This window comes from Plectropomus leopardus, chromosome 16, assembly GCF_026936395.1.
Source record: "Plectropomus leopardus strain MGB_pleo_1.0 chromosome 16, ASM2693639v1, whole genome shotgun sequence".
Lineage (NCBI taxonomy): Eukaryota > Metazoa > Chordata > Actinopteri > Perciformes > Serranidae > Plectropomus > Plectropomus leopardus.
In genome coordinates, this window is record NC_142191.1 from 26,508,599 (window position 1) to 26,652,777 (window position 144,179).

General features: G+C 38.4%; 2 protein-coding genes across 3 annotated transcripts; both read right to left on the reverse strand.

The window, feature by feature from the left end:
• Positions 1 to 430: 430 nt before the first annotated feature.
• LOC148186917 (uncharacterized) lies at positions 431 to 68,081 on the reverse strand. Of its 2 annotated transcripts, XM_088089542.1 has the most exons (19): positions 67,942 to 68,081; positions 65,331 to 65,408; positions 57,849 to 58,177; positions 54,302 to 54,511; positions 49,775 to 49,941; positions 46,001 to 46,038; positions 44,307 to 44,353; positions 43,755 to 43,891; positions 40,061 to 40,210; positions 37,879 to 37,937; positions 35,212 to 35,232; positions 32,416 to 32,603; positions 32,131 to 32,186; positions 28,127 to 31,157; positions 26,986 to 27,677; positions 15,991 to 16,210; positions 10,495 to 10,702; positions 3,582 to 3,664; positions 431 to 885 (listed from the first exon to the last, which is right to left on the reverse strand). In XM_088089542.1, exons 3-18 carry the CDS (start codon positions 57,910 to 57,912, stop codon positions 3,625 to 3,627), a joined length of 5,328 nt encoding a protein of 1,775 aa, XP_087945668.1. In that variant the 5' UTR covers positions 57,913 to 58,177; positions 65,331 to 65,408; positions 67,942 to 68,081; the 3' UTR covers positions 431 to 885; positions 3,582 to 3,624. The 2 variants fall into 2 exon arrangements, with proteins under 2 accessions (XP_087945668.1, XP_087945669.1); XM_088089543.1 differs by lacking the exon at positions 35,212 to 35,232.
• A 69,050-nt stretch (positions 68,082 to 137,131) lies between these two features.
• LOC121955678 (5-hydroxytryptamine receptor 1B-like) lies at positions 137,132 to 143,524 on the reverse strand. Its single transcript, XM_088089639.1, has one exon. It carries the CDS (start codon positions 143,061 to 143,063, stop codon positions 141,912 to 141,914), a length of 1,152 nt encoding a protein of 383 aa, XP_087945765.1. The 5' UTR covers positions 143,064 to 143,524; the 3' UTR covers positions 137,132 to 141,911.
• Between the last annotated feature and the right edge of the window lie 655 nt (positions 143,525 to 144,179).

The window sequence follows — 144,179 nt, forward strand, 5'->3', positions numbered from 1 at the left end:
GGTAATGCTTCTCATCATATGCATAAGATCACTGGTTCCCATCCCGAGGCGTCCCAAAAATGATACCAAAATAAGTTACAAGATGATTAAACTGACAATAATACAGGTAGAAAACTCCCCATTTTCTAGTTTTTGCTTTCGCTCTCTATACACACGGGCTTCTGTTCCTTCACCTTGTTAGGACTCTTGCAATCCTTCAAATCAAGCAAATGTCAGAAGGATAATAAACCTTTTGATTGACATGCTAATAATTAACTTGAGATTTAAAGGGTCACAAGCTAAAACAAAAAGATTGGGAACTACTGATCTACACTGCCATTAAATCTTCCTATTTGACACTACTGAAACGTGCGCACAGTGTTTCTTAGCTTCAGTCAAGTTCAGGTGTGCAGCTGGTTAAAGAATGTTTGTATTGAGCTGTAAAATGATGTGGGCGACCAGTGCTGAGGGTTTTAATGTGTTAATAGACCGAAACAAAAACAAAAACAAAGATCTTTGGTTCCTTTTTCATTTCCATATTTGAGAGCTTTTCATAGCAACAACTACTTACTACACAAATACAGAGTCAGCAGATGTGTGCAAAAACAGTCCAGGGTGATCAATATCTACCCGATCACTGCTGCACAGCTGTGAGCTGAGCTCCTTTTTGTCATCACTCTGCTCACGGCCACAGACCATGGCCATCCAGCAGTTTTCCAAAGAGAGTTAAATGTCTGTTTACCCCAAAGGAAGATCGTTCTCTCATATGAAGCTCAGAGCTCTGAGGAGTTTGGAGGCGAACAGTTTTTTCCCGAAAGCTCTTCAGCTTGGCATTGTTTTTGATTTTTAATTATGAGGCCGCAATGAGTGTGGAGTTCTTACAGCCGAGTCCTTTTTTCATCGAGTCTGCAGGGGGGAAAAAAAACAATGTTTAAGGTAACTCTACCAATTTAGAATTAATTATTATAAAGTCTTTGTATGGTATGTCATGAAAAGAGTCAGAGCTAAATAGCTACAAAAATATATATATATATTATTATAGTATGTCCAAAACAGCATAAAATGTCATACTACAGTTAGTCCTCAAAAAAAGCCTAAAAAAGTCATAGTGTAACTTTTGTAAGGATAGCGTGGAAAAGTCATACCTTTACCATGTTATCCAAAATAGCAAATAAAAACCCCACAGTATACCTCATAACTGGCATTAAAAAAAAAAAAAAAAAAAAAAAGCGTATGATAGCTTGTCATCCAAAATTGCATAAAAAAAGTTATAATATAATCTGTCGACATACTGTACTATGGCTTTTTTTGTTATTTTGGGCAACATACTATACCATGATGCTTTTATGCTTTTTTTGATGACAAACATCACTGAAATGTCACAGTAAAGAATGTCATCCAAGTAAGCAGAAAAAAAGGTATAGTATGTTATCCAAAATAGCCATTGTATACTATATATACTATACTACTCATCAAATAGCATAAAAAAGTCACATGTAGAATGTTGTTCAAAATAGCACAAAAAAGTCCTACTTTTGTAAGTGGGTCAGCAATGAAATATCAGACAATCGTATGTCATCCAAACTTGTGTGAAATAGTCATATTATAGGATGTCATCAAAAAAGCACTAAAAAAATCATAGTAAACAATGTTGTCCAAGATAATATAAGAAAGTCATAGTAAAACAAAAAAAAGTCAAATATACCACGAAAAAGTCTGTCATATTAGTAATATAGTATGTCTTCCAAAATAGCATGAAATATCATAGAATAGTGTGTCCTCCAAAATGTCACAAATAATCACAGTATACTATGTTGTCCAAAATAACAGGTTTAAACCATAATGTCATAGAATAGTATCTCTGCAATATACCATAAAAAGTTATAGTATAATTTGTCATCCAAAAAAAGCATGATAAAGTAATTGCATAGTATGTGATCCTGAATAGCATAGAAGAGTCATTGTATACCACGCCATCCAAACCCGCATGAAAAGTCATTGTATAGCATGTAGTCCAAAATAGCATTAAAAAGTATTAGTATAGTAGTCTTCCAAATCGCAAAAGAAAAGTCATAGTACAGTATGTCACAGAATAGCATAAAAAAGTTATAATACAGGATGTCATCCAAAATAGCAAAAAAAGGACCCTAGTCTACTATATCTTTGAAACTAGCATAAGACACACAGTATAGTGTGTCTGAAATAAGTCATGAAAAGATTATACTGTAGTGTTCTTCAAAGTCACAGTATAGTATGCTACAATAAAATCAAAGTATAGCATGCCTTAAAAAGGTGATTGAAGTCAAAGCGTGCCATAAAAAATGATCATAGCACATCATAAAAATGTCAGAATAGTATGACATCAAAATATAAAAATGTCATCGTATAGTATGTCATCAGTCAGAAAAAAGTCAATGTGTAACCAAACATATTTTTAATAAAAATCATAGTTCAGTATGTCAAAAAAATGTCATGCCAAACCCTGCAGGTACATGTGACAGGTAAGAAGCATGGATGCGATGAATAGCCGCAGCCATGCATAGCAGTTGTGTCTATTGTCAGCTGTTGTGGTGCAGTTGGAGAACCTCACCGAGGACTCACAGTCAGTGAAATTGCAATTTTTTTGCTGTTCTTCTCACAATCTAACGAGGAGTGGATCAAGCACAGCTATTGAGATGCGAGCAGATGTTTAAGGGGATCACTACATCCATTCAATCTAACTGTGGGAGGGGAAAGTGTTTTTCTGTCTTATGGCATTTTATCGAACTTTCTAGACTATGTTTGCATAACATAAATGTGTATGATCAACTGACCTGCAGTGCACAGACTAAATGATTAGAGGTTACACCAGCTTTTAACACTGACAGTTAATTGGAATTAATTAGGTAGAAGTGCGCCAATTTGCTATAATTAGTGCCAAATTACATGGTGCTTCCCAGGAAATCACAGACCTGTAAAATGAAGTGTTACTGATGTTCTTTCTCTTGTACATGTGGATCTAAACTGCTGCTTTCTCCCCTCAAACTCTTCCAGTGATTCCTTTTACAGTGTTCACTTATTTAGCTGTAATGTGTCCATGGGTTCAACTTCTTAAATCAACAGAGCAGAGAGGACACACATTAGATGTTTCAAGGTGTTTTAGGTGGATGACCTGTGTGGCTACTACAACAAAAATAAAAGAGGATCACGGGGGGCAGACTAATCAACCCGAGGCGAGGCGTGGACTTGGGACAAATCCTGCTGTTTCTGCTACAAAACAGTCTTGACATTGAATCCTCCTCCATCCTTTGGGAGGTTTAATTAGTCACCGTTCAGCTCTGCGCCTGCTTAAACACACAGCAGCTCTAAACCACTTTGGGTTCAGACTGGCGGGAAGGATTACAGCCCTGTGAGATAATGGCGTGCGGAGGTATTTGTTTTTAGGTTTGGATTTATTCTCACACAGCGGGGTTTGCTCTGCATCATTAGCTACCCTATCATCGTATTCAGCTCTAATTTATGCGCCAACGTTTTGCTGATAGTGCATGATCTTTGTGATAACATGATTGCACATGTGGGATTTAACCAGAACAACCTTGCTCCCGGCAACAAGCCACCCTTACCTTTTGCTGTATTCTCAGGTGACGTTCAATCCGATGTATGTTCTTAGCTGGCCAGGCCTGGGAGAGAGTAGCCGTTTTTGTGTCTATAAAAAGAGAAAAATGAAGCAGGTGTGAAAACAAAACTGCCACTGCAGCAACTCTGCACATGTATGCTGAGGCGATACTCCGCCCTGAAACTCTTTGTGTCGAGAAAAGAGATTCAGAGAGAAGATATCACAGAAGACCTGCGCATTCTGCAAATGTTTTTCTTTTTTTTCTAATAGCAAGGAAATCACATGGACTGAGCCAGGAGCAGAAGATGCATTCAGCTGATTGTCTTCAGGTGAAAATATATAAACTACATATGATGCTATCTTGAGATAAGTTATGTTTGTCTCCATTGTTTTTATGTCTGAGACAGTTGTGAGGATGAAAATATCATCATTATTCACATCTAATCTGAAGTTTTCTATTTGGATCTATCTGTGCAAAGTGAAGCAGTCAGTTCTGCATCACTGGGTTCAAAACGAGCAGACGTTCAGCGCTTCAGACACATTCAACATCTTTATTTTACAATTCAGGGGACATTTATTGTATGCTACTTAAGATTTGCAACAACAGAAAAAAACTGGTAAAGTCTTATTCACACTTAGTGTCTTTCTGAGGGACATTTTATCTTCACACTGAAGCCCTTACATATCCGATCACAGATCAGGGTTCCTCCAGCTAATGCCATGTTAGATTGAAGACTTTTTTATGCCACTCGGCAAAAAATTTAAGACCAATAAAAAATCCGCAAATCTTAAGTGTAACATAAAAGGAGGACAGAATTGGGGAAAAAAAAAAACAATTTTTTTTTAATGTTTGTCACTGTGCCTCGATTTCATCGTGCCAAACCCTTTATACATAGCATTTACTGGTTTCCTTTACAACAAAATTTTGGTAAAAACCCAATTTTTGATGAACCTGTGCTTCCCTACTCTGTCCAGGGTGCCCTCAGCAGTTAGCTAGCAGACATTGGACCCTCTGCTCTTAACATCCTGACTAGACACAAAAGATGAGTGTTGTTGGTTCCATTATCCTGATGTGGTCTAATTAATGCAAGAGACACTTTGGAAATTGTTATAAAAAAGTGTTAACCAAGTATTTGAGAGTTTACAGTATAAGGTCAGGAAAAAAAACATCCTAAAATCCTACTTTCATGTCTTGGCATTTTTAAGACTTTTGAAAGATTGATTTAAAGCATATTAATACCAATAAAGGCCTTGTTTTGAGATCAATGAATTCAATGCCTTTTAAGGCTTTTTAAGAACTGCGGGAACCCTGGGGATGTAATCAACTGCTAGCACTGCATGGATGTGTTTAATTTCAGTGAATACTTAAACTAGGGGCTATATTGGCAAAGTAATTAAAAGCTAAAAGTAGCTACGAATTGGTAGACTTAAAGGAAAGTCCTAAAAAAAAGACGCTTACTTGTGTTTTTGGTCTGAGAGTACATCACGGAGCATTTTCGTGCTAGAACTAACTTCGAAGTCTGAGAGACATTTCCTCTGTTCCACTACTTTCTGTAAGTAAGCACAATGTCTCCTTCAGCGTTTTTTTCACCTGTCTTTCTGTAAAAATGAAGACTGGTCCTGTGGTTTTATATTTGAAGATAAATCAGCTCCACCTCAGCACTCTCTGCTTCAGTTGGATTACTTCGTGAACACAGAAATAACTACAGCGCCCATGTTAACCTTCATCCGTTTACATAATATCCATCACAGTCATTTTTTCAAGTTTCTTAAGCTGCAATTTGTGCTGTGTAAAACGTCTCTCTAAGTCCCCAACTTGCTCATGGAGCCGTGAGTTTAAAGGTGTGTTCGTAAATACCTTATCTTGTATGTAGCGAGCAAGTGAGACTTCATCCTTGCATACGTACATGTGAGTTCAAACAGGACAGGACCGGATATAAAGTGAAGATGTAATATCAACTGAAGCCGAAATAAATTATCATTAAACGTTTAAATGAGAAGGCCAAAACTGAAACTCAACTAACTCCACATTTATCTGACATATAACCATATAAAGGTATATCAATATTAGATGTTAAAAATAGGGGAGTCACATGTTCATACAATACATATGAAAAGTCTTGACTTTTTAAAGGATACAGTAACTTACAAGCAGCATCACAAACACATCACTCACGCAGTTTGCAGCAAATATACAACCAGGATTACCACCTTCTAACACCTACTGGTCATACAGAAACATTTAGCCTGCCAGTAAACTGTATTTACTCCGCAGACACCCTGTGAATCCAGTGCTGCACCCACACACAGCCAACAACTTAGAAATCGGTTTGTTACACAAACACTAACCTGGGCAAGAATCCAACCAAAACAAATGTTGGTAGGTAGGAAGGTCAGGAAAGTGCGTGGCCGCAGGACAAAAACGTGACCTGGAGTACCAGGGGCATGTGGAGAGCAAGGTGTGGGACAAAACCTAAATAATTGTATTTTGGACATAAAGAGTCTCAAAGGTTTCCCCTTGGTGTTTTTGCAGGAAATCTTTAGATTAACAAACCTTTATCTCACACTAAGATGATTTGTTGCTTCTTCCAGCAGTTCTATGTGTTGTCAAGCAGCCAAATAAGATTAAAAGGAATGTGCAGGTCTGTAGTATTAACCTTATGGGCTCTGTTCAGTGTTTACTGTTGTTTTCCTCTTCTCTGTCCTGTTGTTGTCCGGTCTGGACACAGGATTAGACCAAAAAGGGTTCAGTGTTAATGACAGGTGGCAAATCCAAGTCGACTGCAACCCCCGGAAACTCCTTCAATCCCCCAGACCAGACAGAAAAGCTGCTACTATCTTAGATATAGAGAATAAACCAAATTCAGCTTTTCTGCTGTTTGTACATGTGGGACTCAATCAAAAATCCACATGGAACAAAACCACGGAGGGTCCAGTGTGAAAGAAAAATACTTCTGTATTCAGCTCCTCCACCAATACACACACACGAATGTGAAGACATTCAGTGTATCGACTAAATGTCAGAAAATTAAATGTCTTACATTGCTTCAGGTGATTTCAAATCATCACCGTGCAAGGACTTCACCCTAGTCATTTGCTGCCACTAGTATAAAAACCTGCTCTGTAAAGTTTAAATGTACATACTGCTTAAAACATCTATTAATTCATTTTATATTATAATGCAGATTTATGTTGCTATTATAAAACAAATCTAGAATGTATTTTCTTTATATGCTTTATCGTTCTGTATAAATCCTCTAATATAAATTTACAAAAAATATAAAATGTAAAGATAAAAATAATTTTCTTACTGAAATATCTCAACAAACTTAAGACTGTATTGAAATAATAATGTTTTTTGAGCAATGACAGCCACAGAACCTCAGCTTACTGCAATAAAAAGTCATCTTGGAAACAGATTCCCTTTTTTTTAAAAAAAGATTTTTTTGGTTTTGCCTTTACTATGTAGGACAGCTTAAGTGTGGAAGGGAAAGAGAGAGGGGGTGATATGCAGCAAAAGGCAGCAAGTTGGACTCGAACCTACAGCCGCTGCGGCAAGGACTGAAGCCTCTGTACATGGGGTACCCGCTCTACCAGGCGAGCTAATGGGCGCCCCACAGATCTCAGATCTGCTGTGATTATTCATGGTCCTCAGAGTATGAAAAATCAAAACCGTTCTGATTACCTCCTGACCTTCAGAATACAATTCATGCACACAAAATATCAAAATGACCCCATGACCTTGCCTCCAGCACTCCTCTTAGTACAAACTTGCGGCCTCCTAATTCATTTCAATCAGACCACTGCCGAGGTGTCAGTGCAGAGACTACAACCTCATGTGACAAAGAAAAAAATTATTGAACTTCGTGGATTAGCTTGTTCTTACAAAAAGCAGCCATTTTTGGTCTAAACGTCTGCCGGTTGGAATAGCTATGTTTTCTGTTGTTCTGTCTGACAATTTCTTCTCAGTGGGTTATGATAAGAATCTCAGCTTCTGGAGGCCTCTCAGACAGCTTCAGGTCAGGACACTCACAGGAGCTCACAAGGAGATAAACAAGATCAGAAAGAACAAGAATAAAAAGCATTCCTTTTTTCTTGTGAAATATTGATTCATTATACATCTATAGACTTCAAATAAACAGGCACACAGGTAAATAAAACAATCTGAAAAGAAATGTCTCACAGCTCTTAGAAGTATGTCTGGCAATTTGTTAGAATCCAAGGCGCTGGTGGTTTTATGCAACTTTATACTCCGACTCTATTAAAGGAACTTCCTATTCCACTGCATTTATTTTTACAACTTTTAATTACTTTTTACAACTTTTTTTAATTACATGTTTCTTTGCAGATAATTAACAAATAAATAGTGATGGTATATTATAGATACAGATAAGATCCCTTGAAGGGAACATGCTTCCATTAGTATATCAAGCATCACAGTGGCGTGGACACATCAATAATTATAATTTTTGTTATAATTTTATATTCTGAAATTAGCCATTCTGCATAATAAGTGCTGTTACTTTTGATACTTTCACTATAATTTGATTCTAATACTGTTGTGTGTTTGCTGAAATAAAATTTGTGAATGCAAGACTACTGATAACAGAGGTGTTACTACTTGTTTCTAAGTAAAAGATCTGAGCATGTTCTCACAGAGATGCTCGGGTGGTTTCAGTAACATCTCATTACTGACCAGAGGCTAAATGGAAATTCAGAAAATGAAATTCCATCTGTCTGAGAGTGCAACAGGCTAGCTGAAGATAATAGGAGTGTAACCTAAAAATATCTTTACAAAGGTTCAGATGATGGGAGATGACTGTTTCAACAGAAAACTCTCCGAGGTGCTCTGCGTCAGGATCAGAGGTGCTGAAGTCTAACAGGGTTGAAATTAGATTTTTCTGGCAGTAGAAAGGCAGCGACTGTGAGCCGCTAGTTAATAAAAGGGACGCTTTCTATCCATTAAAAGTAAACTTGGCATCAATTTACAGTGGTGAAGGCTGGATGTGAGAGACCGATTAGTCTGTTTGTGAGGGTTTAGTAAACACAAAAGAGAGAAAAGAACAAAGGGAGTACATAAAAATGCACCGTAAACCCCACGTTACATAAAAATAGTTTATTTCTGTGCAGAACTGTGTTCAACTAAACTCAAAACAAAATTTAAAGTGAACAAAATGGTAAACATGACCATGAAGTGTGACGCCATTTGACGTCCTCAAGGTTAATGTTTCAATGTGAGTGAAAACTTTGTGGTTATTTTAAATCCACGAGTCCACTAATGGGCTGCAACCTACTATTATGATTGTTCGATTAATATACTAATTATCTTGTCAATTAAAAGTTTCAGAGACAGACAAACACACTGTAAGTTTTGGTCTATTCATGGAATTTCTTCTCACATGAAGAAAATATATAATAAAATTTGCCTTATCCCAGACACATTCAATCAGTATTACAAACTGCCAGGTGTTTGCTTTCAGCGAAAACTATAACAGTGTCAGTCACAGTTTTAGAAACGCTGCGAGTCCCTACAAGGCACTTTATTAACAGTCCAGGCAATAACTCCTAATTCAGTTAAGTGTCATAATTTAATAAAATCTCAGGAGGACGAAAAGATCTGCGTGTGAACTGACACACAGTTAATGAACCACAGTACTAATTAAGCTTTTGAGCAATATGAGCTTTTGATGAATGGACCGATATTTTTAAACTGAGATTGTGGGTAGCTTTTTAACTTTGCTGCTGACGCCTGGCAATCGACAAAAACCTTTGCATTGCCCATCTGTTCATGCTAATCACACTTTCAGGACAACGCTCACCAACCTGAGCCAATGTGCGCTGGCTGCAGGTTACTGTAAATTAAGTGTGGCAGAATTTTTTGTTTTGTTTTGGTGGATTACAGAATATTTCACAACTTTTTGCTGGTTACATTTGGTGAAATGTATAGAACTGTTTTAAATCTCTGTATGATGGCCTTTTACGGAAAGACAGACTAAACAACATTAAATGTTACGAGACAAAAAAATCACATTTCATGCAGACAGGTTAAGCTTAATTAGCACGTGAAATCCCTCCGAAAAAAACTGTACGACCCTATTTGCATCTAGTCAAAAGAAGGGCATTAGCCTAAATATAGTTACGGCTGTGAAAGACATAAAGAACAGCTTTCTCCTGTTAGCAGGCTATATATTATTTATTCCATTATTGTACTTTGAGACATTATTGATCTATTTTGTAGCAGGCAGTTTCAGTGACAAGATTATTTAAGTAGCATAAACTGATTTTTGCTGTACATGTGAACTGACATATAAACATCTAAGGAAGTTAAACATGTTATTATACAACTTTGTATTTACACATATAGCGGCTGAGAGCAACATGATCCTGATTTAGGTGTCATATTTGTGTGTACCAGATGAATGTAAGTCCAAAAACCACTCTCTTTAAGCTCTGTTTTGGTCTCCACCAACATCTCTTTGGCTGCTAAATGCTCCACTATGTTCGCCAGCTGGTCGCTAACTGTGTCTATCGGCTGTTTGCTGCTGGGCAGGTAATGTACAGCTTGTTCACTGAAAACAGCTATGAGGTTAATGAGAGCTGTGAGACTGAACCAAAACAGTCAATTTGTGCCCTGTAAAACCAAAACAAGAGCTTAAAGACGCTGAAATGCTCAGTAGGGCTAAGGGTGCCATTTCTCTGTAGATAGTCTATGCAGATTTTAAATTAGAGCAAAGCAAATCTTTTGTTACCCACTGAAGTTAATACTCATTTTAAGTTGCTGGTTTTACAGTAGCTCAAAAACGTATCTTCTCTAATCAACCCTGGTTGCAGGTGACTATTTTCCTGTGGCTGTTGTTGGAGTTCTGTTGTTACAAATCAAAACCCAACACCCTTACAAACCCTTTGTGTACTTTATTTACCTGCACACAGCTCCGTGTCCGGGGACTATGTGACAGTCCCCTCCTTGGCAGTAGTCAGGCTGCAGGACACACACACTCTGACAGGGCAGGCCGTTCACCGACAGGAAGCCCGGCTCACACAGACACTCAGCCTCCCTCGTCCGCCTGTTCACCACGCAGCGAGAAAACTCATTGCAGGCCAAGAACTTGCAGGGATTGGCCTGATCAGCTGCAAAGAGAAGAGGGAGAAAACATCAGTATTCATAAAGTGTGCGTCCGCTCCTCCCTCTAACCACCCTTCTCTCTCCAGGAGGTGCTGAGGAATGTTTGATTTAATGAGATCCTCAGCTTCTGGTCTGCATTGAAATGTAATATTTAGCCCCAGGCGCAGCCGGCTTCCGAGACTAAACGTCAGATGCACTCAAGGGTTTTTTGCATGTTGGGAGGGTTTCATGGATGCAGTGTGATGCCAGGACATGTGGTCATTATGTATCTGTGCACATACAGTACATCAACATGTATCTATACATACCTATTGTATGACACTACCTTCGTCATAAGCACAAGCAGGCAGTCATGAAACAACAACAAAACTCATTGGAACCCAAACTAGAGGTCTTGGGTCTACTCAGACTCAGGACTTGTACAGGTTATAGTTTATTGTTTTGTTATGGTCCATCAGGTCTGGGTTAGGTCTGATTCTATTACTGTAATACACGAAGACTCGTGATCAGCAGTTATCACAGGAGAAATGCTTTAGTGTCGCATGCGTGACTTGGGTGATAATCAAACGGACTAATTATCAGACTGACTAATCATCAGAAAGAAAGACAGAAGAACAAGTTGGAGGTGAAGCAGGGAAAAGATGGTTGGTGAGCCTGACAATATTCACAACTTAGATCACTTTTATGATGAACCTTTTTGATCTGTTGATCGGTGGACCCTAACATATTTAAGGAATATTAATAATCAGGAAATGAGCACGTATTTTCACTTTTTGACAACTTCAGAGGTCGAGAGTTACCACTTTTTTTGTCTATCTCATTTACAATGACTGTGAATCTGAATAAATTATACTTCAGTGCTCCTCAATTTTGTAAAATGAACTAAATTGTTGAATTATGGAGAATCTAACCAATCTGACCATGTGTAAAATGTCTATATTGACAAAAGTTTAAACATGTATTTGCTTGCAAGATCTAAGCCAGCATCTCCAACCACCACAACAACATAAGGAGTGGCAGTAGAATAAAATAAAAACTGACCTCTGAAACATTACTATACATCATATACCAAGATTCCAACAGCTTAAGGCAAGGTAGATAAGACCTTTGTGACTTTTTTTAATGCCACTCAGAATTACGTGTAAGACCAATTTGCTAGTAACCAAAATTTTATTTTGCCCAAATGTTTATTGTAACATCAAACATGACTTTTTTTGTCCAGTGAGTAAGTTAGATTATCAACATCAAGTTTGGAAAAAACAACACCTTTTAAAAGTGGAACACACTGAAGACAATGAACATATTATATTATCATAAAAGTACCTATTCGGTTTTTCTGGATAGTTTTCTGGGTGTTTAAATAAATCATTTTACAAAAAAATAGACGTTACTAATTCTTTTGAGATTTTATGATGCAACATCAGAAATTTTTTTTTTAAAATACTACTTTCCACATCTAAGCATTCTAATTTTAATACCAATTAAGGCCTTATTTTTACATCAATAAATTTAATGCCTTTTAAGACTTTTTAAGGATCTGCAGAAACCTTGATACAGTAAAATGGGTAATAACGGTATGCTGTGTTGAAGTACTAGAGATCAGTCTTGGTCTTGAGACCGGTTTCAAGACCACTTCTTGAAGGTCACAGTCTTGGACGCTACCACATTTTCACACTTTCTTTTCTGGGTCTCAGACAAAGAGGATTTGGGATTTTATTTCAAGACCACAACTGTGGGAATATCTCTAAATTGCCTCTGCTAAAAAAGATAAAGATAAAGATAAAGATGGCAAGTCTAATTTCATCTCCTTACTGTTTGACTCCTCAAAGTCTTGGTCTTGTCTTGGTCTTGATACACTCTGGTCTTAGTCATGACTTGGTCTCAGTTTAAGTGGACTTGCCTACAACACTGCTATGTTGTATCTGACATTATCATCATTTTGAGCAGTAGAACTAAATTTTTGAACAATATTTGTCGGGTCCGTAAATCAACCTCCCTCTGTTCTTGGACATGCACTGGGTCCGTAATATCGCAGGCAAAAATGAGTTGAGCAATCATAGTATTTTTTTAAAATAACCAGGTCCAATCTGATCTCACAATAAATTTCCCAGGTTCTTCAGGGTTTGGGTACATCATTATGGCCATTGAAAGAAGACGCCATGTGCCAAAGAGCAAATGAAAAAGCTTGAAACTATTATTTATTCCAGCCTCCATCAAGCTGCTGAACTCTCTTGCTAAATTTTAGTGTATTACAGCAATGTGCAATAAATAAACAAGCACTTTAGCAATTTAAATATAACAGATTCTTTTTTAAACCACCAGGTTGTGGTCAATGTCAAATGTCTCTTATGTTTTAAAATGTTTTCAAGCTGTTTCTTTGATGTTTTTTTTATGTGAAGTAGCGGACTACAGCATTGTGCCCGAGGCAAATTTCCCCTCGGGGGTCAATGGGGTTTATTTTGCTCTATGACGTTATGCCCCTTACACCATTAAAACGTTAAATAAACATATCTTTGGCATTTCTGTGCTGCAGTCTCTTTATATTTCTTACTTATCAGCAAACTCATCAGTGCACTGATGTACGCTCTGGACTTTTATAATAATATAACACTCTGATGGAGACACTGTGCATACTTAAGTAATTTTCCTGTCTGTACTTTAACGATGGGACTTTTACTTTTAATGGAGTATTCCACTATATTTATACTGGTACAAACATGAGGCATGTATGGGATGTATGGCTGGGTATTGAGGTTATTTTATCACCACCAGATGATTATACCACACAATTGTCTCAGCAAAAACATAATACACTGCCTCCCAAAGCAAAAGATGTTGGAGCAGCACTTCTCCTCTGTGCCGCTCACTTCTCATCTTCATGACTATTATTCCTGCCCTATAAAGTTCTGTACAATCCCACTGTGTATCGCTGGATTTGACATATAGACATAATTACTGAGTCTATTTGAATGTGTTTGTGATCTCTGCTCTCCGCCTGCATCTCATCTGTGGAGAATATTACATTAGAAAGCTCATAAAGTATGGGATGCATATAAAAAAGCACCATTGATACAACAATGGGACTTATTATAAGATGCTGCTTTGTATTTTATCACATACATAAAAAAGATATCATAAGGCACATCACTGTGTTCCAGCTGTAAAATGAATGAGGGACTTACAAGCATTCAGTGTTTTTTTTTATATACAGTCATAGGCATAAATTTCAGGGGGGACGCAGGAGACACGTCCCCTATTTATTTGTACATTTGTCCCCAACAAAAACATGGAAGTAGCAAATGATTTCTATTTTGCCAAATCAATGATATTTACATCATAATTTAATGGAGAAAAGGTACAAACTGAGGCATAAATGTTCACCAGAATGTAGGAAATTAAGTCTTTGACATTTCTGGCATGTGTCCCACACAAATTTTGGAATGAAACCTACACCCTTGCATACAATGAAATTATGAAAATACAACATGCAATAAACAGTCAAAGACAGAATGAGTAGAGTTTGTCAATTGGGGTTTGCTGTTTGCCACTCCTTCCTGGCTCAATGCTCCTCGTGTATGCTGCTTAATATCTGGCACCTGGTTGCGAGGATTTTAGAGTCCCAACCTCACACTCTGCCCACTATTACTGGCTAGGGGCTACACACCACAAACATCCCGAACACAGTAAAATAAGAATATACTGGCAGAGGGCCGGGTCTCTGCAGATACAAACACACTCTGAGTGGGTTTTAACTGATGGTAGTATGAGTATCTGTACAGCATTTTCTACGCAAATCCCTCTTCATTCAGCCTTTAAAGAGAAAACATGCCACTTTTCATGTGGATGTCCTATCATTGTTGACAGAAAATGTTAATTGAAGCACTAAATGCAGTGTGTGCAATACTGACATAGAAAGTTGAGTTTGTAGCTACAAAACCTGTTGTTCTTCACACATCCAGTGGCCATTTGATGGGGCAGTGACGTAGTTTGAGGCATGAAAGAACTTCAGATTGGATTTTGCATTCCAGGAGCCAAGTAAAGTGCTCTGGATGCTGCTCAAAAACAGAGCTGTCTTGTTCTCTTCAACTGTGACAATAGAATCCAAAAATATGAGTGCAACGATGGCTTCGACTATGACACATTTTGCACTGTTTCAGTTCTGAATCAGTTGCATTTATTCAAGCTTGCATATGAGTCTGAAAAAATAGAGCACAGAGAAGCCAAGCAAAAAGTGCAAGAAGATATGGCCAGCGGGATGCTCCAGAACCTGAGCTGCCAAGGGGAAAAACCAAACAGTGATGCCTTTGCTCAAACTGCCCACCAATGCCAGCAGACACATAATCATTTTGCTGCAATGACTTTCAGCATGGGTAGTCATTGTTGGATGCCGCCACTGCCGCCAACAGAGAGAGTGTGTGCGTTACTATGCATGAAAGTTTTACTCTTCACTTGAAAATAGGTGTGCAGGAGTCTGAACATAAAATGGAAAAGCCAACTAAAGCCTAAAAGGTCAAGAGGGCAGGTGACCACTGAGTGAGTATTTTTGTCACCTAGGGCTACTGTATTTTGTTGAGTCGCCAATAAGCAAAATGCTGCCAGTATTTTAAGCAAAACTTTTATTGAGGAAGGTAAAAAACTGAAGGAGTGAAGCTGTAATGCGCTGCTATGGATAATGTGTAAAATAATAGAGATGTTGTATTCTAGTACACACTGGCTCAAACTATGGAGTATCCCTGTTTTTATTCAGTTACCTGCAGCAGTATAGTCTCAATTTATAAACCTAAGCTTAACTATATCTTAGCCAACAAAGTAACAGCTAGCAGGTAGAGAACAATGCATCCTGGTACATGTAGGCACTGCCAGCAGAACTCCACAACCAGGAGAACTAAGTGTTTTCTGTCAATATTGCACGCCATGATGACTTTATTGCTTCAGTGGACTTCATTTATAATCAACATCACTGATTGGATATCAAAGCAAAACAAAAGGTGGGAAATTTTTCCTTTTAATTTAAGGCTTTTGTCACCGAAACAAAATTTAACAAACTTATTCACTAAGGCGTATCCATGATTTAGCAAAGTTCTGATTGCTTGTTTTTGTTGCTATTAGAGATGGAGTAAATACTGTAAAGGTTTTAATCTGTAAGTAATTATTTTTTCAAAATTTGCTGAGTTTTTTTATGATTATTGTAGTAAAATTGAAAATTTTTTGCAATGTAGTGCCAACATTTTGTTTTGCTGCTGTAAAAATTGGGGCTGTTTGAAGAAATAATTATAATGGTTTGTATTCGTACCTGGTTCAATATCCAGAGAGTGGGTGTCAATCTGGATGTGCAGGTCCTTGTATGCAGCAGAGCAGAACTCCTCCAGGACGCAATGGACGGCCCTGGTGATGTTGTACGGCACTGTCTTGGCAAACTTCATCTTGCTGTTAACGACCACACTGCCCTTCCTGAAGTTCAGAATCTCCAGTTTCTTAAAGCCTGTCAGGTTGGCCTGCAAGTACGGCATCAGCTGGAGGCAGAAACAGAGAGGAACATCACTTTGTAAACCATTTCTATCATTCTGAAACACACCCTGACTGTCTCTGAGACTGTGTGGCAGACCGAGTATCCCTCAGAGGAAAAAAGCTGTTGAACATTTGACAGTTAATTTGATATTAATGGCCAAGTGTTTGGTTACATTTATCAAATCGCCTCATCTGTTATGCATGAGAAGCTGCAGAACTCATCCGCACAAGGAAGACATTAGGAGAAAATTACACCATTTTCTAAAAATTATAGATTTCTCCATCCTGACTGACTCTTGCAGAAATTACAAAACCTTTATGAATAACAGCATAAAACAAAACTGCTGCATGGAAGGAAACAGGAAAAAGGTAAGAAAAGAACATGATGATGCAGTTTTGAGGCAAATATATTGTCTCATCTTAAATTCCAGCTGAAGTCATAAATAACTTGCTGCTTTTCCTGTTAGGTTGCTATGAAGCGATCGATACAATCAGATCCTGTCCTGCATTTCATGTGAATGCCTGGAATTTATTTCTATATATTAAGAGGTTTATTAGATGTCCAAAAATCACACTTTATCTGCAGATTTGGTAAGAGTAGGGTTGTTACAATGGCAGAATTTCTAACATGATACAGATACGCATTAAAAATTCTTGATACTCAAAGCCATTTTTGACACCACAGGGGGAATATTGACAAAAAAATTAAAAGGCATTAAAAAAAATAAAGGTAAGGACAACACAAACAATAACATTAATAACATTTTTTTTAAGTTGCCTGAGGTACTGCAGAAAAAAACAAAAAAACAGCAACAATGACTGTTAATTTTCTGTTTTTGCGTGACTTGGCATAATATTTTCATTGCTGATCACATAAAGTTGGTAGGGTAGAGTGTGAATGCCTGCTAGCTGCAGGTTGACTTCCAGATTTGTTTTTTTTTACAATGTAGGAACACAAAAAAACAAACATACCGAACATGGGGTGCTTTGTATTTGAGATAAATACAAATATAATTAAAGAGCTAAACAGATATACTTAAACAAAGGAAGGGCATCTGGGGGAAATATACATTTTCCACTTTTTTCAAATGTCTTCAAATTTAGCTTCCTGAAGCTTCAATGGATAGGTAATTCTTTTCATTATAAAGATTTAATAAATGATATCATACAAGTTCTCTGTGGATGGGGCATCTGGCTGAAGCCATTTCCTTGTGCTTGCTTTTCTAGCAGCTAAACTCCAAATAAGCATTTTGTTTTAAAATTTGTAGGTGCTGAAAGTAAAAGACCAAAAAGGAGAGCTCATCCCACATTAATGTAATTGTTGTCACAAATACAGTCACTAATTCTGTATAAATCTTAAGCCAAAAAGCTTTTACTTTTGGACAGGCCCAAAATAAATGAGGATCCATTAATAAGTGATTGATCACACCATTTCTGGGCCCAAAGCAGGCCTATTTCTGCACCTTAGGCCTACTCGCACAATGACATATTTACTGCTCATGTAAAATGTAGAAGTGAATAGGAACCCATCTGACAGGAACATAAAGATCTATTTGCAGAGAGTAATGAAAGACAACCTGTCCCCCTCCAGTGGTCATCGTACTTTTATAGACCTCAGATCTGAAACTTTTTTTTTCACTTCATCAGCTGTGCACCCTCCAGATACAATGTTCACTGTAGGAATAACAGCATCCCGTGCATCATGTTATTAATATCCAACAATGACACTTCTAGCTATAACGGCCTGTTTGGAATTCACTTTCTGCAGAAGTATCTCCACTACAAAAATAGGGTTGCAGTGATATACCAGTTTTAAGGTATACCATGATATGAAACTTGACGATTAGCATACCATGTACATTTGCTTATCTATAATACTGAAAAAAAGCAACTGGATGGACAGTCTCGCCTTTATTTTAGTTATTTTCAAAAGGGAGCCTTTTACACTTTCTTAAAAGACAATTGTTTCAAATTTCAGTCACAGTGATAAAACTTTGTCAAGATTTGGAGTCCAGTGCTCCTTCCTATTTAGACTTTTATTTTAAGCATTCTCTCAACTTTTTTAAAGAAAAAAATTGTCCTGCAGACTTTGCCCTTTTATGGGAAGTGGAAGGGCATTCACCTATGCTAATTAGGATTAACTGCCACGCACTTTCAAATTACAAGGACAAGGCAACTTATGAAGATGTAAACAATTCTGCTTTTAAGAGCATATCATGATAGACTTTTCTTAAGACCTTTCTCAAGAACAAATTTAGGAAAAAACTTAAGATATTGGTAAGTGAGGCCCAATATTTAGTCTCATATTTTCAAGTTTTATGCAATGTGGGTAAAACACAAGCAACTGCTGTCACACTGACATTAAGATCCTAAAATGCTATGCAGATATCATCATGAGATTTTATACTTTCAACATGATGCAGTTTGTCAGGATTGAGTGAGGATTCGACATCAGGCAGCCGCATATTAAGGGGTTAATCAAGGACGGTTACTTTTTCCCTACATTTCATATTTATAGCAAGTTTTACACGACAGCAGCAATAGGAAATTTATTTTGTAGCTACTCTGTATGTGTGTGTGTCTTGAAATGATAAATACATTCATAAGCAGTACTGGTGGCGACTGCCACTGATGTGATTATGTTGTTTACTGAAGAGATGCAGTTAAGCAGCACAGTGCTCACTGAGACGACTAACGCTGGCTTCACTTTGTTTCAGTCATCAGTTTTCTTCACTTATTTCTTCTGTCATCAAGGTTGTTGGTTTTTTTTTTGAAGGAGTCTTCACCTCAAACTAGACGCCGCATCAACAAATTAGTATCTTTCAAAATCCAGTTAAACTCTCCAAAAAGCCCGCTGCATTTCTGCATAGCATGCAATTAAGCAGAAACACTTAACAGTTTTGTTTGTCTAATTCCCATATGGCCGTTCATAATTACCTCTATTGATGCAGTTAACAAAACGAAATGAAAAGTAAAATCTATTCAGAAAATGTAGGTCTCTTAAGGATTTAGAGCACTTTTTTTAACAAGGCAATATATAGTCCTGAGCCAATATATTCTATTCATGTGATAATTACTGCGTGTTTCAGCGTTTGAATTAATTTTTCACTGCTGTCAGCGATAAACAGCAGCAGACCCAAGGACACAGAGAAAGTGCAGGTGCTAGTTTAATTCTCCAGGTCAAATAAATAAAAAGCTTCTTAGAGCTTCTGTTGTGGTTTACTGCCCTTGGGCAAGGTATCCACCTGTCACCTGCATTGGAAAGTGACATTTATCTAGCTCATTAGCTCGGTTGCAAACTATAAGTTTTTAAAAAGATGCATTTCTACCCCGCACTTCTGTCTCCTAACTGTAAAATCATTGCTGAACCAGAAAGAGGAAGTTTAATGGAACTGAATGTTGACACACTGCTAATATGCTACGACGGCTTCCTTCAAATTAAACTCTTCAGCTCTCCAACAAGAAATTTTTCTTTTGGTTTACAGCATAATATCGTGTCTCAAACTTCATGAAAGCTGAACTTGACATGAAAAATTTTCATAGATTTTTGTTAGTTTCCATGAGTAAATATACTAATTCACTGACACTTATACGGAATTCACTAAAATAAATTGATGTTGCTAGAAAATTTTACTGTTTTACATGCTGGGGCTACCAGTGCTGTAAAACATGTATGTACAGCCACATTCTTAATATCAAAATGTATAGACTTTCTATCAACAGTAAACTGTATTTGGTATTGTTATGGTAAGATGGCATGTTCTTTGATGTGTTCACCTTGACGTTAGATTTTTCATCTTTTAACAGATATATAATATTGACGATCATACCATAAAATAAAAAAAACAGAATTGATAAAAGTAACAAAAGGAAACTGTATGTCTGTTACAAAGGGAAACTCAGAAGAGCAGATTGCTGAGCATAACATGACTCTGGTGTTATACTGGCGAAATCAGTTCTGTGAAAATGTACATTATCCTAATTTACCATATCAACCTTTATATTAAAGCAATATTGTCTTGGTTTTTATTTGTTCGAGCTGGTGGCTATTTGGCTTTATTTGGGAAGAAATAGTGAGAAAATAACAGATCTTCCATAAAACACTATTAAATTGGCAATCATACTAATATCAGCTCTTTTGGCACACACATTTACAAACATAATTGTATTATCGTTCTTGAAAATCTAATTTATTTTTCCCTTTACATTTCTTTAATTAGTGCTACTTTTATATACTTTATTTTATTTTAATTCAACTTATTTGATTATTTGTTGCTGCATTCTGTGTGTGTAACATAAAGGGCCCTACAACTGCACTGCAGTGTACAATCCTACATTGTATAATAATAATAATAATAAGGCTGAACCTTGAGATGAGTTAAAGGAGTAATGCCAGGGCATCACTCTCTTACATTCGGGTCTGGGACACTAAATAATGGTGGGGGAGTAAATTATCATGCAATAAACACTTAGTCACTTAGTCAGTTAAACCCACGGTTAGTTTGCAAGTAACCATAGAAACAGTTCTGATGCTCTTATGTTACCTTATCAAATGACTCACTGCTGAAGCTCACCTAACATACTGCTGGGTAGCGCAAAGAAGAAAAGGGGAAAAAAAACAGCAGGGCACAAGTGAACACTGAAGGGTTTGATGATGAGGATGTGAATCATATGATATGGTCTGTGTCGGAGGAAGTATTCAGATCCTTTACTTAAAGTAAAAGTACTAATACTACACTGTAAAAACACAGAGGAGTAAAAGTCTGGCATTGAAAATGCCACTTAACTACTCAAGTATGATCATGACAATGTACTATAAAACTTAACAATTGTCCCCAGTTACTGTTATTCGTTTTTGTATTATATATTTAAAATATTGGTTATCATACAATAATGAGAAAGCAGGATTTTACTGTTGTAGTTGTTTGAGGTCTTGCTCATTCGAACTGCTCTGTATCAGACTGCAACTAATGATCATTTTTCATTCTAATTATGATACAAGTAATTAGGGGCTGTCATGATAGCAACTGGAAAGAAAGGCACAAGACAGGAGGGGATGGAGGGCTCAGATGGCCTTGGTTCTTTTGGGAATATTGAGGCCCAAGTAAGTGAGTAATGCAACTGATCTTTCCAGCTGTACTTTACAGATGCAATTGTAAATGAAATTATAAAGTAAAAGCAAGAAATACAATATTTGTCTCTGAGCTGTAGTGGAGTAGAATATTTTCCTATATTTTAGTAGGTGCAAGGTAGATTTGTCATTTTTCTTAAATGTGGTTTAAGAAGAAATTAAATTAATTACATAGTTGTGCTTCACTACTGGTTACAGTATTTACAGTCATCAGATCTAAACTGAATACCTATGGACAAACAAAGTGACATCACTCATCATCACCACCCCCATCATCATCATCATCATCATCATAAGACCAAATGACAAAATGTTTTTCAAATGAATGGTATTCATCCCTCTGGAAGATTTCAGAGATTTAGAGCATCTATTATCTTTTTCCCTTTATTGGTCACCTAACTGCACTCATGCGAAAAAACATATTTCAGAGGGACATTTACTCCTCGTATATTAATAGTCTAAACTGTTTTGTGGCAGTTCTTTCTTCTGTTCATCGCTTACAGTGATTGGTAGGGTGATAAAGATTTTATTCTGTAATGACCCCTCTGAGGAGTTTGTGGATACATAATGAATGCAACTTTATAGCAGAAGGACATAAATCAAACACATATGCCCTCCCTCTGACCATCACTACACTGCACCAGAGCTGGACTCTTCAACTTAAAGTCCCTGAGAAGTTTCCACCTTCCTGAAATTCAGCATCTGTCTCTCCTCAGCTTCCAGGGCTCATTAAAAAGTAAGATGTTATTTTGGCTAGAGCCACAACTGATGTAAGTTACCATGAGACAGTGTTGAAACTACTCTTGAGTTGTGTTTTTCATTCTTATCATCAAAGATATTTTGAATTTTCTGTATTGGTCTTTTCAGCAATCACTTGTTAAAGATTTAAGTTAATACACTGCAATTTGTGAAGGTCGAGATACTACAAGTAGTTGCAAACATGCGGACGTTTCCTTGCTTCAAATACAAGTTAATGTGACAAATGTTCCAGCTCCTGGACACAGTCCTGCTCACAGGTTTCCAGCAAAAAGTTTCATCTTTGCACGTGCCTCTACATTTGCTCTCCACTCGCAGCCGAATGCAGGATAAATGTGTAATTGATCAAGAAATATAAGACTATGCATGTTCTGATCGATTATTAATTTGATCTATTAGTTTGGGCTGAGGCTTAGAACAACACAGGCCTCGTAAGGATTTCTTATGTATTTACAGTTTGCTGACCCTGCATGGTCTTTGTCGGTCTGTTTAGCATTCACATGTCACACCAGGGAGCTTCTTTGTAGAACCACAGCCTTCTAATAGTGACCACTGGGAACTTCCCAGTACGAATAGCTTACTGATAAATTATAGCTTTTGGATAAGTTAGATTGTAAAATAAATCCACTTCAGAGATAACAAATTATCACAATTTGTAAGGGATAAGATCTTGGATAAGTCCTTTAAAGAATTTTTAATAAATATGGATGAAACATGAAGCTTCCTATTTGATCCTCAAAAACATTAAATAACAAAAATCAATCTAATTAAAATTTAAACCAATACTTAGCACATAGTCAAAGACAAATTAAATGCAGACGAAATGGATATATGGAACACACAGATAAATGGCATTATAATCCAACGCTAATATGCTATTATTTCCAGAGGTTCACAGCTAGGCACTGTAACTCACCATGTTGAATAAAAAATACTTAAAAACTGACAACCCCCCATATATGTTTTTATAAATAAGAACTAAAAATGAGTGATACAATTGAATTTTCATGGCGTCTGTGCAGCCCTTGTTTATCTACTGTGCTGGTGTAAACGACCATGAACTCAGCCATAACAGTTTAGGAAAAGAACACAGAAAAGATAGGTGGTGTACTTTTCTGTGAACTACGTCACTGCATACTTCAGAGATGTTCAGACGTGATCAATATTTGGATATTTGCAATGCTGTGTATAAATGCATTTAAAATATACTACTATTTATACTTTCGAATTACTTTGGTTCCAGATGTCTACATTTAGTACGGTTAAAAGGTAGAGCTGTTTTGCAGACTGTAATGTACAGGGATAGAGGCAGCTCTGCGTAGGAGTGTGCCTTCAGTCGCAGCTATATGTTTTATGCTTTACTTTTACTTTTACTGAGTTTGATAACATCAAACTCACTCTGGCCCGCACTCTCTCACACAAAGGGTAAACATTTAGACTGTGCTTAGTGGCTGCTCCAAACACCATTGAAAACACTCTGCTCGTATGGTCAGCTTAATTTTAGAGATGCAGAATTTTATATTTGAGAAAACAAAATCAGCTGCAATAATCTGGAGAACACAAATATTTTTTCATACTCTTGTTTTTTTCTATACTTATCCAAATCTACAATGCTAAGCTCAAATTCTATACTTTTCCATACTATCATGAAATACTTTTTTACATTTTAATATGCTAATAAAATATGTATTTAAAATATAGAGTACTTTTGGGAGGGCAGCACAGTGGCGTCGTGGTTAGCACTGTTGCCTCACAGCAAGAGACTCCGGGGTTCAAAATCCGGTTGAAACGGAGCTCAGTCCGTGGGCAGGGGGCCCTTCTGTTTCTGTTTGCATGTTCTCCCCGTGTCTGCGTAGGTTCACTCCGGGGTCTTCAGCTTCCTCCCACGGTCCAAAGACATGCAGCTCAGGTTGATTGGTCACTCTAAATAGCCCTTAGGTGTGACTGTGAGTGTGTATGGTTGTCTGTCTATATGTGTCGGCCCTGCAATAGTCTGGCAACCTGTCCAGGGTGTACCCCGCCTTCCACCCAATGACGGCTGGGATTGGCTCCAGCCCCCCCGCGACCCTTACGAGGACAAGTGGTTACAGAAAATGACTGACTGAGTACTTTTGGGGTTATTTTTCAATCTATAATTAGTTAGTTGCAGCCTGTTTTATTTTCTCCCGTCAGATAAATGTTCTCATCTTTTTTTTCAATAGTGAATATCTGATTTATAACAAAGGTAAATTATTCAAATGCAGCTGAGTTCACAGGGAGGTTTTTATTCAAAGAAGAGCTTGTCATTGCGCTGTGAGACCACAGCGCTGCCACTCTGATCCAAATGATTCAAACCAGCCAAGTGCAGGCAGCCAAAAGAGCACCTAAATTAAACTGCTGCCTCGCTACTAATTGAAGGGATTTACACACTTGTTTAGGGAGTAGCGCTAATCAGAGCTGCATTCAAACGACAGGAACAGGCAATAATAAAAACTCAGTAAAAAAAGACAGTTTGTGTGAGCATCTCTAGGAGTATTTAGACTGATCAAAGTTCTTTTTGGTGATGTTATTTGATCTAATATTTTACCATAGGATTTTGACAGTTGCTGAATATCAAACTAATAAAATATGGCTGTTACTGTCTTTAAACTTCAAGACACCCAATTCATTAAAGGTTAAAGTGATTTTTGGTGGACCATCTACAGCATGTTAGCATTTCTCTTGCAAAGAAATGTACAAAAACTCAAAGCAGTGTCATCTCCTGTTTATGACTATATTCCCACAGCATATTCTCCCTGCCTCATTAATTTAGTCAAGTCATTGTTTGTAGTAAAATGAAGGCTGTATTGTACCTGCCTAAGCTTGAAATTATTCTTTCACTTCCTCTATTCATCCAAAACATATCCATTCACAACACGACAGGCTGCAGGGCTGACTCTGAGGGCTTCTGGAGAACTCCTCCAGAATGAAAACAAAGTTGCAAATGAACAGACCAGCTGCTCATGTTCATTAGTTATCTGTGTTTCTGTTTTACTTGTCAAGTCATAATAAAATTCAAAGGGGAAGGTGACACACCTAACAAGGTATATAGTTGCCTTAATTGTCAGGAGCTTTCCTACAGGAACTCATTTTCTCAAATGTCTCAAGACTCGACACTGAGGTTAGAAATCAAATTATTTACATTTAAAAGGGATCTTTGTTAAAAGTATATTCTCTAACTGGGAGCATGTTAGAGAAAGGGGAAACAGTGAGTGGAGCTTTGTTTTTTATTTACCACATGAGAGGGATCTGTAACTTCTAACACTTCATAGAGAGTGTAATAAAACACTGAGTACCTGAAAGTTAAAAGGTAAAATCTGTGAACCAAATCAAATTGTAAAATACAGCTGGGTTCAGGAAAAGGTTTCTGTGGGTCATATAATATGGCTACACGATTAATTGTTAAAAGATTGCAATCTTGATTCAGCCGAGCATGCGGTCTAATTTCTGAAGGACAAAGACTCTGCTACATTTGCTGGGGAGAGTTACACATTTAAGACGAGTGCTTAGAATTTGCCCCTGCTGCAGCTCACACAAAAGCACTTCAAGGATGGTAAACTTTTCCTGAACTTTCCACCTCGCTAATACTCAACAACACAATCTGACGCAGAGCTATATGAGAGGTCATCTCCTGTGCCTTTTTTACAGTGCACTATTTCGTACTATTATTTAATATATATTAGTGCTACCGGAAATATCCAGGGTTTTCCCTCCTATTATGCGGCTAAGGCAGAGCCTGTAAGAGTTTTCGCACCAAAGTTCTATGAATGTAAAAACTACGTGGAGAGCCAAGGACAGGACTGTTAGCTAACAAGGTAGCTAAGCAAAATTCACCATAGTGATTTAAAAAAGATAATAATTTGGTAATCAATGTTACCTTTTCTATCTTAACACTACATTCTTATTGTAACTTGTATCCTTTTTTAGGTTTTATATTAAATTGTCCTTTAAAGCACTTGAAATTGCCCTGTTGTATGAAATGTGCTCTGTAAATAAAGCTACCATGCCTTGCTTTGCCTTACCAGAGTGAAGCAGCTGAGCCCTCATGGTAAGTGAACCTTTACCAACTAGCCAGCCAAAAGTTGTCTGAAACTGATACCTGTGAGCACCGGTAAAATGGTATTAACAGAACTGTCTGGTAGGATATCACTTGACAAGAAAGTACACTAGCCATAGCCATACACACAGAAAGAAGTAACTTTACATAGAAATGTTGATAGGAGCAAATCATCCACCAGACATCCATTGCAACATCAGATTGAAACTGGTCATGTACTATTACAGGATGATAAGCACTAAAAAAAGGATGATATTATTTTACGTAGAATCACTTGACTTTTCTCATCTCACAGAGTCTGGCTGTATCTGTGGGGACAACCTCAGTAAACTCAAGAGCTTCGGCTACTCTCGCCATTGTTACTTTAACCGGTAATGATGTCTTAACTTCACCAACATTTTGGCAAAAATATTATTCTGGGTGGGGGTGTCGGGTGGCTCCAGTAGATAAAGCAGGCACACCATTAATGAAGGCAATGTCCTTGCTGCAGGAGTCGCGGGTTCGATTCTAGCTCGCAGGCCTTTGCTGCATGTCTTCACCTCTCTCTCCCCCTTTCACGCTATCAATCTTCTGTCCTGTCTAATAAAGGCAAAAATGCCAAAAAAAATATCTTTTAAAATTCTGGGTGGGTATGGTATCGACATGCAAGGCACTTGTCAATGTCTGTAGCCCTTGATGTAGGCTCCAAGAACAACATCAGATTGCTTATTGTGTTGTCAATGAATTAACAATTATATTAGCCGTATGAGCTTAATAAGTGCCACACTGGTTTTGCCCTATCAATGAAATGTGCTCAAGCTGTGTGATTCCCTACTCACCAAGTCTAAGAAGGTGTTCTCCAGGGCTTTGTACTCCATAGACGTCTTGTTGAATAGGCCCTCGGAGAAGTCCATGTTGGTGACGCGCAGGCTGAAGAACACCACCAGCTCCCTGCCTTGGCTGGCCGTCGTCATGGTGGGTGTGGTTAGGTATCTCAATGGAGGCGGGGCTGTAACGCTGACAGTGGTGTGTTCCTCACCCAAAGGTGGGAAGCCACTTCCATCGTCCAGCAGCTCATTTGTCTCTGTGGCTGCTACATCTGTTTGATCCAGCTCCACCGCCAGGTCCCTTACAGCCTCGTCAATGACGTCCTCTGTCACTGATGTCGGGCTGGTTTGGCTTTCGCCCCCTTTTGCCACTGCCTCTTCCATGTCTTCATCGATAATGACCACAGCTGACTCCGACTCTGCCTCAGGCTCTGAGCTATCATCCTCTGAAGACTCAGGGGCCAAGGGGATTACAGATTGCTCTGCTACCTCAAAAAGTCCAGAGTCTATAGTCGGGATGGGTGCGGACACTTCAGACACATCAATAGAAGTTGCTGGAGGTGTAAGGAACAAGTCTGGAATTGGAGGTGCAGTTACACTGATGTCTCTTTCTGAGGATGAATCACTTTGTTGTGTCTCCTGCGGCAAGTCTTCTGTGACTTCACTGCCCTCTGATGTGTCGCGGTTGTCTGGAGCTGTCACCTCTTTGAAATATCAGGCAAAAAAGGCTGAATTAAGTCAGTGCTCACAAAGGTTTCCACAAATTACAAAAATGTGCCAGCTGATGTATGCATAATACATTCAAACTGATTCATGCAGAATTTTCAGTTTGAATCCCCACTTTTGCATTGAGATTATAAGCTAGATATCATTACTTAGTATCTGAAATGATCCACAAATCCAGCCTGATAATCAGGAAATACTTGCAAACCCTGCTACAGCATGTTGCCTAACATCTTCCTTTCTGAACAAGAAAGTCAAATGGTTTGTGTTTGCTGCATATCAAATAAACAAGGAAGATCTGCAGGCGTTCAGTCCTAAAAATAGACTATTAATATGTCACAGGATCTTTAATTATCCTCTTAAATGTCAGTGCACAACTCTATTAACGTAACTCCCTGCCTTTAATCACATAATATTTCATGGTCCTCACCTGCAGTATCAGAGGTTGTTTCAAACTGTAGGTCACTACTTGATGCTTCTGTTGGTGTGGCAGCATCTGTCTCACCCTCCACTTGTGTGTCTATGCTGTCAACATCCTCCTCCATGTACAAGTCATCGATAATGGGATATTCGTGTTCAGGTTTAACTACATCTTCTTCAGAAGGTTGGATGTCTACTGGCATGATGGCTAAGTTATCTTCCTCATGTGGCTGGTGATGGTCCAGTATGACTGGTGGAAGGAACTCGTTGTCTTCAACAACCTGAACAGTATCTTCTCCAAAGTAAAGACTGTCCCTGCCATCCAAGGGGTAAGGGATTTTAATTGATTCAGCTGGTGGTTCAGTAACATCTTCCTCTGGTTCTGGTTCTAAAATCTCAACCATCCCCTCTTCTGGATTTGGTTCTGGGACATCAACTCCTTCCCCTTCCGGCTCTGGGACATCGACCACTACTTCCCCTTCTGATTCTGGCTCTGAAACCTCCGGTAACTCTACTGCTGGTGGTTTAACATGATCTGTGCCTTCCCCTGGTTCTGATGCTGGATCATCAACTACCTCCTCTTGTTCCTCCTCAAAGACATCAGCAGCCTCTTCTTCAGTTTCTGGTGGAAGTTGGGGTTCAGAAATGTCCACTGGCTCTTTCTCCAGTATCTGGACCACTTCTTCCTGTGGTTTTACATCCACAACTACATCCTCCTCTGATTGTGTTACATCTGCTACTACCTCTGACTCTTTCTCTGGTTCTGAAGCTATCTCTTCAATCTCTTCCACCTCTTCAGCTGGTTCTGAAACCTTTTCTGGCTCCTGTGATTCTACAGCTTCTACAACTACCTCATCTCCTATTTCTGATACTTCAGTTATATGGCCCTGCTGTTCTGGAGCTGATTCTGGCACAGATGCTGGTTCCAATACATCAACCATGCCTTCACCTGGCGCTGAAGCTACAACAACTTCTTCTTCTTCCACTTCTGAAATCTCCACCACTTCGTCCTCGGATGCTACAACCTCACCCTCAGGCTCTGGAACCTCAGCAACCTCTGGAACCTCAGCGACTTCTTCATCTTCAACAGGTTTCACACCATCAAGTGACTCCTCCTCAACTACTTCTACTTCAGATACTGTTTCTTCAGAAACTTCACGTACTATTTCTTCTGATTCAGCAACTTCAAGCACCTCTTCTTCTTGTTCAGAAACCTCATCTACATCCCCACCAAGTTCTGCATCTTCCTCTACTTGTGTAGCTTGTTCTGAAAGGTCTTCATCTTTTTTAGGTTCTGGACCTGGATATAACTCCTCAAATATACCTATTTCTGTCTCCTCACTTACCTCTGCTGTAACTTCAGCTATTTCCTTTTCTGGTTGAAAAATTTCCACTGCCCCTTCGTTCAAAATCTCAGTTGCACCACTGTCTGTTTCTGCCTCTGATTCAGATTCTTCTGGTTCTGAAACCTTAACTGGTTCTGAATTTTCATCAAGCTCCGTCCCCTCAGTTTCTTCTGGTTCTGAAGCTGCTACTTCGTCTTGAATTTCTACCACAGACTCTTCAGCTGGCCCTGACACTTCAACTATGTCCTCCTCTTTAGCTACTTCTTCTGGCTCTGAAACTTCAGCTACTCCTTCCTTTTCAGCTACTGCTTCCTCTGGCTCTGAAGCTTCAATGACTGCATCATCTGGCTCTGAAGCTTCAATGACTGCATCATCTGGCTCTGAAGCTTCAATGACTACATCCTCTGGCTCTGAAGCTTCAATGACTGCATCATCTGGCTCTGAAGCTTCAATGACTACATCCTCTGGCTCTGAAGCTTTAATGACTGCATCATCTGGCTCTGAGGCTTCAATGACTACATCCTCTGGCTCTGAAGCTTCAATGACTGCATCCTCTGGCTCTGAAGCTGCCCCTACTGCTTCCTCTGGCTCTGAAGCTTCAATGACTGCATCCTCTGGCTCTGAAGCTGCCCCTACTGCTTCCTCTGGCTCTGAAGCTTCAATTACTCCTTCCTCTGGCTCCGAAGCTTCAATTACTCCTTCCTCTGGCTCTGCAACTTCTAGCATTGCGTCCTCTGGCACTGCAACTTCAGCTACTCCTTCCTCTGGCTCTGAAGCTTCAACTACGGCTTCCTCTGGCTCTGAAATGTCAGCTACTTCTTCCTCTGAAATGCTAGCTACTTCTTTCTCTTCAGCTACTACTTCCTCTGGCTCTAAAACCTCTGTTGTTGGTTGCAAAGCCTCAAACTCTTCACCATCAGGTTCCAACACAAACTCTCCCTCTGGTTCCAGCAATCTAACTTCAGTTTCAAACTCTGAAACATCCTGAACCTCTGTTACCAAAACCTCATCAGGCTCATAAGGTTCAAGGACACCCAGTTCAGCCTCATCCTCATCTGGGAGAGCGTTAACTTCTTCCTCTTCTGGAAGGTTCACTATTGGCTCAGTGGGCGGCTGGCCAGTGATACCTGAAAGTGTCGTGATTGGGAGTCCCACATCAGACATTTCCTCTTCAACAGGAGCTGCAGTAAATATTAACTGTGTGGTGGAAGTAACAACATCTAATCTAGGATTCTCACTTTCCTCATCAACAGGAGTCAGGTCTTCCTCTGATATCAGGTTTGGAGACAGACTGATATATGGGGCATCTGTCTCCAGCTCGAGAATCGCAGGAGGGGTTGGGATATAGTCTCTCACAAGTTCACCAGTTTCGTCGTGATGAATGGTTTCAATCTCATGTGTAATGATCGGCAATTCTTCTTCCTCCTCTTCTTCATTTGATGGCTCAGGCTCACTCACATAAATTGTCTCTGACTCATCAGTAATATCCTCAGAGACTGGAGACTGATTGCTGCTCTCTTCCATCCCGCCAGTCACTGCCGTCAACTCATCATCTGGGACAGCTGTGGGATCTAGCAGGGTCACCAGGGCATTTTCCTTCTCCATGGGTGTGAGGGGAACCACCAGCCGAGGTTTATCAACCTCTGGCTCATCAGTGGAAACTTCAAATTCGTTGTGTGAATCGGGCTCACTGGACTGTGGAAGGATGGATATATGACATGATTAGAGCAATAGAGAAAGGTTGCAATTGTTGACATTTGTCAGTGAAATCTGATTTCATGTTAGACAAGGTACTTTACAATCTTAACTTATAAATATATTTAATTCCAAAGACACATGTTATTCAGGGTTGGTATCAGAAACGCTTTATTTTATGGGTCCCTTAGTTTCCCTCTAAATTCTTGAAAGGAACCAGTTTTTAACTATAAATTCCTAGCAATTTGGTATTAATTAAAGTTTAAATGGATACAGTGTATTTTAATCAGGTCTTATTAATGCTAGCAAAGCCAAAATTCTTTTAGCCAGTGCACAGCATCTCAAACGAATATTCAAAAGTGGAAAATCTGTCTACAGGCAAGCATACAATTAATCAAACACAGGGAATAAAGTTTCAAATGATAAATTAATATTTACTTGGGTTTAAATAGATATCTTTTAGAAAATTGCTGAAAAGAACTTCTTAACTATTCATGACTGCAAAAACGATGACAATCAGCATCTGCTTAAAACCCAATGCAATTCCCAGAACACTGCCTCTATTTTCCCTATAATTAGAACTTAATTAATTTGTTATTTATTAGAAACTTCCTGGGACATTACTAGTAAATTAGAGGACTTGTAAAACAACACTTAACCACTGAACACTTGGATATTTTGTAATCCAACACTAAATTATACCATTTAATGTAATGTGAGTGTCGTTTCGTAGTGTAAATCCCACTGAGAATTGCTTTCTTTAGCCTGACTCAAGCTCATCAATACAACTTTATTGCGCTAGTAATTTATATTATGCATAGGATATCACAGAATCTCTTTACATATACTTTTCTTAATGATGTTATTCTCCATAATCACAACCACTACAAAATAAACAAATGACTGTGTATCTAAATATTCTTATTTCTAGTTCCAGTCTAGTAGTTCCAGTAGTTTGTATTAAACCTCTCACCTCATCCACTACTTCCACTGTAGAGGTTGCTGTCAATGCTGGTAGGTGGATTGCTCCTGTATAAAAAGAAAGTAGCACAATACATTTCAACTTGAGATACATGAGTTGGGTTTAATACTGTAAATTATTCACATTTTTCCAGCACCTTGCTGTAGTGGACAGTTAGGGTTTATAAAAAATCAAGGCATCTCAGATGGATCTTACATGCTGCAAACCAATTTAATTTACTGCATTTTGCATTTAGTAAAAGCATAACAAATCTGTTCAGGGATGTTAACACTGTACCTGGTTCAAATTTAAGAGAGTCCAGATCGATTGGCAGCGAGGCCTCTTCACGCAAAGCCTTGGTCACTAGTTCCCTGAAGCCATAGTTGACTGAAGGTGTGATGGTCGCCGTCTCTGGATTCTCAGAGTTGATTTTAGGTGAATTAATCTCAAAGACGAGAGAGTAGTGTACCGAGATTCCTCCGGGCCTGAAGAGGAGATATTATCTCTGTGATTCAGAGCTCTGATTCTTCAAACTTACTTTATTGATCAACTAATCTATATCAGCCCTCAGCAGATACAAGTTAACTGTTATGGGGATTTTGCCTGTGTCAAAAGTCCTGAAATTGTTAATAATAACTTTGGATTAAAGGGATTCTGACTCTCAGCAGGAGCTGCAGAGAGAAGACTTTGGTTTAATACACAGCAGGTGACCAACAAAGGTGATAAAGTTGTGTGAAGCTGCAGTAAAGTGAGGCGCACTAAGGCATTTTTTTTCCTTAAAAAGAGAGACTGCATCAAGCTTCATCAATATTCTGCACAGCTATTGTCATCAAGAGAGAATAAGCTGATTTGCTGAGATGTAATTCTGATTAGAATGGCAATGATGTGAATTTTCTTGCTTTTGTGAAAACTGATGACTGCCAAACAAAAGCACTTCTTCATTAGGTTGCAGTGGTGGTTCTGCATCTAAAAAACATCCACAGCATCACTTTATGCCAGACTCAAATGGCTCTTTGTCTAAACCTGACAGGGTCCTATGTCTTTAAACACACACGTCGTCTCTGTTCTGTAGCCAGCTGGTATCCTGAATTTTACTGACTTCTGATCCATTTTAGACTTTCTTTACAGTTTATTCCCTGATGTTTTGGATGTTTGCAACTGTGTGCTGTTGCCTTCTGTACAGTAACAGGTCTTATGTGTATAGACCAACTTTCTGCTGTTGAATGATGATCATGATGTCACCTGGCATCTAAGTCAAGCATTGTTCTTATTTATGTTCTGATGAAGGCAGGCGGTGGAGGCACGTGGGTGCAGCCCACACGTTAAAGGCTTTTCAACTTTCCAAGCAGGGAGATGTGCCTTGAACTCTTCCGCTAGGGAGATCAACCTCCCTGAATACAAGCAAAACCAGCTTTATTCTTTCCCCTTTATCTTTTCATGTGTACACGTTGGTTTCAAACATCTCTTTTCACTTATCTGACATACACAGGGCTGCAGTCTTTGGCTTGTCACTCTTTGTCTGGTTTCAAAACCTCCTTTTCCCAGGTGACGTCAACAACTTGGAGCTCCACTTATCAGCATTTTTCATATTAACGATGACTACTTGCAGGATGGACAAACTGCATTTCTAAGGATCTTTTAGCCTCTTTTAGCTTATAGGTTTGTGGTACATAAGGTTCATAGTTAAGGCAGATTTCTTGTCTGGTTCAGTCTCAGTGTTTTCACAAGCAGCTGCTTTCATCAAACAAGCTCTGATAAAGCTGCTGTGCACAGCAGCAAACAGCAGAAAGACACAGTTAGAGAATGGCAGAAGAAAGAGGAGAATTTAGCACAGCAGTTCCCAACTAGTGGTTTGTGGTCCAAAGGTGGGTCGCAAGTCCATTCTGAATGGACTGCTTTATTTTTAAATATTAGTTTTTGCCACAGAGCTTTTATTTTGAAGTGACGTTTCTTGCAATATGTTTTATTTCTTTGTCTTCTAGGCCAACATGTTATTTACATTTTACAATTTATTTACAATTTGTCTTATGTGTGGACCTTGAACTAACTACTATGGGAAAATCTGGACTGCATGGCTGGACCATTTGGGAACCACAGGTTTAGCAGCTAACGAGACAGCTATTTGCCTCATGAGCTGGTGGAGACCAAACGAGGGCAAAAAGTTGGGGGGGGGTATGGACTTGAGTCTAACTGAGCGAGTAAACTTATGGCCCTAAACCCAAAACAATGAGCTAAAAGATGCTAAAACACCATGGGGCACACAACCAAGCTTCCCCTTTTACATTACACATAGTTATGCAATCCAGAATATAAAAATAGTGATTCATAAATAACTAGGAACATGCAGATTTGAATTAATCACTTTCACACTGTGGTTAAAAAAAAATTAAAAATTTGGAAGAAAATCAGAGTAAGTGCCTGTTTCACAACAAAAACAATTGTTTTGGCTAAACGTACTAATATTTTCTGGATCACAATGTGTTGTCACCAGAAACATATTCTTTATTTCTTTCTTGTTTTAAATTGAACTGAATAAAGTGAATGGTCACAGAAGTTGACACAAAATGTGTTTCTTTGTTTTGTGAGAGCTAGAGTCTGGCAGACTAAAGCAGGAGGAGTTGTGAATCCTTCATAAGATTAGAGGACGAGCTCCCGCTGAGGCCTCGCCTCCGTGTTATTGGCCGTGACAGCGCCAGACACCACAGGGGAAGGCAAATTAACGGGGGGAGCAGCTTGACAATTACTGTATCCACAAGTCTCCCTGTTTCACTGCTCACCTGCCTTCTCTGATAATGAGAGGAAAGGCTGAGTGCTTAAGAAAAAAACTTCTGGGGAAAGAAATAATCTGCACCACACAGCTCGTGTTAACCTTTAACGAGGAGGAGATTCACAGGACAAATATCCTCTTGTCTCAGCAGTTATTTGGTCCTCACAAGTCACTATGACATTTCTACTCTGTGTTGAACAGTTCTGGGTAAAATAATCTCCCTTTCTGCATCTGACTTGGATCCCAAAAAGTGCTGAGCTACATACTGGCATGAACCTGCACAAACACACAAGGGGAGGTGGATACTACAGGGAAGCTTCATTTACCCGTCAGTGTCCTGTGTCTCGCTTGCATTGGGGAAAAGAAAAGGAGGTTTAAGAGCTGGAAATAAAAAACGTAAAAGGAAGAAAAATACCAACAGCTGAAATTGTGCCAGTCAATCAATGTGTCAGATTCTACACATGGCTATAGCATCTAGAAACACTATAAATCTCAAGTATATTATAGAATGAAACATCTGTGACAAAACAAGCAATAAAGTTACAATGTTGTTAGCTTTAACTAGACATACTAGGCATTTGTCGATCAAAAGCTCAGTGAATATGCATCATCACGGCTGTGCGGATGTGATGTTTGATTAAAACTAGGATATTGGTTTGATTTCTTTCAAAAACAAATTATACCTGTGTAAAATAATGCATATATAGTCATGATAATTATAAAAGTAGTTTCCCTAGTTTTTTTTTTTTAGTTTTTTTTTTTTTTGGATCCACTGATTTTTGCAATTTGCAGTACATTTATACCAAGTTGCTTATTGCCTTTTATCCAAGTTTTGAATGAAATCACAGCAATGTTTTTGTGTCCTTCCTCTCAGATTTTAATACATTTCATACTTATATTTCTAATTAGTTAGCGTATTCAATTTGGCTCTTTAAGTGCATTTGTTTTTTACCTGCCTCATCTGTTCCCTTAGAGATTAATGAAGTACTTTATAAATGCATATAATGGAAGGCTGTTCAACACACTGTATACTATTAGCATAATAATCAGATTGAATTGCCATTTTATTTCATTTGTATTGTTTTGCCTGAATTATTCAGTATTGATTGACGTGTCCGTCCCGCCTATGTCATTTTGAGTGGACCTGTACGCTGTGGTAGCAGCTGTTAGGAACTGTCAACGTCATTTTTCTGTGGTTATTTTTCTAATTTTGGCACGCTGTTTGTTTTTTTCAACTCTGGAACCAGATGTCAATAAGCACCAAGCCTGATTGATGCAGGGAGCAATTTAGAGGTCTGTGACCAGGCCAGTTCAACGAGTAGGTCTGTAAAATAAAACAGAAAACTGGACTGCGAATACATCAGATTGCATTCACTGACATCAAAAGCAAATCCTACAAACACTATAAGATTCTGACTATCAGGTTGTTAAACGCTGATTGATAAAAACATAAAAATGACTGATAAAGAAATGAGTGACCCTCTTCAACTCACTGAGAAATCACAGACAAAAATATTAAAACAGAAATATCTCATGTTAACTACTACTGTCTAGACTCTGACAAATAAGGCTTATCATTAAAGTGATTAAAATAAACAAGCCTTTAAAATTTCACTACTTGATATTAAAGCACTCTTTTAGAAACAAGATTAATTTATTTTGAAATATGAATTTGTTTTGGGCCTGTCCAAAAGTTAAAAAAAAAATGGCAGAGGATTTATAAAGAATTAGTGACTATATTTGGGACCACAATTTCATTCAAGTGGGATAAGGTCCTATTTGGTCTTTTACTTTCAACACCAACAAATATTAAAACAAAACACTTATTTGGAATAAAGAGTATAGCTGCTAGAAAAGCAATTACAAGGAAGTGGCTTCAGCTAGACGCCCCATCCACAGAGAACATGTATGATATCATTTATGAAATCTCTGTAATGGAAAGAATTGCTTTTTGAATAAGGCTTCAGGAAAGTCAATTTGAGGACATTTTTTTTTAAAAAGTGGAAAATAGGGACAATTAGCTTTGGAGAGCAAAACAGTTTTTTGTACCAGGCTGTAAACATGTTGCTGTAAAGTTTGGCATTTTGACATGGGGATCTTTGGGCATTTACATGCTTTTGGAGCCAAGTGGCCATTCAAATGACAGCAGTTTTTGGCATTTCTGTGTTGACTTAATTTTTCAGTTTTCGGTCTTTTTTGCCTTTATAAGATAGAACAGCTTCAGCGTGAAAGGGGGAGTGAGAGGGGAAGACATGCAGCAAAAAGTCGATGGAGGAGTCCAACCCGTGGCCACTGTGACAAGGACACAGCCTCTGTGCATGAGCTACCCGCTCTACCAGGTGAGCGAGTGAGTGCCCCAGTGATGCAAGTTTCTCCATAACATAAGTCAAAAACTTGTTTGAGTCTTTTATTAGAAAAACAATGCACTGACTTCGTTTACTTGATAATTCAATATTTCTCAATATTTTCATTTTAAATCATCTGATGTTATTCTGTTTGCGGCCTAGAATATAGACAGGAAATGCAGCCATCCATTTTGAGAATTTTTCAAGGACACTATTCTTGATAAGGAAAAAAACGCAGTAATTTGCATTTCAAAATTTGTTTTTCATAAAAGACATCCTGAAATTCCTACGTTCTCTTGTTCATCATTGGTGGTTATATTTTGTGAATATAAACAAAACATACTGCCACACATTTCTCCCGAACAGCAGAGCAAGATAAAACGGTTAGTCGTGGCTCAAAATATTCGCCTGCAGCAGCATCTGAGATAATCCCAATGACAACCAACCTATCATCTATTCAAAGGGCTGTCCGCGCCAAACGATGTCCTCATTTAAAACCTAATGAAATTATCGAGGCTCAGTGGAATGTCTCGCCGCCGCGGTGGCTACGGTGAAGATTTGATTACGCTTCTAACCATGCGTCCCTGTTCTCATCAGCTCACTCAGACCCTCTAATACCCAGATGTACATTTCATGCTCAGGACTCACCTGATTCCCAGCACATGGATGGCTTTAAATCCTGGAAGTTTGTCAAAAGTGTGCTGCATCTGAAATAAGAAAAGGTACTTTTTAATTCCTAAACTATCAGTCAAGATGCCTCTCATCACCATCTCCCTCCCTCTGCAGAGGCCAATGTAATTAACTCTGAGCGTCAAACAGGAGCTTGGTAATAACCTGGCGGGATGCCAAGGTGCTGGTAGGGAAGAAAAAGGGACTGTATGAATGGGAAACCCTCATTGATATCTATCTTTGGGCAAGTTAAGCACCTGGACGCTCTTATGACATAACCGTCTTTAAGAGCTGCGTCAGGTAACATCCTGCTGCGAATCGCGTGCAACTCTAACTGATCCCAATGATTTCTTTAAGAGTTTTTTAATGAGGAAATAACATTAAACAGCTCATTGCTCAACATGAGCTTTTGTCTTTTAGGAGCTCGATAAAAAGAAAACAACGACAGAAAGAGTGAATTGTGGGTAATCTTGTCCCTTTCTCCAGCCCTGACCTTATGGCCTGTTAGTCTAAGCTTCTTTACAATCAGGACAGAAAGCACACTCAAGTGGACCCAGGCACGTGGTGATCGACATGGTGGATCAGGAGACGCTGACAGAGTTACAGTACTCCTGATATTACACAGAAGACGGAGGAAACTACTGCTAATTCTGCTGTTGTGACCTGCACAGGCTACTGTGTGAGAGCCTAGCAATTCTTTCTCATATCATCCATGCTATACCAACCTCTTTAAAGTATGTGTTATTTATCAACTTTGAAGATGTATTGTTTTTGCAGATAATTTACAAGAAAACCTACATACTTTTTACTGTCTTGCACAAACAGGAAATGATATACTACCTGACAAATATAAATTAATCTGTCAGTATAAAATGCGACTGCTAATTAAAGTGTTGTTTGAAATGTTTTTCAGAGGTTTTTGTTTTCTAAGAGCTTTCTGCAGCTGTCGCACCACCGCCTGTGATCTATTTAAATGTTTTCCTCTGAGCCGTGCCTCCATTTCCACATTAACATAGAACTCATAACAATCAGCTGTTTTTTAGTTGGTTTAGTGTTTGAGCGTACTTCACTTTCTCACCTTTCCAGCACAACTTACCTACCTGTCTAAAATCAAATACTTCTGTACTTATACTTGCTATTCTGAGTGCATAAGTGCATTTAGATTGAGAAGTATGGAAAAATGCATGCTCTATGAGTACCCAGATGGTGCACTCGTAACGGTCAAAAAGTTGACTGTACTGATGTTACATGAGTTGTGGCGTAAGCTTTATTATCTAGGGGCGTAGGTTACTTTCAGTGTTTATGCATGTTAAATTGTCTTCTCGTTGTAGAAGATTTTGTGGTTAGATGCTTGACAAGTTGCAAATATTAGCAAAATTCGGCAGCTATCAATAATTTAGTAGATCGACAATCGGATATGAAAATTTGTAATATGTTGTGAAAGCATGTTCTTTACTGTGCCTGCCTGGTCGCAATTTGCTTTGCAGAGAAAGAAAAGCTATCAAATCATGTGAATGATATTTATGGTGCGTGCACGACAGCCGTGTTTGATTTGAGACAATGCGCCAGTGTTAAAATTTGTGCTCTATGGAAATGCATAATGTAAACGGTGTACTACAAGTGAATGTACTAACAAAAGTGTCTGATATCAGACACAGCGCTGGTTTTAGGCGGCTACATATAGCTCTCCTTGCACCTTACGTCTTGGTTGTAAAATTATAAAACAGGCTGAGGTCAGCATTGCAGCAGAGGCTACATCTTCAAACATGAAGAGTCTAATTGAGCTCTTATACATTTTTTCTGCAATACTGACACAAGCTACACTACTGATAGGCTGTGATCTATTTTTATTGCTTTACCATTTTGATTTAAAGAGGTTGGTGATTTTGTACCAGTCACTTTATGCAGACCTTTACATTTTTTAACGTTAGTATCTCTCAGTAGTAGCATCAAAATAGACAACAAACAGCCACATTTTCACCATTATTGTCCAATCTTTCTACAAACAAAAATGTTTCTCCACAGACTAATTAGAAAGTTGATAAAATCACAGCTAGGGGCTTTAAAATTTGTACATAAAACCTTGATAAAGGACATATGAAGAAAGAGAAACTCTAAACATGTCCAGACCACTAAATAAGTAAAAGTAGAAAAGTCCCACCTGGTCCTGCAGATGGTGAGCCAGGTCGATGTACTGAGGGGAGTCTGGATCATCCAGCAGCTCTCTGTAACCCGGGTCCACCAGGTCGATACTGAACTCCACAATCTGCTCCACTGGACTCTCAGGGACCAAGTTAGGAAGCTCCAAGTCCTTCAGGAAAACAAACACCAGTCAGTATCGAGGAAACACTGGAAAGTAAAAAGTGGTAGTTTTGGTCTGTGAAATCTTTTTTAACTTATGAAAATAAACTCTGACAACTTTAGAAGAGAGCAAATGAAATTTAGCCTTGTCTCTTTAGTAAATGGCAATCAAAGGCAGGCCAGGTTGGTAACTGTGTATTTACTGTGTGTATGATTGCCCATGGTACTTTTCATGTCCCCCTTTTTATATTGTCACATCAGGGTTCCCAAACATTTTTATGGAAAAAGTTTCAAAACTTTTTCATGACTTTTCAAGGACTCATAATTACATTGCCATGACCATGTGTAACACTTACATTGCTCCTTATCAAATTGTAGTACATTTTTTGTAGAAGTGGGCTAGGTATGGAAACTTTGGGATTCATGACCCCACATGCTAAAACACATTGTCACATCATTAATTGTCTCTCATTCAAATATATCAGATTCAAACTAGCCGGCATAGATGGAGGAACTTGTGACTTTTCTGAGTTTTCCATGACCTGTTACACTGTGTTGTCACATTGTCATTTGATAAACTGGTAATATAAATATATGTATCATAGGAATTTTAAATGAAACTACACCAACACTATAATCTTTCAAATTTAAAAGTAGACAAAAGAAATATTTAGTTTTGCCATCGGGTAAAGAAAGAAATTTATTTCATGATTTGTCATCAAGCAAAAAGAAAACAAACACCAACATGCAGACATTTGTGGATTAAATGCACCTTAAACCACAAATCCTACCAAGAACTCTATTTACTTGCCAATGATGTCTCTTGCTGAAACAAAAACAGCCTATTTTTTTAAATTCCACTGAAAGTCATGGCATTGACAATTGATAATTGAGATTAGTATGGAAAGACAGAATAAAGTTAGGAAGTCAGGAAAGAGGAATGGACAGTAAAAAAAGAACTAAGAAAAGCAAAAAGGTCTAATAGGAACTAAATAAAAAAGAGAAAGTAAAGAAAGGCAGGAAAAACAAATAAAATGTCAGTGATAATGTAATATCTCGTGTTGAGCGTAAAAAATGTATATGCAAAATAAGAATAACTACAGTCATCGGATAAAAGTAGTGGAGAATAAAACAGGAGACCAACATTTCCCTCTGATATATAATGCATTCACAAGTCTCCTGCAATGAGAACACAATAAAACTGTGAAAAAGTGTAGAAGTTGAGAGCAGTCGTAGCAAGTGTGTCTGCATGTGCTCTGTGGTTGCAACCAATAGCACATGCAGACAGAAATGTCAGTCAAGTTGTGAATTACGACACCTCAGCTTCATATAAAACATTCAGTATTCAGTTTGAAGGAAATGTATGGGGTGAAAAGAGTAATAACGGCTCTTATAAAGTGAGTGACAGAAATTATTCCGGTAATTTCAGAGGACAGTCAGAGATTTCAGTCCTGTCTGACAAAATGACAGCATTTTCACAAAACCTACATCTGGAACATCTTTAGAGGAATTCAATGTCAAAGCTCAGGTGAGGCTTTTCACCTGCTCTGTACCAACGAAAATCAACTCCTTCTGTACAAACCCAATCATTCTGAGACAGGCGAAAACAGTAATTATCTGTGGAAGGATGTGATGCACTGCGGCAAGCATCTGCAGCTGAGACAAACAAACACACGAGGAGCCTGGACCAAACTTTAGAGCAGAAACAGCAACGGCTGGGTGTCCTTGTTACCTGAAGAAGGTAAACTGTCCTCACTGTTAGAGAGCTGTTAGTTAGGCTAGAGGACAAACTGCAGAGACCTCGTGCTGTGTGAGGAAGTTCACACGATCAATCTCTTAGGTGGAGGTATGGAAACCCTGTTACATTTAATGCTTTACTTGGGCAATTTTTCTGTTTATTTGCACTTTTTAAAGTTTTTTTTCAAAGTTTGCTTTCCAAGTTGACTTAAGCTTTCATTTTAGTAATATCTTGACTTCCAGGCAGCTAATGGTTTCTAATCATTTGAAAAAAACAAAACATTTTTTTCTACTGCTTTAGGACAGTAATAAACCAGATTAAAAAGGCACGCTCTGTTGGGTAAAATGTAGCGGGTGATTATCAAAACAACTCCAGCTTGGTGTCTCACCTGTAGAGCAGCTACAAGTTTTTTCTACTTTTCCTAACTTGAATATGACTCTTAATGTCAATAATGGCAAAAACAAACAAAATATAAACTCTCTTTTTTAATAAGTTTTTAAGAGTTCTCACAGAACTAAATCCAATGCCTGAAAGTTGGGAACTTAAAGAAAAAACTTAAAGATGGGGCGTCGGGTGGCTCAGTGGATAAAGCGGGCGCCCCATATATAAAGGCAGTGTCCTTGCCGCAGCGGCCACGGGTTTGATTCCAACTTGCGTCCCTTTGCTGCCTGTCATCCCCTCTCTCCCCCTTTAACACTAGCAATCTCCTGTCCTATCTAAAAAAGGCAAAATTGCCAAAAAAAAAAAATCTTAAAAAAAAAAACAACTTAAAGGTCCCATATTATGCTCATTTTTTTAGGTTCATGCTTGTATTCCGGGTTTTTATTAGAACATGTTTATATGCTTTACCGTTCAAAAACACATACATTTTCTCATACTGTCTGCCTGAATATGTCCGAATTCTCCCTCTGTTTAAAAAGCTCTGTTTTAGCGCCTGCCTCTTTATACCTCTCCTCCTGAAAATGCCCAGTGGGCTGTGACTGGTCAGTGTTTCTGGGTCTTCTACCTTAATATAGTGTGGTTGTGACTAAAGTGTAGTTGTGACATCACAACTACACAGTTGTCCTGAGGGTTTGTTTAGTTTCTGAACAGACTTTGTTTCTCTGTGGACTGAGCGTTTTTACTGTATTTATATAGCACCTATAGCAGCTTTGTATTAAAGAGACAAAGAAATGTTTTTCAATATGGAACCTTTAATCTTTAGAAAGTGGTTGGTATGAATGTAAAGAAACTTTTTGTGATTCTGGTTACAGGCCTAAAATATACAAATCCATTATTGTAGTGGAGAAACACAATTACAGGTTGTATTGCTCTGTCTAAATGCTGAGGGTCCAGCCTAAAGACAGCAGGTTTCTCACCAGAAAATCACTTCTTAGGATGTCGATAAGCTGAGAAAATCCCCCCAAAAAAGGTAAATGGATGAAAATCTCTGTCTGCTCTACACAAACCATCACCGTGTCTTTGAGCAAGGCACATAATCCACTTAAATGCTCCTGTGGAGCTGCCCATGCGTGGACAATAGATAAGTGCATCTGGGAACCAGTCAGCTGCGGCCATGTCAAGTATAAATGATGTGTAGTTAATGGGCTAAATTATTTTTTAATTTCATGTATCTTAGCCTGAGAGGCCATGGATTACCATTTACTGTAACTCAAATCATTTTTAGAGCAAGTACTTGTACTTGAGTGTGACATTTCTAGCCCTCACAGGAGCCACAGTGTCCTGTCAAAAACCTCCTTGAGCTCCTTTGACTTTTTGCTGTAGATAAGAGCGTCGACTAAATACCTAAAATGTAAATGTAAGTGCATGCCGGTACCTCCTCGACCTCCTCGGCTGGCTGGTTCTGCTCGAGGCTGGGGCTTGGAGAGGCACTCACGGGGCTGAGGAGGATGGTGGTGGTACTGATGGTAATCGCCGGGGCCTCTGACGGGGTGACGGTCTGAACCCCTGCACCTGAGGTAACGTTAGAGTGACTTTTAATCACAGAGTACATGAACAGGGATGCTGTAAGTCCAGCTGTCTGCAGGGAACAATCTCATATCGGTCAGGAAGTAGAGTAACCATTAAAAGTTAATAAGAATCACCTCAACGACTTACAGTCCTACAGTTCGGAATGAGAAACATAATACAAGGACAAGACTTAACTTACATGCAATAACAACTATACACCTGTCTACGTTCTGTATATATTACAGTCATTTAGTAGCAAATTCAAAAATCAATATACATTACACAGCTCATGGTCCAAGGACAGAAAAACCATTGCAACACACACTACTGTATGTTCACCAGCAGCAGATAATGACGGTTCAATAATAACATTACAATGACATAATAACACTACATCATTTAATAACAAAGATTCTACCTGCTTTCTCAGGAATCCTCTGTGTTGGTGCAGGAGTCACCGCTCCTCTGAAGGAGAAGGAAACAAAATTATGTCAATAATTTCAGTATGTATGAAACACATTCATGTTATTCTGATTGTAAACCCGAGTTATATATATATATATATATATATATATATATATACTATAAAAATAAAAAAGCTATGAATATAAGTAAAACTTATGATAATCTAGGTGTATTTAATTTTGACAAAATGTTCATAATATGGTGTCACTCTGTTTTAAATTATCGTAAATTATACAAAGATATTCAGGTAAGTCCGTTCTTGTGATTTCTACGATATATGTGTTTTTTTCTTTTCTTTTAATTTTAATCAGTTGACCGTGGGGCGACAGGGTGGCATCGTGGTTAGCACTGTTGCCTCACAACAAGAGGGTCCCTGCTTCGAAACCCGGTTGGAACGGGGTTAGGACCGTGGGCAGGGGCCCTTCTGTGCGGAGTTTGCATGTTCTCCCCGTGTCTGCGTGGGTTCTCTCCGGGGTCTCTGGCTTCCTCCCACAGTCCAACTCTAAATTGGCCTTAGGTGTGACTGTGACTGTGTATGGTTGTCTGTCTATATGTGTCGGCCCTGCGATGGTCTGGCGACCTGTCCAGGGTGTACCCCGCCTTCCACCCGATGGCAGCTGGGATTGGCTCCAGTCCCCCCGCGACCCTTACAAGGTCAAGCGGTTACAGAAAATGACTGACTGACTGACAGTTGACCGTGATCTAAAATGATATTGTGTAATAATAGTTCCTTTGTCATGTTAACCATGTTTCCCATCTGTATAAAGACCCAGCAGAGGGTCAAACCACTGCTGAAAACATATATCCTCTCAGCAAATGCCCCAAAACAATTCAGTATGTTTGTATTGGCCGTACAAATTATGAATCTAATGGAGCAAATGAGAAAAGAGTGCAACATTATTATTGAGCAAGTCCTCAGAGGGAGGTGTGCGCGTCATCCTGTTGTTATTATTATTATATTGCTATCATGATGCTGTTGGTTAGGCCTTTTCAATCAGGTTTCATTCAGGTTTGAAGACCTCTGGCTATGTGCATGTGTGTTTCTTTTTTTCAGTCAGTTTCTTGTAAAGTACTCTGTATAAATGGTGCTTAAAAGTTAAAGGGACAGTTCACCCCAAATCCTAAAGTAGTGTTTATAAATTGTTTTGATGTCAGTTGTCCAGTCATTCTGCGCAGAGGTACGGTTGGCAGGTGTACTTCGGTAGAAACAAAATAGTACCCGCATGAACTGCTCACAACAAGGTCTGTGGATTATGTTGAGTAACCTGGTCATGATTTCTATAAAGAGACATTGCTGCTTAGTTTTTCAAATGTTTCTTTTTTTGGCTCTTTGAGCACCAAAAGCCAAGTGCCATCATGTTCCATTACATTGGAGAGAAGGCAGACATCTATATGGCCAATAACACCAATCTAGATTGACAAATAGCACTACAATCAGGAGGAAAAATACATATTTCAGAATTGGTGGTGAACTGTGCCTTTAAGCTTCGTGTTGCACGTCCTCCGTTTTCTCACCATCAACTCACACTCACACCATCACTACACATTCAGAAATGCCACTACAGGAATGGTTCGTGTTCACATTAACGATATGCATAAAGTGAAGGAGAGAGACAGCCTGAGGACATGATTATATGTCGCCCCTACCTTGATGGAGGCCTCCTGTCCCTCATCCTGTTCATCCTCTGTAAACAAAACACAGAACAGGCATTAATATACATGTCAGACACAAACAATCTCTGTCACTCTACACATTCTAACACTCAGGCAGTAATTGTCCACATGATTATCTTGTTTATGATAATGATGTCAGTGACTGCTGCTGCCCTCACTGGTAGCTCTTTGTTTTTAGATTGACAACTGATTAGACAACTGATTAACTGATTTGTTCACTTGTTTTCTTTTTTTTCTTCCCCATTACACCCTGGACTTGAGTTGGCGTACATGCAATTATGAGCAAAGTGCTTGTTGTGGTTTAAAAATACATTTCGCTGCAGCCGTCTCTGAATTCTTGAGGGAGTTTTACAACCCTTCAGGCTATAAAACCCATTAAATCTCCACAGTATACATTTCAAAATGAGTGTGAATATTAATGAGAAAAGAAAACGTTTCTTTATACTTTTTAAAGGGTCAGTTCACCTAAACTACAAAGATTTATATTTCTCCTAGCATGCATAGTTTTGTTGTTATTGACAACATTCAGTAAAAAAAATAAAATTCAACATTTCTTTGGGTATTTAACACAAATATGTAGAAATATATATTATATACACAAAGTGGCCATTTTACTAAGCACCCCTTTCCAATACTGCCCCTAGAACAGAGTTTACTTTCCTTTTCCAAGGCAATCCGTTCCCTTATTTTAAGTAAAATCAACATGATTGATTTTACATGACAGCATATTGTTCACTGAATTTTCCTTCATGTTGGAGCTACCTCCTGCTTTAAGTGACCCTTAGTGGACACACAGACTGTGGCCATGGAGAGAGGCACATAGTCAGCAACAACTTACAGGTTTACTGTAGCATTTAAATCATGTTCAGGTGGTATTTAGGGGCATAATGTGTGCCAAGACGATATCCCCCAAACCATTACATACAGATTAAACACAAACATCTACATGTTGCAGCAGAAACAAATATTCCAAACACAAGAAATTTTTTTTTGATCTTTTGTCTTCTGCTGTGTGGTCTTATAGTCCGTCCACAGACACTCTTCTGAACAGCACTGGTGTAATGTCTGATTATTTGAGTTCCTGTGGCCTTCCTGCCAGCTTGAACCAGTCTGGCCATTCTGCTCTGATCTCTCTCATTAAATAGGTGCTTTCACTCACCGGGAGTTTTTGTTTATCCACACTATTCTTTGTAAACTCTAGAGACAGTGGTGGTAAAAATAGCAGAAGATCAGCAGTTTCTGAAACATTCAAACCACCAACAAAAATTCCACATGCAAAATGACTTTGATCACATTTTTCCCCATTCTGATATTTAGTCCAAACAGCAACTGAACATCTTCATCGTGCCTGCATTCTTTAAAGCACTGATTTCCATCCACATGATAGGCTGATTAAATAGTTGCATTAATAAGCAGGTGTTCAGGTGTACCAAATAAAGGAGCCACTGAGTGTAACATTTCCCATCTTCTTGGTGTTAATGGCAGCCATGTAGCAGCTTGACATGATAAAGCGCAGCGTTGCTGAATGATTTTGAGTAAATAAAAAAGTGCTGATCAACAAGCTGAAATGAAACATCTCAATGGTTTAGAGATTCTAAAGAGAGTTTTGTGTGCAGGAGGTCACAAGTTTAATTCCTTCAGCTCACACAATCTCCACCCTCATGTAAATGTCTTTGACTAGGCGCCTACTGTAAATTTGTATGAAGGTTAAATATAGTCCGAAAAATATTATGAATCAGAGCTACTTGAAATTGTCATGACACATTTGTCAAAAATCAAGCTGTATGTCAAACGGCGCTAAAATGTGACAATTGCAGTGTGCATTATACACATTATACATTATCCTACAAAACATGCAACTCACAACAACTCACTAAATAAACACCATGAAGTAACATTTATTTAATGTGTATTTGATCAATCAAATCATCTCCATTCAAAAACACACCCTAATGTGCTAACCCTCTCATGCATGCAAATTGGCATATGCGCATACTGTCAAGCTTCTCAGGTGTGTTTGTGCGTGTTTGTCTGTGTGTGTAAAGGAGAGAGAGGGAAATAAATTGACAACAACTGGTTAGTGTCATGGTGATCCAAACTCCTCCCATTTTCCTCTGGGTATCTTGATAATAACTTTAGCCAATTCATATGTCTGGTACTGACTAGCGATGGTAGCAACATTTAATCAAGGGATACAAATGAAAGTTTTTCACTTGGTAATCTGTTTTGTGAGACAGCCACAGCTCAGGTTATCATAATTGTTATTCCCATTGACCTATTTTTTTTCCACAGACTTAATGGATAAAGGATGGTGTTAACTTTGATTTTATTTCTATTTTAATAAATCCCATGAAAAGACCAAAAGCTATCTAAATAAGTCAAAGGCTGGCCCACAACTTTAAAGTGAAGTTGTCAATTTAACCTTAGAGTTGAACTCAACCAGTGGGATTAGTGGCCTCTTTAAAATCATTACAATAATTCATATGCTAATTTTCTATTTTCTGCAAGATGCCATGTCCTTATTTCCCCCCGTCTTCTTCCAATTACTTTTACTTTACTTGTTTTGACATGCAGTAAAAGGGGGTTTAATTTACATCTTAATTTAATCAACAAATTCTGTGTTTTAGCTACCTCAGCATACTATGACCCAGAGTCCTGCACCAGGTGTGGTACCCGCGGCTCTGTGATGGGTATAAAATATATACTGTATATAGTATATAAATACATGGGCACGGGTAAAAATAAACTATATGCAGGCGGGCAGCATGTGATAACAAAAATACATTTTTCAGTATTAAACAAATGGAAAAAGATGTGCAGCATATGGGTGATATTTTGACATCTAAATCATAAGTTAATAACCTTAGTTGCACCTCTGACCCTGTTGTCAAATTCATCACCAATCTGACAGTAGTGAAAACCCCCTGCGACCTGCCCCGAACTCAGCTGGCCCACCAGAGGAGAGACCCCGTCCGGGATCAACAGCTGATGATTTGGCCAATGTGGCGGACTCCAGTGATGAAACTTTGCAGCCCGAGGATGAAGTGGCAGCCTACATTGAGTTCAAGACACCCAAGGAGGATCCCTTTGAGGTCTTGTGGTGGTAGAGGGAGCATGCTAAAACTTTTCAAAACCTTTTTGTAATAGAAGAACAAAGAACCCAACTTAAACCAGAGACTGTGGACGATATTCTCTTTCTGCAAGGCAACCTCCAGCCTAAAGGACATTAGCCTAACTGTCACCACAGTGAGTAAGAACTAGGGGTGAATAAATGCGATATTTCTCCTAATGTGAGCGACAGTCACTTTGATGTAAGTGACTGTCACTCACATTAGGTGTGTGTGTGTTTAATCAAGGATATGGGTCAGGTCGCGGGACTTTTTTTTAGCGGGTCTGGAGGGCTTTGACTTTGACATAATGACAGGGAATGGGTCAGTTCTTGTACCTGACTTTATGGGTATGGGGCCAGTGCGAGTTTTTAAAAATGGGCCCATGCAGGACTTTGCTAGCACCCCAATGTCTCCCTTATCTCCACCAGGTGTCATGAGTTGTTGAAACATAACCATAAAACCATGAGTCCTGCTTTAGTTTACAGGACTGTGCAGCTGCTGTCTGTAGGACACTTGGTAATCTCACATCTCTGGTGAAATGTCTAAATGAAGGCATGTTTGCAGACAAAGTGTTGACAGCTGATAGTTTGTGATGTGGCAGGCAGACTGCTCTGTAAGCCCACTGTGGTTTTCTTACCCTGTGAATCATGCTCATGTGCTCCTCGGAGCTGCTGAAGTTTTTGGCGAGGTCGGAGATGCACAGCGACTCGTGTTGACACGTGTGAACCCATTTCTGGTACTCCGCCGTCCCGGGGATCCTGTCGAAGAAGATCCTGAACGCCTCCCACACAGCCTCCTGACAAACTGACCAAACAAACACATACACAAAACACAGCCTCTTAGCCTTTCAGTGCTAAACCGACTGCTGCGAGGAGCTCCTCTACACAGTAACAATCTGTTCGGCACTGCAAAGTAAAGCGACAAAATTGAGATAGATTCCCAATTTTGTGTTACAGCTGGGCATTGTGTCTGCTCTTTATGTATTTCCAAATGAGATGCAATTGTGAATCTTCTTTGTTTGTTTGTTAGTAGGATATCTTGAACTGCTTACAGATTTTTGTTGGGTGGAAAGTTTGCTCATGTTTGTCTATCTGCAAGTAAAGGTTTTTGATTTCGACCTTTGACCACCAAATTCCAATCAGTTCACCCTAGACCTGAAAGTGGATGTTAATGCCAAACTTGATGAAATTCCCTCAAGGTAATCCAGATATCACCTTCGCCAAAATTAAACAGATGCAAGGTCACAGTCACCTTGACCTATGATCACCAAACTCTAATCACTTTATCCTTGAGTCCAAGTGGACGCTGATGCCAAATTCGGAAAAAATTCCCTTAAGGCGTTCTTGAGATTTTGTGCTCATGAGAATAAGACAGATGAGGTCCCAATGACTCTGACCTCTGACCTCAAAAATCACATCAGTTCACTGTTAAGTCCAAGTGGACATTTGTGCCAAATTTGAAGAAATTCCCTCATGGCGTTCTTGAGATATTGCGTTCACGAAAATGAGACTGACTGACTCCAGCCACCGCGGAGGCATCAAAACACACTTTGAACTCGTACTTTAAAATGAGCATAAGACGTCCTGTTTAAATAACAACCTTCAGTATGTCCAATGCAGTTTATCTAAAAGAATCTCTACAGAATGAACACTTACAATATAGTAGGTGACGTGAGCTGCATTAGGAGACATAATGCTGCAACAAACACGTAAGTCGTTTTATTATTCGAATAACTGTCTAGTTTGGGGCCAATCTACTCTCAATCAATCGATCAGTATCACTTTATTCTTACTTTAAAGTCCATATCAAACAAGCATAAAAGATTTTTTTAAAAAACAGGATGATTAAAGAAAGATAAAGACGACAAGACAATAGATGAGAAGGAGAGGAAAAAAGCTATTTGCATTTACATATATCAGTGTAGATAAAAAGCTAATGTGCGGAACAGAATTAAGCTGTCAAAGTTTGTTTTATCATCCTGCAGACAAGAACTCTCTCTGACATTTACAACAGAGAGCAAACTTCAGTCCAATAAGGAACATTAAAACAATGTGAAGCAGCACTGTGATTCAAAAACACTGTTTATATACACCGTGGAAAGCAGCGCTGATGTTTTACTTCTGTTGTTAAAAAATAAACTCTACAAACAGCACAGCTTGTCACTTATCTGTGGCAGAGGATTTTGACAAAAACGGTCTTGTAACTGACGACCTGAGTGGAGGAGGTGAATGTGTCCACGACTCACTTCATCACTTCTGAGTGGTCACACGGATGGGTCAGCTGGCCCGAATGTGGATCATGAACCTGTGACATCCTGAGGTCAGACCTGGTCCAGCACCTTTGTCACACATCATTTCCCTCCACTTTCTTCCTCACCGTCATCTGTCTCTACTCATGCCATTTTATTCATGTGGTAAAAAGAGATATAGCAACTGTCCCTGACTAGGAAAGGGTACCAAAACCTTGTGTTAAACAGGCACCGGTGCCCAATTACTAAAGACCAGAGTATTGATAAGCTCTGATGTAAAAGATTCTGCTATTGTTATTGGAGAAATAAAATTTTTTCTTGTTTATTTAGGTTGCATAAACGTTACCTTCTACAGTTTTTATATCACAAACTCAGTTTCTAATTTGAAATAAGATTAAGACCTTAACATGTGATGCATTCTCACCCTTCAATCCAGAGCAGGGCTCTGTGTGTCTGAGCCTGCAGCCTTCTGTAAGTGCGAGGGGAGCAGCGGGATCATCCATGCCATACATAGGAGCCGTGCCATCAGTGACATGCTCCACGCTCTGGTTTAACTTCACAAGAATCTATGCCGACACTACTCGTCGCCACAAGTGCAATAGCTGTTTTGCAGGTAAGGACAAAAACATGAGCAGTCTTTCCAAACCTCAAGCAAAAGTGCATCACATACAAGTGGAGAAATGCATTATTTTCAACGACTAGCTTGTAGTTCATATGCACTTAACCCACCCGCCCACAGCAGTTATGTTGTAGTCTAAAAAAAATGCATTTGTTAAAAACAATGCTATTGTTGAATGTTAATTTATATACTCTTCTTACATAGAAAATAAAGCAATGTGAATTCGGTTCTGATTTTTTTTCTCTCTTTTCCTTAAAAAAACCCTCCAAAAGAGCTGATGAGAGGACCTTTAAAGTAGAAGATCAATAAGTACTGGTAAGAGTAGTAGTTCCATTCAAATCTTAACAATTCCCATCACTAACCCTGACTGGATTCAATCGGGTATTTAACCCCTGAGCCCCACCAAGACAATCTTTTGACTCGCTCTCAGTCTCATAATGTCACAAAATAGACTTGGACATTAGTCAAACGCTCATTTCCGAAAGTGAACTTTTGGAAGAAAAAACAGATCCAAAGGTTTTTTCCCGTTGCATGAAATTATATATTTGGTTCCTCAGACACAACAGAATCAAAAGTTTTTAACTACCTGGTTTCCAACAAATATCTTGCATGTTATATCTGACATGGTGTGGATAAACTTTAAAAGTTGTACTATATATTCTATTACTGACGTTAAAGTAACTAACTAACTCTTTATCCACCCTAAGGCTAAAATGTCCAAAAATGTAGTAAAAGCTTTCATAAATGGAGCTGATAAATATGCTTTTGACAGTTAATCAATTCTTCAATTTGTGCTCATATTTAAAGGCTTATAAGTTTGTACATTAATTTTCAAGCTTTTGGTTCCCAGGCATTGCTGTTAGGGTAAACAGACTTCCAATCATCAGCTGGTGATAGAGTTGTGAGCCATAAATGTTTTTAAATGTTCTGAAAACTGTCACTGCTTTTGCATTCAACAATGTGCTGACATTTAAGTCAGCTTTCAAACCTTGTAATGTAAGAAATGACAAAACTTGACATTCGTTTTTGTTTAGATTTTTTTCTCTGGGGTTTGGATTTCTAAATGTTGACTGTCTGATATCAGGATGTACCTGATAGTGCACCTGAGTGCAATTTTACAAGCTGGTCCTTGCTTGCAGCTGTGTTACCAACTATACAATAACTTTAAATCCATGTGAAGATTGTGTTAATGCCACCGTACTGAGAGCAATGGAAATCTTCCCTGCTGAAGGTAGAACTCAATCAATCAATCAAAACCCAATGTTTGCTTGAGTAAATTAGTTAAAGTAGTTAAATAAATGTTGTGTTTAACTCTTTGAAACCTGAGCAAATTGGTTTGAGTTCTTTCAAAACCACACGGAGAAGGCAGTAAGCAACTTAATTGTTCTAGTTTTTGCTTTTTTTCAGGTAATTTTACACAGAAAAGAAAAGAAAAAATATCTACAGTACTGTGCAAAAGTCTAAAAGGCCACTTTGAACTTTATTTTAGCAAGGTAATAATGACCATACATATTTATTTCTCAGTAGTCTCTTTATTAAAATACAACCAGTATACAGTATTAAAAATACAAATATTTCAGAATAAAACAACCCCATCGGGCTTCAGTTGCAAATATTTTCTGACCTCAATTTCCGCTTAGCATGTCTTGCACTCTCTTAAGCAGACACTATGATATTCACAATACTAATCGTCTGGTGTGTTTACATCAGGTAGCATTCAGGACATGTCCAAAGCTCAATATTGACTGTTTGAGCTACCTTTCGTTATGGTTGTATGATTCCATGTTTCACACTAAATACTGACTTCAGTCAGAAGAAGCTATTTTGTTTTGACTTTTTTGCTGTTTTAAAACGTTGTACATGTTCTCTATATTCTTTGTATCTTCATAAAGAGACTACGCAATAAATGTATATATTGTGTCCTTATTACAACTTTTCTAAAACAAAAAATCTATGGTGGCCTGATATATATATATATATATATATATATTTCCTGTAACATAATATTAATCATATAATTGTCATGATTATAAATTCAGTTTTCCATACATTTTTCCATAGTTTTTTGATAATTTTCTAATAAAAATTAGAACATTGAGAAAAAATAAATAAAATAAATATAAAATAATAATAATAATGTCTGCATTACCAATAAATACTGCTGATGTGCTCTTAAACAAGGCGAGCGTTTGATGCTCAGTGGCTGTAAAAGACAGCCGGACAGTTAACAGGCACGAATGTCGCTGTAACTGTATGAGTGTAAGTCCAGGTGACGCTTGTTGAGTAAAGAAGCCTACCTCTGAGCTGGTAATACGCCTGGTGGCTGGCGAGCACTTCATTGATGGTCTCTCGTGGGCAAATTCTCACTCCACTGTGTAAAAACACAGACCTCCTGGGTCGTCGTCTGTCCACTTCGAACCCTGAACCTTCTGTTTGTGTAGACGCCTTCAGCAGCTCCACCAAACGTACGGAGCCAACGGCCCCTGAGTCCAGCCTGACGCCGCCCTCTGGACAGGGAAAAGACAAAAAATGATTCTGGGTCAGACTCACTGAGGACTAGATTTCGGTCTGATCCAAATCCTTGGCATTTGCTCAGTGCAACAGATGGGTTGTGTTTACTACAAAAGCAAAAATAATGTCACAAGATTTAGGCAACACTTGAAAACGATTAAAATTAGATTCAGTGTCCTTTCCTGGAATTGGGCTATGCCATCTACTGTAAATCCGACCCTCCTGGTATGACCACGGCAGAAAACAAGCAGGAGAAGAGAGAAGAGTAAAAATGACATTTTAAAAACATTAAACAGGAATGTGTAATGTGTCTTTCTTGCTGCACATGGTTAATGTTGCACTTCAAAAACAGATACTTATTTCTATTTCTATCATGTTTAATCAGACCTAGAATGACAGCGTGCCACCACGTCTGTCACCCAGTCTTAAAATGACAAAAAATATTCCGGCAAAAACAGGCTTTGTGTAGAGCTGGGAACTGAGTCGATAATCGATTGAGTCATTTTTTCAAGTAAAATGCCAAAACATTTGCTTCAGTTTCCCCAGTGTGAGGATTTTCTGTTTTTCTGCTCTACAACGCTGTAAACTGAATATTCTGAGGTTTCAGACTGCTGTTAAAACAAAGCAAGATGTTTAAAGACATCACAATGGCCTCTGAGACGACCATTTGCTATTAATTTCTGACATTTTTTGTACATAATATAACAAATCAGTTGATCAAGAAAATAATCAGCAGGTTGAAAACTAAACAAAACCAAAAATAACCTATATACAACTATTTTCTTTATCAAACAAACAACAAAAGTGGTAAAAATGTGTCTCTTCTAATATTTGCAGCACTTTTCTGTCAAGTTTGTTTTATCCCACTTCACAGTCTTTTTCAAGCTGAAATTCCAAACACTGCTGGTTAAAGCTCCTCAAATGTGATAATTTTTTGCTTTTCTTTGTCATACAGAAACACACTGCTGGATATCAGAATGGAAAACTTTCTTGGTATTTTAAAAAGGAAATTAAAGACTCACTCTTTTATTTGGTTTTTAATTTGGCATAATGTTATATCCTTAGTTTTAAAAAATGAAATATTATTTTTTTACATCATTTTTCTCTGAGGTGCGTATTGACTTTTATTTATTGATTTTTAATATTTGTTATATAGTTGTAATTTTAACATTGCAAAATGTTACCTATTCTTGTTTATTTGTTTTATTTTATTTTATATATTTATTTTAATGTGTACATTTTATTAAACCTTGTTTCAATAAAGTAAAAACTCAACGGACAAATAAAACCAAAAATTTTAAAAGAAACATCATGGACTTATAGTAATTATAGCAACAATCTCCTGACATTTCCCGGACAAAACCATTGATCAATTAATGGATGAAAATAACTGGCAGATTAATCAATATGAAAATAATCAGTGTAATTATTGAAGTATTACACTGTGACAACAGCAAAGAGGGAATTTTTGATATGAAGTTAGAGGCTAAAAACATGATTCATCAACATCACATGAAGTAATTTGATGCATATAACTAATGTTGAATTTTCTGGTACAACAGCTGTATAAGATGCTATGCTAAAGAGTACCGATTAATCAAAAAAGTAAAAGATAGAAATAAAAAGTTGCATCTTTTAATGAACCGACAAGGCAGGATGATTATTATAAGGTAAGCAGATTATTCCTTTGTTTATTAGTTTATTTGGGTCATTAAGTTTTAAGTTGTTAAGCATATCTCAGCAGTCAGTCAAATAAGTTGATTTTGGTACCGTATATAAATAAATTCAAATTCAAACTGTGGAGAAAGGCAAACTGTTTGTATTACACATTTGGATGACTCTTTAATTTCGCCTAAACCCATGAGAAAATTCTACGAACTAGAAAACTGGCGAATGCAACAAACTGGCTTAAGTCAATCATATGTGCCACTTAAGAACAAATGTGTTTGTACGAATTGTTCTAGAACGAGTCTCATTGGTTGTGACCTTTTTTTGTTAATTAACTTTGAGGGATTCATAAGCACCAGCTCATTTAAGCTCTCTGCTTTTCTCTGTACTTTTTTAAATTATATAATAGAAACCTATTTTGAGAATTTGCGCACCTCCTCTCTGACGGAGAAACTTGTTTATTGTACAGTGCAGTTTCTAACTGAAGTACACAATAACCTTTAGATGCACAGTAAAATAAAAACAAGTTCAAAAGTTTTAAACAGCTCACTGGTAAACAATTAGCAATGAGCCTTATACATTTACAGCAGTCTCAATAGAAACTAGTGTGACTTCAGTTTACACCATTTATTTGATTTAAGATAACTTTTTACAGTTTATCACACTGAAACACTTGCATCCAGATTAAGGCCATTAAAATGATTAAACGCTTTATGTGTCCTCCACTATGTCTCTGTTTTGTGTTATTTGTGGCCATGAGCAAAGAGGAGTTTAGCATTATATATCTGCCTGCTAGGGTTCGGGGTTCGCTCTCCCTCCGATGCCCACTCGTACTAAAAATAAAAGCACTCACTGTACTTGAAGGGTGCTTGGAATAAAATCATGCACCAAACAACAGTGTACCATAGGTATATGCTTTTGATCACTAAATCTAGCAGGTAAATTTAGGACAGCATTAGCCAAAGTGGGTGCAGCCTGCTTATCAATGCTTTTAGAATAAATGCAATGAAGTGAAGGTGAATGTCACACACAGGATATTTTTTTTACTTTTAATATTCAGCCAACAATTCAGATTTTGTAATACAGAAAACTGATAACCCCCTTCTCTTGTGTCTTGTTTATGCCCCCTCCCCCTCCCTCACACACACACACACACACACACACACAAATAAGTCTGTAGCGTAGTGTAATTCAAATTGTCAAGCTGTCACCAAGCTGGCAATAAATCTACTAAACTGTGCTATTATCCGCTCTCCATTTTCATTTGCATTGTGGACATGTTTGCATGCATTTGTGGCCCATCATAAATACAGATTTCCCTTTGGCTGTGGGTTCAGAATAAGACAAAGAAAAAGGATTTACTCAACTTCTTGCTGCTTTACCATGCATTTAAACAGCCTCTTTGTGTCCTGGGGGGAAGTAGTGACAGCATCCAACACCTTAGTGATTTTACAGCCAAGTACTTATGCAATCGTAATAGGCTTTGCTTTGCATTGTGACCAAGTTTAGTACTTGTACTGATAGTCTTCAAATCCTTGTATCTTACTACTCTTATCTACTGAGAATAAAAGTGTGAAAGCATGTTACTTCTTTTTCAAGTTGTAAAGAATCTCAAAGTGTCAAGGCTCAAAAGGATTGTGGCTTTGCGAACAAAACGAGGCTTACCTTTAATTCCAGAAGCTTGTGGAGCGAGAACGAACAGCAGCACAAGTCCAAATTCCCACGGCATTGTGGAGGAAGAGTTCCCAAAAATATGAGTATCAAAGTAAATCCAGCAGGGTGAAGGGAGGTGGGAGGGGGGCGCTGGTGGCGTCCGCTAGCTCAGGTGGAGCTCATGGGTGCAGTTAAGTTGCAGCGGGGCGAGTTTGAATGGAGACGGCAGATCATTTAAGGCCCTGAGCTCCTGCTGAAACACTCCTAATGAACACTCCAGGATGTGCATCTGATGGAGGCGGGCGTTCCTCTTCCCCAGGGGAATTGTGGGATAGTGGGAGCTGTAAGTGTGGCAAGAGTGACGAGGTTAAAAAAGTAGGCACCGTTTCGGGAATAATCTGTTTATCTACTGCTCAGACATAATCCGTCTTTACCCCGCAGCCCTCGCAGCGCTGGCGTCATCCTGTTAGTGGCTTTCTGGGGGCATCTGTCAACCACGGCCACCAGTTTGTTCAGCGCACCCGCCTCCCAGCCCACCCTGACACCTGACACCGGTGTTTCCCCACTGGTTTTGTTCTTAGCAGGCAGAGGATGTGACCCCACACTCCATTAAAACCAATAAACCTCTCATTATTTGACAGCAATGATAGCTCCTGTAAACTGGAAAGCTTGTACTTATCCAGTAAAGTAACATCCTCATCTCACGACCAGTCTGACAGTATATACTGGTCTGGGTTATCCTTATAAGCACCTCACCCTGGAGGCACGTGCATTCAGACTAAAGCTGACCAGGCCATGTATCCCTTTAGTTTTACATATTTTTATTCTTTTTGACTTCAATATTTTTTTATTTTTTTTATTTACAGCTTATGACACTGCTTTTATCAATCTGTGCCATTTTTTTCATTAATTTTTAATGTTTAAAAAAGGATTTTAAGTATAAAGATTAAGTTTATGATCCTGTTATATTTTGCTGCAGAGGCTGTCACGACATGCACTGTGACACTGCGGGCTGGCTCTAAGGAATATATGAATACTTAAATCCTCTGTTGACCATACTTTCATGCTTTTGTTAGAAATCCCATAAATCCAAAAGCTTATGCCATCTCAGGCTTCCAGTCCCAGAGGAAGCTTTAGACAAAAGATGTTTGTCACCGAAGAAACCTTTTTAAGATAAATCTGGCGTTTATAGCATGTGTAAAAAAAACTCTTTATTTTAGATCTGAGAGAAAGGTATATATACTTTTCCTGCAACAACTTTCTAAATTCCAAGGATTTTTATTTTTTCTTAATTTGCCAATTATTCTTTTAATCATTGTTTGGTTTTGTTTGACAGTCTAAAATCTAAAAATACTGTGTTTACTTCAGCACCATACAGGACGAAAAAAAATAATATTCATGATTGAGAAGCTGAAAACACAACCTGTTTGGCATTTTGTGCAATGACTCACACAAGGAATCGATTATCAAATATCTTTTTTTCTGTTAATTAACTAACTTATTAATTGATTGGCCATTTCATCTTGAATTCCTGTAAGTTATATTCAGTTTGCTGATTACATAAAACACTTTTTATTTAAAAAAAAAAAAAAAAAAAAAAGAAACTCATGCCTATGTGGCTCTTCAACAGAATGAACCAAACTATCAAAAACTGTTGAATACTTCTCACTTTTGCTACATTTCAACATGCACTCAGACCCAGAGGAAGATGATGAAATGTGTTGGAAGTTTAAGGTCTGAGGGGCCACTGTGTCTCTTTGAGGATCTGAAGTAGAAATAAGACTGTGGATTTACTCTCTTCACGAGAGGACAGACCACTGGGTGCCTCTCCCGTTGTTTTCCTTAGAGAAATTGGACATTTTATAGCTAGTGTTCTGGGTTTTTTTTGGTACCCTGAGACTCTGTGAAGCAAAGGTGAACACCAACAAGCGACCTTTTATATCTGGAGTAGGGGAAAGTTGAAGGCATTAACTTATTGTAGGTCAGCTGAAGCTCAGACATCACCAAGTTTGGCCATAGCAAAAGAAGATTAGAAATTGCTTTTAATCTCTAATCCGGTGGCTGGTTGTCTGTCCAACACTGTCCTGTTTGTTTTACTCCCTCCTGTGTCAAACAGCAGCAGCAGTTCTAGTAGTAGTAGTAGCAGTAGTAGTTGTGGTGGGATTAGTTGTAGCAGCAGCAGTGGAGGTTGTAAACATATAATAAACAGAACTAGAGGCAGGTGGTTGTGTCGGCAGTGTTAGCAGCAGGAGTTGTGATGGCATTTGAACTAAGTGCAGTAGCGGAAGCAGCACCCTGGCAGTGGTGGTACTTGTAGAAATAGTAATTGTAGTAGGCAGTGTAGTAAATTAACTTTTTGACTCATCAGCAAAGGTGGCTTGTAGATTAAAAAAAATCCATTGGTCAAGCATATTTTTTACCGGCCAAAATGATGGATCGCCTTTTTTCATTTCACGTATATACCCACATTTGTTTCAGTGCATTTAATTCCGATAATAATGCATCTGTTACATGAAAACTTAAAGAAAAGACCAGAGGAAAATTTGAAGCTTTTTTAAAAAAAACATATTGAATAAATCCCCACAGCCTCAGCATGTGAATTAGTTCATTCTGGTAAGAGGTGATGCAGCGTATGACCAGGGCTTTTATTGTGAAAGGTAGGAACAGAGGCAGTGGAGCTTTTGCGCTGCTGTTGACAATGTGGGAGGCCGAGTTTGCCGTCTTGGTTCAAACTATGGCCTTCGTGTTAATATTTAATAACCCTAAGTATACGCTAGGGATGATAATAATAAATTGATGATCAATTAATCAGTCGTGAAGAATTTAATCGGATATGTGAAATCTAATCGATTAATCAATAGGCCACGCAATGCTGTCAAAGTATATGCAGAATGTTGCTGTGAGCTCTGATTAAGGACAAAAACACATTTGCTGTTGTTGTTTAAATAAGCAAAGTTTTTATGCCTTTTTCAAGTAATGATTAATTGATTGTTAAGATTACCAATAACTGATAAAGGAAAGTGCTTACAATTTTGCAACACTAGCATACGCGCAATGCTTGCTTGCAGCAGACCGGTGACAAATGATAGTTTAGCAAATCAGCTGATGTCCCGTACAGTGTTATAGATGATACTGCTGAGTCTGTGAGTGTGTGTGAGTGTGTGTGTGTGTGCCAGACAGACAGCTTAGGAGCAGCAGAGCAGTGCTTTTTTAAATCACACCAAAACAGCATAGTTTAATACATAACGGTTCTGGTACAAACATTTACTCGCCAGTGTGGCAGATAGCCTTGGTAGATTTACTCGGCAAACAAAAAATCTACCGAGATTTGGTGCTTGGCGGGTGTTAATTTCAGACTAGATTAGAAGTTTAATGACAATATTTTCTCAAATGTATGTACAGGAATTATAACCTAAAATTTAACAAATCAGTCCTAGTTATGGTTTGTTGTTGTGCTTTTTTGGTGGTACATTAGTAGTACATTAATTATACTTTATGCTTTGTGGTGCATTTTGCAGTGCTCTGTGGGACTTCTGGTGCATTAAGGTTTTGGTTCTTAGTGATAACACTCTGCCATCGGTATTGTCTGCCAATCTCCCTCCCTCTCAAACTTTTTTTATCTTACAGAGCAGAAAACCTCTGACGGACACACTAAATCCGTCTTCTGTTATCATAATACATTTAATAAAGCATTTTAAAATCTGCTCCCTGGGCTTACACTACAACACTTTGACATTTGATTAAATACTTAAAAACTCACAGCTAATATTCACAAAGGCATCTGACATAGCCGAAATGAAAAGGAAGTGATATATATCTGAGGTTGCAGGCAATTTAATAAGGTGGGCAAAATTATTTAGTATTCAAATATATAATCCTGTGCTACCTGCTGGCATGATACATATTTGGACAGATTTAGTCTCAATATCAAGCTCAAAGGCTCAACAGGGGAAATCTAACATTTTAACTTTTTTGAGATGCATTAAGGCTTGGTTTATTCGCTATAAAACAACAATACTTCACTTCAATACTTACTTTTAGTTTTAACAAGTAATTCATGCCTGTTTGTTAACAGAGTACCTGTTAACAGGTGAAAATACTATAAAGGCTTTTCTCCCAGTGAATTGTACTATGTTAAAATCCATGAGAATGACAGATAATCCACTTAATTTAGTCTTTCAAGCCTCTCTGTTTAACCTTTCACCGCTAAAAATAATCCTCCCTACTCCCCCGCAGCCGTCTCCTCTGGCAACAGCACAGGTTACAAGACGAATTCCTGTTTCTGATCCGAGCCTGCTATGGATCATGTCATCTACGTGTATTTATAGAAAAATTCATTTACAACTTACAGTCTATACACAGAACTAATTTCAAGCTCAATCAATAAATCAATATTGACTGATATTTCAAGTACATTTTTGTTTTTGACAAATGTTTTAGCTTTCAAAGGACTGTCACTGATAAAAATGTCACCTGAAAACTTATATCTTACAGTACTTTACATGCACAGAGTGCAGCTTTTACTATGGGACACCTCAGTGGGAAAATAATACCAACCATGGCAATAATTTAGCCACATGCTTTTAACAGGCAAACAGGTTCTAGGGCTGGTATCTTCATTTTTTACTTTTTAATGCTTTTTTCATCTATTTGCTAAATTGTTAGCGGAACGTATAAAGAGCTATTTTTTAAATAAATATATATATATATATATATATATATATATATATATATATATATATATATATATATATATCCATATCCTTTAACATTTTCTTAAGTTACCGTGTATTTCTTTAAAAGTGACAGGGTTCTGAACATTTTCATGGACAAAATTTCAAGGTTTTTCCATGAATTTTCAAGAATCAATGTTAATAAAAAAGACCTGTTCCCACTTGCCCAACGTTTTTCAAACATAACAGATTCAATCTCTATTGAAACACAACATCAGCTGGCATGAAGAGAGAGACTGAATGCAGGGAGACGATGAAGAAACGTACATGATAGTTAACAAAAGGTGTCACACATTGATGCATATTACAGCTACATTACTTTAACAGCTACCAAAAATGAATTTGCTGTTAAATAACATCGGGTAAAAGGTTATCCACAGTAACAACTGCATTAGACAAAACAAAATTCCATAACTTTTCCAGGCCTGGAAAATGTGATTATGAAACTCTATTACTTTCCCAGATTTTTTTTGACCGTGGGAACTAGGGGTGTCAATGTTTACAATTTTTTCTACACGTGTAAACGGGACTTCTAACCGACGTGTACCCGGTTACACGATTTATGATCTTTTTCTATCGCAGTTGCGCTATATAACCACTAGATGGTTCTGTCTCCATTCAAATACCTCCTAATCTCATTAAATCAAAGCCATTCCAGTAGTTAGTTATCGCACAAAAACGTTTATTCAGCGAACAGAACTTAAAAAGTAGGCAATCCATCTCACCATTTAAGGCTTAGACCTACTTACGACAGAAAGTAAAATGAGTTGAAAATAAAATCATCAATTTTGACAGACAAGAAAACGTAAAAGTGAAAGCTGGAAAAGGTTTAACCTTCTTTTTTAATCATTGTTTTAACTATTGCTCACTTTTGTACAATATATTTTTTTAAGCTCCGCTTGTTCATCGCTTGTTGCTTGTTGTCCATGCGGCCCCGAGTCAACTTGAAGTGACGCGACACTGACTGTGGCTGCATTTTTTTTTAATGTCAACGTAACATTGCCACCTGTGCATCTATTATGTATGCGGATAACTGCATTAGTGGGAACATTTAAGTGTATAGTTAGTTAATGTTATTATCTTAAGCTTTCAGGCAACATTATCACCCCTAAAAATACTATTGGTGAGAAATGAACGAGGAGGAGGAGAGGAAAAAATGACGTGTAAACGGTTATGGATTTTTCTGAACGGTTATGATTTGTTATCCGTGTACCCGTTTACACGTGTAGATGTTGACATCCCTAGTGGGAACCCTGAAGTAAAGATATAAATAATATTGTAAGGATGTTGACGTAATGCAGTATAAGCAACTTAAAAATCCAGCATGTGCACTCTTGCAACAAGGTGTATTTTTTATAAAGTTATTAAAACATTAGAATGGAAGCTTTTTTGCCATTTTCTAATGAACAAAACCCACTGCACTTTCAAATACAGATGAAAAAAGTCTAAACATCCCCTGTCATTAAAATAATAAAAGAGGATTTTGCAGCCTTGGTGGACATACAGTAGGTACTCTCTAGTTTCATAACCTTTTGTTGTGTTTTTAGTTACTGTTGCTGAAAATAAAAGGAAACAGCACAGTCGGACAAAGAACAGACAGCCAGATTGGATGGTTTCTACATAGTTTGTGTGTGTTTCATCATATGGCATCATTTTTGGAGTCCTGCTGTCCTTTCACCATGTGAGTCAGTACATTCTGTATTATCTGCCATTTTAACTCCGCAGCAACAAAACCTAGAGACATCTTCCTTCGCACTCAGTAGACGTAGTGAACATGAAGTTGTCTGACAAATTCTTTTTTCTCTTTTTTGGCTCTGTGACCTTGGCTGAGGAGAAACAGAACGCTGCTCATTCCTCTTGTGGCCATGTTGAAAATACTTTATATAAAAGTCAAAACCATGTTTCCAAAGCTTGCGGCTCCGATTGCCTCAGGGTTTGTACAGAAACAAAGGACTTCAATGGGATCAGCTGTTACATGAGCTGCTAACGTTTCCTCTGCTGTGATGAGGATTCTCCCATGATGCAGATCATATATGCCAAAGCAGCTGAATGACCCTTGCTGTTTGTGATAGATGCAGGTTTTAAATACCTAATATTGAAAGACGGTAGAGGGTTGTCACATCAACTCAATTAAGATGTAATGGAGACTGAGCGCTCTATCATTAGCACATAATTTGCAATTTATACACACACATATTTACAGTTTAAAGTGATTAGCTTGACAATAAATTGCCCTCAGGTCTTATCGGCACACTTGGAGCGAGCCAGAAGCACAAAGTGCATTAACCTGACAGATCAACAGCCAGACCAAAATGAATTCTGCACAGAGAGTAAACACAGAGCCAAAGGCCTGTTTACATGGCTGCCACTGCAAAAATCACTCTGTGTACTGAGCCTAGCACCAGCCACACTCTCCCAACTGTCACTGAGGCATGAAACCTCGAGACAGAGGTGGGAAGATACTTTGATCAAAAATGCTGTGGACTTTAGATGAGTATTTCCATTTTAAGAGACTTTGTAGTTTCCCTCAAACACATTTGAGAGGAAAACGTTGTGCTTTTTACTCCATGATGTTTATCTGGAGGCCTTACTGGAGTTTTAGATTTAACGTTCAACATGAAATATTGCTGGTGTGAGGCTGTAAAAAAATGTTTCCCATTTAACAAATAAAATTTAAGACTAAAGTTTGAGCTAGACATTTGAAGGACAGTAAAAATCATTAACAGCATAAAGTACCTCTTCAAAAAATAGCATTTCTTACCTGTGCAACTGCGCCAGCAGGTTGTCCTGATGAGGAGGACGCCACTGTAATCCATAATACTGCGCTGCATTCACAGTCCTATGTGGAAATGGGAAACATCATCTTTTAAAGCATGCCTGTTAAACTGCACAATCTGGCATATTTTACTGCTCTAATTATATATTGTATCGTATGTGCTTTGTTTTGTTTGTATTTTTGGCTTTCTGGGTTTGTTTTTTATTATGATTGGTAACTCCAGTGTTACAAAAAAAAGATCTCAAGTGTTTCAGAGAATGTACTGTTGTCAAAATCTTTAAAATTTAAGATCCAAGGTTTTTACACCTGGCAGTCAAAGTCAACAAACTGTTTTTTCTGGACACCTGATAACATTTTCTATCATTTGAATACTACATACTTTTTTTTAAACTATAGGATTTTTAATTAAGATGGTAATACTTTAAAGGATTTGAGTCCTTTGTCCAACACTTGGATCTTAATATGCAAAATTTGTCCAAAAAAGAACAGTCTAACAGGGAAACTCTGTCCAAACCACTTTGTCAGTGAGCACGATTAAAGCAACAAATGACCCGACAGACCTGCTAATGAGTCTGCTTTTCATTACGACCAAATTAGGGCCATTTTAGTAGTTTGTTAAGTATGATAAATGGACACAGACCATTGGTGATTACTTATGTAATGAGATAATGTGCTCTTGCTGACTTCCTGCCCTCTGTGGGACAATTTTCATACCAAAGAGAGGATGGTGAGCTGCAGCCTGTCCTGCAGCATCACACTGTTTCCTCTGGATGATTCTCAGTATGGGAGTTTTATGAAAATCCTTTGTAATCCTTACATCATCTTACCAGCACTCTGAAAGACTTTGGCTTTTGTTGTCAACTAACTGATATATAAAGTCTTTTCCACAGTCTCTGAAAGACCTTTAAAAATGCATTGTGATTGGTGTGTAAGGAAGGTCGTCTTGGCTCTTGAAAAGTTGACATTTGGCGGGAAGGTTTTAATTGTCAAGATGTCTCCACGTCTGACAGCCCATGTGAAGGAGAAAGTTGTATTGCATTGTGTGAAATGTGTTTGATTTTTTTTGAAGGCCAGCACAGATAGAAAGAATTGAAGAATGAAGCTGCTGAAGTTTAAAGTTTGGAGCCAGTGTGGAATGAAAACCTGACTATTTCTCTGTGAATTAATATAACTAACATCAGGAAAATGATTTGTCTCAAGCTTGCATCTTTACACCAAAATGCAATGTAATTCTAACGCAGCAACATGCCACTTCTCAAATATAAAGGTTTACTACTTTATTTGTGTTTTGTAATTTCAAGTTAAATTTTGAGGTTTTGGACCAATGGTCAGACAGATCGCTACCTTTGAATATGTTCTCTGTTAAAACTTCTGATGGATTTTTTAAACATGTATTTGAAAGCAATCAACAACTCCAAATCACACTTTCCTTAACCCTTTGAAACCTGGTTTTACATTAGTTTTCTGTGCTGTGTTCAGACACCTTTTACGAGCCAATCAACCCTTTAAAACCTGAGCAAATTAGTTTGATTTATTTTGAAAATATAGGGGGAAAAAGAAGAGAGGAATCTGGCAAGAAATGGCACACAAATTGCAATAAATTAGTAAAAGGTGACAAGAAAAAAAAGAGAAAAAAGGGGGAAAGTTTAAAAAACGGGGAAAACTATAAATGATTATTAATTAATTATGTAATTAATGATAATAATAATAATAATAAAAATAATAAATTTTATTACAGACTCAATGGTCCAGATAAGGACCATTGAGTCTGATAATTAAAATTACGTTGCATGAAAAATAGATACATATATAGATATATAGATAGATGGATAAAAACATCCACCAAGTTGGCCAGAGATGGAGGTGTACTCAAAAAGCTCTGCTGTTGTTACTTTGCAATGTATGTATTTAATGCTGTAGCCTACTATGCATCATATGTCATCATGATCATTAATGATCGTATGTTTTGTGAGTACAATGCCGCATAAATGTAGTGAAGTGGAAAAATACAGTATTTCTCTGTGAAATGTAGTTAGGCATAAGTATAAGGCAGCATAAAAATTTAAATACTCACGTGAAGTACCTCAAACTTGTACTAAACTAGAGTACTTGGGGAAATATACGTAGTTACTTCAGTTATTTACACCACTGCAGAAGCCTGACAGCTCTAGCCCGAGCAGTTCCGATTTAACTCGATCCGACCCGAACCGTCTGTCCGATCAAGCAGAAGAAGCTAGCTATCATATTTATTCACTATAGCGAACGTTTTCAAGTCGAAACCTTATCGGTCTCCTTTTATCTCCTAATAACAGTATTAAGTATTAAGGCTGCATTGCTCACATTGCTGAAAGCTAAAAACGCGCTACAAAGTCATGTTGTCACTAGCTAGTAGGCTACGTTAGAAACTTCAGTATGGGACAGGAACGGCTAAGTCAACCTTAACACGGGCAGCTTTTAGCTAGCTTGTTTTTAGTGAACCGCTAGCAAACTACCTCAGACGTTATGAGACATTTCCACACTGCTAAAACGCAATTTCCACACTCTCCACACATAACAAGCCAACAAGTTAACTTATTAAAATAATGAACCGACTCACCGCATAGCTTCGGGGAGATCATGGTGGCAAATATTATCCTCGAAATCTTCGCTAAACGGCTAACCTTAAAGCCACACACCAGAAACTTCCAGAGCTTCACTGACAAATGTGGGGCTGAAAAATGTCCTCCTCTACCACTCTCTACTCTTACAAAAAGCCGCACATTGTCCATACCGGGGTAACAAGCACTCATATTTAGCAAACAGGTACAGTTAATTAGAGAGTTGCCACCTGCTGGGACACAGACGACGCATTGACTGTACTGACCCTACTGCATTACGTCAGCGTATCCGCCATATTTGATATGACGTCACGTCTCACTTATATACGCGATTTATTCAATGATTTATATACATTTAAGTTCTAATAATGACAGTTATTGAGATGACAGAGATGGAGAAAAAAAGGAAACTTGCAGTCGGCTACTATTATAAATATGCACCATATATTATGCAAGTCAGTTGTCCATATTTTGTTTGATCAATATCATGAGTGTTTTTTGTATTATCAAATTTGATGTATAAGATAGCAAATGCAATGGGAATTATATATATATACACAAATACACTTTGGTGACCACGTCAACGTAAGATCCAGCGAGCAATGACGCCTCTACTTATTTTTGTTTAGGTGTTGGTCCGTCTACAGGTGCATGTATTTATTACACTTTAAGAGATTCTTCATGTCTCTGCAATGATGCACTTTTGTTATCTCTTTTAGGTCTTTATCTCCTTATCTGTGACTTTTATTTTCTTATTTTTATTCTGCTATTTATTATTGACTTGCACTGTATTTATCCTTTAAGGGAAAACGTAATTACATTTTTATTTATGTATGGAAGTGCATAACTGAAGACGACAAATAAAGGAAATCTGAATCTGAATAATTCATCTGCAAGTGTTTCTGCATTTTAATCTGATTTTACTTCTCAAAAATATTTTTGGCTGGCTAAAAATTTTCAAATCTCTGAGACTTTACAAGGTCATATATTTAAAGCCATATTCTCACCACCCATGTCTCCATAAGACATTTTTGTGTTTGTAAAAAAGGGTCTTTGTGACAAGATGTTCAAAAACGAGTTAGGGAACATACACAAGGAAAGAATATGAATACGCTTGCATGAATATGAAGCAACACAGGGAAAACTTTTCAGTTCGGGGTCAAGGTTACTTTTGTTTTCTCCCTTACAAGCAAAGTAAGTAGGTTAAGCTAAGGAGGCTTTATTTATTTATATTGCACTTTTTAGAACAAAAGTTGAAAAGTTAAAATGAAAATACAAACTTGAATGAAAGAAATAAGCCTGAAAGGAATCCCTGCATAAAAGACAGACATGGCACAATAAAGATACACTGATGAATGAAAGCACATCTGCAAAGACTAGCCTGAAGTAAAGTAGCCAATATATCCTAATCTTAAAAGTAATATTAACATTTATTTCTACACCTGAACTCAAACTACATGTAGCTTACCACCAACATTCTTTTTTAAGATATTTTTTGGGCTTTATTGGATAAGGCAGTGAGTAAGTGTGAAAGGGGGAGAGAGAGGGGACAACATGCAGCAAAGGGCTGAGGCTGGTGTTGAACCTGCAACTGCTGCAGTGAGGACTCAGCCTCTGTACATGGGGCACCTGCTCTACCCACTAAGCCACCCAAGCCCAAAACTTTGTATTTTAGAAGTTTAGGGACTGTTATTTATTTACCAGAGAAGGAAAGTTGCTGGTATGTGTTTCTTATCTTGACCCTCCCAAAGCAACAAACATTTTTCATTGAGCCTTCCCAAGTGACTGAGATAAAATGCATAATCCTGCCAACACCATTAACTTCTCTTTTTTTCTTTAAATATTTACACCAAAGGTAGGTATTGGAGCCAATGCAACCAGCAAACAGCACAGGAGTGAGAGTAATCATCAAAACAAACAGCTACTTTCTTCAACTAAATGCAAATCCTCCTCATAAGTTATATCATTATCACACAAGCTGAATATGGGTTCATGACAGCCATCTCTCCTACCAAACAAAACAAACAAAACTGAATAAACCTACACATCACACCCTCCTGCATGCACGAATCACAGTGCCCATTTTAAACTTTACACAACAGTGGCAGCAGTGGCCAGCCAGGAAAATATTAGTCACTTGGCACAGTGGAAGTTATACGATTTTCTAAAAAATGTATCCCTGGATGTGTGAATTTTATAGGTTGAAAACAAGTTGGAGTTGCAAAAAAGCCTTGGTTTTTCTCTACTGTCGAGCATGGGGGAGCTCAGGACTTTATGTTTTTTACAGGCTCTGGTTAATACAAAGTTTGATTTTTGGTGAAATATTAAATCAGACATTTTGAATAAAGTGATTGTGATGAAATATCATTATTTGAATAGCTGGTTATGTTTAATGGTAGAAGACTTTGTTTACCCATATTGTGTTCAATAACCATCAAAATTTGTATATCAAACACTAATTTCTGTTTTTGATGTTTCTGGCTATGATACATGGCATGGTTAGGCATTTTTTAAAAACCTGCCAGTGGTTTTTTGGAGAACAGATCAGTATTTAAAATTAACAAAAATACAACAATTGACCAACAAATTCTCATCAGTTCATTCTTGAGCCCAAGGGAGTGTTCGTGCCAAATTTGAATACATTTTCCCCACGTGTTCTTGACGAATCATGTTCACAAGAATCAGAAGGATGCAAGATCATTTTGACCTTTGACATTTGACCACTTCTCCCGTCTCCCTCATTTTGCACCACCCCCTCCGTCATCATAAATAACAAACAGACCCTTAGAATCTAAATGAAGTTGAAGTTCATAAACTAGACTTAACATTTAGATGAATATATAAAATAATTTTCCTCCATTGAGATAAGAGCAGAGATTCTCATCAAACTGATTTCTTTGTCTGCAGGGATAAAGTGATTGGGATCTTAAATATATCACAAGTTGTTTGATATTTTAAAACTCTGATCACCACAGCAGCTTACATTTGGCTTAATCCTGTGTGAAATAACAATACTAGCTTGAAGCAAATATTTAAGTTCTCCAGAAAAAGAACAGACAGTATAGAGTGACAAATGTCTTTTCAGATCCTAACATTAACATTTTTCTGAAAGTTTTACCTTTTGAGACCTGAAAGAAATTCTTCTTCCAAAAACACAAGAAGGCAATGAGAAAACCAAACAGAATGGCTCAAAAATTAGCAGAAATAAGTAAAACATTACAAGAATATTACCTGCAAATGATTTATTTTTTTATTTGATTTTTTTTAAAAGAAAAGAAACTAGAAAAAAATTATTAGAAAATTACCCTTCAGAGAGTGCTAAAAATAAGATAAAATAAATATGCATAAATATGTATTTTTTTCTTTAAATACATAATTATAAGAATTATAAATATAGTTTTATACATGTTTTTCCCTTAAAAAAATCAAATCTAATAATCTCCTAGTAGTTAATTTTCAATTAAATTTCTTGTCACCTTTTATCATTTTTGGGGGGGAATTTGCAGGACATGTCTTACTAAGTTGCTCACTGCTTTTTTTCTCATGTTTTCAAATGAAATCACACCAATTTTCTCAGATCCCAGAGGTTTTAATGCTTGTGAAAGATGCCATAAACCTGATGTCAGTCCAGGTTCTACAGGGTTAACTGAGGACGTGATGAATTTATCAATCCTCCAAACCAGATTTACTGTCAGGAGAAAAAGCCTTTGCAAATACAAACAGATAAACATGGAGAGGACAAATATGCTGTATTATTTCTCCTGACACGACTGCTGTTTGAATTCCCTCTTCAGCGTAGCCTCGTCTCTGTGCAGAGAGCTCAGGCTGAGCGGAGACAGGAGCATTTATAACAAGGCTGAGAGTCCTCTATTCTGTTTGATTTCACGAAATCAAAGGTTTCTGCAGGTCTGTGACACAGGCTGAACATTGATTTCAGTCTGGTTAAACTGGAAGCAGAGATCTGTATTTTAATTTTGATGACATGTTTGGTGTTTTCTGCACCACGTCCACAGCACTTTATCTATAAATTAAAGCATTTTCTGTCTTTTGGGGGGCTTTTTTCTTTCATAATTCAGTTAAAAATGTGACATAGTGACCTATCATTATGTGGTAAAAATATTAGGACATGCCCTCTCAGTACAGGTTTTAATTTGGATACAGTTCCTACTCGTTTAAGCCCCAGTAGACACCCCGCTTTCTGTTGAATACTGCAGCATAAAGAGACACTACTGTATTGAAAATCATGAATGCTCAGCTGAGCTTCACAGAGCTGCTTGATTTTTCATTTTTAAACCCAAATTGAAGAGATTTCACAAGCAGCTGTCAACTTTTTTACAAGCAAGATTATCATCATCCATGTCTTTGTGGGGGAGAAAAGGGCAATTAAAAAAGCTGGGATGAATATGAATAAGTCAGGGCAACACTTAATTTCTTAGCACAAGTATGAAAGATCAACGGAAGCTCATTTGTACATAGTGTCTTTCACCTGGATTAAAAACATCATTAACACTCAGTCCTTTGCTTCTCCGCAGTTGCCACTTCATTATTAATAATTGTAAAAAGGTGAAATTACAAGTTCAAAAGTAATACAACACCATACAAAAGGATAGCGTCTGGGTGCATTTAATGAGGTCAGAGCAGGGAAGAACAGACACAGGAGTGATTATTCAAGGCTACAAACACAAGAGTTTGTTTTTCTTAATTCTCCTGATGGAAGTGTGACCTCCAGGTCAGGGATTTCTAAATGATTAAACATTTGATAGACCGCCTTGACTTATTATTGAACAGAGGTTTTAGTTGCCTGAACATAGCTGGTTCTTTGAGTTTCCTCCTGCGACAAAAGAAATGCATGTTACATCTTGAAGTGTGGAAGAACGACTCAGCAGCCTTCTTTAAATAACTGTAATGATATTTAGGAAAGAAGTCAGACATTTATGATGTTGCACTCTGTTGTAAACATGAAACATGACAAAAACACTTTTGTAGAAATGAAAAATATGCCCACAATGACTGGTATACTGTTCACCATCTCAGTCAAGTGTGTTACTGAGCTAACATGAGAAAACTGGCTCTAAACACAGCAACCTCTGGAGCTAAAAAATGAGGCCAACACTGAAGTGCCAAAAACTATAGAATTCCTCAAGTAACCAGTTGAGGCTGGCCCAAAAAAGAGTAAATCACCATACACACCAATGTTAAAATGACCAACTTTACAGTGGAAATAAACATGTTTACAGCCTGGTACAAAATACGGTTTTGGTCCCTAAAGTTAACTTCCACTTTCATGACAACTCTACGGGAGGTGGAGTTTTATATAACTCGCCTGTTTAAGGCTTGAAGTTATGCATAAGTAAAGGTGTGGTCACTTTGAGTGACCACGTCCTCACCTTAGCTAAATGGTCAGACCCTCCTCTCACTCCTCCTCAGCTCCACCATTTTGTTCAAATTTGGTCACTTCTGGCTCGAGAAATCCAAGATGACAATGGCTGAAATACCAAACTCTAGGCTTGAAAACCGACCACAAACCAATTTGGTGGTGTCATGATGGTTACATCCATTATTTTTTTTATTATTTTTATAGTCTATAGTATTTGGTTATAAAATAACGCACTGGAACATCAAATTTTGACCAGATAATGGCACAAGATGAAAAGTAAAAGGAATTACCAAAGTGACTGTATTCATCCTAAAGTGGACATGGACATTTTTTTTTTTTTAATTTCCATCTAATTGTTTAGACATTTCACTTCGTTGGACACAAATCATGTCCTGCCAAGCTGTTCTCATTCCTAGGGGTCAAACACACAGTGAACTTTCACCCAGGAGTTGGTGTTTGTGTCCCGTATGAGATCAAAAGTCGGTTACAGTTATTTTAACCTAAACCATACTGTTTTTCTAAATCCAGCCAAGTACTTTTGTTTCCTAACTAAACCCAAGGTATTTTTGGTGGTGAAACAGTCAACTGCAGGTTGTTTTGTTAAGATGGAAGTTTATTTTGAAAGACTGTGGCATGTAATGTGTAGAAATTGACAAGGAAACTGACATGTCCACAAATAATGCTAGAGCAGTATCATAGTTAGTATAACAGATTGTCACAGTTGGAAGTGTAGGGCTACTGCTGCAGTTGACAAATTCGAAGCGAGGACTTGCTGGTATACTAATATATCTGAGGTCCCCGTATTTATGGTCCCCAGAGGAACAAATCCTAAAAATTTTGGTGACACTATCCTTTCCCCCAGAGAAGGCCAAAGCCTTCAAGCCAAAGTCTCAAGCCATGCACAAGGAATGTAGCATACTCCTGCTCTCCAGAGTATGAAACCTTTTTATCTTAATGTTCCCATGTCCTTTCCTATGATGTCATCATTGGGACAATGTCACCAGCCTCTAAATAGAACTAATTATTGTTTAGTTGTATAATGCTTCACACACATGCTTTTGCTTCCTTTTATTTTACAGTACAGTTTTCTTTGCTGAACATCTAAACTCAGATTTAGAGAATACATCCAACTCAGTGAGCTGACTTCTGCCCACACATTACAACTAATCAGCCTCTCCAGCCACCAGGGTAGTCATAATTCAAAGGCCAAAGAATTACTGAGCAGGGAAAGATCAATATCCCAGTTAGACTCTGTCCCGCTCCGAAGGGGGTTACAATTTAGGTCAAATGTATGCCCACAGTAATTATAAGTCAAGCTGTGAGAAGGAAATTTAATAAGACATTATCGGCAATAGAGAGGGGACTTTAACAAAAGACTTGCAGAAGTAGAACAAGCATCCAGTGTGGTGCAGAAACACCACAGCACTGAGCCATGGAAATAATTCTGAAAATAAGTATTGGTTGCAAGAAAAGCATTATTAAACTGATTAAGATCAAACTAACAAAACGCTTTTGGTCTATGTGTTAACAGCAATATTTGGCAGAAGAAAAAAAAATAGCAGAGTAAAAATTATTCACAAAAAAGCCTTTTTGTCCTGTGACGAGACTCACATAGGAATTTGGCAAAAGCGTTGTCTGCATTAATATTCAGTGCCACATTCATTGTCACCATTTCAGAGAAGTTCCACATTAATTCATGCAATGCTACTTGAGTTAAAAGTACGCCTGCTGCATCACAAAGACTTGTTTTAAGTTTTTTTTTCAATGAAAAAACACTCCCTAAACTAAATTAATTGACTGGATTTACTGAGAATAATGGATCCAAAATGGATTTTTTTTTTTTGCCCATGTCTGACAGTTTTACAGATCAGGAAAGGACAAAGACATTTTGCAAATGTGAGTAGGACTCCTGTGTACTATGTGATGCTGTTTAGTACAAGTGGGACAGGTGAGGAACAAACCTTTGTCTTTAGGATGGGAAGAACTGTGTCATCCCCTTGTCCCATTTCTATACTTATTTTCTTTAACCTTCAAACTCCCAGGAACGTTTATCTGAACATGCATGTGGTTATTAATTGCTTTGTTCGAGGGCCCCATTCATCAGTGAGTTAAACCACCTCTTTTATGCCACAAACTCAGTTCCTGTTACTGTATGATTTCCTAATATTCCATTATTTCATTTTGTCTCTATTTTGTCTGAGTTGCTTTTATATTTTAGCATAAAGAATTTCACTCGGTATTGGGGCTGACACTGACCTCATCTGCCAGATGCAATCGACCCACATTAAATACAGATTCAAGTTCTGCTCAATTCTTCTCCTGTAGTGCACTACATTTTATGCATAAAGCTTCTGCAGATACTAAAACTGCCTTACAGTGCATGCATTTCCATGTGACAAACCAGACATTGGCATGACCCCAGAAATGTTTCATAAGGGTGGCCAGATGGGGCCACTGAAAATCTTGGGGTGGCACACCAAAACCAAAAGTCATAACTGAATTTCAGGAAGTCTATTATGCTGTTGAAGTATACAGGCAATTTAAAAACTATGTCAATGTTTAGGAATCCCATAGTCTTACCATCCCATTGTCTTGAATGCCTTGTGGAAATTTCTTCAAATTTGGCACAAACTTCCTCTCAGACTCAACAATGAACTGAATAGATTTTGTTACTCACATACTGATATATTTTCTGTTTATTATTTTAATTTTATAGTTAATATTAATTATTATTTTAGGTGCATAGACCAATTTGTTCTATAACAAACCTGATTGAATGTGTTATGTATCTATACATGTCAGGCAATTCATTGTTCTTGAAATAAGCTGTTTGTCCTTTTTAAAAAAAAAGACATATATGCAGCTTTAACATGAAGGAGTACACTGATTGTAAAGAACAAAATCTTTATGGGAACAAGCCTTCGCGTTTAGATGAGACTCCTGGGTAGCCAAAGAACCCATATTTTAATAAAAATATCATGAGATGAGAGGTCAAAAGACCTGTTTGAAAATGGCAAGCAATGTTTACATTATTGGTACCAATAGACATCTTAGGTTGCCTTGTTTCCAAAGGATATCATACCATAGCCTCTTAAAGACAGTAATGTCGGCCTCTAATTACTTTTGCCATGGGGCATGTGGTGAAAGCAACTCAAGGCCCCCCATGGCCACTCCTTAGGGGCAGCACTGCTGCTCTACTCCATTCATCTGCATTGTAATTCGTCCCAATACTAGAACCTGCTTTACAATGCATGCATTTAAATGTTAAGAACCTAATAAACTAGAAATTACCATTCAGCTGATATTAACTCTGTGTAATTTTTCATCACATTTTTTCTGAAAATGCACAACACTGATGCTCAGTAAAGGACTGATGTTACATCTTATTAAAGACAAATTTTTTTGCAAGTGGATTAACAAACCGCAACAGAAAAAAATTATGTCGTTTTTCATGTAGTTAGGAATTACATTTTTATTCAACTAGTTTTACAGTGGCAAATATTTACATAAACCAAACCAGGTTATGTTCCTTTTAAGATAGCAATGGACGGTTGTCAATAATGTATCTGGCAAGTAGCAAAACATTGATACTGTACAAATTGGCAAAATGGTAAATGACAACATATTTAACATTGTTTTCCATAAAAATATCTGATCTTGCAAAACAATATTTGTCCACAGCAAGTATTTATTTGTGGTACTACCATGTTTAATTTAGAATTTGCATTTAAAGTTTTTGTAATGTTGTTTTGAAAGGTGCTGTGCAAAGTTTACATGATTAACATTTAATGTAAACAAGTGTTTCACTAACCTTAACTAAAACGCCTTTTTTTTGGTCCAAACTGAACCGATAAAGATCCCAATGTATTCCCTGTGACATTTGTGCAGTTAATAAATGGCCTATCATTCAAAAAAAAAAAGAAAAAAGTTGCCCTGGAACATAATTCAGGCAGTAATTATGTTTGCCATAACAGTGTAATTGGGAAAACAAAAGTAATAGTGTTTCGAGGTAATTTCTGGGAAACATGGTTGCTTTTTTGGAGATGTAGAGGGTTGTAATTATGCCGGGCAAAGCTTTTTGTGGACACACAGAGAACACCATCAGCTACAATAATTTATCAGAGCAGTTCAGTGTTTGTCAGGCGTGTGTCTGCACACAACACCAGTAATCCCAAAGCAGGAACTGTGTACTGTATTAGACAAGTTGATCATTGTGGTGGATCTGTCGTGATGAGATCTGAACAAAGCTTGAAAGGATGTTGGCGCATGAATAGAACCAGGAATGGTTAAGAATTGATGTGCACAACTGATTAAGATCAGTTGTGCACAGAAAGGTTAATACATATAAATCTGGGATAATCAGAGTACTGGTATCAGATCAGTAATCAGCTGTTACCCTTAGTTTAAATAGGCTATTGCCCAAAAGAAAAAGAAAAAGAAATTTAGGGCAGTGCATCCCAAGTGCTTTTTAAGTATTAGTTTTTTTACCTTACTTATTGCTTACTAAACGTTTTGCCTCTGATTCTGAAGTACATCCATCAAGGATATTGATATGCATACACCATAAATCTGCAGCATTATACAACTTCTAGTTGTTTGGTGAGTCTCATTTCCTGGTCAAATACTGGCACTTTGAGTTGTATCCAAAATGTCAGTACAGACCTGGGAATGAGACTCAATAATCAGCTAAAAGTTGCATACTGTTGCTTAAATGCTAAGAATCTGCTGAACCAAGTACACATTTGATTTTGAGGTTTTCAGTCACTTATCAGTTCCCTAGAGCCCACAATGTATTTCTGAGGGACTTTCTACTCCTGCCATTCTCTAACTGTATACCAGATGCACTCTAACTTTCCCATCAACCCTGGCTGCCTGACTCCCACATCTACCTGCTCACCTCTTTCCATTCCCAAATCATCCTCTGCCTTTCTCTCATCAGCCCTTCAGTGTATAAAGAACCATCACTCCAGCTATTTCCCCTTTGCCAGTTTGTAATGTTGTCAAGTTGTTTCTAATCTGTACCTGTGCTGCTGTTCTTGATTTTCTGCCTGATATCTGCCATCTGCATTAACAACCTGCATGCCTGCAGATTTGTTCACTTGATTTATTAAGCCTTTTAATTTGACATTGATTAGGTAATGTCCCTTTTCCTGTATTAGCTCTACCTCAACGTCTGCATTTGTCCCTCAGTTCCATTTGCCCATACAAATCAGACATACAGTAACGATAAAGTGTGTACACTGCAGTATGCTTGACAAATAAACAGTTTTGCATTAACAAAAGCATAGCTTGCAGTGCAGCTTTTATCTAATGGTTTTCATTTATCTTAAACAGAGACATAAAGTGAACACACCATAAAAATAGCTTAAATAATCTCCTATATATAGCAGAGTTCAACCACTGAGATAATAAATGTCAACATTAAACTTAAGGAAAATCCTACCACAATTAATCTTGAGCACAAATGGTATTTGTTTGTCCTGAGGATAATGTTAGAGTAAAGGTCATGGAATGTCTAAAATAGTTCAATAATGGTTCATGAGTTCATCCTATTATTAGTATTAGTATTAGTAATACATAAGTAAAAGGAGTTAATCTGATTGGGAGCCTAAATAAGAGCAAAATTCTGGCCTGGTGATGGCAGTAAAAGATCCACTGGGAAACATGAGTATTCACAGCAATGGTCACAGTGCAGTCACTGCAATGTTCTGATCAGGCTTATTCTCTGGGGAGCATGGATGTAAGGACATTTTCATTCAGCAATCTTGCCGTTATGTATTTTTTCTGCATACAAGTAGATTTTTTTTGGCCTCTTGGTGGTACTAGGGGAAACATTACAGTTCACCAGAATCATTATGATATGATTATTATCCTCTGGAGCCCATGATGTCTATTGTTAGATGGTGGCAATAATGGAAATTCGCAGTGCATCTGAAATGAGAGAAGTTTAACCTATGGGGAAGATGAATAATGGTAATCTAGTATATTTTGATATACACTGTGTATTTATCAAAATATACTGGGTATATACTGTATACATGGTATTAAAGGAAAGGTCAGAGGAGTGCTATCATCAGGATTCATCATCTGAGAATCAGAAATATCAACAGCTAATTACAAGGAAATCCTTACTTTCTTTTAATTTTCCAAAGTTCTATTTAAGGGGAAATTTTGAACTGTTGATGATGCAAGAACAGAGGTCAGAGAATTGCCACAATCACAAGACTTCTTCCTCTGGGAAGCATGAATATACATACTCTATTCATGAAAGTATGGAAAGGATATTTTGCTTTGTACTAAGTGAATTGTTACACCAGCTTCACACTGGATGCAGAACGACTGTAAAGCAAGTTTGTTTTCCATGAAGCACTGCCCTCTTCCTTTCAGCGCCCATGTTGAGCAGCGTCCATGTTGAGCAGTGACTGCAGATGAGCAGTCACATAGGACACGCCACAGCCTCAAGCTCTAAGGCAGGCTCACAATCTATAGCGCTATTAAATATGATATAAATGGTCTAAATATGATACATGAAAAAAAATGCATCCCATGCATCCATATGTTTGTCTGTTGTGTCTAAGTAGAAAGCGAGAGAGACAAGTGGACACACACAGAGACAGATGTGCAGGCACAGACACACACGCTGACAGCACATGCACAAACACAGACATGCAAGCAGACAGGTACAGGTCTCTCCATGTGACTAGAACATAGCAGAGAAATGGAATTGCATGCTGACTGGCATGGAGCAATGTGCTCTCGGTGTGAACGGCCAAGTGACTGCAGACAGGCGGCTGCACAACAATTACAATGTTGGGGCACTTCTGGATCCAGTGTGAACCTGGCGTTAGACAGGTGCCAAGACCAACCAACAATGCAGGCCACAATGTGAGATTGAATAAAAGTTTTACAATAAAATCCAAAACCAGGATTGAATGAGTGTAGACTAAAGGACATGGGCAACCCAATCTCAATCCCAGGTAGTCAAATATCGACACATTCGACAATCTTTAACACCTGTATGAGTCTTACCAGGCTTTCAACTAACTCCCATCCCACTGTAAACCCATCTGTAGTGACTAAGGTCCCAATGACCAAACTTTAAATCACTTGCATAGGCGTGGAAAGGTCTTGACGCCTATTCAATAAAACAAATGTCCAGAATAATCGCTTTGGGTGACGTTCCCATTTATTGCAAAATAATAAAATGTAAATTATTTGCGGTAAAGATGACGTAAAAATTTAAATAAATCCAGCTTGTTTAATGCATTCATGCTTGCGATTACGGTTACGGTAAGAACCGTGTTTTCCCACCACCTATGTCACATCACTTCCTGTTCACCAGTGACCTATATCATCTGCCAATACCACCTGACTAATGAACCAAAATAATCAAATAAATAAACATGTAAACAAAATCATTTACACAATTAATTGCATAATTGGCTCCTAAACCATCGGTAAACATAGGACTTTCACCCAGAAGACCACTGTTTGTGTCCTGTGTGGAACCAAAAGTCATTGTTACATTAATTTATGCTAAGTTAAGTTATGTGACAAATGTGCTTATTTAAATCCCATTCAAGGTCTTTTTTTCCTAAGCCTAACCAAGTAGTTTAGGCTCCCTAACCGAATCAGAAGTTTATTTTGAAAATACACTGTATGTTATGAGAAGAAACTGTACATTCCTGTGAACATTTAACCCTTTAGGCCTAAGATTGATGTCAGGTTTGTTGTGCTGTATTCAGACGCCTTTCACAAGTATTTGAACCTATGGAACTTAATAAAATCGGTTTGATTTCTTTTTTTAAAACATGGGGGGGAAAGGCAACAAGCAGCTTGGCAAGAAATGTTCGGAAAATTGAAAAAAATTGAAAAAAAAGTAAAAAGTGACGAGAAAAGAGAAAATGAAAAAAGTTTTCAGAAACCCACACTTATAATCCTTATATATTTAAAATTATGTTGCAGAAAAATACATTTTATTTTATTTTTCTTGTCTCTTTTCGTTTACTTTTCTTTTTTTTTCTTTTCTTATTCTTAGGTAATTTTCTTATGACATTTTATTAATTTCTAGGTGATTTTTGGGCCATTTCTTGTTAAGTTGCTAATTGCCTTTTTTCCATCTCCAGAAATAGCACCCATCATCAAGGGCTTCAAAAGGTTAAGCTGGAGGGATACCTATTGGTGCCTTTCAATATCCACACTGCCATATGATTTAGTTTGGCAGAAAAAGATTTACTGACTGCTTATCCTCTCAAGAGTTGTGGGGGGCACTGGAGCCTTTTCCAGCTGTCATTGAGCAAGTGGTAGGGTACATTATGGACAGGTCGCCAGACTATTGCAGGGCTGACACACATAGAGACAGACAACCTTTCACGCTCACATTCACACCGACGGATAATGTAGAGTCATCAGTTAACATGACTTGCATGTCTTTGGACTGTGGTAGGAAGCCGGAGAACCCGGAGAAAACCTACACAGACACAGGGAGAACATGCAAACTCTGCACTTTACCATATGCCAAACATATCAGGATGTCACACTGGATCTGGCTGCATTTTATATTATGCAAGCCAGCATACTTTTCAGCCTACTCTGACCCACAGTCCTCACACAGTGGAAGATACTATGTCACGTCGACCGAGCTGCAGAAAGATGGCAGCTCACGCTGTAGACTGCAACATATATGAACAAGAGAGTCAAAGTTCAAGCACAATATTATGATGAAGTAGTATGTCTCAATTTTATGCATACTCCATGTCACAGTGCATACTTTGTAAAGGAAGTTGAATTGTACACTGAACGTTAAAAGAAAAAGTCTGTGATTAGTAATGTATGGCGCCATAGTTTGAAGTGAAGGGCCACAGACCAAGCTGGTATTTGACTTGTTAAAATGCGCTGCTGGGGGTGAAGCTCTGATAAGCAGCATTTTCCACTACTGTAGATGAAAAGTTAAACCCTCTCTGACCTACAAAAAAATGGATTAAAAGATAAATCAATCTCCTATGCAACCATAGGACCAGACTGAATCGTAGCAAGTCGAGCCATTATGTTATCATGTCAGCTGAATTATTTATACATTGGGATATCATTTTTTTTCACGCTGGATGTGAGCTCTTCATTAATGTCATCTGGTCTTTCACCCTATAACAGGCATAAGCCAACCTTGGCAAGGTAATATGGGGATATAGGTGCATAAAATGCCTCTCTGGGGCCCAGTGAATTGATATTAAAAGTTCCCAAGTGCAGACGCTATCGATGCCGCTCCACCAGGGCCGCGGGGCTCAGAGCCTGAATCTCGCCTGCTTTGACAGCTGTGGCTTTATTGGATTTTCTCTGAGTGTCTTCAACAGCCATAACAGCTGTTTAAACTTGCAAAAGAACAATGCTGCATAATTCAGAGAGTAGATACAAAGAGCAGTATGTGACATGATACAGCAAGAGCAGTATGATATACTTATAGACCAATTCTGCTGTACAGAGACGCCATCGCAGCTCGAGGGGTGTTCTCTTGCAGCCTGTCAGCATTATAAATATGGTCATTTTTACTCAGGTACAGCGGTTGAAAACGCATCAACTCTTGTATAAAGACATTAGAGCCTGTTAGATATGGTGTGCAGCACCGGACTCTGGGCCCTGCGAGGTTTCATCCAAGCCAGGTAGTCACTTATTGATTCACACCTTGGACACCAGGGAAACCTAACAATTCAAAATGGTTTGCACCATTTTGCTACGGTTTCCAGGCTGAACAACTTATTTCCTCAAAAAACCTGTGAAACGATGTGCAACTGATTCTGAAGTATATTTTCTTTCATGTGGGTGTTTGTAAGAGGTGTTTACCAATCAGCAACAGCGTCTACGTCTATATAAACTCATTTCACACTGGCTTTGACAATGTGAACATATGTCTCCCATGCCAATAAAGCCCCTTTAAATAGGATTTAATTACACCACGCAGTATTAAAAGGCAGTGTGCCTGCAAACACAACAGGGTGTTCAATAGACCACTGTTTCTATTCAAAGAAACATTTTACTACGTTTTGTCAGGTCTGAATGCAGCAAGGTGAATTACGTTCACTTGAATTAACTGAATAGATGGACAGGAGCACTGGCTGCATGCAATTTAACAGAATATGTTTGTCTTAGGATGCTGACTCTCCTAAAATCAAGGGGGAATTTACCAAAACAGCTGGATAAAAGATAGATCATTTATCAGGCTGCTCTTCTGTGGAAGTTTAGGTCCGGGAGGCAGACACCATTTCCACATTTAAGAGTAGACTTGAAACTTTCCTCTTTGCTAAACCTTATAATTAGGGCTGGTCCAGGCTCACCTTGGACCGCCCCTAGTTAGGCTAATTTAGGCCTTGTCTATTGAGTGACTTCCCATGATATACTGAGCTCCTCTCTCTTTCTCTCTCTGTCCCTCTATTTATCATTTTATTATTATTTTGGGATGCCTATTGACATCAGACAAGGGAGTACCAATGAAAATAAGCTCCCCAGCTAACTCGTCTGCATTTACATTTGTTTAAATTTGGATTAATGTACCTTGTCCCTTCTTTTTTGTTGGATTTTATTGCCATTAATGGACAGGACAGTTTAAGAGTGAAAGGGGGACAGAGAGAGGGGGCGACATCCAGCAAAGGGTCAAGAACAGAATCTAACCCACGGCCGCTGTGGCCAGGATACAACCTCTGTATATGAGGTGCCACTCTTTCCACTGAGCCAGCAGGTGCCCCGCATTGTCCCTTCTTAAACAAATACATTACAAAAAATTGCAAGTGTTGTCACACTGACTATTGTAATTTTGTTATGATAATCTGCTCTGTACACATTACATTGCACGTGTGTCCTTCCCAGAAGAGGGATCCCTCCTTAGTTCCTTCCTGAAGTTTCTACCATTTTTTCCCATGTTTAAGTTTTTTTGGGGTTTTTTTTTTGTTTGTTTTTCGTGGGGAGTTTTTTTTTCCTTATTAATCATGTGGGTCATGTGCATAAAAACAGGAGGAGGGACCAGTACTTAAAGTTAAATTGAGTTACAACTGATGAGCAGCAACAGCCTGATGACAACAATGAAGAGCGTCCAATCAAATGCACGGGCAGTCATATTCCTGGCAGATTACTTTGGATTGCAAACACTATTTCCCATTTACTTCTCAATAACTGCAACAAAAAGTAAATTCTCAGAGTGGTAAAGTCCTGTCTCAGAGTGTAAGAAGCTGCTGTTCAGTGTTTTGTAGCTTTTCTTTCAAACTCATGGATCTATTGCTCAAACAGAACTTCATTCATCATATATCATGTCTCACTGTTATCTGAAGCAATGCTCCCCAACCAATATAGACCCTTTCTTTAAAAAAAAAAAACCACAGTGCCTGAATTTCTCTGGTTGTACCTTTATGATGACTCATCTGATGTTGTAGTAGATTATCTTTTGTATCATCTAATTGAATCACTTAATGATTGAGAGCCTGCAGCTCAGAGATGATGTGTATCAGGTCAGCCACATAAACATACCACAGACACAGACTTTGGCTTCAGCTGAGACCTCTGGGCTGTCTTTATGCCCCTTTCATAATCAAAAATTTAAAATGTCAGGATTAATGTGTCTGAATTCTCAATGTACTGCTAACTATAGAGTATACCGCTGAGTGTTTATCATGGAGGAAGTAGTAAATGAATGAATGAGGGAGTGATTTCATGCAGCACAACTGCAGTATTTAACTGGTTAATAGTAGTTCCTATATATAAATTCCACATCAAATTTACATTAAATGCACTGAGCCATGTACGTGTTGAATTTCTCAGTTTTGAATATCTCTCTGGGTAAATTGCCTCTCCTAATTATTCCTGCAAAATTCAGATTCAAGTGCAAATATGCATTAGACTGTGGAGAGAATTAAAAGACAACATTACCGAGGATTTTTAAACCATCGTATCATTGAATGGTAATGACTTCTTTGACAGTGGACCTGTTTAATATGCAGGTGTAGCAAATGGTGGCTGCTATTAGGTCTTTTATTTTGTCTGTCCTTGTTGTTTTTAAATTTTAAATCCCTGACCACTGTAGTTAAAGATGAGTTATTTGTCTCTAGGCCGGTGTGCAGCTGTGTGTAACCCCCTCCTCTTTTCACAAAAACACTCCAGAGAACTCCTTGTGTTTCTGAGAGTGAATTGATTATAGATATAATTTAGATTTTGAGACTGAAAGAGAAAACAAGTAGAAATAAACCTGACATGCAGAGCCATCCATCGTCCTGTTTCGCCCCTCCAGAGAGCCGCTTGTTGTGGCTACATCCTCCTGATGCTGCTGGACACTGAGTCAAGCCACTGAACCACGCAGGAGCTCACTGCCATCCTCAAGGACATCTGAGTGTGAGCACTGAGGGAACAAAGAGAATCATGCCTTTATTCAGGGCTGGATAAAAGCTGAATTTTCATCTTTTTGCACTTCTACAAACACTAAGAGATGTGAAACTGAGGTAATATGAGAGGTCAAAAAGCCAGAATCAAGCTTTAGAAATAACATGAACTTAAGCAGAAATCTGGAAAAGGAAAAAAAGAACAGAATTTGAACATGCATCTCTCCCCTCTCTGACTGAAGTCTCTCCAACCTGGCAACCTTTCTCATGTGCATGTGCTTCATACAATAACCCACTGTTTCCTGTACATTGCTTTATATAATGTTATTTCATTTGTAAAGCTGGGCACAGTCCCTCTGTGCCCCGCTCTCTCTCTCTATCTTTTTGTAAAACACAAACGAGACAAGAATTGGCTAGCTAGCCACTTCACGGTCCCTCCGCCTTGCTCCCTGCTGGGAGGAGAGCAGGCCACAGTTTCAGAACGAACCTTGACCACCAGCCGTAGCAACCTGAATTTAGCTGGCCCAAACCCTGCACGTGTGGTGTCACAGCAGGCTGGTGGCCAGAGGCAGCAATGGTTTTAACTCGTGTAACAGCAGCAACTGAAATTTTGCCAAACTGGCAACAAGACGGGGCTGTCTGTCCCAGGGTTTGCACTGGCTGGATTCGGGTTGCTGTGGGCCGTCAGCCGACTGGGAGTCCTTCTCTAGAGCTGCCGCATGCTCTCCTCCCTAGCGAGGTGGTCTGTAGCAGCAGAAGGACACATTGTGATTTGAGGCTCTCGCTAATGTTAGCTACATGAGAGGCTTCTAGACTCCCTTTTTGGGTTGCTTTGCAATGTAGGAGGTTGTTGCCAATGCTGGAATAGCAAATTTCTATGCAGGATTGTCAGGCTTTCACCAAAGGGATATGCTTGTGCATCTACATTTGTAGAGCAAACAATAGTAATGCCTCTCTCTGAAATGACATGTGATTGGCCAAAATCTATTGTTTAGGTTAGATTTTGTAAAAACCTGAAAACAGCGCCAAGAGTAGGTGCAGAAGTCTATTTTTTTCTCAACCCACCTGAATTACAAAATGGACAGAATTTGTGATGGGACTTTTGCCCAGTGACACCAAAAAAAACTGCCCTGGTTCAGATGATCTCAGGTGTTGGTGGAGACCAAACCAGAGCTAAAAGAGTCCAGTATCCTGCATCACAGCAGGACTGTGGGATTTCACATCTGCAGTCAGTGCCTATGCAGCCTTAGTGCCAGGCAGCTGCTCAGAGCAAGCCAGGCTGCCAGTCCTTTAGTCTTCCTGTTTTATCAAATACATTAAAACATTTTTTTTTATTTTTGCTGCATATACAATGAAAAGTTTTGAGTGAGGTACGTGACACAGGACCCCCGATTGTCATATAGTGTTTCGCAGATAGTTTACCTTGTTCACCATCTAGCATGATAAAATTTGCAAATAAGCAATAAACACTGTAATATTGTTATTTTTGCAGGTATTTACTACATGGAAAGTCAGAGGTTTAAGAAGTCTATAGGATTCATCCTCTGGATACAATGAATGTCTGTACAAAATGTCATAGCAATCCCTCGTGGACCGTCAAAGCGACATTGCCACCAGTTATTGTTCCCTTTAACATGACAGCAAAATGTGTTGATATAGATTTTAGATATTATTGCTCAGCTCTTCTTTCTCTTTCCTCACAGGTATTTAAGGCAAATTTACACCAGAGAGCGCACATCAGATTAAACGCCACCAGGGACGAAGTTGGACTGGATTTGGATTGTTGGAAATTATGTGGAGCATAAATTCATGACTCTCTACAGGCCCAGAGAGAAAGAAAGACATTATATCATTCCGCAGATAATTACCCGGTAAATGAGGGAATACTGACACGAAACCTCTCCACATTATACAGCAGACCCTGCAGAACCCGCTCGAGGACCCCCAGGGGCCCCAAACTCCGCTTTGGGAACCACTTCTTCTTCAAGCCCCTGCTCCCATAAAAAGAGATAAAAGAAACTTCTGAAGCAGCTTCTGTCTTTGAAAGAAAGTCTGTTTTTAAGTCAGTGGAGTTTTGAACTGGGTCATACTGTCATTGGCAGCGCTGTCTCTGGGTTCAGTCCTCTGTGTGGCTCAAAGCCCTCCTCTGTCCACTTATGACTGATGCCCCTGCAAACTGGGTTAGCTTACTGTATAATACGCATATACCTTTATGGTGCTTGGGATGTACTCTAAGCTCATTGGTGAGAGTGCATTACTTGGGAAATCTGTGTATTTAAGGGCAGCTACGGTCAAAGTTATTTCTGTATTTAAAAGGTTGTTGACTTAAAAAATAAGCACAGTTTAAATGTTGTGGCATTTTACTTGAATATTTCTATTTTATGACACAAGATTTTTAATTCATAAAAAGAAATCACTGCTACTCTGTAAAACATAAATGTGCTTCCTAAATGAAGATCTTCAGGAAATATGATAAATATAGTATTGATCATTTTTTGCATAATATCTTTTTAAGGCTTATAAATTTGATCACTAAATGGGACATTAGAAACGTCCTTCAAAAACATGCATACCAGCTGATTACCGTTTTCTGTGGTTATAGACCTCATAGATAGTGATCATCAACAAGCAACCTGCAGGCCACATTTGGACCGCCAAAACTTCCCATAAAATATGAGGAGGAAAAAAATGTGTTCTCATATTTAGAATATGTAGCATTTTTTTCTTCCAAAACTTAAACACTTACCAAATCTGAGATGGAAAGAATGTTGAGAAAGACTGTCCGCTTATTATAAGCGAGTAGTAGTGGGGGCACTATTACTTGCTAGGTTTGGACAAGTACTAGAAAATAAAGAGGGCTGCCAACAATTAATTTTTTTAAATTGCAACTGATCACTGCATTTCTATAGATAATTGCAATTAAAGGCTTTTTTTTGAAGGCGCTTGTTTAAAATTCCATAATTTTGCATTTCAAAACCATTTTGATGTCCTTGCCAAGTGCTATATCCTTGGCAGCTGGATTTGCTTGAGTTTCTTGAAAATGTTTCATCTTTTATCTAAGAGGCTTCCTCAGTTCTGAAGTTTTGGTACCATTTCCTAGGTCTTCTAGATTCATAAAATACTAGTATCATAACTTTGGCTGTTAAACTCAGCCCTCTACAACCTCTTAAAGACAGGAATGTCGGCCAGGATCACCGACTATTAACTGTTTTGCATAAAGCTAGTGGTTAGTGGGTCATGCCGGTTATTAAGTTATTGAGCCTTGCTCATAGACATAAGTCAGGAACCTCACAAGGTAAACAAGAGCATCAGTTTTTCAGCTAACTCCCAAAAAAGATGTTGGTTTGCATTCAGTTTATGGAGCGCCCTCCAGCAACTGTAGGAATTACATATTTGGGGCAAATAATGAGGAAAAAGTTTGACAATATTAATATTAGACATCCTCAAAGTCACAAAGGTTGGGGTGGATGGATGGGTCAACAAAATGTCAAACCTAACCAAACCTCAACTAAAGAGTCGTCACATTATATAATTCATTATTGTTATTTTTTTAACAGTTTTAGGGAGGCACCTCCAGATTGGTTTTCGAAAGAGATCATAGTTTGGGTTTAAATAACTACTTCATTACAGTTCAGGAACGAGCGTGGTCATGATTAAAAGACAGAAATGATGACTGTCTGCAGGAAACTTTTAATGATGACCTTTGAACTCAAGCAGCAGGTTGCACCATAATGTCTTCCTTATTTATTTTTACTTTTCAGAAATATTTTCTGAATCAGTATTTTCATGAAAGTCCTTAACATAATTGGTAATCAGCAGTAGCACTCTTCTGTATGTGTACTTTTTGCTCTTTAAGGTTTTACTTCCAGGTGTTAATGAGCTTCTTCCTACTGATCTTTGGGGATAAGCAGAGCTCTCTGTGATCAATCTCTTTGCTCCTGTCAGAGAGACAAATGGCAGCTCCTCAGGGTGAAAGGAAGGAGGTAAATGTAGAAGTAACCTCCGGCCCTGTTTCAGCCCACTTTCCCAGCGCATCGCACAACTGGTCCACTTCTACTCAACACATGCAAATATCTAAACGGCAGAATAGTTCACTTGCCAATGACTTCCAAAATAAAATATATGATCGAGTACCAGCGCCAGCACTAAGGACTGCGGTTTTAAACACATGGTTAAAGTTGTGAAAAGGTAGCAGCTATGCACCAAAACTACGTGCTTAGATTTAGGCAACAAAACTGCTTGGTTTAGAAAAATGATCATGAGTTAATTTCATAATAAAACAGAGATATATAAATGTCCAGTGTTTAGGCTTTAGGGGCTATCTACTGGTGAAAATGGTTTATAATTTTCATAACTATATGGTCATTAGTTTAAAATCTGAAAATAAATCTTCGAACAACAGCTCCCTTATTTTATTAATAAGCATCTATTTTATTAATAAGCATCAAATTAGATTTACGAATGCACCCCATGTCTCCATACTGAGTGGATCCTCTTTCACGGATTCTTTCATGTTGTTTCTACAGTGGCCCAGAAGACACAAACCAAACACTAGCTCTAAAAAGGTACATACACATTTCCGCATTTTTGCATTTTGCATTGGCCACCGTAGTTCTCCTACACGCTTGGCATACAGATAAAGTTTCATTTCTGTAATTGCACCGCTAGATGCCACTAAGCCCTACAAACTTGACCTTTAAAGAAATAAAAATGAAAATAAATAATATAAATAAAAATGTGTGTTTGTTACACTGACTTTTGGTTTCACACGAGAACACAGTGAAAGTCCTGTGTTTGTTTGACGCGTTCATACACTCTGACTTCTTCCATATATGGACTTTGTTTCACTTTATTAAGCCCCTGAGAAGTGTGCCGGACTTTGAAATCAACTTTCCTAGCGGCCAAACAATAGAATTACACCATCACATGATGTCCTGCAGCCCAAAAAGACTTTTTCCCACTGACTCATATTGCAAAAGACATGTCTGTAAATAAGTGGACACCTTGTTTTTGAGCATCACAACCCCTGCAAAATGACACCTTTTTACCATTGAGATTTAAACTAAATGGTCATAACATTTAGAAAGTCTGATTGCCGCATGATTTAATCATTTTACCCCTATTCAAGTCAGCGCAACTCTAAATCGGAAGTAACCGGCTCGGCTGGCTGAACTGTCTGGTGCGCCTGTTCTATGAGGTGCACAATTTGGAAGCAGTGGCAGGTAATTCTATGCTAGACAGCTGAATCATTTTGGCCGTATGTGCCTCTGAGCAACTTCATTGTAATGACTGGGGCCCTGCCTTTAACACTGTATCCAGTTATTTTTATACATCAATGCTGTTTATACTACGTCACCTGAATTCCTCTTTTGCTCCGTCATAATTATTATGGCCACTAGAGGTCACTGCTTAACAATAAATGTAAAAATGGATGATAATAACCTGCTCGTACAGACAACCTATACGGCAGTTTTTTAGTGAAGGCGAGCTGTTTTTAGGGCAGATCAGCAACTTTCTCTCACTGCATTAGAAGAACTCGGCAGTGTGAACACCTGGAGAAGGGAATATATAACATCTCTTTACTGCATAAAGTCCCCTCACAATGCCCTTCGAGAAGCTGAATTAGCGAGTTCTGTGTAGGTGGTGTGACATAAAGAGGAAAAGATAATGACCACAAAGTCACAAGATAGAGTCCCAAGGCAGCTGGGGAAAAGTTGGAGAAACATTTTCCCCTCCATCGACAAATTAAATTTAATAGCCCCTTTGTACTGCAGGAACTTAAGTAAGCACTCCATGATTGTAATTGATGACGCGGAGGCGAACAACAACCACCTCAGGTGAGAGTGTTATCCCATCTATACCATGGCCACTTACTAACCAAATGCCATATGTTAGCAAATTAGCACAAAAAGAAGAAGAAGAAAAGAAAGAGTACTATTCAGCTATGATTCACAACTACTAAAAGTTTTACATAAAAAATTGCAATTAAAATAAAGTGTATGTCTAAATGTATACACTCATTTTTACCAGCAAAAAACCCATTTTGACATGCGTTTTAATTTTAACATGAAATATTGTATATGAGTAATATATCACAAAAAAATACATCTACGATGGTAGAATAGGTAAAGTTGTAAATCAAAGATGCCTTAAATGCTGGAAAATAAAGATGAATTAAAGCCTGGATGTTTCCACAAGGATCAAAAGACAGCTTCATGGCTATTTTTAATGTCACACCTTCAGATCCTCTTCCTGACCTTTGTTGTCTGTCCTCTCCTCTAATTTCCTGTCTCTCTTTCTTTCTCCACCGCCCACTCTACTATCTAATAAAACTGCTATAAAGCTATAAAAAAAATAGGTTTGGGCAACATCCCCAGAGCTCCGGTAAACCATCCCTGGCCTCCACTCTGTGTGTATAATTGAATTATTAAACTGAATAGCATTTTAAAAACTCCCCCCCCAAAAATTTCCCATAGCAATCGTTGGTAATTTGAATAAATCCTATTATGAGATAACTGAGGAGTCTTTGTAGCATCATTGGTAAGCAGGAGCTGTAGTGGCCATTAACAGCTCTACTCTACGGCCAATCACACACAAGCACAGTCACTTGTGCACCCACACACACTCACACAAAGCCAAACAAAACCACATTACATGTACACACACACACACACACACACACACACACACACAGTCAGTGCTGTACACAGCTGCAGTCTGACTGCCAGTGACAGTGGCGGCAGAGCCAAAGCTCACAGATTCCAAATTCCCCTAAAGTATGAAATATTTTTTATTCTCCGCTAAGAAAACCTTATTTCAATTTTCCCCCTTTCTTGATTGTTTGTTTCTTACTATACTGCACCCTTGTAAATTAACTCCTCTCTTTTGGTTATAATGTTATGTTACACAGAGATATAAAAATAAAGGATTAAGCATGTACATGTGTGCAAATAGCAAATAACAGATTTGAGGAATGGGGGTGGGGGGTACTTGCCTAGGGCACCCCGTGTGCTAGGTCCAGCACTGCCCAGCAGTCAGAGAATAACATAAGTATATCGTAATGACACATGTAAGGATTGGAAGATCGTGCCCAGTGGCCCAGTGACACAACGAAAACAGAATCAGGTGTACACACGGCTTTATAAATCAGACAAAAAGAATGTGCATATTTATGCCTTTCTGCGTACGCACAGTTTTAATTGTGAATCTACACATAGTTTTATGCATTCGGCCCCAGGTGTGCTCTGAGGTAATTTTAGGGGGGGGACCACCTCAATATCCTCCTCATATGGATACAGGGGTCAGAAGAGGCTTAGTCCTGTGAAAGTCCACAGTTGTGGCCAGGAGAGTTTCATGTTGCCTCACATTGTCTGTGAGAAAAGACTTTTATATCCTGAGTCCTGCAATAAGTCAATAAGTTTCACGACATCCTCTCAGTTTGTAAACAGTCCCAGATTCAAAAGCAAGGACATGCCCTTGGTGTTCCCAAAGCTAGCTGCAGCCCTGCTTTGTGGTGAAATGTATGACTGATGAGCTCTACTGTGTTCGTTTTTTTTTTTCCATTTGTAGAGTGAAACAAAAACAAAACCACTGCTTTACCACCTCCCGCCCCTCCTCTGTGTTTTCAAGGTTTTCATACAAAACTCTGGAGGAAAATCCTTCAGAGGCGAAGATGCCGCTCAAACGTCCATCTGATGAATTTTATCAGCTCGGCTGAGAGCCTTTATTTTCTCTGAGAGCGACATTTGACAACAGACAGCAGGATGTGACCTGGATTCTGAGCGCTGCTTGTCTGTATGGCATGCATAGGTGTAGACAGTTTCACCTTCAGGTAAATAAAGGATCAAACGTTTCCATTACAGCTGTGCACGACAAGAACCTCTGCTGAGCGAGGAGGAGCCTGAAGGGTTCCAGTGGAAACTACATACAGGAGGAACAATTATGTTCATATGAAACGATGGAAGTGTTTTATCATGTAGATTGCGGGTCCCACAGATAGTTAAGTGGAGATGAGAGGTAGGCTATGGACGTGGAGAAATAGGCTTTTCTCTGATTTATATATGCAGTATATCCCCTAGGCAACGGGTGGTCAGGAGAGCAATGCATTGCATGACAATTATGCTTTTGAAATTCAACAAGGCGTACCTGTGCTTTGTTGGTACATTTAGTTTTAATCTTTCCAGGTCAGCTCAAGGTCAGTTTACAGCAAATACCTAACATGTTCAAATCCATTATGTGTGTAAAAAATGTCAGCTCTGATTTTAAGATTTCATCAGCAGAACAGCTCTTCGGACTGTCTGTTCAAATTAGTCTTGGTGACTGTGGGGCAGGGAAATGTTGATATAATACTGATGATTCAAATTGTGCACTTGAACATGGATTAGAGCGAAGCGCTGAGTGTTTGTATGTTGAAATGTTAAAGTGTGAAGGAGGGAAAAGGCCTGACTTTGATGTGGAGTCTGTGGAATCACACGTACAGGAGTCTGCAGGGACAGTCGTGCTGTTGCTCTGTCCCCTGTCATGCCAGTTTCCATTTCAAAGTTATCAATTGGTGCCATTTTACAGTCTGCTGACAAGGCGACAGGCAATTATGTAAAAGTTAGCGAGACTAATGTCATGAAGGGCTAACAGGAATGTGAAATAAATGCTTCTGTTTGGTTCGCCAGACATTTAAAAGGCTGTGAAGCCTCTGAAACCTTTGAATTAGAATCTGTGCGAAGATAACTGTCCACTTTTTTCTTTTAAAGACCTTTACCTTGAGCGTGGATACCAGTGCTATTAATTTAAATTCACACCGATTATGTTCTGAGCTGCTTATGTGAACTTTGCCGCATTTTCTCCTCTATTCCCTTATACCCTTTTTCCACCAAAATGTGTACGTATGCAGGTTTTTTTAAATATGAAAAACCCGCTAAAATAGGCTATAAACACCTTTTCTATAGAGAATAGAGGGCCCCTGGGATGATACTTTTCTGTAGGCCAACCCCGGAAGCTAAAGTCGCCCTGGTTGCTTATCAAAAAGCCAAAGGGATTTTATCATTGGATTTTGGATCATTGCAGAGAATAAGCTCTGTGGCAAACAAATGTTTATGATACTTAGGTGTTTGATTCGGCAAGATTATCTTCACAAATGTACATACAGTTGCCAGGAGTAAAAAGGTAAGGCTATAATAAAGTACACTGTGGTCGTGTCACTACAGCTACGAGGCTGCAAAGCAGTATTTGGCATGATGAAGTTCTGTAGTCCCATTTGGCCAATTGTTAGCAACTGCCTGTTTTAAGACACAAAAAAGCTTAAAAACTCATGAGTGGGATATTACTGACCTATTGCATGTCATAGAAAAAAAAGCTAGTGTTAACCAGAGACCTTATTTAGACTTCTAACCAAATGGATGTCCAAGTGCCATCATGGCCAATCAGAGCTGGAGCTGAATGTCATTTGTCCCACAACTATATGCCGATTGTAACCTTCCTCATTAAATGTGGATGATAGTGGGTGATAGGGGCTTTTTTGTGCAGCGAGAAAGAGGCCTAAGATACAAGATGCAAATTTTAAAGAGCATGTTGATAAAAACTTATAATAGACTCATTATTATTATCGTTAGCCCTCTGCACTCTTCTAAAATTGATGCAAAATAATTTCAATCCATGGTCTACCAGGTTTTTTGGAGTTTCAAGTGAAAGCCTCATTAAAAAGCTTGAAAGGACTAGGTGATTTCAAGCAACTACAAAGCTAAGTATTAAGCATGTACTCCTACACTTACAAATACTTTGATCTGATACTGTACATACATATTTATATGCAGCCGAGCTTGACTGATTCCTACCATTAACAAAGCAGGCAGCTGGAGCTCAGACCACCAGAGGCCCTGAAACCCCCAGGTTGACTTTATGTGGAGCGGTTTGTTGGTTTAGTTGTAAATTTGTTGCATATGCCCCAAATATTACACAATATTAATATTATCCTTAATCAAACAGCAGGTTCTGTTAAAGTTGCTGAGGTGCCTTTTGCCAAACATAAAACTTCAAGAACTTTATAAAATCAATTTGTCAGCCTCCTCAGAGGATGAAGCCCAATGACTATGGTGATCGACTGTCTTTTCCTTTAGTGCCTCAGTGACGTGGATCTTCAGTAGTTTTCAGGGAAATAACTAAGCTATTGAATGGGTTGTCATGAAATTTAGTTCAGACATTCATGGTACCCTCAGGATGAATTACAAGAACTGATGATCCTCTCCCTTTCCAGTCTAGTAATATCATCAGGTCTACATTTTTACATACCCAATACTTTGATTTATGACCAAATACCTGCAACACTAATCCCATCAACCAGAGATGTACTTGGTTTTTAATGCTTAATATCAAATGTTGCATGCTATCATGCTAAACTAAGATGGTAAACAAAGTAAACATTAGATTGTTAGCACTGTTATTGTGTGCATGTTAGCATGTCGATTAATAGACAATGGGCCCCTGGGCCCAAACATGCAGCGGGCTCTACCACCTCTTCTACATAGGAGCAGGGCACACAGACTTTGTGCCGGTTTCACCTTTTGGTTGTGGTTGCTTTGAATCTCTTTGCATCTTTTCGTGGTTTTGTGTCTCTTTTTGGTCATTTTGTGTGTCCTTGTAGTCACTTTGCATTTCTTTGTAATCGTTTGTGCCTCTTTCAGACCATTCTGTGTCTCTTGGGGGTTTATTTATGTTTTTTGTTTTTTTTAACTTTTTTTGTGTCATTTAGCTTCTCTCTGGAGTTGTTTTGTGCCTTTTTGTGGTTCAGCATCTTTTTGTAGTCATTTTATGTCTCTTGGTGGTCATTTTGTGTCTCTTTGATGTATATTTGTGTCATTTTTGGTAATTCTGTGCATCTTTGTCATGCTTTTGTGTCTCCTTGTAGTTCTTTTGCATATCTTTGTGGCCATTTTTAGTCTCTTCCTTGTCGATATGTACTAAGTTGAGTAACATTTTGCAGGTGAAGGCCATTGATTGTGTATGAATGCAATCTGTATTTCTGCACATGTAAAAGGATAAAAAGCTCATAACAACGATCAAACAGGATGATCTGAGATGATAAACCATCATCCTGATAAATAATGCAAAAACAAAGCCACACAACCACAAAGGCACTTGTTTTACTTGCTATAAAACAAGCCTTATGAGAGGTTTTGTTTAATTTGTGTTACAGACAGAACTGCATTGTGTGATTCATGTGTGGGACAAACTCCTCTCCCTCACCGCTTCCTTTGCTGACCGCCCACAGTAGTCAGTGGTCAGACAGAACAGACACAGTGGAAAGCTCACAGGCAGCGAGGCTTCCTCCTCTCAGCAGAGCAGCCGGCCAAACAATTAGCACACACACATTATCGACTGACACATTAATTATTCTTACTGCCGCTTTCACAGACGATCTTCCAAAAGACAGAACATTAAGCTCTGGCTGATGTGCAATTACCAAGCCGATCGCTAATGAAGTCAGAGAATACAGTTAAATGGTGAAATGTGTGCGTCGAGAGAGGCTGTTTTTATTTATAGGCCTGCAGTGGATTTCACCACATGTGGGACAATTTACATGCACGTCATAATCTAAACAATCCTGTAAAAATGATTATACTTGTGTTGTTACTGTTTTTGTCCCAAATGCACAAAACGTAAAGCCTTACTTCCAGTTTTAGAATATGTTGATTTGACCTGAGGCTGAACTTATTATATTGTATTTTCTTTCCTTAGTACCAAACCTTTCATTGTTTAAAGCACTATTTGTTAAAGAGCTTCTTTGTGGTTTGTTGTGGTAAGTTCGTCCAGCCACGAGTGCATTCAAGTGCATCTGCAGATGACTTGTTTTTGCTGATTGTTCCTTGGCAGCCTCAGGTGTAGAGCAGTAAACATCTGACTGAAACATCTTTGTGCATTCTGCAGCAGTATGAGGTGAAGTGTTATGTCTGTTGCTTAGTGGCTTTTCTTTGATCGCAGTGTTGACGAAGGTCAGAGTGAATCCCACCTGATGACAGACAGACATAAAGCTGCAACAGAGACAACTCAGCCTGACTGCTGATGACAGACAAGACCACAGATTACCTTCCATCTGAATGCTCCCACTGCTATCCTACATAAATAATCACACTATGGGCAGCATAATGGATTTTCAAGGACTGCATTTTGCTTTTGTTGGATAGGAACTGGTTATTTGCACAAAAAAGCTTCTTTTTTTTTTTGCCAGGACGGAAGAATGTGACTATTTCCTCCTCGACAATCAAATGCGTTTTCTTTCAGCAGGTGTAAAAGGTAAAAGATTGTGAGACACCAATAGGCTTTTCTCATTTTCTTGGTTTTAAAATGGTAGGTTTTTTTTCTTGACTGGATTTGTGGTGTTTTGGTCTGGATTCTTCCTGAAAGCAGCTTCACTGTGCCATTTCACTGCAGAAATCGATTTAAAAAAATCAGAAATGTCTAATGTCATAATGTCTGGTGTGTTTCTTAATGTGTAGGAACTGCTGATGTTATGTGTAAAAGTGCAGAGCCACAGAGTGTCATTTTCCTAATTTATCCATATCCAGAAGTGGAAGACATACTCAGATCCTTAACATCAGTGATACTCAACTTATGACTCATGAAAAAGATCTGGCCCTCTATAGGGCGCCCGGTGGCCTCCCCAACAATTTTCTAATTAACAATAAAAATAAAGTGATTGAAACAGGGAATTGTTTTTGTACTTTTAGGACAGCCTACACAAGGTGTTATGTGGCTTGTTAATCAAAAAATCACAGAAATATTCTAAAATCCTAGAAATGTCCTAAAATTCTGGAGACATGCTAAAGTCCTGCCAATTTCCTAAAATCCTAGAAATGTCTAAAAGTCCCGAAACATTCTAAAATCCTGGAAACGTCCTATACTTATAAAAATGTCCCAATATCCTTGAAGTGTTCTGTGTGTGATGAATGGAAACAAGTGTTTCGAAACTGGTCCAGTATTGAGCCTCAAAACAGGCTACAATGTAACCACTTGGGGCAATTATGCACAGAGAATTTATTTCCACTAAAAGTGCTAGTTTTTGCTACTGACAGGCTCAAATCGTTATCCTAAGTGTCTGACAACATTAAAGAAAGCATCATAAGGTAGATCTTTTTGTTAAAGAGTATGATCCCTTTTGTTAAATAAGAAGCAGCCCCAAAATCGCAACCGATAAACCCTCCACATTACATTTAAATAACCAATATCAAAGATGTAAAACACACTTCACTCAAAATACCAAAAAGGTAAAAAAAACTTACAAAACCCATACTGGTTCAACTTTCGACTGTTTCAACAGGAACCAACTCCGACTTGAATAAACCCTGATTGTACTGCAGTTAGATATGAAAATCTGCTGGCTATATAGAAGTGAAAATGTCTGGCTCTTTAAATGGAGTCTGGCGTAGAGGGTGATGGTGATTTCGGGGCTGTTTCTAGTTTCTGTTTAACAAAAAGGGTCTTACTCTGTTCGCATCCTTTCCATAATCTTGTCAGACACTAAGAATAACAATCAGAGCCTGTTAATGACAAAAACAAGCACTTTTAGTGGGTGTTAACATGACGTTGTGAACATGCCCAGAGTGGTTACACTGAAGCCTGTTTTGCAACTTTTGTGTTCATTTATGAAGCCTAATAGATGATTTTTTGTAAATCTTATGCACACAAAATGATCATTTGTACACAAAAGTTATTATTGTGTGCAACAAGATAAGACAGCAGTATATAAAGAGGTTAAAATCAGCTGAACACATTAATATAATTGCAATACTAATGCATAAACATTATACAATAGAAACAGAGAGAATTTTAATGCACAGTGAATACTTTTACTACTTTGATACAATTTTTAAATTATACTCACATACTTCTACTTAAGTAAGATTTTAAATGCAGGACTTTTATTTTCAGTGGAGTATTTCCACAATGTGGTATCAATACTTTACTGTAAAATAAATGATCTGAATACTTCTTCCACCACTACTTTTAGTAGATTGATTCATTGTTGACAATAAGAGAGATACAGAATGTCACCAGACTTATCCTCTTGTGTCCTCCTCCTTATATTTGTCTACATTTAGAGTTTTCAGTCAACATGTCTCCCAGTGTAGAAAACACGCAGTCAGTCAGTTTCGGGATTTGAGGCTCAGCTTTTGTTGCAAGTCTGTCGCCCCTGGCTACAAACTTGTTTTGTATCTGTGAACCTTGAGCAGCTGGAAGCAACCAAAACACATCCAGTGACTAAATAAATACTTGTTGACAGGCAGATTGTGTTCTCATAGTGCCAGCAGTTTTCTCCTCACAGGTGTCGAGATGGCAGAGAGTTAAATCTAACATTTAACTTCTGTTTGGTAAATGTTATTTTTGACATTTTATTTCAGTTTTGATGTGAGTTTAGGCTCTAACATCAAAGTCAAAGCAGCTCTGGAAAAAAAAAATTAAACAAAAAAAAGGGCGTATCAATCTTTGTATTCGAAAGACGCTGTATGTATGGGTCGATAATAACAGCGATAAATGGTAATTAATGAATTTGGAGGAAATTGTTTTTAAAAATTGTGTTTCTAGAACAAAAACATTAAATGCAAAGTTGTACACAATGGATTAAAACATTAAGCCACAAATGTTAGCATGTCTGGCTAATCACAATAGTGTTACAAGGACTTAAAGGCACATACTGGCAAGGCTGCAGAACTAAAACTTCTCTTGTTTGCCAAGCACATAGAAGAGCTACAGTGGCTAGCGCAAAAACACAAATGGCCCTTTCTAGAGCCAGTGTGTGGTTTGTCCATTCTGGCCTACTGTAGAAACAACATGGCAGACTCTGTGAACGAGGTCCTGCTCTGTTTGTGGATATACACAGCTCATTTTAAGATAAGGAAAACACAACCATTCTAACCTTTAGTTGATTATATGATTATACATGAATGAAAACATGGTTATAAATGCCATTTCTACCAACAGATGCCCCTAAATTCTGCACACTGGACCTTTAAGCCACAATCGTTAGCAGTCGCATCATAACCAATAAATAACAAGCAAAAAAAATTCAAGTCATTAACACAAGTTGCTAAATATTTGGCTCATTCTAACTATCTTTGTGTAATTTTTATTTAAAAAAAAACAAACAAAAAAAACATGAACATAATAGTTACAGTACATGCTTATTTGTAATCAAATCTCCACCTGAAATTTAAGCAAATTCTGTAAAGAAAACAAAATCAATCACATGTTGAAAATGCTAACATTACTTTGGTTGGCCTATATTTGTAATTTTTTGTTTCCACGGTCGCCTATTACTGAATATTAGGGTTGTATTTGAACTTACAGTGTTTCTGAATATGGCTATTATATTATATATAATATGTTAGATCCAAAGTGCTGTAAAATAAATAGAATAACTTGTGCAATAATCTGACAGAAATAGTAAATAACTGAATTATACTTGAATTGTTACGTAAAAACTACAACAATAGCCTAAAAGAGCAGTTTTAAATTCATCTCTTAATTTCTCTGTCAGACTGAATCTCTTGAGACTTTGAGACAGCTGTGGCAGAAAATTCCATCAGACTGACAGTTAATGAAAGTCTTTTTTTAATAGATGAAGATCCTAACGAGAAATGAGCTCCAGGTTCATCAGAGGTTATTAAATAACCTCATGTGGCTTTCTTTTCTTTCTACTTTAGGATTTCTCCACTGTGTGATAATGAAGTGTCTGATATTTACATACAATCACCAAATGCCGTGTAGATTTTACTAATATTTCATTTTTAGTAACTCTGACACGTCCAGTGGTGTTAAAAAATCAATTTCCTGTCACAAAAATGTCTGATTCTTGCCACTTTCTCCATGTACTAAAATAAAGAAGTCAAGAGGGAACAAAAATCAAACCCAAACCTCGAGGTCGGGGACACAGAAAGCAAAGAATTGATGTGGACTTTGAGTGTTATTAGATTTGTAAGGAGTCTCACCCACATTTCGGGTCAGTGGAGTATTGTTACAGCGCAGAGACAGATGGGAAAATGTGACACGGGGGGGTGGTGGAATCATGTGTAGCTTTAAACCCATTTTATAACCGCACGGCATGTGGCTTTTTTTGCCGATCTGCTGGTGGCGTTAACAAAAACTGACATTTCTCTGACAGCAGGTCAAATTGAAATGAAAGGCTGTGTGGGGCTGTGGGGGTCAGGCTGGTGTGTGCTTGGGATACATTTGACTCAACAAGACCTCAAAACTACAGGGAACAATACGTCATTTGTCATTGTGTTACTTACAAAATGACACACAAGTGTTTGCTGTGCCAACTGCCTGAAAGTGCCAGTGCCATAGTGATGGTTGTTCAGGTTTAGATACAAAAATAAACCCAATTACCAGAAAGAAATGATGGCATTGTACTTTTCTGCAAACCATGGATACATTACATTTGCATACAATTATGCAGCAGATGCGTTGAAACTATGATTCCACAGTGCTGTGGTTAACATGTGGCTGGTTTTTGGCACAAAACCACTTAATATTGCTGGGAAAAGATCATGTTTGGGCCTAAAATACCTGGTTTGGGGGGCAAAATCCCAGCAAGAAATGCAGCGATATCGCTCTTAAAAACAACCGCTTAACACAAAAGTTCTGAATAATTTCATTCACTAAGAGGTCCAGTGTGTGTGTGTGTGTGTGTCTGCAGTAGAAAGATGCAAATACTTCTCAAAATGGTGCTACATGACCAGAGAAAACAGAAAAAAATGACAGTGGCAGTGGCTTTTCCTCAGAGGGTAGAAAACCTACAACTACCAGAATGCATCAGACCTATAAATGCTCCTCCAAGTGGATGATGTAATGCAACCTCATCCATTTGACACAATGGCGGCTGGCTGGATCTCGTACATGTTTCTGAAAAAAATGCGGTGAGAAATAGGCAACTCAGTAACAGAATCTTGGTTTATATTTGATCAGTACTGCCTAGTTTAATCATTTTGCCTTCATTTTCACTGTGCACGAAGAAGTGTGTTGCGCACTATAGACCACGTCTACCACCAGTACAAGACAAACCCACTAACACAACAGTTATATGAACTTTGCTACATTACCATTTGCAGAAATAAATATGACTTTATCCAAGGAGATTTACCTTATATGTAAAGACAAGTAACTCTTACCCTTACCCAAACCTTAACTGCCCCTTTTTCAAGCTAATACTTCATAGTTAGCAAAACGCTAACCATGGATGCAAGAGACCTTGACACAGCATTGAACAAGGGGCTACGCTCATTCCTATGAAAGTTGCTCAGTGTTGCTTGAAGCCATGATGGTTTGACTGCCGCATATAAAATGGTCCAGGAATTACTGGCACTACTTCTGGATTGTGCAGCCCAAAGAGCGTGCACACTAAAGACTGAGTGCAGCTGAACTACAAACTTCTGCCGGCCGAGCAGCTAACTTCCGGTTTGGCACTCTCCTAAACTGAATAGGGATGATATAATTTAATCCCTTAGACATTCTAAATGTTATCGGACCGAATAGATCAAAATCTGACAGTGAAATAAGTCGTCTCAAAGGGGCTTCTGATGCTCAAAAATTTTATCTACAGATTTACAGATGTCTCTTTCCCAATGTAAGTCAATGAGAAAATGGCCGCAGGACATCACGTGACGGTGTAAATAGACTGTTTGGCCACTACGAAAATGGTCTGGCACACTTCCTGGAGGCCTGGGCTGATCTTGGACTTATTGTGGGCAAGTCATGTAGCTGCTCCAGCCACAGCCATACCTCCTCACCTGAGATAGCCCGAGTCTGTCACTGTCAGGAGGATACATCGATCCATGTTTTACAAATCAATGTGGGTAGGAGCTTTTGGGTTTTTGCTGCAGACCATCGTATCAACACTTTTTCAACAGCAAAGACTTTTTCCTATTGATTCCTTTAAATAGCTCCTTAAGGGTTAACTTGGTGGAATAAGGCCACTGCAAAGTGAAGTGTTATCACTATCAGATTAGACCTGCTGCTCCTGGGAGATAAATCACCACGATAACATGAAACAGCCGGTTGGATTAATAACATCAGGTGATGCGTGGATTTGTTAACATGGCAGATATGGGATGTGGATAAGAGGAGTCGGTCAGCTGTCAGCAGAAATGTACATTTTATTTCTGCCTTTATTTATGCAGAGGAAGGTTCACTGAGGACACTCGATGGAGATGCAATTTACAAGAATCAATTTGCTCTGCTGTGACTGACAGATGCACAGCCTAAAACATATGAAGAGGATCTCACACTGATAGTAACACCGATAGACAGACAGGTGGACACACAGATAGGCACTTTATTAATAGCAGAGCTCCCCTGTGTTATTTGGAAGAAATTGCTCCGTATGGCAAATCCCTCAGGAGCGCTGCGAGACGGCGAGACGGAGGAAACATAATAAGGTGCCAAACTGGTAAAGACCAAACACAGGCCAATTAAAAAATGATTTAAAAAAAACAATTTAAGTGTGCATCAGGGGCTTGTAAACACCATTAGTCTGGAGGCAAATGGTTGCTGCTGTACTGGTGACATCAAGCATATTATTACAGCGGTAAAACAGGAGAGGTGGCCGGGCAGCGATCCAGCGAGCTGCTGCTGCTGGAAGACAAAACATCCAACCGAAGCTCCAACTTCTGAGTTCACATGTTGAGTTGAAAATTAAGAGTTCAGAGTCTGAAGTGCACCACCTGAATAACTGTAGATTTTTTTTTTGTTTTAATTAAAATCCATTAATAATTAACTTTGTTCTCTTTCTGTGCTGCCACTATAATCCAGATAAGAGAAGATCTTAGTTGATAAAAATGTTGATACTCTCATTGACTTCAGCTCTTACCACGTACTTAAAGTAATGAGCTTAAAGGAGCAGCGTTTTGCTCTTGGCTTTACCTCTTTGTATGCAGCCTGAAAGTAATACCTGAAGACAATTAAATTTAAAGCATTTTTTTTTATTTACCCTTTATATTTTCCCAAAAATACAGTAGAATCGAACATCAGTCAAAGACTAGATAGTAAAGTACAGTTCTGTTTGTAGTAAAGATGCAAATACAAAATTTTTCATGAAGTATCAGAAACTAGTTAAGTTAGTGCATTAGCAAAACCAAGAGTGGCCTAGTTGCCAAAAGGAAATAGTGGTATTATATGTATCTGCAAAGTACGAATATGTTAGATTTTCAAGTTTCATAAATATCATATTAACGTTTATAAAGAAACATAATATATGAGCTGACTTTATATGAGCTCCAAATGTGAGTATTTTGTAGTAGGCTGTTTGCATATGCTGCTTGTGCACATACATGAAAAGTAATGTGTATGATATAACTCAAGTAAGGCTGCAATTACACAGCCAATGCATTGACAGCAGTAAAGAAGAACGCAGAAGGCCTACAAAGAGCCATGTGAGTAGGCTGGTTGGGGTGATGGATTGGTCAAACAGAACAGGACTTTCCTCCGAAGTGACAGGTGTTTGTGTCCCATGTGAAAACCGATTGAACTTAGTTATTGCATGCATATTACATGTTGATGTTGAATGCAATAGATTGATAAATGCCTGCAAAGCAGTAAAGGTGACTTTATTCATCCTCAGGAGAGATTACATTGTATAGACTCTCTCTTTGCTTCTGCACACTTTGCACATGCAGTTTGTTTAAGTTTCTGTCTGACATGCAATAATCAACTTTTACCATAACTTTCTAAACCTACACTGAGCCTTAATTACTGTTTGATATTGAACTTTTGCAACAGTCTCAGTCCGTCCAGCAGACGGGAGTGGACACACTTGTTAATGTATTTTGTACGCCTGTCATCTCAAGATCAAGACCTAATTATCTCGTTACCTCCCGATAAGAAACCGTGTCCTTGTTGTTATGACTTAATTATCCCATTTTTTCAATAACAATAGCTCATGACTTATTTCATTATCTGGAAATTACGACTTTATAATTAAACTGACTTTGATAGACCGTAACGGACAAAAGCCCGAAATGATGTTTTAATCGCTAAACAGGTAAAAACAAAAGGATGAGAGACTGTCTGATGACTGAATAACAGTCAAATTAGATGATTTTAACAGGATAATAAAGTTAATATGAGCATTATCTGTTATCCCACGCTAAGAGATAATTCAATTTTGATCACAAGTTTGTTATGATGATGTGAAAGTTGAGGAAAATGTTAATGAAAAAGGGGGAAAAAGCATTCTAAGCTAACTGCTAACTACCAACTAGTGGTACATGGCAGTTAGCAAGATATCTGGTTGAATCACTATTGGGACAAAAGGTCCACTCATTTCAGTCCTGTTCCATAACTGTCAACAAAATATTTGTTATTTGCGGAGCAGTTTATTACTGAAGCCCTGAGAGGCAAGAGAGGAAAAAATATTTCTGGTTATCAGTATTTAAGTCTGATCTAAATTGTATTCTCTGCTGTTTTTATGACTTATGAATAGGAAAGAATTGGTAGGATATTTTTCTAAGTTTGTTATGATTTTGTTTTGTTTTTTCTCTTCATCTTGGGAACAGGTTGGAAAAAAAAGTTTTGCCAGATTAAAATTAAATGTTTTTCCAGGATCATTTTCTACGTTACTTTTTATTGTACAATATTTCCTTTTATTTATATAGAAATACATTTCTGGCTCTAAGAAGAAAAAAAAGAAATGTAACTAACTTACTCACACACAATATATAGTGTGTACCTTCAATTTAGAGAGCACGGAGAAATTAAAAGTCACCTGGAAGAAAACATAAATGTTTTTCGTCCTATTAGGAAGATAGGGTAGTGGTGAACTACAGCCTCTTGTGGCCAAAAAGAGTATTACAACAACAAACCCAAAGAAATATGATCCTGACCAAAATAAAAGAAGAAATAAAAAACAAAACACCAGCAAAAATTGTCGTTTTTTATCTAAAAAAAAAAAACACAGTGAAGAAAAATTATTCTGGAAAAATTATCCTGGCAAAACTTGTTTTGAGAGAGAGAGAGAGAGAGAGGGAACTTAGAAAGATTAGCCTGGTCGCTAAGCCTTTAAAATTTAGCCCAAAAAATGAATTATTAGTCATACGTGTGGTACTTGCATGCTGTGACTATAAACAGAAGCATCCAGAGCTCAGAATCTGACAAATTTCTGGAGAAAACACTGTCAGCTGACTGCCCACTTTCTAAACATGCGCAAAAAGAAAAGACAGTGTATCTGTGCCTACTGCTGAAATTATGTTCACTAAATGTCATTCATTTGTTGCTTTGAGCTCTTAAATCTTGATTCAGATTGATTAAATTAAAATTAGGGGCCTCACTCGACAGTTTTGTCGTTAATTAACCTCCACAGACTAAACTACACTGTACACCAGCTGACATCACTGTCAGAAAGATTTAACGACGCATGACAGTTGAACCATTGAAATACTGTCAAATAAAAACACTAAATTGGGTCGCTCAGTGGCTTAGTCGGTAGAACAGGCGCTCCATGTACAGAGGTTGTGTCCTCGTCATTCTCTCTCTCTCTCCCCCTTTCACGCTATCTGTCCTATCAAATAAAGGCAATAAAACAATAAAAGCCCTAAAATATCTAAATTTTAAAAAAAGCCACCAAACAGAGTGATTCCAGTTATCAAAAGTTAAGTCAAAGTCTCCCTTTGACTGTTGGTCAGAATAAATAAGCAATTTTAAGAGACATTTTGACAGTTTACGCTGCAGATGCAGTCAGAAGCCTATTCAAAATATTAATTAAATGTGTTTTTGATTAAGAAGATCAGATGCCCTGAAGATCCATAGAAATGTTTCAGAGGAAAAGAACATAAAGTAGCTGCATAATTACACAGAGTTGTGACATTAAAGAAGTCTTACAATAAATATCCTAATAGTCCTTAAATGCCTCAGGGTAGAGGATGAATACATACATTTAATATTTCTTGATTTGTTGAGTTGACCTTAAACAACCTGTTAATATTCTGACTGTTAAATAAAATGAAACATTTAAACCCCATTAATATGAAAAGCCTGTACGTGTCGCTTTAAGACCACATAATGTTTGGGTAATAGGAACACTTTATCTCAGTATAACAAGCACAGTTATTAATATTAACCCGGGCCGCTCTCTGATTTGGTAATTTCGTGATAAAATGTTGTCATTTACTTTTTAGTTCTCATTTTCTCTGCCTGTCTCATTCGCCTTACTGATTTCCTGTTTCCCAGAATGCTTTCTTTTCCAAACTGTCGTGTAGCTGAATTGCATTCTGCTCTATTTCCTGCTCCTGTGGGTGTAGAAATTGCCTTCTGTGTTTCGTGCTCTCTGATGGATTTCTCCCTGCATGACGGCTGAAAGTCGGGACAGAATGGATGCTCCAGAGAGAACTTTGATCCTGACGCTTCGACACCAGAATCAGACGCGTACAGTTTACAGATCATTTTAGATCACAGTCACGTTTTCTGTTGCTGCCGGACATGTCTGTACATACTGTCAGGTCATCAGGGGAAAGCAGCAAAACAAATCAAACGACATAACGAATGCAGGAATGCAAAGTACACCAGCAACACAAAGGGCTGAAAGGTTGAACTGTACAAAGCTGCTCTTTCTATTTTGGTTTAAGCCTACAAAGCAGAGCCGCCTGAGGCGTACTGTTGTAAACACTCACAGAGGCAGGTGAGTATCAGTCATTCAAATCAGCCCCTGTTTATTCTGCCTCACAGTGAGCTAAAAGACAAATTAAAAGCAACGACAGGTGAATCAAAAATGAGAAGGTGTAAGGCAGAAAGTGGCTAGAAATCATAATTGCTGCATTCATTTGGATTTTTTTTTAAACCTTCAACAAGGTAGTTCAGTCCAAAAATGTGCACCTGTGAAAGATTGCTTAGTAACTTCTGGCCAGATTTATGTAGGGCATTTATCGTAAGAAATGAAACATTTACATTTAACCATTTTCAGATATCTTGAGGTGAGAGTTCAAGCGACCCCTTTGAAAATGGCCATGCCAGTTGTACTCACCAACATTTATCCTGTTATTAGCAACAAGCTATACCGACATGGTTTGTACAATGGGTGCCCTTCGTTGACTAGTTTTAAAAGATACCACTGCCTTTGCACTATCTTAAAAATCAGCCACGACAACCTCTCAAAGACAGTAATGTTGGAATAATTCAACTGTTCACACAACAAGACGACTGTATGGTTTTACCTCCCAAACATGGGCAGCAGCTCCGCTCAGCATCCACAGCTGAACAAGGTATAGCAGTGATCCACAGCAGGACAGGGACAGCACCTCACACCAGTCCTTATTCTCTGTAAAGCACACCCAGGCTCCTCTTCCCTCCTCTGTTCTCCAACATCACTACACAGGAAAAAAAGTCCTCTGTTTGTGTGGCACTGTCCAGCCAAGTTTTGGTGAATCAGCACGGAGGCCGTTTATTGTCCAGCGCCTATACGATGGATAACAGGATGGTAATTCAGCTGATTTCCATTCTTCTCCATTTTTCTTCAATGTTTACATTTTAAAACTTCAACCTGACCAGCAAGCTAGAAGTCGGCAGAAGGAGATTTTACTGGCTGGTGAGCTGATAGCCTCATCCCGATGACTGAGTCTCAGCTGCTACCGTCCAAAACCAACCACAAAAAGCACCACGAAGACTCGTACCATAGACACAATAGTTTACATTTAGAACAAATTTAGCCGAGCTTACAGAGAAGCGACTGGAAACATCTGCACTTAGGTCGTAACAGTTGTACCTGCACCCTTGTGAATGCCCCTGCTCAGTATTAATATCAATGATGCCTGATATTTTACCCTGTGCCTCCGTGAGGCCAATATCTACACTTGTACAAGAGAGATATTAAAATCTAACGAGCAGACAAGCTGTAAATAAAAGCCAGACAAATTTAAAATCTGCTCCAGGGGCCCCAGACCTACAAGGACCCCTAAAGCTAAAAAAGAGTCTCTGTGTGGCAGTTGGTCTCTGGTAACTTGATGAATTATAATTTTGTGAACATGCACAACTGAAGCACAATATCAAGCGACTACCTCAAACCTGCAATAACTGAGCTGAGCTCCAGAGAAGTCCTGAGCCGAAAAGCACGTTGAGTTACGTTGACAACCAGCAGCCACAATCAAAACAGCATAATATTTGTAGCCGTGATTTTTATCCTTATTTCTTTTGTTTTGGAGTGTTTGAAGTGGTAGGTAATGTAAATGCCACAGATGTTTTCAAAATGCGATATGCTTAAGTTTGTAAATTTGAACATTTAGATGCAGGACTTTTACTTCTGAGTATTTTTAAAATATGGTAATGCTACTTTTACTTATATAAAATATCAGAACAATTCTTCCATCTCTGCTGAACGTACTTTTTTTTTTTTTATCTTCTAACAACATGACTAACACTATGAATACAATACACTGACCTCTGCACCTTAATGCAGTGGTTTCCTATAATCAGCTGCTGTCTGTGTAGCGCTCAGCGCTGCTTAAATAACACTCGAGCACAAACATCACTGTGAACACAGCAAAATGAGTCAAGGATGACTAAAAGAAAAACAGGACTGCAGATGGACAGAGGCGATGATAAACATCACACTCTAACCCTGCACGGCTTTTTCAGAAACTGTCTTTCTGGAGTCGCGGAAAGGTTTTGTTTCTTTTACTGCCAGGTGGCTGCTACTCTACAAAAAGGACTTAAATACAGCAAATGATTGGAAGAAATTTACAGAGGGAGGCAGGGGAGAGATTAACAGGACAGATTTAAGATCAGAACTACTAAATGTTTGGTAAAAATGTTTACTGGCCGTTTAAAGATAATAAAGTAGCCAATGACTTTCTCTTTTTCATGTCTTTGCTTATCTTTAAAATCCAGTTACTCTGGTGATAGAGGCAGTGGTGGAGGAAGTATTCAGATCCTTTACTTAAGTAAAAGTACTAATACCACAATGTAAAATACTCCATTACAGGTTCTGCATTGAAAATGTACAAAAGTACAATCAGGAAAATGTACTTAAAGTGGCATGAGAAATTCAGTGTGTGTGAGTTGACTGCACGTGGTTCTCAACATGGGATGGCTGGCTGAGCGGGTGGCTCGCAGCTAATGGTGCTAACTCCCACAAATTTTCATGAGTTAAATTTAAAAACTTTTCCACAACTTCTCAAGGATCCATAATACTTTTCTTTTTCTTGCGCTACTTGTGCATAATTGTAATTTCAGCTAGCTGGCATATATGAAGGGGGAGACGGAACGTGGGGAGAAAATTAAGAAACGTACATGAAAGGACACAAACTTCACACACTGAAGCAAAGTAGAGCTACGTTGTGTCAACAGCTACTGAAAATTTATGTGCTGTCATGTTACATTATGTAACATCCACAGATGATTACTGTTACAATTCCATCACACACAACAAAATTGACATTTCCAAAACTTTCACTAATTTTTTTTTTTCTTCCATGTATCAAGTATGCAGGAAAACTATGGTGGTCCATGACAAAACATGAATGGCCCTATCTAGAGCCAGTGTTTGGTTTGTCCACTCTGGGCTACTGTAGAACAACATGGTGGACTTGGTGGATGAGGTCCATAAGCAGCTCATTTTAAGGTTACAAAAACACAACAATTTTTATTTGCAGGTGATTATACACTAATAAAAACATAAGTAAGAATAGTATTAACCTATTAAAGCTGCAAGCAGCAATGAACAGGTCCTCAAGTCAGATAATGCACACAGGGGTGAGATGGTATTTCTAAAATAAAGTGTAGATGCTGGATTGACCTTTTTCACATTTTGTACCTCTTCTTGTGCCCACTATGTGGCGTTAGAGAACACAGTAATAGTACGTCCTATTGCTCTATATTAGTTGTAGATCAAACCATGAGTGTCATTAAGGTCATATGACTTTCTGTGCAAATCTGAGTTGGATTTGGTTAACTTGCTTTAAGAAGTAGATCATAGTATAAAACATGGAATTTCCTCATCAGCGATGTTAAGTAAGTGTCAGATTGGAGCATGTATGTTAGAGTTGGACACCACTTCCTTTTTCACGTTTCCCCATGAAAAAGGATGTGGTTTCCAACTCTAACATGGAAGTTTGTCACCTTGCCATGTTCTCACGGTTCAACTAAAACACAAACTTTTAAATACTTATCATGGTGAAGGGCTCGAGATGACCCCTGTAAATGCCCTAAAATGCACATAATTTGCAATCAGTCAATTTGGCTGACTTCCTGATGGGTTTACGATATGGTTCCAAGAGGTTTTTCTGTATGTCTTGGATTACATAAGCCTTCCAATTTTTATACATGTAAGTGAAACATAACGTGGGGGCTACTTCATTGAAATCTTATACGGGGCACTACTGAGTCATTTACACCTGAGGAGGAGACCCATAAAATATCAATTTTTTCACGAGTTCTGGTATATGTGCAAAGTGTCATAAGTTTTTGAGCAACTTTAGCCCCTCAAAAATGTGATTCATTTGGGGGAAAAAATTATGTCTTCAGTTTGAATAGGTTTCTCGCGCTGTGGGTGCTCGAGCCCTAATAATTCCAATAAATGCCCCTAAATCCTACACACTGCACTTGTAACTACAATATTTGAGCAAATGTACTTGGTTACATTTCACTACTGGATCCAGGACTATTTTCTGACACCTGACTTTCTCTGGATTGTTTGTTTGTAATGTCCCTGATTGAAGGTCTGAAGCTTTCTCTCTGGATAAATGAGTCCGTTAACTGCCTGAAAGGTCAGCTATAATGTGTTATTGTGCATTTCGACAGCACTCTGAAGTGATCCGTGACTTCTTGCACATCAGTAAAAACACCTACACTTGAGCGCCTCGACCTGCAGCTCGGCACACACATTAGGTCCTCACGAAGGAGAGGAGAGAAATGAATGGTCAGTAAATTACAGACGTCTCTCCCCTCCTGCATTAGAAGTCATTTCAACATTTCCTCTTAACGAAGCATTTCTAATTCTGCTTTCACATGCTGGGAACCAAAAAACTTTATTAGTTGAGTGGTATGGCGTATTGTTCCCCCCGGCCGTGCAGCGTCAGTTCGTTTCAAATATACTACCATGAATTCAAAATGGGGTATTTGTAATTGTCAAGAGTAAAGGAGTGGTGGTGGTGGGGGGGGGGGTCAGAGGATAATCACACTTACGTTATTCCTGCAAATTAGCTGAATCATGGCGAGTCCCCCGCTAAGGCTGAAAATTAGTGCCGGAGGACCTCCAAGTTGAAATAATTGATCCTTTTCCACTCTCCATCAGGCTGTTGACGTTAAAAAAACATAATAATAATCACTTTATATGGCAAGATTTTTCTTTTTTTGTTAGATTAGAGACATTATTTACAGCTAACGTCAGGGCTGTTAGTTCTGTCTTGAAGCTTTACATGTGGGGCTGCATATGGATGGTGTTACAAATGATAATGTTTATTGATCCCTGTGGGAAAACAGGAATTAAAGTGTAGCACCACCTCAATTAACATGTCCAATATGCAATTTCAATGGCCTTAGAAAGTTCAATCTGTATTTTCAGCAGTGTATTATGAGCCGCTCTTTCAAAAAGACATGATAAATATTAGAAATCTTTATCTTTTATTTTGTAGTTATGTTTTATAGTTCTGTAAAGCACTTTGAATTGCCCTGTTGTATGAAATGTGCTATATAAATATATCTGCCTTGCCTTGCCTGAATCCTGCTTTTCAGAAATATGTCAAATATCGCAAAAAAAGTCAAGTGTTTAAACACAAAACTTAGTAAGTACCAGTCGACTCTATCCAGAGGAGCAAATTATCAATGATGGGGAGATGGCAGAGAGTGCCATCAGAATGTTTTACTTTTTATATCAAATTGAGTTTTATTCTATTGAAGACTTTTCGGGTCATAATCTGAGAGTCATAATCTGATACTAGTTTATGGGGAAAGTAGAAACATCCTTGAAAGATGTCTTTTATCTTGAAGCCAAACACAGCTTAATTCACTCTTCATTTATTATGGGAAACTTTATCATACACTGTAATCATTAATAAAGTTGTATTCTTGCATTTTCAGCTAAACTGAAAATGGGAGAACAGAAATAAAAAACAGATATTCAACAATAATAGTTCTGTTTCTTAAAACAAAGCAGAAGCAACGTCTACTAACACCAAAGCAAAAACGTCATTTTCTGTTTCCTTCTTATACGGCGGCTGTCTGAAGCTTTTCAGTATCCTGTCAGTAACTGAGGCGTGTTTGTCTTCTGGCCCTCTTTTTGTTCATGTTTATGAAAAACTAATGCATCACTGCAAAATTTGTTCCCCTTAACGGTCTCATGTATTCAGCTTATGTCACGAGGATATAAAGAAAACATGCTTTTGGGGATATTTTGCAAAGTTACATCATAAGTCCATAAAACACTAAGAGTGTAGGGTCAATTTATTTTTTGCACTTTACTTCAATCACAGGAAATTGGATGCGGTCCTATATTGCTGCCTCTTGTGATATAAGTGATTTTTATACACAGGCAAACCTTTGAAATGTCCAGAAGAACCCCCACACCATTCAGGACATCTTTTTTTTCTTCTTGAGATTTAATATCAACTTTGGCTCTTGAGGTTTGTCTTGGATAAAACGCTCTACATGATGTTACACTACCACAGTCCTACAAGAGCTCCTTCAAACTGTCAGTCACAAATTTCATCTATTCTCAAACACCTCTCGACGGTGAAGTTAATTTTTCCAGGATTTTTTTAAAAAAAGGTCACGACAGTGTGGTCTAACTGGTTACACAAACTCATCTTGATGATAAAGAGGATTTTTCCAACAACGAAGTTATGAGATCTGTAAGTTCTGCTTTCTAACATGTTAAGGCATATACAAATATGATTGACTAGTTTGCAACCAGCTGAATACAAAAGTATAGCTCAGTAAACTTGGTTAGTAAGCAGCTAAAATTTCAAAAGATTGATTTAATTAAACTTGTCATTTTGAAGTTGCAACAAATTAAAAAAAAAAAAAAGTAAATATAACTACATTTTATGTCAACTTAACAATTAGATATAAAGTAAACATAAATTATGACCAATAGTTATATTTATTTACATTTTCAATTTCCTAGATCGTCAGATTTTATAGTTCACAGTCTTGGGACTGAAAATGTGTTTCATCCAACGTTGAGATATTTCACCCTGAAATTGAGAGCCAACTAACTGCCATACCCAGAGCGCTGTGGCTGAAGACCCAAACCTGATCTATAACTAACAGTTAACAAACTCTTTACTCAGACTCGCAGTCTTATTCCCTGAGTCACTTGTGGTATGATTGACTGTTGACTACACAGTGTTAAATGGCCCATGAAATTTCCCAGTGGCACAATTATTACCTGTCTGTCTTTTCTCACCTTGACAACACATTATTACTTTTTCAGAATAATACCTTTTTTATTTGGAGATTTGGAGATTAACTAAAAAATTCTAGTCCCAGTAGTGACAGCACACTGCTGCGTGTAATCAGATATTAATAATATAAAGGCTTTTAATAATATTGTTACTGTGTTACAGAAGCATAAAATAGGGACGTCAGGGCACGAGGGCTGGATTTCACTCTATTTGTGTTGGATTCAAGAATAACTCAAAGTTTCTTATTTTGTTTTATTTTATTTTATTTTTTTACACTTTTCTCTGCCGGGCGCATTAAAACATAATGAGGTGCTGGTCACACATCTGCAAAAGGCCCCACCACCTCTTCTATGCAGGAGCACACACAGAGCGTGGGCTTTTTTGTGTTTTTTTTTTTTTTCTGTCTTTTTGAGGTTGCTCAGTCTGTTCTCGTTGCTATTCTGAATCTCTTTACAGTTCTTTTGCGTCTCTAATTATAATAATAATTTTAAATCACTTTTGTTGTTTTGTGTCTCTGCAGTTCATTTGCATCTCTATAGTAATTTTATAGGCCTCTCTCTTTTGTTGTTATTTTGTGTCTATGTTTTTTCTTTGCTGTATTTTCTGCTCCTTTTGTGCAGCTACAGTATTTTTTGTCTCTGCAGTTTTACTGCATCTTCTGTAATAATTCTTTTCATGGTTGTTTAGCCTGTTTGTTTTTTGTTTGTTTTTTTTGTTATTTTGAATCTCTTTGTAATTCCTTTGCATCTCTTTGAAGTAATTTTGTATCTCTTTTGTTGTTGTTTTGTGTCTCTACAGTTCCTTTGCATCCTATTGTGATCATTTTATGTCTCTTCGTGGTTTTGTCTGTTTTTATAGTTATTTTGTGTCTCTTTGCAGATCCTTTGCATCTCTTTGTGATCATTTTGTGGTTTTGTCTGTTTTTGCAGTTATTTTGTGTCTCTTAGCAGTTCCCTTGCATCTCTTTATGTTCTTTGTGTCTCGGTTATTGCCTTGCCTCCATTTGTGGCAATTTTGCATCACTTTTTGGTAATTTTAAGTCAATTCCTGGTTGGTGATTTGAGTGACATTTTGCAGGTGAAGGCAATCCATTCATGTCCGTGTGTGATGGGGAAAACCTTGTGACTTATTGTGCTCATAAACTACAGTATATTCCTAAGTGGTTGCAATAATAAATCTATCAGCCGTTCCAGCCTCTGGAGCCAGATTTGAGCCATCATCACATCCCAGCTTCTCAACCGGGTAGAAACATAAATAAAGTAAGCATCTTGAAAAATGTGGTGTTTAAAGCTAATGGGAATCTTGAGTGTTTACTCCTAGCATGATTTTTCCCCTCCCTTGCTGGGTTTCTTTATCTATTCCTGCTCAGCCCCGACTCTACGTGAGCACCGGTTTAGCACATCAAACAACGCCGCTCCCAGATAAAAGTTCCTCGATCAAGGCATGTTCTGAGACTGCAATATCTTGACATTTACAGTCCAGAATCTCAGGCGCGCTGCAATCACACGGTCAGCCCTGCTCCCCGAGTGGAGCCGGGCAGATAAGCCGGCAGAGACGCACCGGCTGAGTGGGTCTTTATCCCCGGCCAAGAGCTGTGAGGGACTGGGCAGCTGCCATTGTGGAGCCCTGCTGAATCACCCACGAGATATCTGAGCCTCAAACAGCTGAGGAAATTGCTCTCTGAAGCTGAAGAAAAAAATGCTCGATTTCAAGAGTGATGGTTCGAAAAAGCCAATATGCAATTGATTTTTTTCCCGCCCTCCTCCATGTGCTGACAGAAATGGAGTTTCAGGCTGTATGTGTGAAGCTGAAAGGCTCCGACACAATCAGGGGATGTGTGGCCTCGTTGAGGACTCATCTGACACGTAATGTTCTGCCGCCAATCCGCAGCAAATGTTTTTCTCATCTCTGAAACAGCGCTGAGTAAACACTGTCACTGAATATTACAGCGAGCTTCACACAGTATGTTGGCCAAACTCCAATCAGATGTTGAGATCAGAGGTGGAGTTTTGTGTGAATGTTTCTTCAGGCGGTTTAAACTGACTGTGGGCCGAGGCGGCTTCAGTGCATTTTATCATTTAGAGCAGGGATGGATAAAATCAGAAATATGTATACTCTTTATCCTGACGGTGAAATATATCATAATATTGTCCGTTTTTCTGAAATTCACTGACCGGAACCAGATGGGACTGTTTTTGTGTGTGTGTGTGTGTTGCTGTATATTTTGATAATGCAAAAAATTAAAACTTGACAAATCAACAAACGTCATCATCACAAATTTCATAAATGCAGTTTTGCATAATAATCACTTTATATGGCAAGATTGCAAAAATGACTCTGTATAATGCTATAACAGACATTTCAGGAGTGTACACACCAAATTGTTTCACGTATATAAATTTATATTGCAGCCCAGATGTAAAAATAAAATGTTTGCATTGTACGTTTCCGGAAACCACGACTATGCTACATTTGTACATTACATATGTATTATATCAACATTTCTATTATGGTGCAGTTTGGATTACACGTGAGCTAAGTTTCCCATCAGAAGAATAAGGGGACATTTTTGTCATGTTTGTGGTGACAGAGCCGAGTACTTTTTAACAAGTCGTTAGGACATTGCAAGCCTTGTTTGTGGTGACATTACTGGGTATTTTTAACAAAATTTGGGGTTATTTCCTGTCAAGTGGGTGGTGACAAAACTGGGTATTTGTTAAAGAGGCGTCGGAACATTTCTAGCCTTGTTAATAGTACAAAACTGGATATTTTTTAATGAGAGCTCGGGACATTTCCTGCAGTTTTTGTGATAGAACAAACAGGTATTTTTTTAATGAGAGCTCGGGACATTTCCAATCATATTTGTGGTACAAAACTGGGTATATTTTAACAAGATGTCAGGACATTTCCAACTGTGTTTGTGGTTACAAAGCCAGGTGTTTTTGCAAGGAGACATTGGGCAGTACAGCTGTGTTTGTGCACAAAACCACATACTTTTCAACGTGATGTCAGACCATTTCGAGCTGTGTTTCTGGTGACAAAACCATGTGTGGTGTGTTTGTAAACTGCAGTAAAGAGAGGTTCTTAATTTCTCAGTAATGAAGAGATGCAAAAATGTGCAGGATGGCTACATGTAAAATACAATTAATTTTGTATGGTGGGTAAGGATTCCAATAATAAATGAACGAAATTTATATTTGACTGAGCATACGGTTATTTTAAAGAAAAATACTTGTGAAATCTCTATTTTTCCTTTAATTACAGACCTGTGAAGTCAGGCAATGCTGTGACAGATGTAAAAGATCATAGCACACTATTCTTCCTAATTCGATGAATAATAATAATTATTGTTAGATTTCTTTGTAAAGGCTTCCTCTTAAGTGGCTTGGTGGGAGCCAGAAAGCTGCATGTACATGTGTTTGTATAATCTCGTTGTGCATATATTTACACACAGTGACTGCAGTGTGGATTATGATGTAGAATCTGTGTACATGAGTAAACAGTGTGTTGTTTCCCTGCTTTGTCTCACATACATCAAATACGGGTCAAAGGATCAGCACCAGTGTAATGATATACAGTATATTCTGGTCTAATAATCTTTGTAGGAGATGAAAATAAAACAAGCTGTGGGACCCGACCCGTTATTTTCACGGAGTAATCTCAGTGAGGCAGCGCTGAAGTGAAATGTCAAAACCAATTTTGTGATTTTCATCTTAAACATGATGATAATTTCCCCGCTGCAAATGCAGTCTCCCTTTGGCCCACAGCTCGCTTTGTGTTGTCGAATATCAAACGGTTTCTACAGAACTATCCTACAGGCCATTGTTACAGAATAAGAGGAAAGAAAATGAAAAGTTAAAGTTATTCAAGCACTGGGAGTTATGCAGTTTAAAGCATGTGACTCACTGACCTGGACCTTCCTGCTCAGGGTTGCAGAGCAAGTCTTTTTCCCAGAATTCACAGAGCTGAAGACAGGGTGAGCGGGTGCACATCGCCTGTCTGAAAAAGCACATAATACGATCGATGCCAAGGACATTTGGTATGAAATAATGAGAGCAGACAGCGAGTCGATTACTCGATAGAGTGTGAAGTTACTCATCAGTTTAAAGTCCAGGTCTTGTTCAGGCATGTTGCTTCACATTGTGAAGACATTAAATCGTATCAGACTTTAATTATTGAATCCACAGAGGGAGTTTATGAGGGAGTCTTTTTTGTTAGCAGCAAATCTGAGGAACTTATTAGATTGAATTGAAATTTGGAGGAGAGTAACGAGTTTCACATTCGTGGTTTTGAGTAAAATGTCGAGGTCAATTGGATGGGTGGCCAGGAAATATGTTGCAGACATTCATGTCCCTCTCTGGATGAGTTGTTATATCTCAAGAACTCTACTGATTTAGCAGCACACTCCTTTAGCATTGTTGCGAAATCTAGCTGCCTTCATCATCTCCTACAGTCTTATTTTGTTTGAACACCACACTGCCCCCATGATCTTGGGTAGTGCTCTGTCTTGTCCAAAATTAACACAGAGAACGAACCAAAGGCTCCATTCCCGTCTAACGTAGATCATGAATTAGTCCTGCAGCTGTAGCAGTGAAACGCCTCAGAGTTTTGATCAGAGCGAGGATGAATTCTATCGCTTATAAACTTTTCATTTATAAGGGCAAGATTTTGTTAATACTTTCTTTGTTGCCATATCTTTCAAAAGCTGCACAACCGGAAACTGCCAGAACTCTATTTGATTGAAAGAATGTAGTTTGTGGATTTCCCTTAAATGTTGCAGTACAATTTAATAAATCCAAATCTATCAGTGTGAAATTTGGCGTTTTTTTCTCTTGCAGCAAGCACCGCAATGAAAATAAGTCAGTTTTAGTGTGTGTTTATTCTGACCTATGCAAGGATTGCAGTCTTTTTTTTTACCTTTATTGCAGTCAGATAAAACTACCTACATCTACATCATCTACACAGGAATCAGGAGCATATGGGTGCATTAAACATTTCTAAACATTTAGTCAAATACACGAAGTTGACTCTGCGGCCTCGGTGCAGGTGAGCGTTTCCAGATTGATTTCTAGTATTCATTTTTCACTTCCTCTGAAGCTGAACTGCTCACCACAGAGGAGTTACACCAGTTCACTTCCTGACTCACACCAGTAACCTCACTGGCTTTCAACTCCGTGACTCCAACAGTCTGTGCATTGATTGAAGCTCGAGGGGCAAAACAAGGATGCAATCCAAAAAGCCGCGATTCAACCACACACAAGAAAAGATCATCTTGTGATGTTACAGGTCACTTTTTTTTTTTACCTCTTCTTCCTCCGTTATTTACCTCAGAGCAACAACAACAGTTTGGAGTCTGGAAGCTTTCCGTCTTCTAAAATCTGCTGCCAAATCTTTAAACATTACTAGATTTTTCCCTTACTTTTTATCGTCTGCAATAATTTAGTAACATCTGGCCGATAAAACCCATTAAATAATCTCATAAATTACAAGCTGCACATATAAAGTTGTAAGAAGAAATAAATGTCCTAATGTTTTTAAATGAATCTACAATATTTGTGAGTAAACAGATGTAGAAATCTGTATCAGGAGAAATATTTCTTGTCTAGAGAATCACATCTTTAAATCATCTCAAAACACTCAGCTACATCTGCGAATAAAAACAAAACAATCCGTCTGGTGAAAGAACACTTAGAGATTTAGAGCTGCCTCCTTTGTATCGGCTTGATGTTGTTTTCTCGCTCTTTTGTCAATCCTGTTCAGACTTGATTAAGCCTGTACACTTGGGAGAGTCTCTTCGATGGCTCCACAGCAGACCCTCACATCAATAGTGAGCTTTAAAAGCAGCCGTGTCATTGTGAGGAGCAACAAGGTGTGTGTGGACCTGAGTGTGTGAGCTGAAGGGGGGGGACTCTGAAAACATGAGATCCAAAAAGAGTTCAGTTTCTGTATCCAGGGAGACTGAGAAGTCATATACTCAGCAATATTTTTACATATTATTTCCAACAATGCTGTTAGGATCGCTGCATAAAATCCATGATACAGAAGCTGCCTGTCTGAGTGCACTCGTTTAAATGCAGCAGTATGACAGCTGGGCAAAGATTGTGCCAGGGAGGTACTGCCATAGAATACTTGTGGGCTGCAGCTAATATTTATTGAATTTCATGGATTTTTTTGAGAATTTAACGAATGAAGAGTTTAATCTTTAGTATAAATGTCAGAAAAAAGGGTGAAATTCCCATCGCAAGCTCCTACAGGGTGAAAAAGAACTTACAAAAAATGTTAGTGATATATTTTCTGTCAATCCACTGATCAATTACACAACGTGTGATCTGTACACATTTCCTGGAAGCCGAAACATCCCAGTTCTTGCAGTTTATGTCACCCATTGAGCATGTTTGGGATCGTCTGGATTGGCATGTACAATAGTGTGTTTAAATTCCTGCCAATAATCAGCTCCCTTTACAAGGCGGGTTTCCATTAACCCTCAAATGCAAATGTAAAATACAACTAATGAAAACGTGTCAATTTCAAAAAAACTCCTATTTATCACAAAAAAAGTTCTTATGCTCGCATGTGGTGGTATTGGTGATTCGAAAAAGCCATACTTCTCAAGACTGCAATGGAAACACTATTTTTCCGCTTTAATAGGTCACATGATGCCATGGCTATGTGCTCGTTGGTAGGAACTGGCTCCCTCATGATGCAGCAGGTGCTACAAGAGGTGTTACTGCATCGCATAAATCTTCAAAAGTTGAGTGGATCATCTGGAAGTTTTGAACACACAATTGCTCTGTGAAATTGTGGACTATCACCTCACAGAGAAATCCCTCATAACAGGCATACGCCACCTTAGATCGGAGATAATGACAGCTCGTGCAGTGGCTGCAACAGAAATAAACCTGCTGATGTTTTCAACATCCATCGCCATGCTCCTGAAATGTTATCAGGAGAGGAAAAGTGGCAAAACATCACTCAGTGGAAACGCAGTCATCATTTCCTGGAGTGCTGCTTTAAATGTAAAGGGATCTGTCAGTCAGCGGCAGCAACCACGTAACCGTCAGCTGGCAAGACAATTAACATTGACGGCCTAAAGGGCAAAAGATTAGATAGATAGGTAGATTTCCTTGTTGAAAAATAATTGCCTGCATGTACAGTAATGTTTGCAATCTGAATATATTAAAGGTCGATTGACATGCGGAAGTTCCCTGTCCTATCAGTCGCTCCTGATTTGTTTGTGATTGTGTGGCCCGTGTGGTCGTGGTGACTTAAACGCCACTCTCTCCACTGAAATTTGGCAGCGGATCCTGTGTATCTGCCAGCTACAATAACAAACGGTGAGCAGACTCCGCCTACTCAGCGCACCACAGACGTACGCCAGCATGGAAATGGTGCGGACCCACAGCTGACTTAAAATGACATCCAGATTCAGGCAGATATTCGGGTCTCCAGCGATTGGTTGGGGAAACCGAATAACCCCTCCCTCACGGAAATCAGAGTGGACAAAATGTCAGACTGAAGATCGACATTGATTGAAAGGAGTTGACAATTCTGACAGACCAACATCACACAGACCACAATAAACAACCCCATCAGCTCCGTGAATCCCGACTGATTCCCGGGCTGTCAGTGAGTAAAAAATGCATTCCTGCAGCACCAGTCATGAAATCCTAATAAATGTCTTTTGTCAAGATCAAACTGCACATTTTAGAGTGGCCTTAACCACCCAAAGGTACGCCAGTTGTAAAATATTCTCCATTCAGGACTGTATAAAAAATATTCTGATTACCAGGAGCTGGAATTAACACCGTGGCTGTGCAGTCAGGCACCAAAGAGTCCACTTCAGCGATGATTTATTGCAGCAGCAGAGCCAGGGAGCCTGACACCAGTCAATGCTACTGATTTTTTCCCTAAATAGAAAATATTTACCACAAAGTATAGGGAGCGAATATCTGGCTACCCGATATCGACTTCTAACACAATGCACAATCATTTTAACTTAACATCAAATCAAGCCAAGTTAACCTTAACAGTCATAGAACGTAAATCAGATTAACGCAGACGTGAACATATTAGGAGCATAAGAGAGAATAAGCGTAATAGAGCAAATTGCAGCACAACAAGGATGAGGCACAACAGAAGATTAAATCAATTTCAAGTTTTCATGCATGAATTGATCGTGAACCAATGAAAAGAGGTCGGTCTTCAGTAGTTTCTTTTGCTGGAGCAGTTTTTATTTGTATGGTTAAGCTGGATTAAAGTTTAGGGGCAGCCACCGCAAAGGCCTGGTCACAGCTGGTTTTGTGCTTAGTTCTGGGAACATCCAGGAGCATCTAATCAGTCGACCTCACTGCTCTAACTGAACTATGGAGATACAGTAATTCTTCTAGATAAGGCGATGCCAGGCTGCTTTAAACCTTAAAGACCAGCAATAAAATCTGAAAATCGATACTAAAATGGAACAGAAACCGGTGGAGGTGGTGGATCACATACTAAAGTTATGTGATCCCATTTTCTTTTTCAAGTTAGGGGACGTGCAGCTGTATTTTGAAGTTACTGCAGACGACGCAGTGTCGACTGATCTACACCCACATACAAAGAATTACAGTTATCTAGCTGAAAAGCATGAATATCTATCTCCAGATCTTTAGGGGAACAGGGCTTAACCTTGGCTAACAGTCTGAATTGGAAGAAGCTTGTTTTGACAACTGAACTGATATATTTGTCAAATTTCAAAGAGCTGTCAAAATAACACCAGGGTTTTTCACAAAAGATCGACTGTGTGATGCTTAAGGGCCAAGAAAACCAGAGGAGTCATCTCATCGCTCTGGTCGCCCAAACATAACAGTCTGTCTTGTTTTCATTAAGATTAAGAAAGTTTTAATTCATTTACGTCGTATAAACAGTTCAGCAAAGGCTGTATAGAATCCTTACTAACATCAAATGTAAAAAAAAACATCAAAGTGCCGCAAATATAAATGTACCAAGAACATAGAAACTTGCCAGCAGAGTCCAGACACACCTGAACTTAATCCCCTTTATATAAACCTTCATCAAGAGAGGCTGCTCCTCCTTCTTGCTCCTCCTCCACACCTCCTCTTCAAAAGAGCAGGTGTGCTCAGATGGATGTATTACCTCAGAAAAGGTGAAGTGCTTACTAACGTGGACCAAATTTGCATCCAAAATTCGAGAGAAATATTTGTGTGGAAACAAACGTATGAGAATTTTAACTTAACCCTTTGAAACCTGGATTGGCATCACTTTTCTTGTGCTGCTTTCCAAAGTCTTTTAATACCTTTGTACCCTAACCCATTTAACTTGATGTCTTTCAAAAACACTACTTAAAAAATACAAGAAATGCAAGAAATTAGTAGATTTAGATTTTTTTTGTCATTTGTTTTTTTTTGTCATTTCAAAAAGCTAAAGGGGGGGGGGGCTATGGAAAATCTGTAGTTGTAATTCCTTTTTTTAAATGATGTAACTTATGTTACTTGCTGTTTTTTAATACTTTTTTTCAAGTCATTTTATTGTGCTTTTTACTAATTTCTTGATCATTTTGGATCATTTCCTTTTAAGTTTGGTCTCATTTTGAACAGGAGCATCTGCCAATTAATGCCATTCTTGATATGTTATCATCTACAAAAGCTGGGTACAATTTCAGGAAACCAATTGCCTTGAAAAAGAATATTGCATATAATCATAATTATTAAGTTATGTTATTAACTTTATATCTAATTGTTAAGTTTACTAAAAAATTAGGTGTATTTACTAAATTTTGTGAAGTTTTTGCAATTTATAAATGCAGTTTGCAAAATGCAAATTTCCTTGTTCTTTCTAAGTGTTAGCAACTTTAGTAATCTAAGTTAGTTGGTTAGTTTTTTTTCAACGATGAAGGTTAGGAGATGTGCAAGGTCAGTATAGTAAACATGTTGAAGAATATGCAGATATGAATGACTAGTTAGCAATCAGCAGAATACAAATATATACGTAGCACAGTAAATTTGGTTTACATTGAGAAAGATTAGGTTCTTTTCACTTGTTTTTTTTTTTTTTTAAGTTGCAATAACTTCACAAGATCAGGTAAAGTCAAAATACATTTTAAGTAAACTTAACTATAGATACAAAATAAATGAATGAACACTTATTCTATAATATAGTTATAGTTAGTGTATAGTTATATTTACTTACAAGTTTCATTTTAAGTAAAATTAACTTGTTGACTTTGACAGTGTAGGTTTTTGGCGGAGCCTCAAATGTTCATAATGTCCTGTTTGATCCGTTCACAAATTGAAATTTGAAAATGGCCGTTTTGGAGGCAATTACTGTCTGGACTTAGACCACCGCAACCAGAAGCTCATCGTGAACATCAACAAGTATAATTTAACTGAATTTTTCTCTGACGAAGTTCCCTGTTGATCTAAACCAGCATGGGTTCAGCTGTCCTTAATAGACTTCACCCCGTTTTTGCGCTCACTTTCCATGCTCAGATCTTTCCCAGCTGGTCCTAAATTTGATCTGGCAACCTCTCAGTGAGTCCCAGGCTCTCTCCTCTCAGAGCTCCAGGCTGCCGCTGACAACAACTTCATCGTTGTTTGCCAGGAGGGCTGACATGTTTTCCTGAGATGAGGGTATCATTACACCCACTCGCCCAGTCGCCGCCCCGCCAGGCCAGCGGTCTGTCTCGCACATCGCCTCCTCTCACTCATCAGCATACCGGCTCCTCTTCTCCCATCCAGCCCCGCTTTTACTGCCACGAAGCAATACAGCAGAGACCGTTATGCAAACAGGTTTGGTGCTTGTTTGCCTCTGAATCATCTACGGCTGAAGGCCTGATAGTCCCTACTTTCCAAAATAAACATGACATTACATATCGCTGTTGTGCCTCCAAAAACAGAAAAATAACAGAAAAGTTACAATTTTATTTCGCCGCAGTTTAAAGCCTTTTTCCAAAAAAAATCTAGAATATCAAAACCCTTTAATTATGTATTATGTAAATATGTTTAAATGATTTTCATGTATTGTGATCATGTTCAAAGAGTGAGTGACTGACTAAGGGTTAAAACAATAGAATTTGATCTTTTACAAACCAAAGTGAATCTATAACTGTTGCTCAGTCAGCTCTTACATCAGTAATGATGAGTTTTAAGAACTTTTAACTTTTGTTTATTTAAGTGAGTTGTCCACTAATAATCTGCAAGTTCACATAAATGTTTGGTCATTATTTATTTACAAGAGTAAAGTACAGATTATGGCTTAAGACATTTTAGTTATTTATCTTTATATATGCCTTTAAATTATAAAAGACTTAATTGTTCATATAAAGATTACCTGAGATGTGAATGAAATTAGAGACTTCAGGGTGTGAAAACAACTCTGTTTTTTTTGTCTATGAGCACTGTTCACTTAATCTTGACAGTTGAGTGCCATTATTTTTTTCTTTAACATGACATTAACATTTTTTGTAATAAGTCTTTGCCATTTGTTTTGAGGAAGTGGATGCAGCAAAACACTGTATTTTAGCCACATCAAAAAATCAATATCAGTTTAAGTGTACATTATATTTGAGCGTTAACGTTACACAATAGCTGATTGAGGCAGCGGTAGACCAGCAACTCTGCCATTCGTTGAAGTAAAACAACAGTTTTAGTCTGGAGTTTTTGATATAATGGCTTCAAATCTCCATTAATAATGTCCATCTTACGGAGGGTAAAGCAGGCAATTTATTCTAAATATAGCGTATACTTAAACTGATGTTTATGTCCTTAGATGGGCCATTTTTAGGTGGCTTAAAATGAATCATTTCAGGCAGAGTTTGCTCAGAGCTGTTTGATTTTTTGTACCTGGTGCGTTGGTTTTTGACGCATAAGTTATTGTGAATAAAAAATGTTGTATAGGTCTATAAAATAATTAAATATGTTGTTTACAGCCAGCAGCAGTTTGCAGAAAGACTGTAAACAGCTAGCTGAGCTATAAGCCTACCAGCTCCTGAAGCTCTTGGAACAATCCACTTTTTCTTTTTTAATTTGTAAAAAAGTGTAAAAAGTACATATTGAGGTTTCCCCCTGCCTCCAGTCTTTATGCTAAGTTATTATAAGCTAACCACCTGCTGGTTAGTTTCATTTTTAGCACATCTTCATGAGTAGTGTCAATGTCCTCATCTAATTCTCAGCAAGGAAACACATTACAGAGGCCTACTCCCCTAAATATTTCATATTCTCTGAAGTTCTGTGACATAAATGTAAATGTAAGAGCTTACAGAGGAGCTCTGTCCTGATTGGTTATGACCTCGCTGTGTTTCAGGAGCAACAGGTTCAGAAATGCACACTGTAAAGAATTTATCACTGTAATGCATTTCTGATGTTCTCTCAGTGCTGTCCAGGGCTGAAGGACACAACTCCTATTAAATATGAATGTACAGTACAATGCTGTTTTGTACTCAACTGAATGTTTCAGATCTCATTTCTAATACAAAGAAATGTTTGTTTAACCCTTTGAAACCTGAGAAAAAATAGTTAGAAGACAAAGAGCACCTTACAAAGACAAAGCCCCAAAACAAACAAAATAAAAAGCCTTAAAATCATTGGCCTAAAAAGTGCTGAGAATGAAAAAAAAAAGATTTATTTTAGATATTTTATTAGATTTTTTCCTGTAAGAATTTTAAATTTAGTAAAAATTTAAAATAAGTAAGTAATGATAATAATAATAACAATACATACAATACATATATATATTATTTGTAGACATGTTTCCCTTTTTTGAGGGTGGGGGTAATTTTCTTTTAATCCTCCCCTCTTTTTTAAAATTAATTTTTAGGTCATTTTTTTCCTGTTTTTACTTATATCTTGCAATTTGTGGGACATTTTTTGCCAAGTTGGTCATTGCCTTTTTTTCCATGTACTGGAGAGAAAGCAAACTAATTTGCTCAGGTTTCAAAGGGTCAAATAACTTGCGAAAGATGCCTCAATGCAGCACAAGAAAACTTATATCAATCCAGGTTTCAAAGGGTTAAAGGTTTCAGAGATGTGAGCTCACAGAGACAGTCCTTGTAGATCTAATTGTGATCTGATTTCCTGTAACATGATTCGATTTGGTGTCTCGAAGTTCAACCATCTACTCATCTCAATAAAGTTGGAGTCTTACCTCTGTCCTCCATCCAGACTTCCTGCCGAGTGCAGAATCTGAATTATTATTTTAATCATCACCGTGCTCGCCTTTATAACGTGTCCACTGTCATCTTAAGTAATGACCTACAATGAAAGGTACTATTAAAGCCATTTATTATGCCACTGCCGCTGCTAACTTCTCTTTTTTTTAGAAGATAATTTGCCTCTCGTTGCACCTGTGACTTTCCTAAAATGGGGGGATAAATATTCACAGCCGGAGGAGGAGCGACAGTTTGGGGACATCTGTGACTCTGGAGGCTAAAAAATAGACCTTGATAAAGGAAGTCAAAGTTTTTCATAGCTTTTGCTCTTTGAAGAATTTTCAGTCAAACTGAGACTGTTTTACAGTTGGGGGTGGAAGCCTAAAGTTGTAAATGCAACATTTCCAACATCCACACATTCAAGTATGCTAACAAGGTGCTAACAAACAAACATGGACACCAGCAGTAAAGTGACTGTTTGACTGCTCAAGAGCAACAGTAACTAAATCGACTGCAGAGATGTCGGCTTTCTTTCTCACAGTTATTTAATTGAAACAATGTGGGAAATACTGATAATGATTATATATATATGTGTGTATGTGTGTGTGTGTGTGTGTCATGATAATTAAGATCGATTTATCAAGGTCAGCAAAAATTATTAATCGATAATGCATTTTTTGTTTACAAAAAATGATCACCAGTATTTTAGCAAACATGATGCCAGAATAAAAAGCAGAGTTTTCCTAAACATTAAGGACTGGGTGCAGCGCCTTAGAGTTTTTTTTCAGAGCACCTAAGCTGAATGAACAGAAAAAAAACAATTCTCAGACCTGTTACTTTGAACCTTTGAACTCTGACCAAATTGGCTTGATTTCTCTCAAAAACACTGGAAAAAGGCAACAAGTCACAAGAAATGCTCCACATATTGCAAGAAATTTGTTGTAGATTTGTTTTGTTCTCAACAGTTAGACAAGAATCTTGTTATAAAATTATTATAATTTTTCAAACACTTTTCACAGGTCATTTTCGTGTGTCTTGTTTTTTTTTTTTTGGTACTTTCTTTGTCTTTTTTGTACTTTTCCCCCCAATTTTTGGGTGATCTCTTCTTTCGTTACTTATTGACCTCTTCCTATGTTTGCTGAGATTTCAAAGGCTTCTTTTTATATTTACATTCCAATTAAAATGTCTGAAAATTCCAGAGAGTTAAAAGTTCCTTCCTCTTTGAAAGGTTATACATGCATTATTATGCTTTCATTATATTAGCACATCGAATGTTCTTTAAAAACATTTACACACACATTTATTTCTAGGATAATATATCATCAACCTTGACAGGCCTACTCACAGACATCTGAAAATGATAAGAGGCCTCAACCACACACTGATTTTTTTATTTTCATAAGTCCAAAATCCAAAAATATCATTTGCCATTTGGAAATTTTCCGTCAGTAAATGATTTAAACACTTCTTCAATTTCTTCCCGTGTTCATCACAAACATCTTTGAGTCTCTGAGCCGTGGAGAAACGATTTCACACTTTCAGCGGCTCATCAGGATCCTCCTGTATTAAACGGGCCTGATGTTCAGCTCACTGTAAGAGGAAGATACTGTACGTGTTCTGCGTAAATGATTTATCGTGACACTGTTTTCACCACGAGTTCATCGCATAACAAAACTCATGCAAAATGCAAGGAGGGCATATGTTAGTGGTGATGAGGGAACGCTGACTGATGCACAGGCGGTTTGGAGGAGCTGAAGTGTTTTTCTGACTGAACACACACACACACACACACACACTCCCACTCACAAACACACACACACACTACACCGTCTGTGTGGATTCATTTGAATGTCTTTATTGTTGTCGTGTTGTTGTTTCTTGCGTTGAATAGATGCTGTGGAGATTATTTGTGTGTTTTTGTTTGTTTGGGAGTGGGATGTTTCTCTGAGCTTTACCTCGCCTACACATATCATCATGCTTTTTTTCTGCTCTCCTTCCTGTGTTTTTTGTCATTTAGCTTTTATCCATCTACCAATATCAACAGAGGTGGAAGAAGTACTCAGATCTTTTACTGAAGTAAAAGCAGTAAAAGCACACTGTGGAAATACTCTGTTACAAGTAAAAGTCCTGCATTCAGAAAATAACGATGAATAAAATAACAATGGTATGTATTTAAAGTACCACAATTTAAAGTAGTAGAGTATTATCATTAGACTATGATTGCTGATGCATTAATATGTTTACCACTTTAACCCCTTGAAACCTGAACAAATTGGCTCAGTCTTTTTCAAAACTATAGGAGGAAGGCAATCAGCATCCTCACAAAAGAATGACCCCAAATTAGAAAGGAATTAGTCAAAAGTTAGAAGAAAATTCCTTGAAAATCAGCACATGAAAAATTAAAAAGAAAAGAAAAATGTTTTTTTAAAAAAAGAAGGCTTGAAAAAAGTGCTAAACATGTAAATGTAATTAACTTAAAATATTTGATATAATTAAAGAATTACTTTCAAATAATAATTCTCTAATATTTTTCTCTTTTTTTCTATCATTTAAAAAAAGCAAATTTTCTGTTCATTTTTTGACATCTTTTCTTAGTTAATTGCAATTTTTGGGAAGCCTCCTGCTAAGCTGCTCGTTACCTTTTGAGCCATGTATCCAAAAGAAATCAAACCAGTTTTTTCAGGTTTCAAAGGGTTAATGTTGCAGCTGGTATAGGTAGAGATCATTTTAATGACTTTATACACTACTGGGGATAAAAAATCCTACTTTATCTTTTAACCTTTAATAATATACTTTAATGTGTATGTTGATTTGATTTTGTATTATTAATCTGAATCGCAAAAGTGACGAGTAAATTAAGTTATAAAATCAATGTCGTGCAGCAAACTACAATATTTGCCTGAAGATGTAAAAAATGAAAGAAAATGGGAATATTCCTATTTTAATTTTCATATTTCTAATCTTCACTTATCTGACAGATGTAGTTACTTAAACTTTTTAGATTAAGATTTTAAAACAAAAAATAGAAAGAAAATATGATAAACATATAAAATACAACACATAGTCATTAAAATATATCGCAGATCATTTGATCTGGATCAATTGCCAATAAGTAACCTCCCTACGCCTCTGGATTTTCACCGTTCTTAGGTAGGTGGAGCGTAGTGTCATTTCGTAAGATAAAATTAAAAGGCAAAAGCCATCTAGAGCAAAGTGCAAAAAAAAATTGGGGGCAGGAGGACCTCGCCTAGGGCCCCAAACGTGCTCCGTCCTGCACTGTGCAGTAGTCTGAAATGGAACAGACTGTAGTCACATTTAAAGTCCTTGAAATCTCTCGCAGTCTGCTAACAGCCCTTTTATTTGCAGTTTATCTGTATTCTTTAAGACACTGAATATACTCCGCATTGCTGTGGCCCTGAACCATATTGTAATTCCCAACGCTTTTATTGTATTTATTTTGTACTCTATTATTTAGTTTTGTGTGTGTGTGTGTGTGTGTATACACATTACATATTCATGTGTTAAGTAAGGTTGTTATATCTGTTTAAAACCAAATACTGTGTTGATTCTGTTTTTTTAAATGACAGCATGGTAAAGTTGAAACCAGTGGTTCACAAATTTGGCTCGTGTCCCCTCACCACAAAAAAAATGCCTACTGCTCATCAGGTCTCTGCTGTCTCTGAGTTGTTGTCAGTGCCAACAAGAAGAGACATTTTTTTCTCAGCAAAAACTCGCCAATATTTACAAGAGTCAAGTCCAAATAATGCCAAAGCTGTATACGATTTTTTTTGTTTCTTCTTCTTTCCTCTTTCATTAATCATCTCACAACTTCTCAGATTTTACAGTGATCATTTTAAGGGCCCAAGCCCAAGGTTGGGACCACTGGACTATACAAGTTAATAGTAGATAAAGTAGATAAAACTAGCTCCACCCTGAGCAGCTTTATCATCGATGTATGAGTATAACTAATAACGCCACATGGAGTCAGATATCAATTACATGAGACGTTCATCCCGTTCTCGTTCCCGGGTTGTCAACTACCGCAGCTTTGTCAGTGATCTCAGCACTGGATACAGATGCATCTTTTGCTGCAGTATGATACACACTGAGTGGCAGGCAACAGCCCAACTCATCAAATACCGCCGCTATACCAGTGGACGTCAGCGTCAGACACGGATGCACAGAGGCACACTTTATGGTGGTACAAAACGCACCGGCCATCAGCAAATTGTAACACCAAAGGCAGAGCGGGAAAGCCTTGTTCTTTTAATAACAACATAGTGTTTTAGTAAGTGTAACATGCAACTCTTGTGATGTCACATGTCGTACGTCATGTGACAATACATGATGTTATTAACAACCATAATTATTGCAAACCAACAATGATGTTTTTTTTCCAAATCTAACCATATGCCTTTGTTGCCTAAATTTAAGGAAGTGTTTTATCTTCTTTGTAAGTTTATTTTGAAAAAGACTATATGCACATCAAGACCAGTAAAAGCACATTTCCTGTGAAAACTGAGGTGTATTTTGAAAAGACACAATGCATGTTATAAGCGCACACACTGACACGCATTCGCTAAACATCCAAAATTGACACAGTGGGGTAACAAGAGCGTCATGTTTTCACATGTAGGTCTTTTGACAATGCAGCGGTATTTGACGAGTTGGGATGAGAACGTGCTGTCACACCCCTATAGGAAAATTCCAGATTTGTTATATTTCGTCATTGACTGCATCATGTCAATCATCTGGCCGTGACAGGTTCCGCCCAGCTGTGTTATAAACTAACACCACTCGCAGCCATAATCACACCACAACAACAAGTGCTGTTTGGCCGTCTGGCGGCATATTCACATTCAGACAACTTTATTCATCCCAGAAAGGCAATTCAGTTTTACAATCTATCCAGACCATACACAAACTCACAGAAAGAAAGAAGCAGCAATCGGCAGAAGTGTTATGTCAATACACGGGCACAGATGCGCACCAGCACCTTGTGTCGTCCTGTGCATACTTACTCACATGAGGACCAGACAAAATAAATACTACACTGCCACAGAAGGTCCAGTCTGGCAGCATCATAAACTGACGCCGTCTGCTTGTGTATCATGCTGCCACAAAAGCTTGCTTTTTGTCCCCCGGGAATGAAAATGAGCTGAGATATTAAACTGCACAATCAGTAGCCTACTTTTACTTTAGACACCAGATGACATTCCTGTGCTTTCACTTAAGTTGGATTTCGAATGCAGGACTTTTACTTGTAATGGGAGTATTTAGTAACTGTTTCATTAAGTTAGTTAAAGATCAGAGGACTTCTTCCACCACTGCTGCTCTCTACTGTTCCATATAATTCATGATCAGCTTTTAAGCCAACAAACACAACGACATCCCAAAATGTATTCAAAAATGGAAAGAAAGACCATGAACAGTTCCACTACAACAGCAGGATAGGACTGAAAGCCACAGAGTCACACTTTTAGAGTTTAACAGTAGACAAAAACGACTTGACAAGATTTTTTCTTTTTCTTTCAGTTTCTACATCAAGACAATGGAGGAAAAATGTGAAAGGAGCCACTTTAACAATCCACACATTCAGCTTCATTCAGTGTGGGACTGTGTTGTCACAGTCGCTTTCAAGGCCAAAACACCGGAGAGTAGAGACTGAAAAGTGTGATACCATCGAGAGGTAAAAATCTGTCGCTGCTCTGCAGACAATGAGCTGTGAGAGATGGTGAAGCTGAGAGAGAGAGAGGCTGTTTTAAAGTATCAGAGGACATTTTCTGGTTGAGTATTGACATTTCTACTGTGAAATAAAGCTCATCTTTATGTTTGTTTTTAAATTCTTTCTTTCCAGAGCAGACTGGAAAATTAGACGTCACGTTACCAGAAAGGTCTTTCCAGGTTTTTCCTCGACAGCAGGAGAGATGTTCAGATCCCTCACAGTCAGCCTCAATTTGCTGTAAAAAATCTTGTGTTTTCTGAACCTTAAATAACATGTAGTGCGTTGTTTTAAAATAAATCCCCTGCGTATTTGAGAAACAGGTAGAGCAATGTAACATCAGCTCTTTGGCTTCATCTATATTCCAGTCAATGTGTTTATTTGGCTTCTGCAGCATGACACATTTCCAGCAGAGCCTGTGTTGCCATGGTTTAGCCGAGCATCAAACCATGGAAACAGTAATCACGGGGCCACAGCGGTCTGATCGATTTCAAAAGGAGCCAACAATATTCATTTTTGACAAAGGGAAAGAATGACATAGGCTCAGGGTTTGCTGTTTGTCTCTGAGATGAGTTTTTTTTCTAACGGGATGAAGATTTGATGGATGTTACTTTGTCAACATGCAACAATCAGGAGGATGAGGACGAGCTGAGCTGGACACTTTTAAACATACTGGCTGATTGTGGAGCAGAGTTTGGTTGCAAATTAAGATATTCACCATTTTAAAAAAAGTGACATGTATTAGGGGAAGACAGACATAATGTAGCTGAATCACTTTTACCTCTTCCTCACAATCCCACAAAATTGTTATTTTGAAAAGGGCTTGTCTGATGAAATCACATAGTTTTCTTGTAAAAAAGAAATCCATCAAAAAAGACCAAAATGAATGAATGAAATGTATCTATGAACAAGTATTGTGTGTGTATCAAAGCCTGAAATAACCTCTTTCTCTGTGCCATAGAACTTCATCGTTGTCCAAAAGCGATTAAAAAACATATCAGAGATGCAAAAACTCACTAGAGCACCAAATGTGGATTAATCCACCACAGAAAATAGTCCTCAACAAATGCACTATATCCTCCTGTTTGTTTGATAACAACTACAGTGCCCAGCTGTTTTAGCATATTACTGAAGCATGACAAACAATTTATTTTGGTTCTGTTTAGGCACTCAAAACTCAAAATGGTTTTCTCGGTGAAATATCAAAGGCACCTTGTGGAGTTTTTGGCCACTAGAGGTGCAATAAAACAATGTCTGTACAAACATGTCTGATATGTGTTTTTATATTGTGAATACGTGCAAGGGTGACACGCTACACGTGCATGAGAGCGGGTGCTTTCACATGGATGTACAGGTGGTGGTAATGCGCCAAGTATCGAGGCAAAGCTTTAACAAAAGCAGTGACAAAAGAGACAGCAAACAATGCAAGTTTTAATTAAAAAAAATGCTTTGCAATGAGGCAGGAAATGCTCTCAACAGTTGGTTGACTTTATGTATATATATATATATGCAGTTATTTTAAACCCTGGAAATGCCAATTAAAATAGGCAAAAGACTCCTTTCCCATAAGAAAGTATGCTGTTCTGTTTTTGTGTGTGTTTGTTTGTCTTGTTTTGTTCTTTGCTAATGTGTCACATTTGTCATCACGAACGCTTTGGAAAAGATTTGTAGTAGCATGGAGGCCAGTGAAAATGTTATAGTTATTTAACATATATGGTTATATCTTTAAATACTCAGTCTCTCTTTCAAATGCGGTGCCAAATAATTTGTAACAATATTCAAGCTCTGCTTGGATGGAAATGGAAGCAATTTGTGGCTGAGGTGGTCACAGAAGTTATCTGCCAAAAAAGGGCGGGAAATTTGCCTGACGACCCCTGGTGTCATGTTTTCATCACTGCGGATCGAAGCTGAAGAATTGTCCTGGGAATGAATGTCGATTGTGATCTTTTCAACTAAAGACACATGCCAGATGTAAGTCGGTTTAAGTCCAGAGGGGAAGGGGCTTTTGTTGGTTACCTTTAAGAAAGTCAGTGGTGACTGAAACAAGAAATGTTTGCCTTTTTAGTATTTAACCAAAGCAGCCATCTTCCCCTGACCTATTACTTTTAGTAGCCTAAACCTGACCAAAGTCAGGATGTGAACCTCGCTCTCCAGTGTCAATTTCCTGCACTTTATATACCCAGCATCCACCACAACCACCGCCTTACTACATCTGTGTGTGTAGTGTAATGTGTGTACTTAATTCAGGCAGCATTTACATTTCCTCCAAATGATTTTGTAATTTCGTAGAATATGAAGAGAATTTCTGAGAGACAGGGCTGGTTCCTGATAAACAAACAGCCCTAAAAACACAACCATCTCACCCATTCATTTTCTGAACCACTTATAGGTCAAGGGAGCTGGAGCCTCTCCCAGCATGCACCGGGAGAGAAGTGGGGAACACCCTGGACTGGTCACCAGTCCATCACACCCTGACATATCCAGCCTCTAAACATCAATCATGTACTATTTTTATACAAAGAAAAGAGAAAAACCAGGGTACTATACAAAATACTACCTGGAAATTATACAAAATATCAGTATCAGAATACCACTTTCAATTAAACTTTGCAAGGCAAAAACAAACAGAAATACTTTTTAAAAAAAACTTTTTTTCAAGATCTTTCTGAAGCTGCCTAATATCTACAATTTATTTTTTATATTTTCACTAGCATCTCCATTTCTTTTGTGCAGATTATTCTGGAGCAACAGCTCACTCAAAAATCAAGGGTTTTTGGTTAAATGCTTACTTTTTTTAGTTGTTTTTTTTATGTACTTAATGCAGAATAGTTGCTTTGCCATAATAAATGCAGCACATAGCATGCACCCTGAGCAGTGCACATTAATAAATAATCTCCCTCATGGAGAAGGACGCAAAGATTCATATATGCAGCAGAAAAATGCTAAAAGGAAGCATGTGTGTATTTCATTAGACATTCATGACTGACATTTTCCTTGTAATTAGCCCCCCCCCGTTTAATTAAGTTACAAACCGTCAATGCTGTCAGGCAGCATACCAATCAGCTCACGTCTGTGAAATATTTCATCATCGCCAAGCAAACCAAATACCACAGCAGATTCTGACAATGATAAAAGAAATGTCAAAGCTTTCCTCATCATACATTTTCAGAATTACATTAAAACACACGTTTCACCAGACAAATGACAATGTGGGCAAACTATCATCAAACTCATGATGCCATAGACCTTTTTATTGATATTTTTTTCAGTTTTCACAACAGCAGCAGTGCTTTTTTGTGCTCCAAGTGAGTTGGATTTCATCCTCCAGAGCAGAGCAGTTACAGTGCATCGCCAATGTGTGCAGAAGCGTTGTACAGCAGAAGCTAACCTGGATGAAATGCAACTTCCATTGGATTGACAGAGCCACCAGATGAGTTTCACACTGAGCTGATCAATACTGTACACAAAGAGGCTATTCATCACAGAGCTGCAGTAGAGCAGGATGGCTACAGTGCGTCCACACTGCAACTTGGCTCACACTTCCAACATGGCTACTGAAAAAGTCACCGAATTACATGACAAGACCGACAGTCAGGGTGGTCAGGATTCTCTGGCAGCCATCTTTGATGCTGTGAGGGAAATTACAGTCATACAACAGGACTTTCTGTCATGTATAATTCTGACGGGTTTTTTTGTTTGTTTGTTTGTTTTTTTTCTGTTTCAGAGACTCTTTTGGCTTTTACTGGTGTAACAAACTCCCTGCAGCTGTTTTGTTGCAGATTTCTGAATTCTTCAGGGACAGTCAGTTATTTTTTCTTTTTTATTCTTTTAATTACAAATGCATGTTTTCATTTTTTCATTCATATTTTGGTAATCAAGCTTTCTTGCTAAGACTTTGATGAACCGATTGATACCACTCTCATGCCTGGTATGTTAAGTGTGAAGCTAGAGGCTCCATGCGGTTAGCTTGGCTTTGCTTACATACTGGAAGCAGGGAGAAACAGCAGGGACTGCCCATTGTCCCAACGGCCCAGCAGTCAGAAAAATGTCTCATTGGATTGAAAGCCTGTTTTAACAACAACCCAAAGACAAACACTCATAGGACTTACAGGGCCGTTTCTCCGGACAGCGTGCTCTCAAAAACAGTCACATGGCTGATTATGATGAATGGCAGGACACAACCAGCCACGGTGGTTGAAGTGCTGCCGGTAACAACGTAATATAACGAGTGCAAGGGCACTTATAGGACGGGCAAGGGGTAGTGGACCAGACAAACATAGCCAGACTTTTATGTGGGAGTCTGGTGTTCGCTTCCTGTTTGAATGTGATGTGTTTTTCTACACCTTACCATGTGCCTCCTTCCAGTAATCTTAACAATTGGTGCCAGCGTGTGCTTTTGTTGACATTCTGGTGTTGGTTGCCATGTGCTGTTGTTGCCTAAGCCTAACCACTTGCAGCATCATCCCACCATGTGCTTGTGTTGACGTCACAATAGCGTCATCCTGAATGTAAAAAGCAGACTCAGACGGATGCCTAAAACATAACATTTTGACATAGACGTCCACTGACAAAGCTGCACTATGTGATGATTTGGGATAAGAGCATGTTGGTCAAACATGAAGAGTTTAATTTGTTAGATTTTGGGTAAGAAAATCAGGGTAAGCCAACGAGAGGCAAAGTGGGGCAGGTCACGCCTTCACCACTGTGGGAAGATCTGATGACTAATTAGCATAGACTTTGATGATACTTCGACAGGAAATCAAAGATGCCGTCTATTCATTCATTCACCAATGCTCAAATATTCAGAGTACAATCATCAATAATTGACCTTGTTTGCAGTTTTACGGGTCTTGTCAACACTTTTTCAGATGTGTCTTTTACAATAGTGGTCTATGGGGAAAATGCTCTCTGGGCTACAGGGAATTTTTCACAGCAATTCTGCAAGTGGCCATTGGGAAAATGTATCTGCAAGGCTGAGCAGCAACCAGGATAATGGGCTGTTGTGCAAATTGGCTTTCGGACCAGTGAACTATTGAGGCTTCAGAAGTGTGGGCCACATGAACAATAGCATAGCACTGAAACGGCTACCCTGGCTCTGTCAAAGGTTTAGACTATAGGCTGGCTACCAACTAAAGCTTACATGAATAACATCTGTTAAATTTGTATATGAAAGGTAATGAAAGAACCACTGTGGTCGGTCACAAATGTGGTATGTGTTACTGAGCTTCAAAAGTGTTGGTAGGTGTGTTTCTCAAACATCAGAGAGAACCAGGCTAGTTGTTTCCCCCTTGTTTCAAGTCTTAGCACTACGCTAGGATAATCATCTTTAGCTCTAACCCCACATTTAAAGGGTGAAAGAAGTGATCTTACCAGACCTCTGTTGCCCGCTCATCTCTGCTGCTGGTTACAGGCTCCAGGCTACATTAGCAGCTACTAGCATAACGCACCAGAATCTCTGACTGATGCATGAAGGAGATCTGGATAGAGCGTTGGAGGCAGGGCCCCTCTTCATCCCTATGAATGTTGCTCAGGGATGAATGCAGTAGATAAAAAAAAAGCTCTGTTTCAGCAGTATGATCTTCTGCATCGCGGGGCCCATGGAGCATTAGAGACTTGTGGCAGCAAAACGGCCAAGTTCCAGTTTAGCGCTCTACTGTTCAACTAGAACACAATTTTATCCCCAACACAATGGGGATAAAATTATTTGATCGTGTGGCTCTAGCAGACTTTCAAAGTTTTATCAGAACAAATGGATCAAATTCTTATAGTGAATTGAGTCATTTCAATAATTTACAGATGTCTCTTTCCTGATGTATGGCTATGGTAAACATTGTTTTTGGGTACCAAGGGATTAAGTGACGGATCCACACAGTGTAATTCCATGTTTGGCCACTATTTCAAATTTTAGGCTGATTGTTAAACTTTAGGCAAGAAAAAGAATGCATTAAAAAAAAACCCTCTGCTTCATCAGTTTTGGTCCTTTAAAAAAACTGTCCATAATGAGTCTGACAGTGTTACAGGAGTGAAATAATAAATCTGAATATTTAGTGTATTTAGCACACAGAAATAAGAGTGGTATCTATTGTTGCATCTAACTCTCAACAACAAAGCAGTAAAACCTATATCCCAAAACTAATCCCTCAAATTAACACGACAGAGTTTCTCCATGTATGTAAGATTACATTCTGATATTTCTTAAATTTTGCATGATATGTACAGAACAGGGCTGTAGCTAGGGGGGCAATTACCCAAATACAACCCCATAGTCACCCTAAAAATGTTTTCTTTCTATACAATTTCATTTAACTTATAATTTATGATTTATGTAATGTATCTTCTAAGGCCTAAATTATTTTTCTACGCCAAGAACTGAATTTCAGTCGAGCAGTATACAGCGGCTGAAAACCCCTTTTTATTTTAATTAATTAATTAATCTATTTATTTATTTATTTATTGATTCATTTGGTTATTTATTTATTTGTGACATATTTTGGCTTGAAAAACAATACATTTTAAAATTTTGACACTTAAAAAATTGCACGATTGGCTTTTAAAAACTCACTATGTGTAAATATGACATAATTCAAAGAACGTGACCTCAGTGTCTTCGGTGATAGCTACAGCCCTGGTCATGTATAGCATGATTTCCATCACCAGCACTTTGTTGTTGTTGGTGTTACATTTTTTGCATTTTTTTTCTACCTGAAAACCTGCAAGAAAACTGATTTTTTTTTTTTCAAAGATTTTCCTTTAAGGGATCAGCAGCAGCTAAAGCTTGACATTTAGAATGTGACGGTCTGGTGGAAGGAAAAGAGGTGATTTTGATCAGAATACCATGACATTTTCCATCGTTTTAAAAAATCCTTTTCCACACCTTTTCCAGGTGTGGAAGACACAAATGCCAAATTCCAGGAGATGACTGAATCCTGCATTATCAACTTTGTTCGACCAGATTTGGAGTTGGATTCGTTTAGCCTGATATGAAATGGAACATCAAAGCTAATATTAACAATTAAGAATGCATCTTTAACAAGAGGTTCGGCAGATAGAATCGGTTTTACAATACTGGCTCTTCATTCCCTCAGAGTCGGTCGTTTTGCACTATTTTACAGTATGATAACCCATTCAAAATCCAGACTGTTTAGCAAATTAAGGTAAAAATCACACTGATGCATACAGATTCATACAGTTACACTCATTTTGAAGCCTTGTTTAAAGTGAACATCAGTCACAGCAAGAAAAGAAAGAAAAAAATACATACACTGGCCACAAGAATAAACCAAATCTACTTTTTTCTCGAACTGAAATCATGCTTTTCTCTCCATCTGGGCCAGGCACGTCTGAGGAACTAAACTAAACTTGTTGTAGGCACCAGTATTTCCCCTTATTGAGTCAGGAAAATGAAACACAAATCTTATTTTTTGCCCTTGGGGCTCTTGGTAGCTTAGTCCTAAGCTGTTTTGTGCTTACAAGCCAACTGATGTTGACTGTCAAACTCATATGGCAAAGTGAGTCTGTAGGCTACAGTCCAGTGCAGCACGTACAGGCGGGGCCCCTGCATCTGGGGCTATGGGCTTTCTCCACAGTCATTATAACACTATCATCTGCAAACCAGTCACAGAGCTTCCACATCATAACATGCACTGACTATTTCTCCTCTGAGCCAACAGCAGCTGGCTTATTTTCTTTAGAAATTCCAATGGTGGAGAAATGGCAGCCATTCATAACGCAGTGCCATCAGATAACACAATGCAGACTGGATGGCAGGTCAATGCATTACCACAGTCCCCAGCACCATCTATCAGGTAGAAGCTCATTTTGCAGCCACATTATCATAAACAATCTGGATGTTGGTGATGCTGTCCTCAGGGAGAACCTGGGGAGTGGATATTAGTGACTGATGGTGATTCTGGCATTATACAGGTGATAGAGATGGGATTTGCAGGGGGAGAGGAGGGAGGAGGAGGGAGGAGGAAGGGGGTAATTATGGCTAGTTATCATCGTTTATGCCCTGCAGCATCTAAACCGTATTAGTTTGTGGAAAGCCTGCTTAAAGTCCTCGTTGGACATGGTGTAAATGATCGGGTTGATTAAAGAGTTGAGGTAACCCAGCCAGGTGAAAATGTCAAATAACTCCGGGTGGAAGCAGGACTCGCAGACAGGCACTAGAAGAGTGTAAATGAAAAACGGGAGCCAGCATATGATATAGGCTCCCAGGATTATTCCCAAAGTTTTGGTCGCCTTCCTCTCTCTGGCGGCGGAGATGCGCTTCTTCTCCAGCAGCGCGTCGGACACAGTGACTTTGACTTGGTTCACGTTCGCGGACGAGGTAGTGTCACAGGAAGAGGTGTCGTTAGTCCCGTAGTTCAGGGAGGTTGTGGACGCCACCGAGCCGGGGGAGTTGGTGATCAGGTGCGCCGAGGTGAGTCTCTTCCCGGGCTTGTTGTGGGACTGCTTCAGGATGCGCTTTCGCGCTTCCACGTAAATCCTCCCGTACAGGGCGATGAGCAGCAGCGTGGGGATGTAGAAAGCGCCGAAGGTGGAGTAGATGGTGTAGAAAATGTGGTCGGTGTTCACGTTGCAGCTCGTCACCTCCTCTGCCTTCACTTGGCGCCAGAAGAAAGGCGGCAGGGAGATGGAGATGGCGATCACCCAGGCGGTGGCGATCATCCCAGCTGCGCGCCCCATCGTGCGCTTTTTGGAATACTCAACCGCGTCCGTGATGGCCCAGTAGCGGTCCAGCGCAATTACGCACAGGTGGAGGATGGACGCGGTGCAACACGTTATATCCGAGGACAGCCAGATGTCACACACCACCTGCCCGAGTGTCCACGTCTGGCTGACCGTGTACAGCGCGCTGATGGGCATCACCAAAATGGACACCAGCAAGTCCGTGACGGCCAGGGACGCGATCAGAAAGTTTGCCGGGGTGTGTAATTTTCGGGACTGGTAAATGGTGGCGATGACGAACGCGTTTGAAAGCGTGGTGGCCAAAGTTATGAGGGCTAAGGTCACGGCGAGACCCGCTTGGAAAGCCACGTTAGTGTCCTTCTCCTCCTCTTTCGACGTGAAATTGGCATGGGTGTAGTTGGTGGAGATGTTCAACAGCTCTCCGTAGATGACAGGCGTTGGTTTGAGCTCACTGGCATTCTCCATCCCTCCACCTGTCCCTCGTCAGATCCCCCTGTCATCGAGCTCAAAGGAAAGCCTGGAGATCAGCCCGAAATCACTCAAATATTCATCCACCGCGCGCGCTTCTCGTTTTCTGTAAAGCCAAAATAAAAGCGGCTCCATGTCCAGTGGAAGCGCAGCGGCAGTTATCCAACAATCAGACAAGTGCGGCCACAAAGACACATTTCTGCCTCCTCCTCTTCATCTTCATCACTTCACCCGCATCATTTTACACTATTTTATCAACTTAAAAATTATCCAAGAAACAAAAAATGTTATAATGGCACAAAGAGCAGCCTCTCTATCATCCACAGATCTTTTTCTGTGCTACAAAAATCATTTTTCACATCATCCAGTGTTAGAGGGGGGAAATGAAATGACTGTTTTCTCTATTTGCTGTTTTTAAATCCGTTTAGTGTCTCCTCACAAGTTAAGAGCTGCTGAAGTCTGACTCCTGGTTTTATACTGCCAACGCAGGGCAGTGTTATCTCTCTCTCTCTCTCTCTCTGTCTCTCTCTCTCTCTCTCCCTCTCCCTCTCTCTCTCGCTCTCTCTCTCTCCCTCTCTCTCAGAAATGGTGAAAGGATTCCCAGTTTTTTTTCTTTTTCATGTGACTGATTTTTCAAGCCAATAACCGATACTGATTTTTGTTGTTAAATTGTCCTTTTTGTCTTTTTATCATTACTCAAATTTAAATCATTGACATTTTTTTTGGATCCCTTTGATCTGATGATATGGAATTGTGACAAAGATAATGACTGTAACAGTTTACACTATACAAATAATCTTGTCAGTGCCCTTCAGTGGACAAAGAATGTCATGAAGTTCATTTATTCTCATGGCTTTCAATCACATCACATGATCTTCATCAAAGGTTTTATTGATACATTATCCACTAGATGTCGCTCTCCCACTCCTCCTGTCCATTGCATTTACGTCACCATATTGCTGGGCTTCAGGGCTGGCACTAGACTTTTGGGGGCCTTAAGCATGATTTGATTTGGGGGACCCCCTCATTGTAACATGTTCACATGGCACTGAACCAGCTTATGTCTTGTGAACATTAGTTTAAGCAGATTTAATGTACAAATGAGCATGTAAA

Coding starts and splice junctions, on each gene's coding strand:
- LOC148186917 (XM_088089542.1), bottom strand. CDS start 57,912: ATGCCGTGGGAATTTGGACTTGTGCTGCTGTTCGTTCTCGCTCCACAA. Junction 49,942..54,301: donor GGCGTATTACCAGCTCAGAG/GTAGGCTTCTTT, acceptor TTGTTTGGTCAG/TTTGTCAGGAGGCTGTGTGG. Junction 32,604..35,211: donor GAGACACAGGACACTGACGG/GTAAATGAAGCT, acceptor TCTCCTCTTCAG/GCCCGGAGGAATCTCGGTAC.
- LOC121955678 (XM_088089639.1), bottom strand. CDS start 143,063: ATGGAGAATGCCAGTGAGCTCAAACCAACGCCTGTCATCTACGGAGAG.